At 39.2% G+C, this 144,179-nt stretch overlaps 3 protein-coding genes, 1 long non-coding RNA gene and 5 pseudogenes across 7 annotated transcripts; 6 read left to right on the top strand and 3 right to left on the bottom strand.

The window, feature by feature from the left end:
- Positions 1–5,513: 5,513 nt before the first annotated feature.
- On the top strand, positions 5,514–6,974 carry LOC113449528 (ribonuclease pseudogene; annotated as a pseudogene).
- Positions 6,975–20,877: 13,903 nt separating this feature from the next.
- LOC113449566 (ribonuclease pseudogene) lies at positions 20,878–21,285 on the bottom strand (annotated as a pseudogene).
- A 9,141-nt stretch (positions 21,286–30,426) lies between these two features.
- Positions 30,427–34,398, top strand: LOC113449532 (ribonuclease pseudogene; annotated as a pseudogene). Its single transcript, XR_015739936.1, has 2 exons — positions 30,427–30,569; positions 33,691–34,398. The product of XR_015739936.1 is annotated as a ribonuclease pseudogene (transcript).
- A 2,632-nt stretch (positions 34,399–37,030) lies between these two features.
- LOC113449531 (ribonuclease-like) lies at positions 37,031–42,776 on the top strand. Its single transcript, XM_026720628.2, has 2 exons — positions 37,031–37,294; positions 41,828–42,776. Exons 1-2 carry the CDS (start codon positions 37,087–37,089, stop codon positions 42,277–42,279), a joined length of 660 nt encoding a protein of 219 aa, XP_026576413.1. The 5' UTR covers positions 37,031–37,086; the 3' UTR covers positions 42,280–42,776.
- Positions 42,777–48,758: 5,982 nt separating this feature from the next.
- Positions 48,759–53,335, bottom strand: LOC148124242 (uncharacterized). Its single transcript, XR_015739946.1, has 3 exons — positions 53,261–53,335; positions 51,392–51,529; positions 48,759–49,321 (listed from the first exon to the last, which is right to left on the bottom strand). It is a non-coding gene; the product is annotated as an uncharacterized LOC148124242 (long non-coding RNA).
- A 3,309-nt stretch (positions 53,336–56,644) lies between these two features.
- Positions 56,645–57,088, top strand: LOC113449568 (ribonuclease pseudogene; annotated as a pseudogene).
- Positions 57,089–60,428: 3,340 nt separating this feature from the next.
- METTL17 (methyltransferase like 17) lies at positions 60,429–79,056 on the top strand. Of its 3 annotated transcripts, none has more exons than XM_087916523.1 (14): positions 60,429–60,504; positions 62,860–63,010; positions 64,566–64,721; positions 66,320–66,404; positions 66,760–66,841; positions 67,825–67,898; positions 68,501–68,595; positions 69,835–69,905; positions 72,019–72,126; positions 72,792–72,860; positions 73,464–73,505; positions 74,943–75,035; positions 77,688–77,872; positions 78,025–79,056. In XM_087916523.1, exons 1-14 carry the CDS (start codon positions 60,439–60,441, stop codon positions 78,179–78,181), a joined length of 1,434 nt encoding a protein of 477 aa, XP_087772649.1. In that variant the 5' UTR covers positions 60,429–60,438; the 3' UTR covers positions 78,182–79,056. The 3 variants fall into 3 exon arrangements, with proteins under 3 accessions (XP_087772649.1, XP_026576416.1, XP_087772650.1); XM_026720631.2 differs by having other exon boundaries at positions 62,857–63,010; XM_087916524.1 differs by lacking the exons at positions 67,825–67,898; positions 68,501–68,595; positions 69,835–69,905 and having other exon boundaries at positions 62,857–63,010.
- Positions 79,057–85,731: 6,675 nt separating this feature from the next.
- Positions 85,732–109,496, top strand: SLC39A2 (solute carrier family 39 member 2). Its single transcript, XM_026720633.2, has 4 exons — positions 85,732–86,329; positions 98,487–98,617; positions 99,517–99,573; positions 108,201–109,496. The coding sequence occupies exons 1-4, from the start codon at positions 86,215–86,217 to the stop codon at positions 108,795–108,797; spliced, it is 900 nt and encodes a 299-aa protein (XP_026576418.1). The 5' UTR covers positions 85,732–86,214; the 3' UTR covers positions 108,798–109,496.
- A 20,751-nt stretch (positions 109,497–130,247) lies between these two features.
- Positions 130,248–140,215, bottom strand: LOC113449569 (vomeronasal type-2 receptor 26-like; annotated as a pseudogene).
- Between the last annotated feature and the right edge of the window lie 3,964 nt (positions 140,216–144,179).

The following is a 144,179-nucleotide window of genomic DNA, read 5'->3' as shown; positions in this document are numbered from 1 at the left end:
CTCATGAGACATTTTAACCTTACCATGGCAGAAGCCTCAGCCATCAGACAGCAATGCCCCACCTGCAGTCAGCAAGCCAATTCCATCCCCTTAGGAGTAAATCCCCGCGGGTTGAAAGCCTGTGAAATATGGCAAATGGACGTTACTCAGTTTCCTCCATTTGCCCCCCGGAAGTACCTGCATGTCACAATTGATACTTATTCAGGGTTCATAATGGCAACCCCGCAGAGAGGAGAAGCCTCTAAACATGTCATTAACCACTGCATTCGCACCTTTGCATCGTTGGGACACCCAAACGAAATAAAAACAGACAATGGTCCTGAATACACTAGTGCGGCTATGTCAGAATGTTGCTCTAAGTGGCAGGTCACCCACAAATTTGGGATCCCTTACAACAGCCAGGGACAAGCCCTGGCAGAGAGAGCCAATTTAACTTTAAAGACAGCGCTAGAACGACATCTGACCAAAGGGAAAAAACCCCTTGGCCTCCCGGCGATGCAAAACACCCTTAATCTTTGCCTTTATACGCTTAATTTCCTCAATCTCTCTGGCACCCCTGCTATGACAGCAGCGGAGCGACACTTTTCCTCCCCCCCTCTCCTGACTCTCCCAAACCACAGGTATACTACCGCCAACTGCCAGACCCTGCTTGGAAGGGTCCTGCTGATCTCCTCACCTGGGGTCGCGGCTACGCAGCTATCCAGCTTCCAGATCGTGTCCTGTGGGTTCCTGGATGGCACATCAGTCCATACCACCCCAAGGTAGCAAAACCACCAGCTGCAGACATATCAACATGATCTGCCCTGCTGCTTTGCTGACCCTCCTCCTCCTCCTCTTCCTCCTTGCTGCACACGCCTCCAAAGTTTCCATTCCATCCAGAGTAACATACTTCACGCCAGACACCCCCCTCCTGCTGACCTGCACTGCATCCTGGGACATTTTTCCCCCTTATCTCAGATGGTCAACGCTTCCTCAGCCATGGTCCTACATATCCAGCAACGCCTCTTTCCGGGTCAACACCTTTGAACAACCCCCTCGAGCTACACTCCTCATATCCCATCCTACTGCCACCACCTACTATTGTTCAGGTCGACGCCTCCATGATTCTACGCACAACACCTACAGCTCCTGGACAATCCTCAGACCTCGCTCACCTCGTCATCATCACAGACAATTTGTGAATCAGCCTGACACTCATATTCAGAACCCCCCTTTGCTGCATAGGATTAAAGGTCACAAAAACCCACCAAACCAGATGACTGCATCCCCTGCTTGACCAAAACCACACAAGCAGGCTTCAGTCAACTGACTCTCATTTACCATACCCAGCAACCTCAGAGATGCCGTTCTACAGGGAAAACTTGCCAGAATAACGGGACTATGTATCAGTTATGCAAAATGAACTCAAAAACTATTTGCTATGACCCCAAGATGGCTGTTCGCCTCAATGTTACTTTGTGGGCCGGACTTCCAAAAGCCTCTGGCAGAGCCGATCCTGAAGGGGAGGGAAAACTTTACTACCTAAATCACACCACTGTGCTTAAGGATGGTACTGACCCAATTGTCTTAACTTTTGATGTTTGCATTGCTTGTTCCAAACCAGGGGATATCCTTGTGGGTCAGATGATTGGAAAACCAAATATGCTCATGATCATAAGTATTTGTGTCCCACGCCCATCAATTGGGCTGTAGGAAACCCTAATCATTGGATCCCTTGCGGGGGCTCCATTGAATGCTCGGGTTGGTCTTGTGTCTGTGATTACACTGGGGGAGGGTACTCAGGCTGCAATCATCTGTCACATTTTAAACGAGTATCAGGGTCTACCAAGGACAACAAGGTAGAGATCACTATCTCCAGACAACACCCCGCCATGGATACCTATGGTATAGGGATCGATGGCATAGGAGCAGACCCAAACACCTACATTACTATAAAAACAGAAGTGATATATGAGGGTAAGGAAACATCATTAGGCTGGTCAGTGTATAATAATTTAAGAAAGTTAGATAAAGCCCCTGATACCAGCATAATAGCAAAAAAACTATTCATGGACATGGCAGAAAAAATTGCAAAACAACTTGCAATAACCAATTGCTTTGTCTGCGGGGGAACCACCACAGGAGAACTGTGGCCATGGCAAGCCTTAGAAGCCTCGCCATCACTGTTCAACAACATGTCTTCTATAGGAAACGTAACAGCCAGAACTGCCCCCGACCCCCTTATCTGGACAATTACTACCAATCTAATCGGTAGCAACTGCTTCTCCCGAAACGGGTCCATTCCGGTAGGACATCTCCTTTGTTTAGGTACGTGGGACATCTCCTACCGGAATTGGACAGCACCTGATAATGCTACTAGCACACCCACAAAATTCAACACTACCCTCCTCCCTTATCTCAGGGATACTTCATCCTCCCAGAACTGGACTGCACCCAATGACATGTATTGGATCTGCGGCAACCTAGCCTACCCATCCCTCCCAGCAGATTGGCAAGGGTCATGTGTATTGGGATGGATAAGACCTTCCTTCTTCCTCCTTCCAATCTCAGTGAAGCAGGAACTAGGCATCCCTGTTTATGACATGTTGTCTCGCAAAAAAAGGGAAGCCGTAGGAACGGGGGGTATGTGGAAGGTTTAATCTCACAAATTGCTGTCTTCAAATTGACAAGGTTGGCAAAGTCATAGCGCAGTTAACTACTGAGATGCGACAATTAACCTACAATCCGGATCAAGTATGGCGAGGTATGGACCTCAAAAATATCTTTGGCTCCTGGCTCCCAAAACTGCCAGGATTACAAGCTATAGTAGCGCTCATAGGTATTATTGCTGCTGGGTGTGTCATTCTTCCATGTATATTACCAATCTTTGTTCGCACCATCTCCAATAGTCTGTCACTGCTAGCAGAAAAACGCGCCATTGCACAGGTCAATGCCCTCTGGGAAAAAGAATCTCTGTACAAAGCTATACCCTCAGAGGACCCCGATGAGAACATGCGCACGGGCTTCTGTATGGGCTATAGCAAAGAACCAGAAGAAATCCCTCTGCGTAAAACTAAAACAGAGGAGATGCAGCAGCGAATCCACATCTAACAGCCTGGGCAGATGCCAAAGCCTCACGTAGGCAAAGGAGTTTCGATACCTGCAAGACCTCACGTAGGCTGAAAGCAGGTATCAGGAACAAAAGGATGCTGCCCACCTTGGGCTACTGGCTGGACTGCAGGCGCGGATTGGTTACTTTGTATCCCTTAAGCACTGTGATTGGGCGCTACAATGTATCCACTGAGACCCCCCACTCTTTTAACATGTAAAGTAGACTGAAATCTCTCTTTTGTGACGTTTAACAATGTGTGTTCAATAAAAGAGCTTCCCTGAGCCCGTGTTCGGGGCTGCTCATCCAAGACTGAACCGGCTTGGTCTCTTTCTTGATGCATTGGACTCAATGAGAAGCCCTCCTAATGCGGAGCAAAGCCGCAGTGGCTCCTTCTCTCTGGAAAATCATTCCCCCAGAGAGTAGAATGGCCCCCACTCTAGCACTCTTTCAAAAAGCACTAAAGACTTGGTTTTGCCAGCAGGCCTAGGGAATGCAGAGTGGGATGGAGCCCATCAAATTGCTCGTGTGATATGCTGTTGTCGGAGCAAGGGGTGGGAGTTGTGGGGGTTGAATTTTTATTTTTTTCCAGATTTTGTTCTATTATACTTCATTAATTTATTTGATTCTTTTAGTTAGTTTTTTTTTTAAAAAAAATATGGTTTTACATTGTGTAAGCTGGCTTGAGTCACCCTGGGCAAATAGGCGGCAATATAAATTAAATAAATAAATAATAAATAAATATCACCAGAGCTTCTGAAAGCCTATCCACTATAATGGAGATGCAATTGGGATATTACGGTCGCTCTTGAGACCTGGCTGAAATTTCATCATCACTCCTCCATGAAAAATATAGGTGAGAAATACGACAAATTTTGTATTATTTTGACATATTGACATTTAATTTATTTGCTATGGCGCTGTGGAGTTCTTTGCATTCAGTTGTATTTATACAGCAGGTCAAAAACCTCAAGACCAAGGCCATAATTGCTCAAGTGAAGTCCCACATGACCTGTAACCATTGAATGGACTTTTAGTCAGGTATCTGGAGCCATGGGGTTCGGACCTCCTTCTCTCCCATACACATGCTCTCTTCGTTTCAGAAATCTGTAAATCTGAAAGAAATCACCCACCATATTTGGGCTACCTCATGTTTTCATTGCTAACTGAGACCACAATGCCATATCTGCTAATCATGAGGAAATAGAGACAATGAAAGTAGAACAGGGTTCCATTCCCACGGCATTTAATTAAATGGAGCAAGGCAGGAAGACTTTTGCTCCACTATCTGAAGATTCCTCCAAAGTCAACTTCTTCATTGCTAATTCATCCAAGAATACTTCTCAGAGGCATTCTATTGTAACCAACATGTCAACTAGGGAATTCTGAAAGTTGAAGTCCACATATTTTAATATTGTCAGCTTCAAAAAACAATAATCCAGCCTGGAATACACTAAAGAAATGTTATTTCAAGGCAAACATATTCCACATATTCCCTGCTTTGCCTTCCCGGACAGCATATACACGTGTTTTCTCTTTATAAAATTCCCCATAACCATTGGCATCTTTAAAAGTCTAGTGAAGAGTCCAGTCTAGTGAAGAGAAGGACCAGGGAAGACAGGATAGCAGTGTTCCCATATTCGAGGGGCTGCCACAGAGAAGAAGGGGTCAAGCTATTTCCAAAGCACCTGAAGGCCAGACATGGATGGAAACTGAACAAGGAGAAATTCAACATGAAAATGAGGAGAAATTTTCTGACAATGAGAATAGTCAACCAATGGAACAGCTTTCTCTTTACAAGTTGTGGGAGCTTCATCAATGGCAGTTTTCAAGAAGAGATTAGACTGCCATCTATCAAAAATGCTGTAGGGTCTCCTGCTTGGCCTGGGAGTTGGACTAGATTGCCTACAAGGTCTCTTCCTGATCAATTAAAAACACATCGGAATATAGAAGTGTGATCCGTTGCAAATAAACATATATGTGCAGATAAGCTTTACTTGTTTTTAATGCAAGAATCATGCTGGAAATCTCATCTTCCTTCTCGCCAACTCTTCAGATGTGTGTACAAGATAGCAGTAGGCTCTGTTGTTTGAAGGACATCCACGCTGCCCTTACTCAGAGGCATTATGCTGCTTGAGAAGCTTCAGGTGGTCATGTCTCTTTCAGTAAGGGTTTCACCATTGGGGAATAAGGCAACAGCATTGCTCACATCCAGCTGTGAAATAGGTTCATGCACAAACACGCTCGCTTCCAGAATGTCCTTGCACACGTGAACCTTTTTTTTCTCTTTTGAAATTAACGTCTGTCCATGCTCACTTCCTTTTTTGGAGTACGGGTTTCAATTGTAGTTCTTTCCTGCTCCACCTCTCCCTTGCAAGCGGGCCATTATATAACGGGATCGTAGATGCAGAAGGACAGAGGAAGACGGAAGGTTGAGAACCCTTCTCTTCTTCAAGGTCACATTCAGGTGAGTCTAAGACCAGGGAAGGCTAAGATGAAGGGATGATGTTCCTAGGGAAGATTTTGATTCTCACTGAACTGGATAAGGCTTCTCAATACTAAGTTGAGCTGCATTTTAAGCTATCTTTTCATAGGGCTTGTATTACACTGAAGGGCAGACACCTACCTTCATCATGAGTTAGATCTCAGCTCCCTCCAAGCTCATGAGTGAGATAGACTTATTAAGTTGTTCTTAAGTAATAACATTTCAGGAATATTTTCTTCTTAATTCTGACCCTATCCAAGGATGGCTCAGGGGATAAAAAACATATTTTGGGAGAAAAGTCAGAGGAATGAGGTGACTAGAGACAACAAAGAGGTAGTAAAGGTTGGGAGGAGGTTCCCAAGAAATAGAGCTGATATTTGTCTGTTTTGTGTAGTAGTCCAAACAAGAGACATACCCAGGAGTTCCAGCTCTATTCATATTGTAAGTTTATCTTAAGAATACCTTGCAAGTCTGAAAGTATATTTCCCACTCTTATCACCTTTACAGTCCAAGGAGATTTCTACAACGTTTGCCTTGGCCCCATTTCTTCTGCTGGGTCAGATGCCTCTTATGTGACCATTGGGTAGTTGTTGGCTGTTTCTTCTGTCTCCCAAGGTCACTGCCATACACCTTAAGAATATTACTTTGGTAGAACATCCAATTCAAGGATGTTTGTAGAGCCCTTCTATTGAGCACCAAAGGAAGTCAGCTCAGAAGCTAATGTAATTCCTGTCTCAGTATGAATGTCTGGGAAAATTTCAATGGTTGGCTTCCACTGGAAGGGGTGCAGCCTCCTTAGAATTTCCCTGGAGGAGCTTCTGATGAAAATTCCCTAATTTTGACAACATTGAGAGTCAAATATTTTCCGTAACAGCCAGAGGAAATAGGTCCCATTCAGTGCTCGATATTTGAACCAATGCTTTCAAATGGAGATATTCATGCATCTTCTCCCTTCTTTCTGTGGCAGAGCTGATCATGATGTTCAAAGGAGTTGGCCTTGGACTCTTCATAGTCCTGGCTGCAGTGCTGATGCTGGGCACCTTTGCTGCGGATTACGAGACCTTCCTGAGGCAGCACTACGATAACCCCAAAAGCAACGTGGGAGATAACTACTGTAATAAAATGATGCAAAGGCGCGGAATGACCCGACCCAGATGTAAGAAGGTCAACACCTTCATCCATGACACAAGGAATAAAATCATTGCTGTCTGTGGGGATGGTGGAGAAGCCATCAATAACAGATTTCGGCGTAGCAAGAAACAGTTCCGGGTCACCACCTGCAAGATGAAGGGATCGTCCACCAAACCTCCTTGTGATTACAGGGAAAACAACTCGCCCAGGTATATTGTCATTGCTTGTGAGAACGGATTGCCTGTGCACTATGAGGAAGGCCAGATTTAACAGTGTTTGAAGATGACAAGAATGGAGTCTCCCTCAAGATGGCTTCTCTTCTACGGGAAAGATCTTGGTTTCTGCTGATCCTCTGGCTCATGTCCTGAACTCTTTTTCATGCTCTGTGCTCAATTTCAACCATTGTAACCTACATAGATGTTTCCCAGTGCTTTCCTTTTTTTCCTCTGTAGCCTACAACCAGCACATAACCTAAAGTCTGAATATCCTAAATTTTATGTAAACCAGCAATAATACCTCCTCCATATGCTTTTAAATGAATGATGAAAAATAAACAAAAAGTTGCATTACATCTCTGTTGTTTGTGTAGCTTCATTTCATTTTATTTTTTTTTTACTTTTTTCAAAGAAAGGATGATCAGATTCATTCTGCATTAACCTGACCAAAATTTCTATTCTTGTTAAATTGTTCTGACTTGATTCTTTCTGAACACATAAGGGCCAGAGGTGGTATTTAGCAGGTTCTTACCAGTCCTGGAGAACCAGTAGGAGAAATATTGAGTAGTTCAGAGAATACCACTTCTCACTGTCCCCACCCCATCTATTCTCTGCCTCCCAAGTCCCAGCTGATTGGCTGGTTCTTCTTTTGTTGCCCTGCACAGGAGAATGGAGCTAACAGATAACAAATAACAGATAATCAGAGTTGGAAGGGACCTTGTATGTCATCTAGTTCAACCCACCCACCCAAGTGGGAGACCCTACACCATTTTTGACAAATGGCAGTCCAATCTATTCTTGAAAATCTCAAATGATGGCACTCCCACAACTTCCAAGAGCAAGATGTTCCATTAGTTGATTTGTCTGTTTCTCCTTATTTCCAGGTTAAATCTCTCCTTGTTCAGTTTCTTTCTTTTTTTTGAATAAATTTTATTGAATTTACAATTAAAAACATAACAACATTACATATACAACAGTAGTTTCTATGAACCTATGCCTATGGAGATTATCAGTCATCCAGACCTAAAGAAGCTCCTTGGGTGAAAAATGAAATTTCTTCCAAGAAAAAACACAAGATTCAGTTGCTTCTTGAAATAGCACCTTTGGGACCCCCAAGTATTAGTATTTTTCTTCTAAATGCAAATAACTCTTCAGAAACAATACACAGCCTGATGTACTCATAGATCCTTCAGTTGAAGGGATGCAAAGCCAGCCATCAGAAAAGTGTACTACAATTAACAAGCTTTAGTTGTATTCATACAAGCTCTGGTGAACCAGTGTCAGGCAATCCTAGATATAGTTGTATCTTAGAAGGACATTCAGCTTTCACAAGGACTGATAATCATTGCAAACAAAAGTGGAGGAGATCTAATCATCTGGACCTCTTTCTTTCTTTCTTTCTTTCTTTCTTTCTTTCTTTCTTTCTTTCTTTCTTTCTTTCTTTCTTTCTTTCTTTCTTTCTTTCTTTCTTTCTTTCACCTGTATGGTGTCAGGTGAAGGGTTTCGGATTATGGGAGTTGAAATCTAAACATCTTAAAGTCATCAGGGCTGATAAATATTGGCTTAGACTATCTCAATTAGACCAGCGATGTTTGTCTTTAATCTATTTTTTAACCCAACACAATGAAGAGATTCATTGTCACAATAATAAAATAGTCACAGCCTAAACCATTTCATGTATCATAGGATGCTGCACTGATTGTAGGTGTGAAAAATGATCATAAATCACTTTTTTCAGTGATGTAACTTTGAACAGTCACTAAATGAACTGTTTTTAGTCAAGGACTACCTGTACATAACTGTTCGAAAAGCAAGCAGATAAACTGAGATGCTGGTATATACCAACAGTATATCAAAAACCTTCTTTAGTAGATCTCTGTTTAGTATTTTCCTGAAATAATGAAATAGAGACCAATCTGATTTCAAGGAAAAGAAACTTCCATAATGTTGGTGGTATTACATAAAAAGAGCATTTCTGGAGTTTCACCAATCACCATCACCACTTATCAAACAGAAAATAGGGATAATTAATAGAGTTTTGAGGAACTTGATATAAGTGGGTTGAAATAGAAGATGAGGTTCTGGAGACATCTTTTTAAAAGCCAACCAAAGATATTTGATTTTTGTGTCAGGTTCGCCAGTTCTTACGGCATTCAAAAGGATTCATTTTCCTCTTTACTTAATGAATTTCATTTTATTGTGTTAGGACTGTCAGTCAAGAATAATAGTGTAAGAAATATTTACAAATATTATCTCAGTAACCAGCATCCTTAACTAAAATGAAATAGTTAAAGCAGATTAGTTGTTGTTGTTTGTTTGTTTTTTTAAAAAATAGAAAATTCCAGATGTCTATTTTATTGCAGCTTAAATCAATTCCAGATGTCTATTTTATTGCAGCTTAAGTCAATGGCCTTCTAGGAGTAAATGAATTTTTCTCTTGAATTTGCTGCCCTTTTCACAAACTGTAGTAACAGTGGCTAGAATAAATTGGTGGTTGGGGAACTGATTTGCTTTACTTGATCATTTCTCCTAATTTTCTCTAGAATTTTGGTTCTGCAACCCAACAAGACAGACACAGACTTCAGAGAGTAATTAGGACTGCAAAAAAAAAAAACCCAATTACTACCAACCTGCCTTCCACTGACGACCTGTATACTGCATGAGTCAAAAAGTGGGCTGTGAAAATATTTACAGATCCCTCACATCCGGACACAAACTGTTTCAACTCCTTCCCTCAAAACAATACTATAGAGAACAACTAGACACAAGGACAGTTTTTCCCAAATGCCATCACTCTGCTAAACAAATAATTATCTCAACACTGTCAAATTATTTACTAAGTCTCTATTATTATTACTATTAATCCTCTCATCATTTCTATTATCCATCCCCTCTCACTTGTGACTGTATGACTGTAACCTGGTTGCTTGTCTCCTAATGATTTTATTGACTGTTTCCTAATATGATTCGATTGTTTATTGTATCCTATGACTACCGTGTTTCTCATATAATAAGGCTGGGTCTTTTTTTTTTTTGAACAAATTTTATTGATTTTCCAAAACAATACACAGACAGACAAAACATAAAATATAATGACATAGGATTTTTTTTTCTTAAAAAGCCAATACAACAACTTATTTAAAGACAGAATTATTCCAAGTTATCACATTTCCAAACAAGCACAATTTGATATATATATTTACCTTATCTGTTCATCTTCATATCTTATCCCAAACTTTTCTTTCTTACTTCTTTTCCTTCTATTTATTCAAATTATATCTCTTTAACTTTAGATTGTATACATTTTTTATATCCATCTGTCTTATACATTTTCATTATTCTCTTCCAATAAAAAACAAACAAACAAACAAGACATAAAACATAAAAATATAAACATCTTTTCTGAAAGTTGCTTGATCCCGGGTTAAAACTCATCATACAGACACCTCTTCAAAAATCATGTTCCTTTTATATATCATTCCATATCTTATTACCGTTTTCCATTTTCTATATAGCTTCTTCCTTTTTTTAACTCTCTTAATTTTATTCTACTCATCTCAGTTCAAGTCATAATACTTAACATTCTTTGTCTGTTCTCAACTATCCATTCATTTTTTCTCTTTAAACAAAACCTCTCCTGTACACTAATTAGAGTATGACGCCTTTAACTCTTTCCCCTAACCTAATAATACTTAATATCACACATAACTTGTATTGGGATTCTGTTTAGCACATCCTAAAGTCACATAATATATTATATAAAGAGAGAAAGAAAATTTTTAATCGTACCTATTAATACTTATTTATATATTTATATCTTGAACATTTTATTCTATAAATGCCTATAATAACACAATCTTATGTACCTTACAGAATCCCTTTTTCAATTAAATTTACCCATTGTCTATAAATAAATTTTGTTTCTTCAAATCTTGCTTCCCATCATTGAGACTTCTCACCCCCTCCTTTCTCCCTTGCTTCTTCTTTTCCTTACCCTGTTCACCCCTTTGTCTTTCCACCTCCCTTTCCTTCTTGTGCTTTCCCCCTTCCTGTTTTTTCCTAATCTTATATCCACCCTTCAACTCATTTTTATCTTTTTTGGTTGTTTTTTTAAGTTTTAAAATCCCTTTTTCCTTTTCCTCTTCCTCCTTCTTCTCCACCAATAGGGTCACATGTTCATCAAAAATGGTTCCTTCTTTGTCCCAATTATCCTGCTGCGCAATCAATTCTCCATAGGAATGCACCGCCATTTCTAGAGATTGAAAAAAGAATGTCCAAGGTATCTTTCCAGTCTTGTTCTTCCTTTTTATATTTTAGATATTCAGTTTTAAATTCATCCAAAAGTGGTGCCATTATGAAGAGGAAAATTTTTTCCCAAAACAACCACCCGAGTGTTTTTAAACAAAGAAAAAAAAGTTTCCCAAAAGATACAAAGTCACCAAACAATCCAGATAAACTATTTCATTTAGCACTTTTTCCCTTCTTCCATTTCTTTTTCTGGGGTTGCTATTAAATCACAAAATTCCAATTATAATATGTCTTTTGAAGTCTTATTAATGTTCAAATGGCTCTTTAAAATTCTAGGCAGTCTGCTCCTTATTTTCAATTTCAAATTTTTTTTTCCTCTCCCTTCCCACTCACAGCAGAAGAAAAAATTTTCTTTAAATATTTAGAAATCCATATCCCTTTGGCATTAGCACAGTCTTTAGCATTTAGCATACCTTCAATGCGGGTTTCCGATTTCTCTCAAAGCTGTTCCGTTTGGAAGGAGAGTGAAAAGAAAAAAAGTTTTCCCTTTGATATCCATTCGCTGCTTACTCAGTCTGGGAACAATGTGTCTTTAGTAGGTGTTAAATACCAGGATACTTTCATTGTTCCTTTGTCCCGGTCAGCAAAATCAATTTCATTTCTTCACAAACCCCTCCAGCACATTTCTTTCCCCGGCTGGGCTCTTCTAAATGGCGGCCATAAAAGATCGCCGTTCAGTTGCCGTCGGAGAGGGAGATTTAGCCAGCTAGGGAAGAGAGATGCAATGTCTCTTGTCCCTGCCAGAACCCCCCAGTCTTCACCACCTTCCACAAAGGTGGCTTAGCCCCGAAGCCAAATGGCTCGAGGCACTCAGGCAGTGAACACAGGCAGAAACCGTGCAGAGCCACGGAATCCTGCCTGCACTGAAGAACCACAAGTCGGAAGTCAGGCTCTTTTTTTTTTTTTTTTGAGCCCTGAAAAAATGGCTAGGCCGTCTTTTGGGGGGTGACTTAATTCCGCCCCCCCTGCATCTTCAGGCAGGTGGGCAGCGACGGCTTGGATGTTGACCTCGCCGTTGGTGGGGCACTTCATATCAGGGTCAATGCAGGCAGCACCATATCCGGGTGTGCAACAAAAGTACTTCCTAACAGCAAGCCCCCCCCCATTCCCCCCCCATTTCCCATGTTTTAATATAGGCCTTAATTTGGGGGGAGGGGCTTAATTTCATTTCATGCCTATAAAACATGCTGGAACTTCCTATTGGGGAGGCCGTATTGTTGGAGAAACAGGGTATTATTACATGATGTACCTTATGATTCTTGACTCTTGATGAATGTATCTTTTCTTTTATGTACACTGAGAGCATATGTACCAAGACAAATTCCTTGTGTGTCCAATCACACTTGTCCAATAAAGAATTCTATTCATTGCATTCTTTTAGGGAATCGGCCACATCTGGCTTATGAAAACAATAGTTTGACAATGTACTATAAAAACTATAGCTTGGACCATGTGGATCCTACATAATGATAGCTGGTTTGAACAGAACATGTTCAAGCTATTCTAATTTATATCTGAATTTTAAAAGAGGAATTAGCAAATTCAGAGATGCCACAAAGTACATCTATGCTGGAAGGGATCCCATCTGATATCAGGAAAACAAGCATGCCCATACACATTACACAATCCCTTTATAAACCTATCAAAACTGAAGTCTTAGTCAGGACAATGAACCTTTCCAGAATAAATTAATGTTTCCAATATGAACAAAGAATTTTTAAGAAAATGTATATTTCTGTATAAGGAATTACAGTTCTAGTTTGTAAGTGTTCTTAAAGAAGGGGGATTTCAAGGGGAATTTCATATGAAAGGGAATTTTGTTAAAAGAAAAAGGCATGGAAATAGTTCTACAAGGAAGAAAACCAGAAAAACTTATTCATAACAATTTAATATCAATGTGTACAGTGCAGGAAATATACTATACAATGTTGTGCAATGTATTTTCCTTTGGGTCAACATCTGTAATTTTATTTTCATTCCAATGGCCTTGTATCTAAAGACAGTTTAATCTCACTACATCATTAGAGCTTGTGAAGGAAGAAGGCCTGCCATTATGATCATTATATAATAGTATGCATCTCATTATGTATACAGTATCATTAATAAGATGCTGGTTGAAGAATTCTGGAATTGAAGTCTTAACATGTCTTAATGTTGCCAACTTCAAAAAACTCTGTTCTAGCTTGTGATAGACTACAGAAATGTCATCTATCGTTAAAGTCCTCCATATACTACACTTAGACTTGGAAAAGCTTTATTGTCAGTTTGAACATATAATAATTGGCATGCATTAAAATGAAATTTCATTGCCTACAGTTCTCAAAGGGTTTCTACTTTCAATATAAATTACATAAACATGACTAAATAAATACAAAAGTATGCATATATCCACATATATTATATGATACAGAGAAACAACAGTCTAGTTTGGATGTATGGATGTCTACATGGTGAGAAAAACAAATCTTGTGAGTCTACCAGATGGATGGCATAGGAAACAAACCATTACAGAATCAGGTAGTCCTGCTAGAAAAACTTCGAAACTTCCTCCCAGAAGGGAGCAGCAAAAACAGACCATAAAGTGGGTGTGTGGGGTCTCTAACAATGCTTTGAATTCTATGCACATAGTGCTTAAAAGCAGTATGCTGTATAATGGGAAGCCGGCTTCCTATAATCTTCTCGGCTGCCCTTACCACTCTCTGTAGGGACTTTCTATTGGAGGCACTGCTGCCACTGTTGAGGTAATTCCCCGTTAGGAGAATGAGTGCACACAGGGAGACGTAGTGAGAGTGATGTTGAATAACACATGACCAGCACACAGATACACTGGATAATAAAATGTAGGTTTTACTTCCAGTAAATGGTTAAGCAAAGTCCAACAAACAGTCCAAGTCATTCACAGTTAAAGCAGTCAGTGTTCAGTCCAGGGATAATCCAAATAACAAAGTCCAATATCATAAACAGTTCAGTAACAGACTTACAGCAATCCAAGAGGAACAACGATCAGCAACAGTCAATAGGGAAAAATGCAAACCAACCAACATGGAACATCAGATCATCTAGCAACAACAGAACAGAACAACCCAGGTTTCTGGCTCCATCTTATGGCCAATTGAGGAACCACACCCAATTACAATTACCTCATTCCCTTAAAGAGACAGGATTAAATGTCTATTCTGGTTTATATATTTCCAACCCAACTGTTAGGTGACTATCAATTCCTAACATTCTCCCCTTTGGGTAGGACAATATATAACACCTTACAGTTTAAGTCCATATCTTTCACAGCAAGCCTTATGCTTTATAGAGCCTTGGGCTTTTGTAAAATGATCTGCAATGTTATTTTCTGACATGCATTACTCCAGTTTAATCATTTTACTTTGTACACATTGTCTTACATTTAAATATCTTAGATCCGTGTGTTTTGATCTTGTCTTTACAGCAAGATTGGAAGCCATTGTATTGCTGATTGGTTGTCTTCATAAACAACAATAGAACCTGTTACATCAATTCCCATATCAAGCAATAGTTGCTTATAATAAACTAAATCTGCACATAATAGAGACAAACAGGAGAATTCAGCATCCATTGTTGATAAACTTAGATGTTTCTGTCGAATAGACCTCCATCCAATCAATACCTTTCTTAATAATACTACAGTACCTGATGTAGATTTACATGTATTTACGTCTGTAGCAAAACTTGCATCGCAGTTAGATATGCATATGCAGTTAGATTTAGTTCATCCTTAGGCTCCAAATATAATGCATAATGCATCGTTTGTTTCAGATGTCTTAACATATGTTTAGCAGCTTGCCAGTGCCTTTCAGTTGGCTCAGCATTAAACCTAGCTAATTAATTAGCACTGAATGCTATATCTGGCCTTGATCAATTACTGAGATAAGATAAGCTACCAATCAAGGACTGATCTTTATCAAAAACAGGACTTTGTACATTACTATGGCTAAATTCCTGGCTCATCGGTGTTTTAGCCGATTTATAAAGTTCCATTTTAAAATTCTTTAGTAATTGGTTAATTTTACCTGCCTGTGAGATTTTGTATCCTCCCTCAGTTTTATCTATTTTTAAACCAAGATTTTGTTTAATTTCTCCTAACTGTTTTATTTTAAATTTCTTTTCTAAAAGTGAAATAATCTCAGTAGCTTCTTGCTCAGTTTTGGTGATTAATACTATCTCATCAGTGAACAATAGCAACAATGAAATTACACCATCACTTTCCCTTTTGAACAAACATGGATCAGCCATGCCAGCTACAAACCTACCTTATTTAATTCCTTAACTATACACTGGTTCCACTCATATCCTGATTGCTTCAAGCCATAAAGACTCTTTTTCAATCTCCAGCATCAGTTATATTATCATTTTTGATACCTAAAGGTTTCTTTAAATATATAACGTGTTGCAACGGTGCATGCAGATATGCTCTCTCTACATCTAAATGATTTATAATGTATTTCTCTTTAGCTACCCACACTAATGCTGCTTGTAATGTAGTAGCCTTCAGACTAGATGCATACACCTCATCGTAGTCGTTTGCTGTCTGATTGAACCCTTGTGCTACTAACCTGGCTTTATGGGTAACAGTCCCATCCACACCTGTCTTAAGTTTATTAATCCACTTACACTCTATAGTATGTTTACCTGGTGGTAACCTGCCATTTTCGTATACCTCCAACCTTTGTAAGGATTTCAGTTCCTTATACATTGCTTCCTGCCAAGCAGCCTGATCCTTAGCAGGATACAGTTTCAGTTCATTATATTACCAGGAACTGTATTCACTTGGCATACAACACTAGCCTGATATCTATCAGGTGGTCGTGTTATTCAGGTTGAACGTCTTGGTAATACAGGGCTTACTGGTGGACTCTCCTGTTCCACCTGCTCCTCTTCTTCTACTTCCTCTTGTGCCTGTTCTTCTTCCTCATCCTGTTCCTGTTCTTCCTCTTTAATGGCTATTGATGGTTTAACTATTTCATCATTAGCGACTACTTGAGTGTCAATAATAACATCATTGTTGGATTCCTGTTCCAGTTTATGCCACCCAACGTGCTCAAGAAATTTACCACTAGTGCTGCAGTAAATATTAGCTGTGCCTTGATCCCAAAATCTAAATGATCTATGGTTGGCCTCGTAACCTATGAAAAATAACTTGTGAGGGAATATGCACCCATGCTGGAACTCTAAATGTGTAGATAGCTTAAATTTGGCGTTCTGCCATGCCAACGGGTGAATGGCAATTCTCCAGTTGTTGTGTTCACTACATTGTTCACTACATGGTTACTATACATTATGGCCTCACCCCACTGTGTTTCAGGCAAACCTGAATCAGATAACATAGTGTGAGCCATAGCTTCTAACATTTGTCCTCTTTGTTCTACAAACAAGTTATGTTGTGGTCTGTAAGGTGCAGAACGTTTATGCTTGACACCAGCCAATTTTAACATAGTTTGGAATCTATTGTTAATAAATTCAGTCCCATTATCAGTAACTAAAGTAATTACTTTATCCTCATTTTTCTCTCAGCAAACCTTAGCCAATTAAAGAAATGTTGGAATGTTTCTGTTTTGTTTTTCATGAGATAGCAGAAACTGTATCATGACTGATGGTCCATTATACTCAAAACAAAGCAGACACCTCCCAAACTGGGTTTCTTAGGACCAATTATATCAGCAAACACAACCTCTAAAAGTTCTTTGGTCTTAAACCCATTCAGTCTGTTAGCTGGAGTAACCTTGCTTTTCACCTGGTTACAGGCATTGCAGTTTAAGTACTTGCTACAGGGTTTTAATTTTACTCCCTCTGACAATTCAACAGTTTGTTTGAGCATTTTGAAATTAATGTGCCCCAGACATCTATGCAGTAAATGTATACATTCATCATGTGGCTTAACATTGTTATAAACTGAGTTAGCCATCTGCAACAGGTCATCATGTATCACATATAAATCATTCTTTAAAGTAGCAGTAACACTTTTACCCTCTTTCTCAATTATACAATTATCTCCCCTAAAGGTTACTACATAACCAATATAACTAAAGCCCTTACTGATAACAAATTAAATTTCAGTTTAGGTACATACAATATAGTTAAATGCTCATTTACACATAAACAATATGCAGTACCTTCACCAAATGCTTTCATCTTCCATCCATTCACCAATGATACATGTTGCTTACTTGTGGACATCTTTACAAACCTCTCTCTATTTCTAGTAATGCACTGCAATGCTCTACTATCAACTACCCACAAATCATGGTTTACAGTTGAATTGGTAGACATAGCTAAATTAACATTCTTAATCATTCTGGTGATTACTAGTATTCTGTCGTTTTCCCTTCTTACAGAATCTAGCTATATGTCCCCTACCCCCACAAGAATAACATTTCCTAAAAGTATAGGCAGTTGAACACAAATCTTTTTCTTGTGGTTGTTTCTTCCTCAGTTGGTCCCTATCCAGCCGTCTTCTTGCCTCTTCCAACAATCTTCCGGTTATGTCAGTCCATGTCAGTTTATCTCCAGGCAGGACTTCCAGTGAAGATACGTAATCATCATAACTTTCATCCAAAGTGGAAAGAATGATGTAAACCTGATGCAGCTCTGAAAATATCAGTTCCTTTTCATGTAGCTCTTGAAAAGTTATTTTCATGAAGTTCAAATGAGCTAACGTATCTCCACCTTTCAGAAGACGTGCTCTAAACAGCTTACGTGTAAGATGTATGTGTGCATCTACGCTCTCACGATCATAAATCATCTTCAAATTCTCCCAACACCTAGCAGCAGACTCTTCTCCATGAGTATGGACTAGCTGCTGGTCACTCAGTGTTAGTCCAATTATACAAAGAGATTGTTCGTTGTTCCATTTAAAGTCAGCTAACTTCTTGGCATCATCCTCATTATCTGGATCCCAAGCATTTACATCCAGTGGATCTTGAACTATATTCCATAACCATTCTCTACGCAGAAGTAGACTGTACTTCATAGACCAGGAAACATAGTTTGTTCCATCCAACTGGGTTATCAGTGATAGACTTGTTGATGGGTCTTGTGCCATCTTTACCAGGATCGTAACCCACAATTAAACAGTAAACAGCTGTCTGTATATGATACTGTGTATTCACACTAACTCTCAGTTATCTGAGCCTGGTATGGCCTTGGCCCATAACCAGTGTTGAGGTAATTCCCCATTAGGAGAATGAGTGCACACAGGGAGACGTAGTGAGAGTGATGTTGAATAACACACGACCAGCACACAGATACACTGAATAGTAAAATGTAGGTTTTACTTCCGGTAAACGGTTAAGCAAAGTCCAACAAACAGTCCAAATCATTCACAGTTAAAGCAGTCAGTGTTCAGTCCAGGGATAATCCAAATAACAAAGTCCAATATCATAAACAGTTCAGTAACAGACTTACAGCAATCCAAGAGGAACAACGATCAGCAACAGTCAATAGGGAAAAATGCAAACCAATCAACATGGAACATCAGAACATCTAGCAACAACAGAACAGAACAACCCAGGTTTCTGGCTCCATCTTATGGCCAACTGAGAAACCACACTCAATTACAATTACATCATTCCCTTAAAGAGACAGGATTAAAAGTCTATTCTGGTTCATATATTTCCAATCCAACTATTAGGTGACTATCAATTCCTAACAGCCACCAAAACCAAACAGTGATGCAGTGTGTTAAAATGCTCTCAACTGTGCCTCTGTAAGAAGTGGCCAGGACAGAAAGGGAAAGATTTGCTCTCCTCATCTGACACAGGAAATGCAGACACTGGTTTGCATGCTTCACTAAGGATGTGTGGAAAGACCACTTCAGAGTGTTACAGTGGTGGGCTGCTGAATGGTCACACGGGTGTCAGAGCTCATTCAAAGCAAGTCTCTAGCTGCTTCTTAGAAAAAGTAAATTGGTTTATTAGAAAGTGCCATGTTGGCATGTGGCTGGGTGCAGCCAATGCTAAATCATATAATACATTTCCCCCTTGACCCTGGCCTTGCCCCCACCCCCTGGATGTGACTTCTCCAATAGGACACATCCATCTCCAAGAGTCATGCATCATGCTCTCCAATAACCTTTTTATGCTCCGACAACTTTGGGCTGCCAAGGTGATTATCTAGGTTTTTCAAGAATGCCTTGTTTTCCCCCACTCCCTTTTTCTGGCAGCTAAAAAGACCAAAGGAATATCTTTAGTTGATTTTTAGTTGACAATGGGTTTGGGTGAACCCACAGTTGTGATCACTGGTTGGACCCGCCCAATCACCTCTGCACTATACTTTCTATATTTAACTTGTTTAACTATATTTGGCTTGTTCCCCTCACCTATCCTGTGCCACCCCTGCTGTACTCACCAGAGCCATCTGAGTTGATTAGATGCATATTCAAAGCTCTAATTCAGTCCAAAGGGGCTGAACACAAAGGCACTCACAACCAATGAACTGGTTGGTAACGTAAGTGCAGCCCACCTCTGGATTGTTGGTTGTCTGCACCCCCAGATACCTGATACTGTTGACCACCAGTATAGCTGCATCCTTGATACTGAGTGGTGTATGACCATGACAGTTCTGCACATGCCCCTCTCACATGGTACTTACACTGTTTTTCTTTTTGTAAAATTCCACTTGAGAATTTGCATCTTTAAAAACACGTATGAATCTAGAGATGTGATTCGTTCCACACAAATATAGAAGTGCAGATTAGCTATATTTCTTTTTAATGTAAGAACCATGCTGGAAATTGCATCTTTATCCTTGTCAACTCTTCAGATGTGTACAAGTGAGCACATTTACAGAAGGAGCCTTTATTCAGAGGCACTCTACTCTTTGAGTATACTTTGGGTATACTCTCTTTCAGAATGTTTCTCCATTATGAGAGCTCTCCCCCCACCTCTTTTTTTTAAAATAGTCTGGCCATTTTATTGTTGTAACCAATGAGCCCCTTCATTGGGTTAAAACAATGAAATAAAAATAGACATTTTGAGTAACCTTCTAAGATAGCCACTAGATCTAGGATTGCTTGACACTAGCTCATCAGGGCTTATGTGAATACAGCTAAAGCATTTTACCTGTACTACACATTTTCCTTCTGATGGTTGGTTTTGCATCCCTTCCAAATAAAGAATCTAGAGCTACATCAGGCTGCTGTGTTGTTTCAGAAGAGCCATTTGTGTTTTAAAGAAAAAGAATAAAATTTGGTGGCTATCACAAACAAGACCCTGACATGTGTTCAGAAAGAATGAATCAAGAACTATTTAATAAGAGCAGAAAATTTTGCCAGCTTAATACAGGATGAATCTGATCATCCCCCCCTTGGGAAAAGCAAAATTAATTAAAATGAAATGAAGCTACACAAAAAACAGAGATACAATGCAAATTTTTATTCATTCTTTTAAAAGCATTTGATATAGGAACTATTGTTGGCTTGTACAAAATTTAGCATATTCAGAATGTTGGTTTCTTCCTGATTGAAAGGTAAAGAGACAAAGTAAAAGCAGAGCAAATATCTAGATAGATTACAATGGTAGCAATGGTGTACAGGTCATGAAATGTCTTCAGGAAATGAGCCACGAGATAAGATTTTTCCCATGGAAGAGCAGCCATCTTGAGGGAGACACTATCTGATGCACTCAGATCAATTTGAAATACCGGTAGTTTTTGCCTTCCTCATAGTGCACAGGCAACCCATTCTTACAAACGATGACAATATATCTGGATGAAGCATCTTCCCTGTAATAACAAGGGGGTTTGTCCAAAAATCCTGTTGTTTTACAGGTGGTAACCTGGAACTGGGCCTTGCTACGCCGCAATCTGCCTCTGAAAGGTACTCCTTGGTTTCCGCATACGTCAATGATTTTTTTCTTCGTATCATGGATGAAAGTGTTCATCATCTTGCATTTGGGACCACTCAACCCACGCTTTTGCATGATTTCATTGCAGTAACTATCTCCATCTTTGCTTTTGGGGCTATCATAGTGCTCCCTCAGGAATCTTTTATAATCCACAGTGTAGATGTCCAAAATCAAGGTCACAGCCATGATTATGAAGAGTCCAATGGCAAATCCCTTGAGCAGAAAGATCAGCTCTGCCACACAAGAAAGAAATAAGATGCGTAAATATCTCAATTTGACAACAACCATTAAAATACCTAGCCCTGAAATGCACCTTTCTATTTTTTGCCAATATGGAAAGTATTTGATATCTAGAAGACACCTCAAATGGACAAGTAGTCCTTGGCATTTGAAATATATTTCAAACGCAGTCAGAGGTGGCATTCAGCAGGTTCTGACCAGTTCTGGAGAACTGGTAACGGAAATTTTGAGTAGTTCAGAGAACCGGCAAATCCCACCTCTGACTGGAGATTTCACAGTATCCTTCCCATGCCACACCCACCAAGCCACGGCCAAAACTGGTAGTAAAAAAATTTAAATCCCACCACTGAATCCCATCAGAGTGGGGTATAGTTCAGAGATATATGTTTAGGAAAATAGACATTTAAATCCCTGCAAGTACTCCGGGGGAATGTCAAGCAGGGAGGGCATTTGCTTCAAAATCTTATGCAAGGAATTTGTAAGAAAGGCTACTTCTAAGGCTACTTCTAAGGAAACAAGCCACTGACATGTAAATGTCTATGGAGATTTTCAGTCACCCAGGTCATAGTCCCAAACCAGAGGTGGTATTCAGCAGGTTCTGACCAGTTCCGGAAAACCAGTAGCGGAAATTTTGAGTAGTTCAGAGAACTGGCAAATCCCACCTCTGACTGGAGATTTTATAGTGTCCTTCCCCTGCCACGCCTACCAAGCCACTGCCACAGAACCAGTAGTAAAAAAAATTAAATACCACCACTGTCCCAAAGGGGTCTCAAGAGGCCACTGGATTTTCTGATTTTTATTTGAATACATTTTGCTTCTCATCCAAGAAACTTCTTCAACTGTTTCTTTGAAAATGTTTCACTTCTCATCCAAAGCACTGGTCAGCCATGACCCAGATGACTGAGAATCTCCATACACATTTATCTATCTATGCAACAGAGCTGAAGAAGCTTCTTGGATGAGAAGTGAAATGATTTCAAAAAGAAAGCAGAAAGTTCAGTTGCCTCTTGAAAAAGCATCTTTGGGACAATAAGCCTCTGAACGTTTTCCAGGCTGTCATATTCAGAACTGACTTCCCTTGCTGTTGAATGGAAGGGCTCTTCGAACATTCCTGAATTAGCAGAAGCCTCTACTACAGGGGAGTCAAACTCAATTTTATTGAGGTCTGCCCTAGGGTTGTGTTTCACCTTGGGGAACCATGGCCAGCTTGACATCATTCATGTCAGAGGCACCTGTGGGGGTCTGAGTGCTCTGCCAGTTAAAATGTTTTCGGCTACGGTGACCTCCTACAACCCTCTGACAATGAAACCATTTTCACTGGCAGAGACACGATGGGCCAGTCCTTTGCTGCTTCCAGGGTGGCCCTGCAGGTCAGATCTAAGCACTCCATGTGCTGGATCTGGCCCCAGGGCCTTGAGTTTGACACCCCTGCTCTACAATGCAGTATTGAAATGGTGTGGGCAATGACTTTGGGAGATAGAAGAAACAGCCACAAACTAGGCAACAATCTGGTATGGCAGCTGTCAACAAAAGGAATGGGGGCAAGATAAACTTCTTAGAACAGTGGTTGCCAACCAATGGGTGGGGGACAACTGGTGGTCCGTGACAAAATTTTGGTGGTCTGAAGAGAAATGTCACCCCCAAAACACTCCCCAAAGCAATTAATCCAGGCTGCATGGGAACACAAGGCTGCGCCACCCACATGGCCTGTGGGAACAAAGGCTTGCGTCACTTGCATTGCAAACAACATAAGGTAGTGAGGAGAGGGGGGGAAAGGGCAGAGAGTGGGAACTTGCCCCATTCACCTCACACACCTTGCCTGGCTACCGGGCTGCTTCTTTCCATGTCTTCTGCTTTTGGCTGCACGCAAGGAAAGCAGCAAAAGTTTTCCTTTCTCTCCCCCAAACTCTGCCAGAAATGGTCTTTGGGACCCTGCAAGGCATCCTGCTTCAAGAGGCTGTGCCAGCACAAGTCTCACAAAAACTCATTTTTGGCAGAGTTTGGGGGAGAGAAAGAAAGACTTCTGCTGCTTCTGCTGCTTTCCTTGCATGAAACCAAAAGAGTCTCTCTCTCTCTCTCTCTCTCTCTCTCTCAGAACAGAGCTGGAGACAGTATCCTGTGATCCCAAATAAAGGATGATCAATTGATAGGAAAATGGGGCAGGGAATTTTCCTGCAGACTTTTCTTGCAATTTTTCCAGGGTCTCTGGTCTGCAGGATTTGAAATTATGAGTTTGGTGATCCCTGGGATCTAAAAGATTGGTGACCCCTGTCTTAGAAAATTTCTTGGATTGTAAAGGTGACAGAGGGGAGATGTTCTTTCAGACTTGCAAGCAGCGGTGGTATTCAGCAAGTTCTGACCAGTACTGGTGAACTGGTAGCAGAAATTTTGAGTACCAGCAAATACCAGCTCTGATTGGAGATTTTACAGTATCCTTCCCCTGTCATGCCCATCAAGCCACACCCACAGAACTGGAAGTAAAAAAAATGAATCCCACCACTGCTTGCAAGTACATTTAAAGTAAACTTACAATAAAGTTAGAGCTAGTATTCCTGGATTGCTTCTTGTCTGGCCTACCAGGCAAGGCTGACAAAAATTATTTCTATTTCTTGGGAACCTTCACTCAATCTTTACTCCCTCTTTATTGTTTCTAGTCACCCCATTCGTCTGATTTCTGTCCCCAAAATAGCCTTATATTCTCTGAGGCTATCTTTGGATAGAGTTAGAATTAAGGGGGAAATACTCCTTTAATATTAGGTATTAAGTCTATTTCACTCATGAGCTTGGCGGGAGTGAAGTCGAGACCATGAGAAAGGTGGTATCATTCCTTTACTGTAGTACAAGCTCTATAAAGGAAGTACCTTAGTAACCCAAGATTTTTTTAAAGTTTCTACATATTCAGCAGCCTAACCCAGTTCTGTGATGAACCAAATGTCTTCCATAAGAAAATAATATCTTCATTTTAGCCTTCCCTGGCCTTTTACTCGCCTGAATGAGATCTTGTGGAAGAGATGGGTTCTCAACCTTCTGTCTTCCTCTGTCCTTCTGCCCCAAGAAGCCCATTATATAGATCATTATATAAAATTATATGAAAAGCTGCAAGATGCAACTAGGGAGAAGGGAGCAGGAAAGAACTGCAAGTGGCCCCCGTCCTCCCTCCGAAAAAGAGGAAGTGAGCATGGACAGAGCTTAATTTCAAAAGAGAAAAAAAGTTCACATATGCAATGACATTCTGGAAGAGGGCATGTTTCTGCATGAACATATTTCACAGCTGGATTTGAGCAATGATGTTCCCTTATCACTGCCAAAACCACAATTGAAAGAGATATCAATGCCTGAGAAGAGACAGAATGCCTCTGAGTAAGGACAATGTGGAAGTCCTTCAGGAAACAAGAACTAGTGCTCATTTATATACATCTGAAGAGCTCTTTAGCCAAGAGCAAGATGTGATTTTTAGCATGGTTCTTGAAAACATGGTTCTTTGTTTAAAAAAAAACAAGTACAGCTAATCTGCACAGGTATAGTGTAGAATCACACTTCTAAGTTCATTTCTGTTTGTGAGGGGAAAAGGCCTGTTGACTTTGATGGAGATGCAATTGTGACAATGTGGTAACTCTTGAGGCCTGGCTGAGATTTCATAATCACTCCTCCATGGAAAAGATTCTTGGGGAGGAAGACTCCTTTGATATTATAATGATATACTCACATTTTTTTATTTATATTTTTTGCTTTGCCATTACATACTAGAATTCTTTGCATTCCCTTGCATCTATGGAATGAGCCTCAAAAAAACCCAAGGCAGTGTCCCTACTGTGCAAATTAAGACTTGCATAACATACAAGAGATTGGACAATCATTTTGTCTAAAATGGTATAGAGGCTCCTGCTTGAGCAAGGGGTTGGACTAGAAGACCCCCAAGATCCCTTCAAAACTCAGATGATAGACTTTTAATCATATGTTTGAAGCCATGAACATGACTTTTTTGACAACCATATAGATGCCCCTGTTTGTTTCAGAAATCTGTAAAATTGAAAGAAACCACCCACTCTATCTGGGGCTACCTCACCTTTCATTAAATGAAGCCAACAATGCCACATCTGCTGATCATGATGAAATAGATACAGTGAAAACAGAACTGGATCTCCAGCCCCCCAGCCCATTTCAGTGAATGGTGAAAAGCAAGAAGATTTTTGAATTTTGCTGCAACACCTGAAGATTTCTCCAAGGTCACCTTCTTCATCACTAATTTATCCAAGAATGCTTCTCAGAGACATCATATATCATTACCAACTGGCTGTGGAATTCTGGGAGTTGAAGTCCACATATTTTAATGTTGCCAACTTCAAAAAACACTGTTCTAGCCTGTGAAAGACTGTAGAAATATCATTCAATGGCAAAGGTCCTCCATAGGTTTTGTGCTTGGCCTTACCAGAGTGTAGTTGTTTTCAACTTGTTTGTTTTACACTTCAGAGTGGGGGGTCAACAATCTTAAAATGACTAGAAAGCAGGAGATTGCAAGTTCAAGTCCTGCCTTAGTCTTGAAAGCTGGCTGGGTGATCTTGGGTGGGTCATTCTCTCTCAGCCCAAACTACCTCACAGGGTTTCTATGTCGAAAAATAGAAGGAAGAAGGTGTGTTGGATATGTTCGCCTCCTTGAGTTATTTGTAATACAAATAAATATATTGAAATCCATTCCTTTTGTAAATGTGGTTGAGGCAGGCAATAGGTTAAAAAGGGTGAGATATGCCCTCCATTTTGATAGTGTTGAGCCACCATCTTATATAAGCCCCTTACTATAGTATTCCCTATGTGTAAAGAAAACCCACTACTTTATGCACCCTAATGTTATGAGAAAAAGTCACAGAACTGGACATTAGCTCCCTTGCTGGATTTTTTTTTCTACTATCTTGCTAAAAAGAACTCTGGTGAGAATCATACTTGTGTGAGGGGTGGGGAATCATTTCAGCTTGTGGGGAAAAGTCACTGCCAAAGCTTTGGCATTTTTGCTGGAAGGTTTCTACATGAATGTAAGAATTTTTGAGAGTTGGAATTGGAATTAGAATTAGGATTAGTTAGATATAAAAAGCAGTTTTATGATAGTAATAGGAAAAGTGGATTAATATGTGTGTGTGTGTGTGTGTGTGGTGTGTGTGTGTGTTTGTGTGTGTGTGTGTGAGTGTGAGTGTGAATGTGAGTGTGTGTGAAATACCACTTATGTATCATCACGAAATCTCCAGAACTGTAAAGCCTACACATTTGAAATTTGGTATGTTTCTCTTGGCTTCTAGGTGCTTGTTAAGAAAGGATTTTTCGAAATGACCTTCAGATCATTAGTATTTCTTAACACAGTGATTAACACACTCTGATGCTAAGGAGTTCTACTTCCCCTCCCCACCTGAAAAGAACTCTGTTCCAATTGCCATTTGCCTCACATTCCTTTACCTCACATTCTATTACCTAGTAGCTCCACAGCCATTTGCACCACTCAGGTGACCCAAGGACATAGACAAACCTCCAAGTTGCCTCAATGACTCTCTAAAAGGATGCAAACTACACTTCCAAGCAGGAAACTTACTTTGGCATCAAAGTTTGTTGTAATTTTATTACCCACCATCCAGTCAGAGCTGAAGAAGCTCCTTGGATGAGAAACAAAACATCTTCAAAGAAAAACCAGAAAGTCCAATTGTCTCCTGAAAGAAAACCACCTTTGGGACGACAGTTGGAGGATTGTATTGAATAGATAGATGACAGACAGACAGACAGACAGACAGACAGACAGATAGATAGATGATGGATAGATGGAAAAGAATGGAAAGGGGAAAGGAAAGGAAAGGAAAGGAAAGGAAAGGAAAGGAAAGGAAAGGAAAGGAAGGGAAGGGAAGGGAAGGGAAGGGAAGGGAAGGGAAGGGAAAGGAGGAAGGGAAAGGAAGAGAAAGGAAGAAGGGAAGAGAAAGGAGGAAAGAAGGAAAGGGAAAGAAGGGAAAGGAGGAAAGAAGGAAAGGAAAGGAAAGGAAAGGAAAGGAAAGGAAAGGAAAGGAAAGGAAAGGAAAGGAAAGGAAAGGAAAGGAAAGGGGAAAAAAGGAAAGGAAACCCTTATGTGTTTCAATCACTGACCACCATTGAGCCAACAGATTGTGAACCAAATTTCTACTGCATAGCCTGATCACATAGTTTGGTGGCAAAGCATGGGTATCCAGCTAGTGTATTATATTTGGGGGAGGGGTGTCCTCTTTTGTTTCATTTGATTTGTGTCATCTTTAAATTGTTTTAGTCTGGTCTATCTTTGTGAATTTAGATGTTATCAATTTGCATGGAATATTTTTGCACACCATCCAGAATCCATTGAAATCAATATCTTATCACAAACACAGACCAGAATTTGGAGTTCATTGCAAATGAATGACTATTACTTGCTTAAATGAATGAATATTTAAGAGCATGCATAATAGCCCAGCTATTAAATCTTATTAGAAATTGATATAAATAGCAAGATAGAGCATCTGTAAAAACAAATATGAAGAGGAAATTAACCTGAGAAACTGTCTATAATAGCCCCTGCTTACTTGCTTCATTTAATCATCTTCAATTTTAACACCACCAAAAAAGCATCTATATAACTACTCTGTATATTTATGACCTATGCAGCATCTCTACAGTCATGTGGTTGACATTCTGGCACTTCAAAATGGTGGGCATTTATGATCATTGTAGTATCCTGTGGTTCTGTGATCACCACTTGTGTGTTTCCACAATTAAATAAAGTCAGTGGAGAAGCTGGCAATAAAATCACAAATTATTACACATAATGACCACAGGTGATTCACTTAGTGACCTCAAGAGAAGTGTCATGGTAAGTCCATCAATGTCATGTGATATTTCATTCAGTGACCACAGCACTTAGAGGCAAAAGCATGGATTCTACTTATGATAGCTAAGCAAGGATTACCTGTAAGCAAAAAATAGATAAGGTAGATAATAAGTAAATATGACACTTTTAATGTATGCCACCTTATAATCAATGAGGTATTGAAGAGTTGGTGCATCAGATTCACACTCATGAGCGCCTTACTATTGCATCACTATCCAGACTTTTCTGTCTTTCTTTTTGACAATTATTAAGTCTGGGATGTTATGTAGCAGGTACTTGTCTGTTTGAATTCTAAAGTCCCAGAGTATTTTAGCTTCTTCATTTTCTATTTGTTTATTTTGCAGTCCTTATAGTTCTTGCTTGCAGAAACTGGTATTTTATTTATTTATTGATTTGATTTGATTTGTCAATCACTTACAAGATACAGGTATAAGAATAAACATAGTTTTGAATACATGAGATGGAAAATAAAAAGAAACAATAGGACAGGGATGGTAGGCACGATTGGTGCACTTATGCACCCCCCCTACAGGCCTCTTAGGAAGTGGGTGCGGTCAATAGTAGACAATCTAAGGTTAAAGTTTTTGGGGTTTGGGGAAGAAACCACAGAGTCAGGTAGAGTATTCCAGACATTGACCACTCTGTTGCTGAAGTCGTATTTTCTGCAATCAAGTTTGATGCAGTTAACCTTGAGTTTATATCAACCTTGTATCTATTGTTTTCTCTTGTATTGTTATGGTTGAAGCTGAAGTATTCATTTGCAGGTAGGACATTGCAATGTATGATTTTATATACTATATTTAGATCGGACCAAAGGTGGAGTAGTTCTAGATTTTCTAGGTCTAGAATTTCAAGTCTGGTGGCACAAGGTATTCTGCAATGAGTAGAGGAGTGAAGAACTCTTCTTGTGAAATATTTCTGGACTTTCTCAGTTGTGTTAATATCAGATACATTATTTGGGTTCCAGACTGATGAGCTGTATTCAAGTATAGGTCAAGCAAATGTTTTGTATGCTCTAGTTAGCAGTGTGATATTACCAGAGAAGTTACCTAGGATTGTATTAACAACTCTTAATGCCTTTTTGCCTATATAGTTACAGTGGGCTCTAGCACTTAGATCATTAGAGATGAGAACTCCAAGATCCTTGACAGAGGATTCTCAACAAGGTCTTGACTATTTAGCTTGTATTTTATTTTCTGATATTTTTTTTGCCAATATGTAAGACAGAGCATTTATTTGTTGAGATTTGAAGTTGCCATTTGATTGACCATTCTGATACGTAGTCAAGGTCTTTTTGGAGGGTAGTAGTATTGTCTGTGGTGTTGAATATCTCCCAGTGCACCATTGTTGCTACTTTTCATGCCAATGTTTGTGGTCAGTGTATATGATCTTCTTGTAGCAGATTTCTTTCATTAATTAAGAGACTAAAAGTGTTGGAAGGGACCTTAGAGGTCTTCTAGTCCAAACAACTGCTCAAGAAGGTGATCCTATACCATTCCACCAAAGTGCCTGTCCAAACTCTTCTTAAAACCCTCCAGTGATAGAGCAATCACAACTGAAAACAAGCCATTCCACTGGTTAATTGTTCTCATTATTAGATAATTTCTCCTTAATTTTAGGTTGTTTCTCTTCTTATTAGTTTCCATCCATTGTCTATGGAGATTATCAATCATACAGGTCATGGCTGTTCCAAAGGAGCTTTTTCAAAAACAGCTGGACTTTCTTGAAGACATTTCACTTCTCATCCAATGGATTCCATCCATTATTTCTTGTCTTGCTTTCTGGTGCTTTGGAAAATAGGTTGACCCATCTAATACTTCTAAAATTGGGATATAACCTGTCTTAAGTAACAAATTGCTAGTGTTTTTCCCCCACTGACTAAATCACGTCCAGATTTTTTTTCATTGTTAGGAAAATAAAAGAGTAATTTTACCTCATTCTGTCCTTTTGTTCTACGTTAACATTTCTAGATGCATGGGCAGAGCATGCTTACTACCTAATTTATTATCACAGAGTTAAAATCTCAATAAATCAAGGAAGATAAAGGAAAAATAAAAGCCAGCTGTTCTTGTTAAATAGCAATGTTTTTAGAACCCACTTATTCTGCATTTCTGCACTGCTTGTTGTTTATTACACTTTCCCTTTTATAGTCCTGCCTCCCCCCACCTCCCCCAGAGGCAAAATTATGAAATATTTTGGCACTTTAGGATTTAGGGAAAGTTATTCCCTTTCTCTCTGTTTGCCTCCAACAACAAATTCTACAGAGGAGAAAAGACAACTCTCAGAGAAAACTTGTGCCTGCTTTTTTCTGCAAAGCAACTGAGAAAAATCAAAAGGGAGACATACACTCCCGGACTTTCAGGTGAGATACTAAAATGGTTAGAGATTTTCCCTGGGACATGATGAATGGAAGAGGAAGTAAAATGAAGAATCACAGGGGCAGAAAATCTTTTTGAAAGCATCTAGGGTGGACTTCTAGTCAACCTTGATAATCAATCCTTAAACCAAAACTGGAGGGGGCATTTGGATTATTGCATTCAATCCATTCCACAGGATCTACAATAAGATCTTTCTATCTTCCACTTCACTTTTTCTATAGGAGCTGCTCCTTCCATATTTTGACGTCTAAACTCACTTTCCAGATTTGGCTCAAATCTATTCCTTATAATTTCAATCTACTGTTTGGAATTATTGATCTCTTGGATCTAGGAAATCCATGAATTTCTCTTCTCTTTTCTCTGGAACCCTGAAAGCATGTTCAAACTCAGCCTTTCCATTCTTTTGACTTCCTGTTCATTTGATTCTTCTTCAAAGATTCTCCTGAAAGCTGGGAATTTTTAAGTTAAGCAAACAGTGGCTGATGGGAGTCACCTTAGGAGTAAATAGGTAAAGATTTTATTTGTTTCATTCCAAAGGGTGCTTGATATCTACTTTTATTTATTCATCTTCTTTTTTTTTCTTTTGCTAGTTTGACTACTGTTTTATTGTTCTTGCTTTTTGATACAATCTTGAAGATTGATAAAGAATGTTGGAAGGGAAATCCATCTGGTTCAGTTCCAATCTGGGAGAAAGGCACTGGAAATAAAATGGAGGCTGAAGACTGATTGGAAAGAATGATTCCCTTTATTGATGAAGCAAAACATGTGATTCAGGGACAGCTGACAAAATGGAGTTAAGAGTGGGTGGGTTCTTATATCTTCTTTGGGCTTTGTATTTGAGCTTCCTGTTCCTGTATAAAAACATGTCCTTTAATATTCTATTGGCTGTTGTCTGATTCCTATGAGGTCATGGCTGGCTCTACAGGCAAATTGGGAAATGCAAATCCTAGGTGCTTCTTTGAGCTAATCCTCTCAATCCTTTTGGCTTTCTAATTGCTTATTTAGAGTTTCCTGATTGACCCCATCTTTCTGAATGGATTACTGAATCTGCATTTGTAAAAGCTGGCCTCCTCAGTTTCTGCTTGGAGGCACGGCTGCTGGTTTCTGCCTCCCTTAAGATTTTTTTCCCATTTTTCCTTTAGGAGAAATATTCTAGCCTGCCTTTTTTAATATTTCCCAAAATATTTCATTCTTCTGGGGTAGGAGGACTTCCCACAAGAATATTTTATAAAAGGAATATTGTAAGACAAGCTATTTTGTGCAGTTTAACCTTAAAGGGTTCACAGAAAGGGAAGAAATATTAATCAAATATCCTTATTCATGTCCTTTTTTCAGTCTTTGGCCTTCTTTATCTGCCCACACTTCCAAATCACAGGTTTACTTTGATATAACAATGTCAGCAGTATAAATAGTTAAGGGGTTTATTGTCTTTGTTATTTTTGATACTAAATTGACAGTTTCATCCCTGTCCGTTAGAGAGAGAACTTAACTAAACTGACTTTTAATTTCCTTCAAAGAAACTCTTCTATTACAACAATCCAATCATGGGTTTTTTTAATGTCCATCTAGCATACATCACAGCAGCATAACCAATATTTGGAGAACATGATAGTGGTTTGCACTTTGCCACTTAGGGATAGCCAACCTTCAAAATTTATCTAAAACACCTTTCCTCAATCTAGGTCTCTTCAGAACTTCTGGAAATCCAAAACCATATAGATTTGTGCTGATGGACAGTTTGAGATGCAAATGTCAGTCTGATATAACTTCTAAGAACTGTATTATTTTCTCTTATAGGGATATTTGATATTATATCTCAGGTGCCAGTCTACTTGGCATTAGTCTAAAAGTCCATTTCTCCTATGTCACTTTCCTTGACTAAGGAAGTAAGGAGGGTCCTTCTGAGAAATTTGCCTTGCTCCCATTCCTTCTCCAAGTTCAGCTGCCTCTTATCTAACCATTGCCTAATCTGTGGCTCTTTCTTCTCTCTCCCAAAGCCATTCCCACATACCAATACAATATTACATTGCCAATTCAAGGATGCGTGAAGAGCCCTTCCATTCATCAGCAAGAGAAGTCAGCTCTTAAACTAATGTAGCTTTTATCTGAATATGAGAATCTGGAAAACTTTCAGTAGCTTGTTTCCACAGCCTTCCTTAGAAATTCCCTGGGCAGATTCTGAAGCAAGTTTCCTCCCTAAGCCTAACATCCCTTAGGACCTCTTGCAAAGATTTAAATGCATATGTCTCTAAATATTATGTCATGCCCCGTCAGACTCTGAATCTGATGAGGAAGACAAACAGCTGACAGGGATTGGGAGTGTGGCTCTGTTGGCTATGGAGGAGGCTGGGGAAGGGCAAAGTCTGGCTGGGCAGAGCAGGGGGCAGATAGAACAAGGGAGAGGGAGTTCAGAGGAAGACCCACCAGGCCCACCCCTTCTTCATTCTATGGCACACAGGGAGGAATGGAGGAATGGAGAAGAGAACAACATGGGTTGTGTGGCTTATGGAGAAGGAAAGGGCCCTGATTCCCTTCATTAGCTACACCTGGGAATGAAAGTTTAAAAGAACTGAATGTTGACTGCAGCAGCTGCTAGGAGCAAACATGACTTTATCCTGTGTTGTCCTTGCTTATCTGTGTTCCTGGCATCTTCCCAACCGTGTGAGTTTTGTCATGCCTTCGTGTCTGGAATTCTTGCTCCTGCCCGGCCAAACTAATTATCTCAGTTTGGCTTGATTGGATTTATAGTCACAGTTTGTGTTGACCATGTTTTGGACTTAATTCTCTGCAGTCAAAGGCTGTTCCTGGGAGAGTTTTTCTCCAGCCAGAAGGTAACCTGGACATTGGGGCCAAAGTTGGAGCTAATAATGGGATTCTTATTGATTATCTGACTGTATTGTCTTTGTGCCATGACCCGGGTCATCACACATTAGCTTTAAACTATACCCCAATGTGTTTGAAATATATTTCAAGTGTCAACTACTACTTGTCAGTCTGAGGTGCCTTCTTGATATTTTCCATACTGGCAAAAATAGAAAGGTCCAATTTTAATGACTACTATCAGATTGAGATATTCATGCATCTTCTCCCTTCTTTCTGTGGCAGAGCTGATCATGCTGTTCAAGGGATTTGGCCTTGGGTTCTTCGTAGTCCTGGCTGTGGTCTTGATCCTGGGCATCTTTGCTACCAATTATCCAACCTTCCTCAGGCAGCACTACAATAACCCCAAAAGCAATGTGCGCAAAAGCTACTGTAATGCCATGATGCAAAGCCGAGAGATGACTAACCCCAACTGCAAGCCATTGAACTCTTTCATCCATGATACAAAGAACAGAATCACTGCTGTGTGTGGAAGCGAAGGGACACCTTTTGGAAACAGATTGCAGCGTAGCCTGCGGCCGTTCCGGGTCACCACCTGCAAAATGAGAGGATCTTCTATTCTCCCTCCATGTGAATACAGGGAAAACACTTCGCCCAGATATATTGTCATTGCTTGTGAGAATGGGTTGCCTGTGCACTATGAGGAAGGCCAGATTTAACAGTGTTTGAATATGGTCTGAGTGGATCAGGTAGAGTCATCCTCAGGGTCTTTTTCTTCCGACCCCGTGGCTCATTTCCTGCAGGCTTTTTTTGGTGATTGGTGCACCATTACAACCCATTGAAACCTACCTAAACATTTGCCCTGCTTTCATTTTGCCTCTTTACCCTCTAGCCAAGCACAAATAGCCTGAATAGCCTAAATGTTACACAAGCCGGCAATAATTCTTCTACCGCATGATTTTAAATAAATGAATAAAAAAGAGTTGCATTGTATCTCTGTTGTTTGTATAGCCTCATTTCTTTTTAAATATTTTTGCTTTTGTCAAAGAGAAGATGATCATTAGCTTTTGTCAAAGAAATGATCATTGACTCTGCATTAACAAGAGCAAAATTTCTGCTCTTATTAAATCATTCTTGATTTATTCTCTCTGAACACATCAGGGTCCTGTTTGTGATGGCCACCAAATGCTATTATTTTTCTTTAAAACATGGAACCACACAGCAGCCTGATGTTGCTCTTGATTCTTTACTTGGAAGGGATGCAAAACCAACCATCAGAAGGAGAAAGTGTAGTATGATTAACATGCTTTAGCTGTATACAAGTCCTGGTGAACCAGTGTCAGGCAATCTTAGACCTAGTGGCTATCTTAGAAAGACACTCAGATATCACAATGGCTGACATCACTTCAAACAGAATTGGGGAAGATTTACCTATTGTAACTCCATTTTTCCTTATATTATTCAAGGTGCAAAGAACCAAGGGCAATACAAGCAGCTACTTAGAACAGAGGTCTCCAACCTTGGCTACTTTAAAACTTGTGGACTTCAATTCCCAGAATTCAGAAGCAAAGCTGGCTGAGGAATTCTGGAAGTTGAAGTCCACACGTCTTAAAGTGGCCAAGGTTGGAGACCCCTGACTTAGAATAGTTTCTTTATTATTGTTCACCTACACAAATCTGCATCAGAATTACACACACACACACTGAAAAAGGTTGGAGAGTGTCCTCATTTTGCTTCATACCAAGGACTCCAGACTGAACTGCCTCTTTGCTCTTTGGGAAGTTACTTTAAGGAGTTACTTCAGAGTAGTTTATTGTTGTTCAAGCTTAGAATCTTGCCAAGAAAAAGGATAAGCTACATAAGTATTAGATATACCCTTAAAAGAGTTATGGAGTGTTCTGCTTTGTACCACCTCCCACCACATATCACCTCTGTGATGTAGTTGTAGGTGAAGGGGGTAGAAGTAAAGAAACAGGGTTTTGAACTATTTTCTCGTTTGCTTCTGTTCCAGCTTGGCTTTTTAGAGACTATCTCCAAACATGGGCAGTATTTGCACAGGAGCTCACCTGTTCCCTAAACCACACCAAATTAAATTAACCCTGTTGCTTTAGCACCAAACCATGGATTAGCCATTCCATCTGGACTAATATAATGTGCTGACTATATATTAGCAAACTACAGAGAATACTAAGTAGTCTGTAGCACATAACATCATAATAAAATTATAACATCATCTCTTGCTATCCAGTACAGTAGAAATGCTGTTTATATATAGTGCCACAGAGCAAACAAAGAGTCCAGTCACTGTGTGCTTTACTGCTCAATTATTTTAATTGTAACATGAAACAGGAAACTCTATTTAGAACAAAAACGCATAAAGTATATACCACAGATCCAAATTTGAAACACTACCATCTACTGGCTGAATACTACCATGTTTCTTTTCTTTGAAAAAAAAGCCTTATCACATTTTTGAGTGCATGCAATCAAATTAAACCCCACCCACAAAATTAGCCCTAATTCAGACTTTGCCCACCCTGGGGTTCACAGTGTAGGGTGAGGCACACAGGTAAAAAATAACCTAGGGTGGGGTAGGGGGCATGGAGCTGCCCTACTTACCAGGCCTCATACACTTTGACACCTTCCTCAGCTTTTTCTGTGGCCACTGCTTCGGTGGCCGCTGCTTCAATGGCCGCTGCTTTGGTGGCTGCTTCTTTGGTGGCTGCTTCCGCAGTTGCTTGCCACCTCTTGCACGTATTGCCCCAACTTCCATTTTGTCTTCCAAAGCCTTCCAAGAAAGCCCTCTGCAGCAGCTAACAGAACTCTGCAAATGCCTTCCAGAAAACCCCCTGCAGCTGATAACAGGTCTGCAAATCCCTTCTGAAAAGACCTCTGTAGCCAATTACAGAGCTCCTGATCGATCCATAGATCCATAGCTCTATTATCGGCTGCAGAGGGCTTTCCAGAAGGCATCTGAAGGCGAAACAGAGGCCAGGGCGATGTGCGTGAGTGGCGCACTCATAAGACCCAGACTTCTTTTTGAAGAAACACCATTCTATAGTTGGTGCATAAAAATACATTCCAACAATGAATTCCAACAAAGCCCTTGACTTGGAACCATTTGTTTGGTGACCATTCAAAGTTACAATGGTTCTGAAAAAGTGACTTATGTTTGTTTTCACATTTACAACCATTGCAGCATCCCCATGATCATGTGATCAAAATTGGAGCGTTTGGCAGCTGGTTCATATTTGTGATGGCTGCCATGTCCTGAGGTCAAGTGATCATCTTTGTCCTCTATGCAAATTTACTATTATTTTCAAGATGGAGCTTTCATTTTTCTCAATGTTAGCTGCACACAAGTCCCATCCCCAGCAGTCCTCCTAAAATTGGCACATAACAACTGTTATGTAACAAGTTTTCCTGTTTTATTTTTTCCTCACCCACTAAATCACTTCCAGATGTTTTTTCTTTCCATTGTTGAAAGAGAAAACGTTAAATTAGCATGTTTTCTTTAACTTGAACTTTGTCAGTTGCTGAACAGACCATGATTATTGCCTAATTTATTATTACAGAGTTAACATTCCAACACATCAAGGGAACTTACAGAAATAATGTAATTATTTCCCAGATGTTCTTGATAACAAGCAATAACTTTTTTAGAAACAACTTTCTTCTTCGATGGTCTTGCCTTCCCACAAGAGGCCCAATTGCAAAATATTTTGGCATTTTAGGATTTTTGGGAAACTTGTTTTCTTCCTTTCTCTTTGTCTCCACCCACCTCTACAAAGGAGAAAAAACAGCTCACAGAGAAAGCCGTGCTTGCTTTTTCCCTGCAAAGCAACTGAGAAAAATCAAAAGGGGGAGCGACCCAGCCTCAGAGTTTTGGGTAAGTTCCTAAAATGTCTAAAAGTTTTTCTCTGAGACATGGTGGATAAAACGGGAAGATAAATCAAAAATCAGAAGGGACAGAAACATTTTGAAGGCATCTAGGCCGACCTCCTGGTCAACCTTGATGAACAATCAGAAAAGTTGGAAGGAACATTTTGTTTGTTGCTTCCAGTGCATTCCATGGGATCCTCAACTGCATCTTTCTAGCTTCCACTTCAGTTTCTGTAGAGCAGAAGTTGCTTCTTCCCCATTTTGACATCTAAATGCATTTCCCAGGTTTGGTTCAAATCTATTAATTTCTGCCCACAGTCTGGAATAATTGGGCTAGGAGATCTGAAAATTTCTTTCTACCCTTTGTTTGCTCTGCAACCATGGGGTTGCATTCAAATTCTGCCTTTCCATTCTTTTTTTCTTCCTGTTCATTTGATTCTTCTTCAAATACCCTCCTGGAAGCTTGTGGTTTTTAAGTGCAGGGAGAAAATACATCTGGTTCAGTTCCAAGCAGGGAATAAAAAGGAGGCTGCTTAAGAAAGGAAGTTTGTACAAGTACTCCTTGCCATTTGAAATATATTTCAAATGCAGTCAGAGGTGGCATTCAGCAGGTTCTGACCAGTTCTGGAGAACTGGTAACGGAAATTTTGAGTAGTTCGGAGAACCGGCAAATACCACCTCTGACTGGAGATTTCACAGTATCCTTCCCCTGCCACACCCACCAAGCCACAGAACTGGTAGTAATTTTTTTAAAATCCCACCACTGAATCCCACCAGAGTGGGGTATAGTTCAGAGATATATGTTTAGGGAAATAGACATTTAAATCCCTGCAAGTACTCCGGGGGAATGTTAAGCAGGGAGGGCATTTGCTTCAAAATCTTATGCAGGGAATTTCTAAGAAAGGCTACTTCTAAGGAAACAAGCCACTGATATGTAGTTTTTTAGTCATCCAAGAAAGGAAGTTTACTGAAGAATAGAAGCACAGCATGTAGTGAACAATGCCTAATGTGAGCTACTTTTTTAGGTCAATAAATAGAATTTTATTTCTTCTTTTTCAAAGGGTATTTGATATCTACTTTTATTGATTTTTTCCTTTATTGCTTTGATTAATGTTTTTAATTGCTCCTGCTGTTAGACATATTATTGAAGATTGATGAATACTTTATAAAGAAATGTTCTGTAAGACTAGGGATTTTGTGCAGCTTAATCTTAAAGGGTACAGAAATGAGTGATTAATAGAATAAACTTACTAGTATCATTTTTCTTTTTCTTTCAATCTTTAGCCAACTTTCTCTTCCCTCACTTCCAGCTCAGAGTTACTTGGATACAAAATTGTCAGCAGTGCACCAGCAAATACTTCACTTATCTCAACAAGATCAAAGCCAGTAAAAATAAAAACGTTGCTAACGTAGTACTGCAATAGTAAAGTAGTAAGGAAAATATCAATGCCGCTCCAACTATGGTGCAGGAGGCTGACTAGGCCACGCCCACCTTGGCCATGCCCACCTAGCAACCAGGCAGAGAACCCGTTGCTAAAATTTTTGAAACCCAGCCCTGTTTTTGCCCCATTTTATGAACTTTCTTGTCACTGTTGTTAAGTGAATCGCTGCAGTTATTAAGTTAGTGACACAGTTGTTAAATGAATCTAGCCTCCCCATTGACTTTGCTTGTCAGAAGATTGCAAAAGGGGATCATATGACCCCTGAACTCTGTAATCTTCACAAATTTGAGTCAGTTGCCAAGCATCTGTTGTGGTTAGCTGGAAGCAGGTGTGGATGGTGGAGAAGACCGAGGACAGATGAGGGGCCAGGACCATCAGGGAGTGGACTGCTGCCTTCAGAGACTGTGGGGGCTGGCAGCAGTGATGAGGAGGTTCCCGAGGAGCCTATGCCAAGTGCGCATGTGCACAGGATTGCTCGTAGGAGAGAGTAGATACAACAGCCTGGGTGACTCGGGAGTAAGGCTGCAAGATAATGGCCCCTCCCTCAAGAGGATAAAAGCCAGGTTTGAAGAAGCATTCTTTGCAGAAGGCAAAGACGCTCTGAAGCTCAGCCTTGTTGACATCATAGTTAGTATTTGCAAATTCTTGTAAATTAGTTCTTATCTATGGGTTTTTGGCAGCCTTGAAGAACAGCTTGGCAAAGCTCTTTCTTGTCAGAGCTAATTACAGCATCTGAATTTTAATCACTTGACTGAAGCGATGCTGCAATGGACATAAGTGTGAAAAATGGTCATAAGACACTTTTTTTGGTGCTGTTGCAACTTTGAATTGTCACTAAATGGGCTGTTGTAAATCAAGGACTACCTCTAATCAGTTGTAATTTTTGGCATTGCTTTGTTTTTGCCACTGTCCGTTCTAGGAAAAAATATACTCCAGTGAATTGATTTTTCATTTCCTTCCTAGAAGCTATTCTGTTGTAACAATCTTTTATTGAATGTCTATCTAAGACGAAGAATATCGGAACAGCTCAGCCAATGCTTGAGGAACATGGCAGTGGTTTGCATCCAGCCACTTAGCCACCATTGCACCATCTAAGCCTCTTCATAAATTCTGGAAATCCAAAACTATCTGGGTTTATGCTGATGGATAGCTTAAGGTACAAACCTCACCCCAATATCTATAGAGATTCTCAGTCATCCAGCATTTCATCAGAGGTGCTATTCAGCAGGTTCTGACCAGTTTCAGAGAACTGGTAGCGGAAATTTTGAGTAGTTGGGAGAACCAGCAAAACCATCTCTGATTGGCCCCACCCCCATCTATTCTCTGTCTCCCAAGTCCCAGCTGATCAGCTGGATCTTCTCTGGTTGCCCTGCACAGGAGAACGGAGCTGGAAAGCAGGTTAGTGGGGTGGGGAGGGGATTTTACAGTATTCTTCCCCTGGAGTGGAGAGGGAATGGAGATTTTTGCAGTACTTTCCCCTGCTATGCCCACCTAACCATGCCTACCAAGCCATGCCCACAGAACCAGTAGTAAAAAAAAATTGAATCTCAACATTGCAGCTCATGGTTTCCCAAAGGTGCTTTTTCATGAGGCAACTGGACTTTCTGATGTGAAATTAATCTCTGTTATTCTTTCATTGAGAAGTTGGAGCTGTGCTTTCTTGCAGGATGTTTTCTGCTCTGTGTCCCTTCACTGTTGAGCCCAGACACAACCTGTTGGGGATGAGTCTGTGCAGTCTGCATCTCAAAAGATGTTAGCTGTACACAAGTCCCGTCCCCAGCAGTCCTCCTAAAATTGGCACATAACAACTGTTAAGTAACAAGTTTTCGTGTTTTATTTTTTCCTTACCCACTAAATCACTTCATGAGTCTGTGCTGTCTGCATCTGAAGTGCAAAATGGTTCCTGTAGTCTGTAATTTTTCTGAAAATCTGTTCATGCCCCTGCACCATTTGAAGGGTGTGCATCCCAAAGTACATACTGTAGCTATTATGGTCTGCCAGCAAGCTCAGGCGATGAGGAGGTTGGGGAGAACTTGGGCCAATTCTGGAGCATGGGGAAGGGTCTGATGGATGCTCAGCATCGGACACTAAGATAGAGCCAGAGCCGTCTGGCATTTCTCAGCTGCCAGAGAGGCAGCTGCCTTTGGAGTCAGAGATGAGTGAGGAGGAAGAACAGCTGGGGCCTATTCCAACTCAGCAAAACAAACATGGATGCTGGGCCCCTCCCTGGCTGGGGAATAAATAGAAGGGGAGTGGTGGTCGTAGGAGACAACAGTTCACATTTCTAGAGATTTTAGAATAGCATAGCATAGCACTGGGTAGCATAGCGTAGCGTAGCGTAGAATAGAATAACAGAGTTGGAAGGGACCTTGGAGGTCTTCTAGTCCAACCCTCTGCCTAGGCAGGAATACCCACACTACTTCAGACAAATAATTGTCCAATATCTTTTTAAAAACTTCCAGTGTTGGACCATTCACAAGTTCTGGAGGCAAGTTGTTCCACTGATGAATTGTTCTAACTGTCAGGAAATTTCTCCTTAGTTCTTAGGTTGCTTCTCTCCTTGATTAGTTTCCATCTAGGTTGCTTCTTGTCCTGCCCTCAGGTGCTTTGGAGAAGAGCTTGACTCCCTCTTCTTTGTGGCAGCCCCTGAGATATTGGAACACTGCTATCATGTCTCCTCTGGTCCTTCTTTTAATTAAACCAGACATACCCACTTCCTGCAAATTTTGCTCATTGTGTTTCAGGCAACAAAGACTGCCTTGCCACAACTTAATTTGCAGCCTTTTGGCTGGGAGCTCCCTGGCCTTGCAATTATCATAATAAACTGATAAGGTCTATTGCTGCAGTTAACTCCTTGTTGGACTCTTGCCTGGACTCTCAGTTGGTGAATGCAATTAATTCACAAGAGGTAAATAAAGAGGGGGATTTCTTTGTGAGGAGTCTGTTTTTTGCTTCTGCGAATGCTGGGTCAGAACAAAGCTAACTGTCTATGGAGATTCTCAGTCATCCAGGTCATAGTTGTCCCAAAGGTGCTTTTATAAGAGGCAACTAGACCACCCCAATATCAATTCTGTGATCTGTCTTCTTTTCTCTTTTAGGTGTAGTTGACACCATGCCTCGGATGTTGGCCTATTCGGTGTTGGTGCTCTTTGTGGCATTGCTGCTGGGATCCTTGCCAACTCTTTCCCAGAGAGAAACCCGTCATGGCAAATTCCACCGGCAGCATGTTGCTGCCAATAGCGGATTGGATGCCCGGCTCTATTGCAACCTGATGATGCAACAAAGAGGAATGACGAACGTCAAGTGCAAACCTTCCAACACCTTCATTCATGGGGAAGCCACAGCAGTGGATGCCATCTGCAACAATGGGGGGATTTACTCAAGTGATAATTACTACAACAGCATTAGTGCCTTTGAGCTCACCGTTTGCCGTTTGACAGGGGGAGGAACTACGCCTCCAAACTGTAACTACCGAGGCAGGTTTAGCACCCAGCGGGTCCAGGTTGCCTGTGTAAATGGCCTGCCAGTGCATTTCAAACAAGCTCTTTAGAAATACCATTGGCCATGGTGGCTAGTTAGGGATTATATATCTTCTGCTGCTTTAGAAGCCAAGAGGATTCCAAGTCCTATTTTTAGTGCAATGGTATATTTCAGTTACAATTTGCTCTTTTTTCTCTCATTTCTTTCTACCTGCCTTCTCTTCTCCTTTCAGTCTTCCTCTCCAACTGTTTTAGATAAGCTGGGGATGGGAACTGGGGACATGGCTGACAGGAACTCTGGGGGGTGTAGTCCCAATGCAATTGTGGGGGATCTGAGCTATAGAAAGCCTGCATTTGAACCTGGTGACCAAAAGATGGCTGCAAAGTGATATAGAAAATCTTCTGGGGAATATTAGGTGTTGTAGTTTACATGTCTTAAAATGGCCAGGTCTGAAAACTAGTCAGGTCTGAATGTTTACTATGATCTAATACAGTGGTTGCCAACCAGTGGGCCCGGGACCACTGGTGGTCTATGAGAAAATTTTGATGGTCCACAGAGAAATGTCACCCCCAAAACACCCCCCCAAGCTGCATAGGAACACAAGGCTGCGCCACCCACATGGCCTGTGGGAACACAAGGCTTGCATCACTTGAATTGCAAACAACATGAGATAGTGAGGGAGGAGGGAAAGGGCAGATGGAGGGAACTTGCCCTTCTCGCTCCACACACCTGGCCACTGGGCTGCTTCTTTCTTCTTCTGCTTTTGACTGCATGCAAGGAAAGCAACAAAAATATCACTTTCTCTCCCCCAAACTCTGCTGGGAAATGTTTTGCATAGCCATCTTTCATTTTAAAATAAAGCTTTCCTTCCTAGAGAAATATCTTTTGAAGCATAATGCTGGTCTGTGATGGTAATAAAAATTGATTGGTTGAATTGAAGTATAATTTTAGGTATCTGGAAAAACAGGTGCTCTGAACTTCTGTTATAAATATATAATGTAAAAAGCATAAATTAAATTAGAATTAAATTTATTTTATTTTAATTCAATTAAAATATATTAGGTAAATAAAATTAATTGTATTAATTTTAAATTTTCAAATTAAATTAAAATTTAAGGCAGTTTTCTTTAAAAAAAAATTTTCTTAAAGAAATAGATATTTTTAAAAAAGAGAGAAAGAATTGAATTTCTGAGCCATTTCTTCCTCAGATTGATTCCTGATTAACCTAAAGTTTCTATAAGATTATCAGTCTGGATGTTTTCACCTCTATCGCCAAATGTTTAATGGAAAATCAAGAATGAAACTATATGTTATTATTTCTGGGAGTGATGGAAAGCGGAAAATATCAATTTATAGCTTATGCCTGAATGTCTTTCCTCCAGCAGCTTCATGCAATAAAGTCTTTGTTTACAAACAGAATGGCATTCTATTATGACTATTACTATTACTGTTGTTATTTAAAAGTAAATATCTTTTTTTATCTGCTTTTTCATTCAAAGTTTTAGAAGTCCCTGTTGTTTTGGGCAATAAATATACAACCATTAATAACATTGTTAGTTTAATGAGTTTTTATATTCTCTTTGGATGACTTAGGATAATTTATTTACTACAATTCCCATAGTGATACCCTTTCCTTTAGGGAAAAACACCTTAGATTCAGACTTCAGAAATGAGCTGAAAATTTGCAAAGATTTGCAAAGATAGGGAAACCATGAGATTATTTAAAAATAGGGCTAGAGATTTGGCTTGCAAAAATATAACCCATCACTAGAGGGCACCACTATTTTTGAAATCCTGTAAAACAGCATGGAAACTAGATACAGGTAGTCCTCGACTTACAACACTTCATTTAATGACTATTAAAGTTACAATGGCACTGAAAAAAGTGAGTTATGAGCCCTTTTCACACAAGCAAAGTCAATGGGAAAACCAGATTCACTTAACAACAGTGTTACTAATTTAACAACTGCAGCAATTCGCTTAACAAGTGTGGTGAGAAAAGTCATAACATTGGACAAACTCACTTAAATGTTTCACTTAGCAACATAAAAGTTGGGCTTAAGTGTGGTCATAATTTGAGGACTACCTGTATTCACTTAGCATCTACGCAAGTTAACCTTGAGACTCCCTGGAGAGAGGAATGGTGCCTTCTTCTGGCCTGACCATTAGTGATATCTCTACCAACCACTTGGTTTTAACCTGCCTTGCTCTGTCTGGTCAAAATGAAACAGAATTAAGTGTGATACTGGAAGAAGTGCCTCTATCCTGTATCAGTGGGGATGGAAAGTTTTCCCCTTGTTGCAGGGGTGGGCTTCAATTTTTTTTTAAGCAAGGGGCTCTCTGCCCTAATGACTGGGTGGGTGGGCGTGGCTGGGTGGCCATATGGGTGGGTGGGCGTGGCCAACTCAATTTTCCTTCTTTGCCCTAATTACCTAAAAAAAGATATATACCAAAAAGTTGTTTATTATTTTGTGCATTTAATACTTAAATAAAAGACTGGGCGAAACCAGGCTTAATAGCAGTGACTGTGAGAGGGATCTTGGAGTCTTAGTGGAGTTTCTGGTGAGTTACATCATTCTTATTATTTGGGAATTAATCCCCTCCAAGGCTAGTGGCTATGTTATCTGATTTTCTCAGTGGCTCTGCCTCTGAGTGGATTGTTTATCTAGCTTGCAACACTTTTACAAGGTGTGAAATGCTCTTGGCTGAATGCCCAGAGGTTCAATTAAGCCTATTAAGAGCTTTCCCTTGCTGCTTGTCTTTCTGAGCTTATTTGGGGGCTCTCCGAGCCCTGCAGAGTCTTAGCTAGGGGCTCTCCTGAGCCCCCCCGAGCCCCCAGCAGCCCACCCCTGCCTTGTTGCAACTGTGCTGGTGACATGCAAATTGTTAAACATAGTGTGCAAGATTGCCTACCATGTGCATTCTCTGATTCTCTAGAACAGGGCTGTCAAACTCGCAGCCCCTGGACTGGATGTGTCACACTCCGGCCACACCCATGCCCGGTTTAGCGAATGGGGAAAAAGTCACGCTATGTCACATATTGACACAAGTTTGACAGCCCTGCTCTAGAAGATATGCACAAAGCCGCTGCCAGAGGCGATTGCCTGGATTACTAAATTGGGCATCCAGTTATGAGGCTACTGCTATATTCCTGTAGAAGTTTTGTATATAATTATGAGGATTGTGCATATATATGGTTACTTCTCTTTTGTCATGTTCTCATCGTATGCTAAATAAGAGGGCATATCTGCATTACCATCTTCTATTTCACTTTCCTGCCATCTGGTGGAGCTCGGGAACATTGCAGTCCAGTTAGGTAGCCTTAACACAAGGCTGCAGTATGGAAAATTAGCTTAGTTTAGTTTACTTTATTGTCATTGCACCTCGTACAATGAAATTAAATACCATTAAATTAAATACAATTAAAATCCCCACTGTCATAGTGGGGATAACACAGACTAAAGAAAACAGAGTTGCTTATCTTAAACCAAGACGAGATTAATATTAGTGACTATTTTTGAATAAGTCACATGCAAAACAATTTGTTTTTCACGATGGACTGAGCATACATAATGTGTTTGTGTATGTGCACAGACACACATATTTTTGTATAAAAGAAAAAGCTACCATAATTGTCCTGCCACAGCATAAGAATCCACTGGAAGGAAGGGTCACAGAAAGACATGATGCCAATGAAGCTTCAAAACCTATTTAACATTGCTCACAAAAACCAGAGTTTTGATCAGGTAAGTACAAATTTTAATACTTTAGGTGCCATCTTATTATAGTTGACCATCCCTTCCCACCCCAGAGATGTCCTGCATGAATATCTTACATTTAGAAAAGTTATCTACTATAAGTAAGGTCAAATATAGTTATAGAGGTCATCATTTTCCCCACTGGCCAGACTCACTCTTTTCTACACATCCTCTCCATAACCAATTTCCCTTTTTATCTTCTGAGAGGAGACTTCGAAGTATCCAAATCAGAATGTCTAGAGATACACTGATAGCTTTGTTCCATATAGAGATAGTCCTTGACTTATGACCACAATTGAGCCCAGAATTTATGTTGGTAAGTGAAAAATTTGTTAAGTGGCTTTTGCCCTATTTTATGATATTTCTTGCCACAGTTGTTAAGTGAATCACTGCAGCTGATAAGGTTAGTAACCTGGTAGTTAAGTGAATCTGGCTTCCCCCGTTGTCTTTGCTAGTCAGAAGGTCACAAAAAGAGATCACATGATCTCTGGGACACTGCAACCATCATAAATATGAACACCAGTTGTCATGCATTTGTATGTAAATCATGAGACTGTGGGGATGCTGCAAAGGTTGCATTGTAACTTTGAACGGTGACTAAATGAACTGTTGAAAGTCAAGGACTACCTGTAGTATGAACCTTGTGAACTCTCAAGTCTCTTCTTTCTGCTATGTATACAAAATGGACAGTGAGATAGATAGATAGATAGATAGATAGATAGATAGATAGATAGATAGATAGATAGATAGATAGATAGAGACAGACAGAAAGACAGAGAGATAGACAGAGACAGACAGAGAGAGACAGACAGAGACAGAGAGATAGACAGAAAGAGCGAGACAGAGAGTCAGAAAGATAGAGAGAGACAGAGACAGAAAGAGAGACAGAGAGACAGAAACAGAGAGTGACAGATAGAGACATAGACTGAGAGAGACAGAGACAGACAGAAAGACAGAGATAGAGAGAGACAGAGACAGAGAGAAATACAGAGACAGAGAGAGATAGAAAGAGACAGACAGAGACACAGAGAGAAAGAGAGACAGAGAACTTTTTGTATATATGCCTTTGATATATGCCTTTTGAGAGTGGGCACCAGAATTTCATTTTTAATGTGTGCCAGTGTGTTTACAGAAAAAATGATGACAATAAAGGTTATGAAAATTCTACCTCTGTGGGTTAGGTAAATGGAAGAAGTTGAATAAAATGTTTCAAACTCCTGTCCAGTTGAGCTGAACTACCATGTGCCAAGCGTGACTCGTGGCTTGGAAAAAAGTTTGCAATCTCTCATTGCCTAATAAAACCCAGAATGGCATGTGGGAGAAAATATGTTCACAACTGAAAGGAGTCCCAGATTTTGCAATCGCTCATCAGCTAACCAAACCCCAAAGGCATCTGGGAGAAAATATTTTCACAAATCAAAGGAGTCCCAGTGATGTCTCTACATCGGAAGAACATTGCTCACCTTTCTTTGGCCAAGACCTTTTTTCAAGAAATAAGAAAGGTACTTGACCTATGAAAGTCGGTTTTCCTCAGACATAATCTTTGGGATCAGAGTAAGCAGATAAGGAAATAAACACTAGACTCAAAGGCGGCATCAAGAGCTGGATGAACATTAGAGGTGAAAACCAAAGCTATCCTGCCTTCACTGGATTGTTCCTGTTTGTTGCTGTTCTACCTATAACCAAATATTGACTAGTCCAATGGAAACTGACCGAAAGAATAATATGTGCCTTTCTTAAGATAAAGGCTGGGATCATCAGCACTTGAGGTTATTCACTCCAGAATGTCAAGAATGTACTGAATAAATCCCATCAAGTAGGCTGAGAGTTGTATATAATGAAGATCTTCCTTAAGACTCCCTTAAACAGGTTTATCTATCCTGTTCTCGGGAGTTGTGTGAAAAGAGCCATATCCAGTCAAGTGCCTTCAAAGCAACTAAGGGGCCCCCACCGTTATTTTAGGAATGTCATCTTTTCCTTTGCAGTCCCTTTGGCCACACTGGGGGAAGGGGCAGTGAAAGAGGGGCACAGAAGGATGAAGAGTGGCTCCCAATTTTTCTGAAGCAGTTCCAACCTTGATAGAATCATGATGATGATTAAAACTGCAGGAAGTGACCCAAAGGTTCTTTTTCAAGAGACAACTGGAGTTTCTTTGAAGACATGTTGCTTTTCATCCATAGACATGCAGGAAGTGACAACCTTCAAATGATAGCCACCTCTCTGTTGTGCCAGGACACATGTGGTTATCAATTATGTCTTCTCAAATGTTGTTAACCTAGCCTTGCAAAGGCCATAAGACATCTTCAATGTGTGGTGAGAAGGTTTAATTTGGAGAAATTGAAGAAGTCCAAGTTTTGGGCTATGGCTATCTGACGTTGATGTGTTCCTATATTCAGTCTCTAACAAGCCTCCATTCTGCCAGTATTCCCCACCTGGTCATTTTCATCTTCCATAAAAGGAAAGGAAATGCTACCACTTCTCCCTCCATCTTTCCCCCACCTTGCTCAAGAGCAGGGATTTCTAAAATTCTTTACCTTCATGCCTCCCATTAGAGCAAGGGTCTTCAAGCTTAGCAAGTTTAAGTCTTGTGGACTGCAACTCCCAGAATTCCTGAGCTAACATGACTGGAGGACGAATTCTGGGAGTTGATGTCCACAAGTCTTAAACCTGTCAAGTTTGAAGACCTCTACATCAGTGTAATCATACCTCTCCTAAAATTCCAGATATTACAATGAACTCAAACGGACAATGAAGCAATACAATAAAACATTGAGAAAGAAGGTTTATTGTAACAATGCATAGTTGAACGTTCTTCACACCTCCTCTAGACTCTGTCTGCACCTCCCTAAGGGAGGTACTGTCATACTTTGGAAAACTTTAGAGAGATGTTTAACCTGACCTCTTGCAGAAGACTTTGAAATTAGGCCAAGTGGTGCTTGCCAGGTGATTCCACATCTGATCCTTTTGTACAACTTGACACAAATACTCTGAAATGGTTTATACTTCAGGAATTCTTTCTGTGCCTTTTTTTTGCAGGAAGACCCCATTCAGTCCCTCCCTACCCTATTTTTGAGATGGCAAGCTACCCAACCAAGGAAACAAACTCACATTTTTTTCCAATCAATATGGTCGCCTTTAGCTGAAGGATGTCCAATTCACATGGGCTATGAATACACAACCAAATGCTGAAATCACCCAGGAGCTTTACAGGTGCTGTAGTTACTCTTCGATGGGTTGCAAAGTTATCCCAACAAAGAAGTGGTTTTTATGTAGAAATGTGGTGGTTTTTCACAACCTCCCTTTCAGTTGCTCTTCCATGTGGTTAGAGAATTGAGAAGTTTTAGGGAAATCATCCTGTTTAAAAAAAAGCCACACACATTGGTTCGTTTAATAAAACAGAACAAAGGAAAAAACAATGCAACACTGTAAGAGAAAAGAAAGAAGATTAATAGAATAGAGTAGAGTAGAATAGAGTAATTTAGCATAGCATAAAATAGAATAAAATAGAATAGAATAACTGAGTTAGAAGGGACCTTGAAGGTCTTCTAGGCCAGGGGTCTCCAACCTTGGCAACTTTAAGACTTGTGGGCTTCAACTCCCAGAATTCCTCGTCCAGTCATGTTAGCTCAGGAATTCTGGGAGTTGAAGTTCACAAGTCTTAAACATGCCAAGTTTGAAGACCCTTGAACTAGACATACTCAGTTCCTGCAACCGTTCTTCGTGTTTTAGCCTTCAGTCTCCTTATTATCTCTGTTGCTCTTCTCTGCACTCTTTTTAGAATCTCAACATCTTTTTTATGTTAGTGGTGGAAAGAATACAACATCAAAGCATGTATGCATGGAAGTCTTTTCATACATGCTTGGATGTCTACAATGGAACCACAACCTTGACAAACAAAGCTCCTTCCCTTTAAAAGAGAAGAGATGGTCTTCGATCAACTGGTCACGGTTACCATCTTGACTATTTTTGACTCTCCCTTGAGAACATCATGGCATATGTGAATGTGAAGGTATAATTTTAATAAAAGGTGACTATACATCGTCATAACCATCCATAACCTACACAATAATTTGCATGTGTAAGCAAGCTTTCTCATAAGTCACAAGGAACTTCAGAGCTTCAAGCCACTAAGTAATTCGGCAGTGGTGGGATTCAATTTTTTTTACTACTGGTTCTATGGGTATGGCTTGGTGGGCATGCCATGGCTTGGTAGGCGTGGCAGGAGAAGGATACTGCAAAATCTCCATTTCCACCCTACTCCTGGGGGAAAGTTACTGCAAAATCCCCATTCCTTTCCCACCCCACTAACCTGCTTTTCAATTCCATTCTAGAACTGAATAGATGGGAGTGGGGCCTGTCAGAGGTGGTATTTGCCAGTTTTCCGAACTATTTAAAATTTGTGCTACCAGTTCCCCAGAATTAGTCAGAACCTGCTGAATACCACCTCTGTAATTAGGGCTATATTTGTTATTTTCCCAGTCTTGAACAACTAATTTCATAGCAATAGGAAAGATTAAGAGAATCCATTTCCATTGTCCAGGTATCAATATTCATGTACTGTAATAAATATGTGGATCAAAAGAATATGGTCATCTGAAAATATTTCACATTGCCCTAAAGTAGTCAAATGTATACATGTAATTAATCTTCCCATGAAATGTTATTTCAGATTACAAACTATTTATGTTAAAGAGGTATTAGCTTCATTGCATTTCTAAAAATAATTATTTTCAGTGCAATGCTGTCACTCCAGTGGTCACAACTGTCTCAGTAGGCATGACTGATTGCAAATTTTATTATCTCATTTTTGTAACTTTGCCCACTACTACTATAGTTGTATTGGGAGCTTCTGGGTTGAAAGGATTGAATGGTGACATCACAGTTGTCTACGGAAACATCCAGGTGTGGATTTTCATGTCCCCATTAAGTTGCCCACCAAAGTGGTACATATTAATGTCTTCAGGGTTGCCCACTTTCAAATTCTGGATTGGCAGAAGCTGGAGCATGTGACAGGAGCTCACCCTATTCCATAGCAGCAACAGGTTCTTGAATGAAAGCCTGCCAATTGTCAGTCCAACGTCCTAACCTCATTTTCCCACTTGAATTTATATAGCTCTCTCTTTTTCCATCTTTAAAATTAATTAATCCCATGCTTGCATTATTATTCCTATTAGGCACACATTTTTCTTTGTGACATTTCCCAACATGCACATTTTTCTTTGTATTTCCTTCTAATGTGCACCAGGTTTGTAAAGACTTTTGCTAAGCATTGCTAAAGTAGTAAGCAGTTTATTACTTCCACCAATATTTGTTCATGGATCTTTCCCTACTAAACTTGGGAGAACTTTTTTTGAAGCATCGATTTTGAAGGATACAATGAGTTTGGTATTTTTGAACAATGGCTTGGACATGAACATTACATACCTTATTATTCAAATGCAAAGCAAATAAACATCTTTTTAATTCTCAACCTCTTCATCTTGATATGTAGCCCTGGTCATGAACAGCCGGGATTGACTTAATTCCTTAAAAAAGGAGTCATTGCTCACATTTCTTCATCAGCTGAAAGGTCAAAGAAACTAAGAATCACATGCCTGGAAAACAAAATTGAGACTCAAGAGAAGGGTGACGTGTTTACTGATTAAGAAAGAAACCCTTGAATAATTTGTTCTTCTTAATCCCAATCCTCCTCCTCCTTTAGCCACATGGTATCCACTGGTTCTGTCCAGCTCTAAGTGATCACTGAAATCTCACCCCAACCCTTGGCCAAGTGATGTATAAAGAGGCCCAGAAAGCAGCAGAAAATGTAGGCATCGTTTGGCTTGACTCCCAATTGTGCCAATTCTTTGGAGGTGAGTTCCGGGCAGGGGGTGGGGGGTGGAGTGGGGGGTGCTTGCAGCCTGAGAACTCAAGATCAGGAAAAAGTGAGCTAGTGTTCTTCAGATGTTTTATGTTTCTAAGCCTTGGATGTCTTCCACAGCAGGGAAGAGGGGTAGGCGGAGAATACCTGTCTTTTAAAAGAATGTAGAGAGGACTAAATTGTCACTCCCTGGGTTCAAAAGAAAAGTCTTTGTTTCACATATTTAAAACCCAGTTTCATTCAGCCTGGCTAATGAAACGAAACCTGGAACACAATTATGGTTTCAAAATTTCTTTGCTTGGAGGAAGGGAGAGACTATTTATAATGAATGGGGCATTGTTACAGGATTTTATTTATTTAGATTTAGGTGTTGCCCTACTCCTAAACAATCCTGGGCAGCTCATGTATTCAGAGTAAGAGCAAGATTAAAAACACAGTCCAATGTACATAAAGAAGAGAATGGCTGCAAAGTCTTAAGAGTTTCAGCTCTTTCTGTGTGGCTATTGCTCGTTCTTACCAGGGCCTTTGTAATTGGAGATAGCAACTGTATCCATGCCACCCTTTTTGGGGTGGGGGAGGGGAAATCTTTTCTGCCTGGTCCACCAAGCAGCCAGGGCCCTGTTGTGGTTAAGCTGTTGGACCAGGAATGGGGAAACTCCCGTTCTAGCCTCCCTCAGCCCAGGGGCTTGATAGCTTAATTTGAGCAAATATCTCTCTCAGTCCAACCCATCATACCCAGGGATGTTGTTGAGGGGAGACAATGGATGGCGGGAAGTCTAGGCATTGCAATTAATCAAATAAAGGGGGATATTTGTAATGGTTGAAATGAGGGATCCTTGATGCTCTCTGAGTTTGGCTGTTTTCTCACAGACGTTTCATTACCCAAACTAGTAATATCATCAGTGCATTGATGATGTTTCTTGGTTTGGTAATGAAACTGGCAACCCAGCTCAGAGAGTACTGGGGGCTCCTCATTTAATCAAATAGCTTGACAAACTTTCCTATTTTCCCCAATCTGTTTCATGACAGATAATCACTTGTTCACTGTTGCTGTCCAGCATAAATCATCACAAGGCATCTGTGCCCTTGCACAGACGCATTTGTTCATCAAATAATTTTACATAGCATAAAAAATATTAATAATAGCAATAGCTCTTTGACTTACACTGCTTCCCAGTGTTTGACAGCCCTCTCTAAGCGGTTTACAGAGTCAGCCTATTGCCACCAACAATCTGGTTCCTCATTTTACCCACCTCGGAAGGATGAAAGGCTGAGTCAACCTTGAGCTGGTCAGGATCAAACTTCTGGCAGTGGGCAGAGTTAGCAATAGCGCTTAGACTTACATACCGCTTCACAGTGCTTCACTGCCCTCTCTAAGTGGTTTACAGAGTCAGCCTATTGCCCCCAACAATCTGGGTCCTCATTGTACTGACCTCAGAAGGATGGAAAGCTGAGTCAACCTTGAGCCGTTCAGGATCAAACTCCTGGAGTGAGCAGTGAGTTAGCTCTGCAGTACTGCCTTATAACCACTACACAAGATAAAGAATAAAGAATAAAGAGAGAATAAGGACAGAAATTTGAAAAAAATAGAAAGAAAAAGAAAGGGGGGGGGAACAAGATACAAAAATTGACTTATGACTTCTATTTAAAGAACTCTTACATTTGATTTTTAGTCTAAGACTATAACAAAATGTTCATGGGGAAAATGCAAAGACACAGTTGTTGTGTGGTGAAAAATAGATAAGGACACCTAGGCAAAATGTCACAGAAACAGATGGCTTCCTCAAATTATTCTCCTCGAATCATGCACCCTGCAATCAAAGATTGTACTTTCCATGCTAAAGATTTTTTTTAATTATTTTGCACTTTTGGTAAATGACTTCCCTTTGGCTTTATTGCAACAGTGTTAATTTGAAAGCAGGACTTTTGCAATTGATTTTGCAAGGTTTGAAGCCCAACCAAGCATGCACATTACTAGATAGCGTGTGTTTGTAAGCTGCCTTGGATGCGTCTAACAGAAAAGTAGACATGTCTCTTGTATGTAAGTAGGCAATTTTCTGTGTTCACTGTAGTTATTCACTGTGTCGAATAAATTGGTACAGGTAATCCTTGACTTACAACAGTTTACTTTATGACTGTTCAAAGTTATAACCGCAATGAAAAAAGTGATGTATGACCATTTTTCACCATTATGACCGTTGCAACATCCCCGTGGTCACATGATTTACATTCAGATTTCTTGACCATTGACACATATTTGTGATGGTTGCAGTGTCCTGGGATCATGTGATCCCCCTTTGTGACCATCTGACAAGTAAAGTCCATGGGAAAACCTGACTTACTTACAACCGTGTTACTAATTGGACAGCTGCAGCGATTCACTTAACAAATGTGTCAGGAAAAGTCTTAAAATGGGGCAAAACTCATTTAACAAATTTCTCACTTAGTGACATAAATATTGGACTCAATTGTGGTCGTACATTGAGGACTACCTTCACTGTTAAAATAGCCTTCCTGGTTTTGAAGTGCCTAAGAAATACCCTTCCAGAAATACATTAAAATAGGTGAAGCTACCCTTTTCACCCTATTTTGCTCTTTTTCTACCTTTGCACATCCAGTGGCCCCAAAGGTAGACACTTTAAACTCAAATTCAATTTATCTTTTTGTCGAATTTAGATATTGTCCATTTCACTCACAGAGTGACTCAGGGTGGTGTACAATGAAAACCTAAAAACCACATTCAAATATACTACTTCAGAAAAAAGACTAATATAGCAATAGCAATGGCACTTAGACTTATACACCACTTCACAGTGTTTTACAGCCCTCTCTAAGCAGTTTACAGAGTCAGCCTATTTCTCCTAACAATCTGGGTCCTCATTTCATTCACCTTTGAAGGATGGAAGGCTAAGTCAACTTTGAGCCTGGTGAGATTCAAACTGCCAAATTTCAGGCAGCCGGCAGTACTGCATTCTAACCATTGTGCCACTACGGCTCTTAAACAAGAATTACATTAAAAGGGCATTTGTGTTCAAAGATAAAAGGCAGGGCGAAGACCATCAATCTGTTCAGTGAAACTCACGCAACTTGTCAGCCAGGTGTCCATTTATTAATAACCTTAAGTTCCTATTGACCACTCAAACATGTGGATATAGGTAGTCTTCAACTTACAACAGTTCATTTCGCAAACATTCAAAGTTACAACAGCATTGAAACAACTGACATATGACTGCTTTTCACTTATGATAATTGTAGCAACCTCCTGGTCATGTGATGAAAATTTAGACACTTGGAAACTGTCTCCTATCGTTGCAAAGTCATGTGATCACCTTTTGCAACCTTCCGACAAGCAAAGTCAATAGAAGGAAGCCAGTGTCACTTAATCACCATGTTACGAACTTAATAACTGCAATGATTCACTTATTAAGTGTGGCAAGAAAGGTCGTAAAATGTGGCAAAATTCACTTGATAAATGTCTTGCTTAGCAACAGAAATTTTGGGCTCAATTGTAGTTATAACTTGAGGACTACCAATACCAAAGTTCTTCACTATAATGTTTTTTTATTTACTTTTTTCTACTTATCACTATTGTTACCAGCTGTAGTATTTCCTAATGGTCTTCACTCTGTATTAATTGGGTCTGACATTTCTTAGTCTTTTAATAATAGTCAAAGTGAGTTAAATGCTGCCACCTGATGGATATTTATATAATGGAAAAAGAAAAAAGACATTTTGCTTCTCATCCAAACCGTTTTATCAGTTGTGAGAACTGATGAAGCTTCTGGGATGAGACGTGGAACATCTTCTTTGTCTTCCTCAAAAAAATAGTCCAGTTGCCTTTGGGGGGGAGGAGGAAGACACTTTGGAAACAACTATGACTTGGATGACCAATAATCTCCATAGACGTACAATGAAAGAAATTTTTAAAAGTCTTCTGCTATCATATTCTAAAATAAAGGTCACCCACTGCAGACTTTCTATCACCTTATTTTGTTGCATATATAAATCCCTCAAGTTTCTTCCTTCCAGATGTTATAATGTCTTAGAATTATGGAGGAACTGGGGATGCTCATTCTAAAGGAGATAAATCTCATTGTCTCTTTTGACTTCACAGTTCAATGATTCTATGAGCTGACCTTCAAAATAGAAGGCACCAACTTTGGGAAAGATCATAAAACCTGTCCCAAAATTAGCAGAAATTTACCCAGTTTCACAGTGCCAGACTAATTCATGCTTATTATCTCAGAATACTATAAATCTTAAAGTAGCACAGGTATCCTTTAATCTTTGATCTGCACAAATGTTCTATCAAATGGAACATGATGAGCTTGATAAAATCATCATTGCTATAGTGGGATATGACCAGCCAAGTTGAAGGTCTCAAGGACAGTTGTTTGAATTGTTTTTATTTTAAGGTAAAGGTAAAGGTTCCCCTCGCACATACGTGCTAGTTGTTTCTGGCTGTAAGGGGTAGTGCTCATCTTCGTTACAAAGCCAAAGAGCCAGCACTGTCCGAAGATGTCTCCATGGTCATGTGGCTGGCATGACTAAACGTCCACACAGAACGCTGTTACCTTCCCACCAAAGGTGGTCTCTATTTTTCTACTTGCAATTTTAACATGCTTTCAAATTGCTAGGTTGGCAGAAGCTGGGACAAGTAACAGGAGCTCACTTCGTTACGCGGCGCTAGGGATTCAAACCGCCGAACTGCCGACCTTTCTGATCGATCAGCATCTTAGCCACTAAGTCACAAATTAAGCAGCTCTGTCCTGATCCTCCTCTTTTTCTTCTCTGGTCAGGTCCATCTGAAATCAGCTATGCTTCTAGTCTTGAAGAAATGGGGCTACCTGATGTTCTTCCTGCTGATGGCATCTTGTATGATTGTAAGCGAAACCTCTGAGAATCCTCGGCACAAGAAGTTTCTAAGGGAGCACCAAGACTTCCCCCAAACCAAAGTTGTGGGTCAGGATTATTGCATGGTTATGATGCTACAAAGGGGCATGACCAGGCCCTGCAAAATGACCAACAGTTTTGTCCATGCTCCTCATAACCAGCTGAAGGATGTTTGCAGCTGGGCTGGGACCCATTATCGTAGAGCTTTACGGCTCAGCAAAGCAGCCTTCTCAGCCACTACCTGCAACCTGCAGGGAATATCACAAGGCCAGTGTCGTTATTCATCTCAGACAGGACAACGACAAATCCTTATCAACTGTGATTCTTCTGGTTGGCCTGTCCATTTTGAAGAGAGCAACTTCATGTAGAGTTGACCCACTTGAAACTATGACAACATATTTTGGGCAGTTGGGTTATTTTGTAGAGTCGATGTAATACAATCCATAATCCTTACTTCACTTTTGTGCCTATATCGTATTAGGATGCAACATTTCATACTCTCATGATATAATGAATCCGGCAGGCTAGGTTATCCAATGGATTTCTGCAAAGTTCCACTTCAGAATTGATCTCAAATTTGACATCGGGATGGAATTGACAATTTGGGTTGAACCGTCATATTCAAATGTACACCTCTGAATTAACATTTTAAAAAAAGTTGTGGCAAATTGGTCCAAAGGATCTCCATTGGTCCAACTGATTTGATGTATAATATGGAACTTTCCACAAGGGCTCGCCCATTGGGATCAGTCATTTTATCAATGACCAGTTTAGGAGAAGCCTGTCATATAGGACCCACTACATTATGCAGCCCACCAACTATAGTTGGTATTAGAGACACTGCAATTCATAATAGTAGTTTAGTTTGGAAAAATGGAATGTATACATGGTAGGATGTGCACCATACATGAAATTACCTCTCCCAGGAAGAGTCCATCTCTATCCTGAGGAGTTTAAGGCCATTTTAATTAACTCCCCAATATTTAAATGTATCCTTTGTAAAATAATATCTAACTATGAGAATTATGACCTCTGCCTGTAAGAAAAACCTCAAAAAACTATTCTACTGCTTATCATGATGAGTAAAGAAGAGGTAGGGATCTGAGAATTAAATAAAGCTTGTTTGGGATGGAATTGAACTCTTCCTACTCAAAAAAACCTACAAGTTTCCCATTTGGGAATCTTCTCCAATTCCAAGTTTCACTAGATTTGTTGAGAATTTATCAATATGAAAAAATTAGCATTGCACTGCAGACTCCACCTCTTTAATAAATACAAGTCACATCACAATACACAATACTTTTGCAACCTTCTGACAAGCAAAGTTAATGGGAAAACCAGATTCACTTAACAATCACATACTAATTTAACAACTTCAGTGATTCACTTAATAACTGTGGCAAGACAGGTCATAAAATGGGACAAAATTCACTTCACAAATGTCTCACTTAGCAACAAAAATGTTGGGCTCAATTGTGATCATAAGCCGAGGACTACCTGTAATATAAGAAGCATAACTGGAGGAAAAACGAAGTTCTCTTATTTTTCTAGCTGTACACACATACCCGGAATTCCTAACTGCTCAAGTCATGGATTGTTTTTATGATTTGAGAGGTCATGATTTTGTCCAATTCCAGAAGGCTCAGTCTTGGCAAATAAATCACTCACTCAAGCAGCTGATTGCCAAGTTAATTGCACAGGCAGATTCCACAGCAACAGATTACATCAACCTCCTCCAATGCTTATGGTATGCAATCACTTTGGAAAACTAGGTGGTGCAGCTCATTTTCAGAAGTAGAATGGGTCAAATCTGCTTTGCACCTTGAAATCCTCTCCCTTTGCCACCCACACCTCCTCCTTCCATAAACATAACTCACATGTACACAGGCTTAACGTTGTTACTACATTAGCCATTTTTCTGGTTTTGCACAATGCGTTGATCTAATCTATTTGCTCAGGTTCCCACAATCCACAAAACCATTGTGGGAAGCCCCCACCCACAGAAGAATGAAATATTTTGGGGGGTATTAAAAAGATAGGTTAAAATATTTCCCCTGAAGGAAAATTTTTTAAAAAAAATCTTAAGGGAGACAGAAAACCACCCCCAGTTTCCCTGCCCCAAGCAGAAACTGAGGAAGCCAGCTTTTAGAAATGCAGATTTGGTAATCCATTCAGAAGTACTGGGTCAAGACAGAAACTCAGATAAGCAACAAACAAAAGGTTGACTAGATTAGCTCAGACACCCTAGGGTTTACATTTCCCCTTTTATCTAGAAAACCAGCCATGACCCCACATGGTCCCATAGGAATCCAGAAGATATAAAAACCCACCCACTCTAAAATCCATTTTGTCAGCTGCCCATGAATCATACCTGGTTGGTGGTTCTGCTTCATCAATAAAGGGACCCTTCCTTTCCAATCAGCCTCCAGCTTCCATTTTATTTCCAGTGCCTTTCTCCTGGCTTGGAACTGAACCAGAGGGATTTTTCTTCCAACACCACCAAAGGTGAACTCCTAGGAAGCATAAGCCAGGATAGCATGTTGTGTGAAGGTAGTGGCTAGGTTTTTAATGGAGAGGCCTAATTGTGTTCATGGGAACAAATTTTTAAGAAGAGATCAAGCAGATAATCTTTTATCAGGGCTGCAATTATCCAGGGCACAGTTAAGAAGTACACAAATCTCCAGTTCTTTGCTGTCATCTAATGATCATGTCTATAATGGACAGAATTTAACATGTTTTCTTGGAAGAAATACAGGAAACAGCATACTGTCATCTTATTCCACAATTTTGTTTTGCTTTCTGAGCATACACTAGATATGGGCTTTTCCTAGTGGTCTCCCATCCATGTATTAAACAGGTTCTATCTTTCTTAATTTTTTTTCTCCAGCTAGATACTATGACAAAAGGTCCATAAACCAAGAAAAAAATCCTGTCCAAAGTGATGGAAATATTTAATTATTCAGAGTACATAGTTCATATAGTATATAGGAGTGCATAGTTTCGGTATATAATTTTTGAATCATAAACTAGTTGTAATTAACTAAACGTCAGGTGACTCAAAGATAGTTTGGGAGATTCATATTATATGGGGTGGTTTCACACAACACCTAAGATCAAAGGGCTAGTTTGTGAATCACTCTCTGGAGAATTCAGCACTGCAATATTATTATGTTGAATTATTTCAGAAAGAATCCTTCTTCCCCCCAGAAGCAAAGAAAATGAGGGGAGAGGCGGAGAGAAATTGATATTCCTCCCTCCCCCTTCGTCCACATCTGCTGAAGGAAACAGAGGAAAAATACTTTCCGAGTTTTCCCCAGATCAGCTTGAAATACATTGCGCGCGCTTGATATGCAAATAAAGGGGCAGGATATATGGTCTGAACGCATCGGGTCAACCAATAGAATGAACAAATCTGAAAGCTTTATGCAAATAAACCCCCTTGCCGTAGCTTTAAAAAAAAAAAAAAACCCGCCCGCCCGCGGAGCCTTAGGGAAGGATGCTGAAAACGCAAAGGTGGTTCGACAACCAATCAGCCGTTCGGGAAGCATTTGAGGCCGCCCCCTCCCTCAAACGGCAGGGCAACGTGAGCGAAAGAGATGCGCAGACGTCTTTTCTGCGTCTTTGTTTGATCCCTTCCTAAGATGGCGGCCGCGATGGGTTTCCAGAGGGGCGGTTCTAATATTGCGCCTGCGCGCTGGGCAGCAAGTTCTTGCAGAAGATGGCGGCAATGAAACATTTGCGGGCAGCGTACGCGCACGCTGGTTTTACTCCTTTAATAGTCAGAGTGAGACTTTTTAAAAAATCATTTCTCTCTCTCTCTCTCTCTCTCTCTGTTTGGTCCTTATACGTTATGATGAATTGGTCGGGTGAAGAAGGAGCGGGCGGGCTCCAGTGCGTTTTGATCTGGATTCAAGCGAATAGTAGTATATCATTCGAATGAATTCAAAAGCGGGAACTCTTAATCCCAATTAATTAGGGCTGTGCAAATAATAACCATTAAAAGGGAACAAGCGGTATCCTCCACGTGGCTATTTCTACCGCATAAAACTATGTAGTGAGATCAGTCGAGACTATGGCTGATGGGTATTTTAGTCCATCCATCAATGAAGGCGCTGGTTTGGAAGTGGTGGCTGGGAGGTGGGGAGACCCCAATTTGAAAGCGAATCGGCCATGGAAATATGGTTCACGTCTGTTCTTTTTTAGAGAAAAGTTGGGATATTAATGAATTATATTAAGTAATTATTCATGTAATTATGAGAATTACCAGAAACTGGGAGACAGGGAGTTCTAGTCCCTCCTTAGGATGAAAGCCAGCTGGGTGACTTTGGGCCAGTCTCTCCCTCTCATAGCCCAACTCGACTCACAGGGTTGTTATTGGGAAAATAGGAGGCGGAAGGTGTGTTGGGTATATTTGCCATCTTAAGTTATTTGTAGAAATAAAGGCAGGATATAATTAAGTGAAGAGATAAATGGCTGAATGATATTAAGGATGGTTATAAAGGGCTCAGGATTTTTTTAAAAATGTAAGAGCTGCTAAATGCAGGTATTCCTCAACTTATGACCACAATTGAGCCTGAAATGTATGTGGTTAAGTGAGATATTTGTGTGTTTTGCCTCATTTTACGATTTTTCCTGCCACAGTTTTTAAGTGAATCAATGTGGCTGTTAAATTAGTGACAAGGTTGTTAAGTGAATCGGGTTTCCTCCCTGACTTTGCTAATTAGAAGGTCACAAAGGGGGATCATGACCCTGGGACACTGCAACCGTCATAAATGTGAGTCAGTTGTCAATTATCTGAATGTAAATCATATGATGGTCATAAGTGATAAACGGTCATAAATAACTTTTTTCAGTGATGTAACTTCGAACAGTCACTAAATGAACTGTTGCAAGTTGAGGACTATCTGTATGTTAATATTATATTTCTACAAGCGATCTTATGTATTAATGTTACTTTTCTTTTGGAGTTAATCAAGTGCCATGCACCTGAGAAAGATGGACAGTTAAGAAATATGAAATATAAATAAATTGGTAGTGCTTTTTTCAATCATAACCTAACATTAACTTTGATTTTTCAGTTGTTGATGAACTCTTTAAGATGGTCAACGTGATATATAGTTCTCTATTTTTACATAGATTTTGACTGGTATTTGCTGCCCAGGGTTATGAATTTGACATAGGAAGTTATGTAACTTGGAATAAAAAATTAAAATCATTGATATTTCCAAGGCTTCCAATACTTCAGGTCCAAATTAAGACTATAGTAAATGTTTTGAATAAATATTTTGCCATTCAGTGCTTTCAGGGAGGAATTATTCTTTTCCCAACTTCAGAAGTCTTAATAGTTAATAGGTGGATTAACTATTTTCAGCCCCAATTTTTCACCCTGTCCCCATACTTTTGCCTGTTAAATAAGAATTATTCCAGAAAAGCAATTTCTTAGCAGAACAAGTGTCAATTTTAGTTTCTGTTCCAGAAACAACAATGTGGCTTTAATTCAGGGAATACAGTTATACTCTAATCATAATTAGAACCACATACAGTATTTGCTGTGATTTGAAAGGTATTTCAAATAATAACTGTTAATTGTTTCTATTGCAACAGAAGTTAATATGTGTGCCCAGTGACACATTGGAAAGTCAGAAAATTAAAGTCTGCATATTCTTGTGACAGCTGCACTTTAGAAAGAATCTTGTACAGGTAGTTCTCAACTTAATCACCTTACATTTAGTGACAATTTGAAGTTACAACTGCCTTGGAAAAAATGATCTATGACTGTTTTTACAGTTATCATCCTTGCAGCATCCCCATGGTCATATAATCAAAACTTAGGCGCTTGACAACCTGCTGATATTTTATGATAATTGCAGTGTCCCAGGATCATGTGATAACTTTTGCAATGTTCTAATAAGCAAAGTCAATGGGGAAGCCAGATTCACTGTGTTACTAAATAACAGCTAAACAACTGTGGCAAGAAAGGTCATAAAACGGGGCAAAACTCACTTAACTATCTTGCTTAGCAACATAAATTTTGGGTTCCTGTAGTCCTTCAGGATTTTTGTCATTTTGGGATTTGCCTATCTATGATTAAATCTTAACTCTGTCCTAAGCTTTTCTTTCTTGTCTTCTTGCTCAGAAGTTGGCGACCATTGTTCCCAATGTTTCTCAAGTAGATAATTCTTCAAATTTCCTGAACAACATTCCTCACCGAAAACACCCAGGCATCCTCCATCTCAAATGTGTGAAGCTTCCGCCTGAGTTAGTGCAAGCAGTTTCCTTTTGGGTAGCCCGTGAGTAAAACTCATTAAAGATTGGATTGTCTGGGTATATCAGCTAGTGTCTTAGTTGAAGGTATGCTACAGGTAGTCTCAGATTTACAACCAGCTGTTTAGCATCTGTTCAGAGTTATGATGGACCCCCCCCCCCAAAAAAAAAGTACATACCAGTCAGATTTAAAGTTCCAAACATGACCTCTGAAGTTATCAATCAATCAATCAATCAGAATAGAGCTGGGAGTGACCTTGGAGGCCTTCTAGTCCAACCCCCTGTTCAAACAAGAGGCTCTATACCATTTCAGACAAATGGCTGTCCAGTCTCTTCTTAAAAACCTCCAGTGATGAAGCACCTACAACTTCTGACAGCAAGTTGTTCCATTGGTTAATTGTTCTCACTGTTAGGAAGTTTCTCCTTAATTCCAGGTTACTTCTCTCCTTGATTAGTTTCCGTCCATTGTTTGTTGTCTTGCGTTGTGGTGCTTTGGAAAATAGCTCCTCTTTGTGGCAACTTCTCAAATATGGAATACTGTTATCATGTCCCCCCAAATTCTTCTTTGTTTTAGACTAGACAAACCCAAATCCTGCAACCATTCTTTATATGTGATTACGTTTTGAGTGTTTGGCAACCAGCCCACATTTATGGCTGTTTGCAACATGCTACAATCACATGATCAAAATTTACAATATTCTTTAGACTTTACTTCTGTAAAGTCTATTGCAGACACAATCCATTAACCATGGTGATTTCCTTAAGTGCTGCCACACACACACAAAAAAAGTCACGAAATCATATTGGTCACATGATGACCCACTTAAAAACCTGTACAACTGACAACCATAATTCCAGGGTCAATTAAGTCCTACCTGTACAGTTTTTGAAATTGAAATGACAGGGTGAATTCAGTGGTCCTAGTTGTTTTCAGTTTAGAGAGTATTTTTTCTCTATTTTTCACTTAAATCTTGTTCCATTGCCTCTCATGCAATACATCTGTAACAATGTACCAGATATATTCAATTGTGTTTAATAAAAATAAATAAAATGCATTTGCAAAACATATCCATAAAAATATAGATAGTCCTTGATGTATGACCACAATTGAGCACCACACTTCTCTTGTTAAGTGAAACATTAAGTGTGCCATTTTACAAACTTTCTTGCCACAGTTATTAAATGAATTGGCTGCCCTGTTGACTTTGCTTGTTAGAAGATTGGAAAAGATGATCACATGATTCTTGGACACTGCAGCCATCATAAGTATGAACCAGTTGCCAAACATTTGAATTTTGATCGCGTGATCCTAGGGATGCTACAAATGTCATAACTGTAAAAAACCATCATGTCAGATTTTTCAATGCGATTGTAACTTTGAATTGTCACTAAATGCACTGTTGTGAATCGAGGACTACCTATATTATTATATTGAGCACAATCCCATGGATGTATCTCTATAATTTCCTTAGCAACAACATTGAATATTGTTTATCATTGTCTTCTGGGACACTTTTTAGATTCAATAGCTGTTGCAGAGCCCAGTGTTGGTTTCTGCATGAGTCTTGTTCTTTCTCCCAGAATCTCCCATATGTGATATGGAGAAGAAGTCCGAATCTTTTAGCAACTACCTCTGGAGCCGCAAACGTCCAATAGATTTGAAAGATCTGCGTAAAAAAGCACAGCTCCTGGAACAGAAGCTGAGGAAGGATGCAGAAGTCCTGGTCCAGCAGAAAGGTGAAAGTGGGGTATGGATGATAGAGAGAAAATAGGATCAACACACTTCTTAATTTTTATTGAAGTACAATATCAGAAATATACAGGATAGTTAAAGAGTTGGAAAGAAAGAAAACTTGAAGAATAGCAATAACACTTAGACTTATATATCACTTCACAGTGTTTTACAGCCCTCTCTAAGCAGTTTACAGAGTCAGCATATTCCCCCAACAATCTGGGTCCTCATTTTACTGACCTCAGAAGGATGAAAGGCTGAGTCAACCTTGAGCTGGTCAGGATTGAACTGCTGGCAGTGAATAGTGAGTTAGCCTATAATACTGCATTCTAACCAATGCGCCACCATGAAATAGTTAGATATGAAATCATGGAGAAAGAAATATGACTAAATAATATGTCATAACAGTAAAGAGTTATAGTTCTATGAATAACTGTCTAGTCCAAATAGCATTTATGTACACACTTTTAATATATTTATATGACTTTATTCTGAATTCTATATAAATGAGTCTCATATTTCATTATCTTGCCTATACAAAGGTTATGTCTCTAAATCAGTTCAAAGGTGACAAGTCCAATCAGGACTTCAATCCATTGAGTGAATTGATTCATTAATTCATCTTTCTAATGGTGCAATATTAGCTTTTTGGCCATAGTAACTGTTTATATTGTCCGACGGTTAAATTCCATGCACCAGATATATACAGGTAGTCCCGAACTTCGGACCACAACTGAGCCCAGAATTTCCGTTGCTACACAAGACAGTTGTTAAGGGAGTTTTGCCCCACTTTATTACCTTGTTTGCACAGTTCTTAAGTGAATCATTTGATCATAAAGCAAATCTGGCTTCTCACATTGATTTTGCTTGTCGGAAACCATCTGGGAAGGTTATAAATGATGATTACGTGACCAAGGGACAGTGCAACTCATAAATATATACCACTTGCCAAGTGTCCGAATGTTGATCGCATGTCTGTGGGGATGCTGCAATGTTTGTAAGGTTGAAAAACAGTCACAAGTCATTTTTTTCAGTGCTGTTGTAACTTCAAACAGTCACTTAAGTGGCTGCAATTCATAGACTACCTGCAATTCCAAGGAATATTATTCCTTGAAAATTTTAGATTTTGTTGCACAATTTATGTAATCAAATATTTTTCCCTCAGTATAGGACTTTATAAAAACATGTTTTAAAGAAGCATTATCCTCGTTGCATCTCTAACAATGCTATTTGTGACAGTCCTTTTCTACAAAGATGGAGTCCTGTGAATACTAAATATTAGAATGTTAGTTTTTCCTCCCTTTGAGAAAGTAAATGGAGATATTTGTCCATTTTCCCTCTGTCAAGACAACTTATATTGGGGAATTGTTGAGTCCCCTACAGAAAAGCTGGGCTGTGTATAGAGGGGCCGGAATTCCAAAACCCCCATCTTTCTGAATGGTCTTGGATTGATCACTGTGTCTTAACTGATCCCACCTGTCAGGGCTGATTGTGTAGGTAGACTGTAAGAGGCTGAGTAATGATGTATCCTTGGGAAAGGATGAGATAAAAATGTAATAATTGCAACAATAGTCCTAGTATACTTTCCCATACATCTTTTTAGGTGGATCTCTAGATGAAAGTGATATGCTGAAGCAAAAGGTTTTGACTGCTGTTCGTCAAACAACCTTCCACTGGGAAGAATTGAAGTGAGTGTTTACAACTCAGGATTCTGATTACTGGAGGAAGACATAGTTGACCCTTCTTGTTTTACTCTCTTTGAATCATTAAAAAAAATACAAACCTCTTCTATGTACGATGAAACAAAAGTGGAAAGGGGCTTCTAAAGCACTCTCCCAAGGCCTGAGAGAAAAGCCCAATGTTATCAGAATGAGAGCTACCTCACTGTATGCTCTGAAAAAGGTCTGCTTTTTGCCTCCACTTTATGGTGGCGATTCTCATGACTTTAGATGACTTCCATTTGGCTGGGGAGTTGGAGTATGTGTGTTTGGGGTGTGTGTTCTTTTTTTGTACTGACCACAATTGCAATTTTTCTTTCTCAAGATATACTAAAGAGCTCAGCTTTCTGTACATGGTCAGCCGGATGGATGCAAACTATGCAGCAGTGAGTCGAGCATTCCATGAAGTAAGTTACAGTTATAACTTCAGTGGGTAAGATGACGTAGAGAAGACAATCCTGCAGGGCTTCATGGAGTGGGCATGGACATAACACCAGGCTTAGAATCCTGTCACTCTTCTGGATTTGAATATTTACTCATTCTTAACATCTCAGCTTTGTAACAGCAACAGTAACAGAACTGGAAGGTGACTTAGGGGTCATTCAACTCCCTTCACACACAGGAGACCTATACTACTTCTGACAAATGACTGTCCAGTCCTTAAAAGCTTCCAGTGATGGGGCACCCACAACTTCCAAAGGCAATTCACAGATTTACAGATTAACATAGTCGAAAGGGATCTTGTAGGCCATCTAGTCCAACCCCCTGCCCCAGCAGGAGACCCTACACCATTTCTGACAGTCCGCTTTTGTTTCACTGTTTGATTGTTCTCATTGTTAGGAATTTTCTCTTTAGTTCTAGGTTGCATTTCTCCTTTATCTTCTTTCTTTGAAAAAGAGAGGTAGATACTTTTAGGGCGCAACCATTGATTATCTGCATTGTTCCAATATTAACCATTTTATAGGATAAGCCAAAATTACTATTGAAATACTATTCATGTACCAGAACCAAATTTAGCTGATGAGTAACTTCTCATACTCAGCTGTCTAAATGTTATAGGAAAGGAGTCAGGTGTAAGGTTCAGAAATCCCAAAATATTCCCATACCCCATTGGTTTTTTGGCCACGAATATCAGGTAGTCTGTCTTCTTGTGGGTGCTCATTTCTAACAATTGAAATTGGGATGATGTGGACAGGACCTGTACTGCAGCAGCTTCTTTTGAAATTCAGTGAAAATAAGCTTATAAGTAGCACCTCTGCCAAATTTAAAGCATAGGTCTTTTTTAAAAAATAAATAAGTTGTGATTTACCTTATTAAGCCTGGCAAATATTACACTGTCCTTCCAAATTGAGAAAGTGGCCCTTTTTCTCTGCAACTTTGTTCCCTTCAGATCCAGAAGCGAGTGCCAGATTTCCAGCCCAAAACTTTGCTGGATTTTGGCTCAGGAACCGGTGCTGTCAGCTGGTGAGTATCCCCTTGGAAAGGAGAAACTGCCTTTCTCTGCAGCAGCAACAATGAGACTTATGTCCCTAGTAGAGGGAGAGAGTATCTAAAACAAGGGAAAGAGAGGGGAAGGCAATCTTTTGTTGGCTGTGGCTTCTGCATAACATTTTTGAAGGGTATGAATGCTATCAAGCCAGCTGTTTCACATGTGAACTGGGCAAGTTTGGGTTAGGGCTCCTAGTTTTCTTAAATGGAGACATTCTGGAAGTGGAGCTTCCCATCTATTTTGAAGAGGATCATGTTTCTAAAATGGGGGGAAATCTGCAGCCAGGTCTCCGCAGTCAGTATAAGAGGGGGAACACAAGGCTACAGAAAAAGAGGTTCAAGAAATATGCTTGTGACAGAATTGGCTTTCCATTGGGGGAAGCCAACAGACCTGGTGGGAGACGAGGAGGTAATGTGTCTTCTTATGTAAAAAACTATCTATCCATCCAATCTATCCATCCTTCTTTTCTACCTACCTACCTATCATTTGTCTGAGTCTATCTGCCCATCTTTCCTGTCTGTCTATCCATCTCCCCATCCATCCATCTAATCTATTTTGCTTTTTTTCTACGCCTTAGGGCAGCCCATAGTATCTGGGGCGAAAGCTTGAAAGAATACATGAATATTGATTGTTCTGTTCACATGCTGTCCCTGGCAGAGAAACTGATGAGAGGTGAGATGGGGAGGAAAATGCGTAGGGTATTTTATTTTCCCAGGCTGATGTTATCTTTCTCAAGCAAAAAGGTTTTCCTTTTTAATTTTTAGACCAGCAGGTAACTTCCTTTGAATTACAGATAACAGATAATCAGAGTTGGAAGAGACCTTATAGGTCATCTAGTCCAATCCCCCACCCAAGCGGGAGACCCTACACCACTTCTGACAAATGGCAGTCCAATCTCTTCTTGAAGGTCTCAAGAATTAGGCCCCAAAGGTGATTGCTCTGTTCTCCTCCTGACAATCATATGCCTAAATTTAGCATTATTTTTAGGAAGACACATCCGATTGCAGTTGTGTTTATGGAGCCAATGTTTTATCTTTGTACCTGATGAAAATTCATGAAGAAATGTTACAATACAAAATCTTCATATAGTACTTTCCAGAATTGCTGGGTATCAGGTGGCATATAAGTTTACTAAATAATAATATGCATCCATGGGTTAGCACAACTGGATCATGATTTTTCCTTGGATGTTTCCTGCAGGATTGTTTCTGGGTTTTATTTCGTTCCTAGTTGGGTCCTGTCTGCAATGTCAATTTCCACCAGGAACATAGTTTCTAATGAAACTGGAAACATTTTAGTTCATTGCAAACTTAAGGAAGACAGAAGACCTGAGTCCAAAGCATTAAACTAGAAAATTCACATATTGGAGTATGTCTTGTGTCTCTACAGTGCTTCGGTAGTTCATATATCAGCAAAAGCTGTGCATATAGGATATATAGTCAACTATCTTACACATTTTACTGTATTACATATGGCATACATATTGAAGCTTGGGTTCCTGTTCAGTGTCATTCTTCTTCCAGCTAGACTTGTGTAGGATAAATCTAAGCACAAGGTGGATAATCAGCACAATCTGTCTAATCATTGGAAATCTGGTGAGAGCCATCATGATATGTTATGGCCTCTTCCAAGGTTGTAATGAGCTTCTACATTTGATCATTCAGAACTTTTTTTCTTTGTTTGTTTGATGCCAAGTATATTATTGTGATGTATGTTCAGTAGAAAGTATTTCGCTTAAGTAGAATTGGTAATGCTAACATTCTTGATTGAGATATAATGCTGGTTTGTCCCACGCCCCACCTTTACTTGTGGTTTCCCTGTGTAACCTTCAGGATCACCTGTTGGATTTCCACCTCTCTCCCCCTCACAGGCTCCCTTCTCTGTGGATTTACCTGTCTGTTTTCTTCCTAGGCATCTCTGAATCCCAAGAGCTCTGCTTTCCTGGTGTCTACTTCAGGCAGGCTTTCCCCGTTGGGCCACAGGTATGCACAACTCACAGCTGCATTCCAAAGAGCTTGAATCCCAGAAGACTTGATGAATATACCATGCCAACTCTTGAGGTCCCTGTTGATCTCTGGGTTGGGGATATTCAGTGCAATATTTTCCCTAGAGAAACTTTCTAGCACTCTCACAAGAATTTACTTCGCTGACTTATTTACAATCTCCACCTGATTCCATTGTGGCTTAAAAGTTAAAACTGATCTACTTTGGGTGCATTAATTTATAAGCTGGAAGCTTTTATGATAGTATTAGAAAATGTTAGAAACTATCCACTTGGCTTGGACATAAGAAAAAAGGACTCATACGCAGTGTATAAAAGAGAGATATGTTTCCCAATATACGTAGATAACTCATATAAATATTTTTGTCAGCCTTCAAGATCTTCTACCTTTGTTTTGCATCTTTCGGCTGCCATAAGTAGCGGGTGGAGGAGTGGGGAAAAGTATGGGAAGCGAGCTGGAGGTGATACAAACTAGTATTGTATAAACTGAGATGGGGGGAAGTACATTCTTGCTTAGGTTTCTATTTCTTGCTTAGCTTTTTCTTCTCTGCGCAGCTGCAAACCTTTATCAAAGTATGCCAAGGTCAACGGACAGAAACTTCATCACCACCTGAAGATGTCCACATGATGATATTCACAACTTTTAATTGGAAGAACCATTTGAACTATTGGGGGTGGGAACATTTCCATCACTTTGTATATGTGATTTATGTGCCTATTTCCTCAGATTCAGAATCCTCTTGTTCCTACCACTTCATTTCCAGTAAAAGATATCTTTAAAAGAGTCTAAGTATTTCTTTCTTGGATTTTGAATGGAGCACCAGCTGACAATTTTAAATAAATATATCTATAGTTGTATATTTTATGTTTCTGTGTACATACACATAGTTGCACAGTTGGAAGAGACTGGACTGCCATCTGTCTGAAGTGGTGTAGCTCTCCTGATTTGGGCGGAGGATTGGACTAGATCAATGGTCACCTACCAGTGGGCTGGGGACCACTAGTTTGTGAGAAAATTTTGGTGGTCCGTAGAGAAATGTCACCCCCAAAGCACCTCCCAAGGCAATTAATCCAGGCTGCGTGGGAACACAAGGCTTGCATCACTTGCATTACAAACAACACAAGGTAGTGGGGGGAGGGTGGAAAGAGCGGAGCAGGGGAGCTTGTCTCACTCGCCCCATGCGCCTGGCCTAAGCACTGGGCTGCTTCTTTCTGCTTCTGCTTTTGGCTGCATGCAAGGAAAGCTGCAAGTCTTTCTTTCTCTCCCCCAAACTCTGCCAGAAACGAGTCTTCGGGACCCTGAAAGGCCTCTTGCTCCAAGAGGCTGCGCAGGTGTGACAAAGACTCATTTCTGGTGGAGTTTGGGGGAGAGAAAGAAAAACTTCTGCTGCTTTCCTTGCATGCAGCCAAAAGCAGAAGAAAGAAGTGGAAAAAAGCAGCCCAGTGGCCAGGCAATCCCAAATAAAGAATGATCGATCGGTAGGAAAACGGGGTGGAGAATTTTCCTGCAGACTATTTTGGGGATTTTGGTCCGAGGGATTTAAAATTATGAATTTGGTGGTCCCTGAGGTCCAAAAGGTTGGCGACCCCTGGACTAGATGATCTACAAGGTCCCTTCCAACTCTGTTATTCTGAAGAGCTGTTTAAGGCATGAAGAATATAGGAAAGGGAATTGGCAATTATTTTAGTGTTGTACTTTTCCTCATCGTTAGAATATTTTTCCAATAACCAACCACCTACAGCAATGTTTTTCAAACTTGGCAACTTTTAGACACGTGACTTCAACTCCCAAGAATTCACCAGACAGCATGTAGAGTGATTGAATAAAATGAGAAGCTCTTACTAGAAAGACTCCTTTAATAAAAATGTGTTTGTCCTACCTTTAATTTGCTAAGGATGCTGGATGTAGCACCTCTCCCTATACCTTAACTGGATCCTCACGTTAGGCCTGTGAGGTATATGGATGAAGAGAGCATGCCGTATTTGAGCGCAGACTTTAACATTTGATCCTCAAACCAGGGACTCTGATTTCTACCAATAGAATTTGTAATTGGAGAATGGTTTAATTTCCATTTTTATCTTTTCCTCCACAGATGACGTTTGATCTCTCAGTATCCGCTTTCTCTCTCAACGACCTGCCAACTTATGCTCAGAGAATAGCAAAAGTGAAAAACCTATGGAAGAAAACTAACAACTTTCTGGTAAGGAAGATGCCCTGAATTGCTTGAATGGATTCAGTCAGTTGACTACTCTCTGCTCTGCCTAGAAACTTGGCCGGGTTCTCACATGGAACACGCTTGATGACTGTTGTGGGTTGAGAGATAGCAGCCTGTGGATCATGGTTTGCCCTTATAGCCTCTTGGATTCTGCTGAGTATTGCTGGCTACAAGAAAGTCGTCTCCTCATTCTTTACATGGTGGTTGTGCTCCATGCTATTCTTGATGTTGCTGCCTGAAAGCTTAACCCTCTTAACTCCAGCCCCTTAACCCTCTTAACCGCCCTCCTTTGAACCTTTTATCCATGTTATTGGAGTCTCCCTTCTTGTTAGAACAGATTTTCATGTGATAACAAGGATTTAATTTATCCTATGTGTGGCCTGGATAAATATTGGAACAAGAAATCAACACCCCTTCCACCCCTCACTCTGTTCTGTCTTTCTCAAAGAGGCAGTAAACAATGATAGTCTGTTTCTGACTGCATGAAGAAGGTGTCTTTTCAGTACTCTGAGAAAGAGACCAGTATGGAAAGAAAGGTCAGGGTTTACCCCACCAAAAAGGAAGTTTTAAGAGCTGAAGTGACAACCTGAGTTGCATTTGGTCTGCAGACCCTCCTTTATTTGTCTACCCTGTTTTATATCCTTTTCTAGGTTCTGGTTGAAAATGGAACTAAAGAAGGCCATCAAATGCTCATGGAGGCCCGGGATGTTATTTTGAAGGTGAGTCACATTTCTCCAGTTAATGGCCTGCTTAAAAGGTGGAGGGGAGGGAGGCTGCAAAATGATGGTAAGGGAACATTAATGCATCAGATATATCTCATTAGATGGTTCTTAAGTTAGGGATAATTTTATGTGGTTTGTTTGAAAGCAAGGATGCAGTTAATAAGTATCTGTTTGGGTTTTGGTTCTCTCCCACATGCATTGCAGTGTCATTTAATTGTTCCAGTTCTTCTTTATGTGTTTACACATGTTCTCAAAATCTGATTTAATTAAGCAGTGAATGGATTCTTCTGTCCTACCCTAATTGCAGGGAGAGTTGTCTCTATTCTGAAGTGTGCATAAGGTATGAGCTTTCAGGATTCGCCCCCTCCAACTTTGAGGGGAAATGTTTTTGTATTTACTGTAGCCTTAATTTAATTTAAATGTTAATTTCCCAAATAATTTGTTTTGTTTCTGTCTCTGTTTATCTTCCAGGCTTTGAATAAGTTGTAGCAGTCACTCAAAAATTGTATATCAAAGCCTATGAGCCTCTATGTTAAGGTTATAGAAAAGTTTGGAGGTCACCATTTTTATTGATTGAAGCTTTTTTCATTTTGTTCTCAGGAAGCAGATAAAGTAAAAGAAGAAGCTTATGTGTTTGCTCCAGTAAGTACTGAATTCTATCCAGAATTACATTTATTAAAGCTACATTAGAATGTAAAAAATGTCTCATCTGCTGTGTTGGATTTCAAGCAAATCTTGTTTTGCTCTTGGGTAAATATTTCTGGAGTGCTGTTTTGTTTTTTAAGTCAGAATTCTTTTCTGCCTTTGACCATACCTTTGATTGTGAGTCCAGAAAACATGCAAATTTTGTCTTTTGATCAGAACTTAAGCCGTATTTTTTGTCATTGGCACTCTGAAGATGAAGAAATGTTGATGGGGGAACAAAATGGAGGGTGGGAGAACACATAGCGTTGCTACACTTGATTGGTGAACGGGAGCAGAAATGGTATAAAAACATATCGTGCGTGATGAAGCACAACAGAGAATTTGTGTGTTCATCAAGACTCAGGACTACTGAAACATACAGTAGTGGCCAAAATTGTGGAAACCTTTTGGGAAAAGTGTATTTTTATGCCATCGCTACTAAATGGGGATCTTGGTCTCATCACTCCAAATAACACTGTCCCATTGTTCCTCTATCCAGCTAAGATGGGTTTTAGCCCATTTTAGTCTTTTCAACCTTTGTTTCAGAGGTAAAAGTGGCTTTTTTCATGGAATTTTAGGCCAAATTCCTGCAGTCTGCACCAAACAGTTCTTGCATTCAACTTCGCATTGCATTGTGCCATTCCATCTTGTATACACCCAGATGATTTTCTTCTGTCACAAAGGCGCAGTCTCATAATTCTATCATCACTTGCTATTGTGCACTTTTTCTTGCCTTTATCTGTGTGGTTTTGTAGTGACTGAGTCTCCTTATACCTCTTCAAAAACTTATAAATGCCACCTTTGGTTAAATTTCCATCAATTTTTCTTCTAATTTCTTTATAACTGTAGTCTTGTTCACTTAATAATACTATTTTACATTGCTTTCTGAGCCACCATTCAACTCTTTGTACCATTACTTTAATTTTATTATGTTTTACAAGCTCATTAAGTGAAGGAACACAAAAAACCCACCAACTTGATAGTGATCACATAACACACTGGCAAATGTCCTCTCAGCTTCAAGACATGACATCAATAACTGAATCCTAGTGTGATCTGATTGGCTCATTGCCAAAACAAGATGACACCTGATTGCTCTCTAAACACTCATGCATACTGGCTACAATCAGATGAAGGAAAATTACCTGATGTCAACCTAAGAAAGTTGCGCTTCCTTTGTCTGGTTATTTGGCTATAACATTTCACAGAATATAGATAATTGAACAAACTTCATAGCATGGCATTCTTTATTAAATTATCTTTCCATTTATATTTAATTAAAAAAAAAATGATGTTATTAGCCATCAAACCTCAAAAATACACGTTTCCCAAAAGGTTTCCACAATTTTGGCCACTACTGTAATATCAATTGACTTCTCTCCTTTACTTGTTTAGTGTCCACACCATTTGCCCTGTCCTCGCATGTTACGGGATAAGCCTTTGCCATGCAACTTCCTCCAGCAGTATGAACCCCTGCCTTTGTCTTGGGTAAGTCTGCCTGCCTGCTTATCTTCCCTTGAGAAGAGATGGGGTGATAAAGCTATGTCTTTAAAGCATTTTGCTCCCCTGGATATTACAGCAGAGGACTGGGTGAACTAACAAGGTCTGAGCAGACCAAATCAAGCCTGCTTCTTCTATTTCTTTGCATTGTGCTTCTAGCATCCTTACATAACTATGGGAACCATCTACAGATAGTCCTCAACTTATGACCAGTTGCTCAGCAACTGTCCGAAGTTACAGTGGACTTTCCCAAAGCTACTTAAAAAAGACCCGGAGTTCTGTCCTCCCACTCCTGCGGGCCCATGACTATATTTTGTGTTCTTGGCAACAAGTCCATATTTACAATCTTGACCGCTATTTATGATTTTTCTCCCCCTGTAAATCAGTGTTTACTTCCAATTTTTAGCAGAATTAGGCAAAAGTTCACTTAATGACTATGGCGGTCACAACACACAAAAGTGAAAAAATTGGGTGTGGTCACGTAACTATATCAGCACATGTTAAGACCATAATTTTTGGCTGAGTTATGGACGAACCTATACATAAATATTTGGAGCATTTCAGAACACAGCAGTCTCAATAAATACTTGATATTTATGCAGGACGTATTGATACAGAATGGATTGGGAGAAAAGCAAATTACCAGAGCAGATAGTAGCATGTGTTCAATTTTTGGCACTATTTGACATAGCTACATGACCCTTGCACCTCCCAGTTCATCTCCAAATTATAGTTTACTTACAAAGAGGTAAGAATATGAGATATGTGGGAAATAGTAGCTGTATTTTTATGTAATTTAAATCATACAGTTTTGTCCCTTGTCCTTCTCACTTTGCTTTACAAATCCTCCTACCAGAATACAATTTTAAGATTGTGTGAAGCCTGGAAAAAGGTAACATTTTCCTGTTTGAACCGGCAGGCTGAATTTTCAGAAGATGCATAACTAGGAAGTTGTAAAGTTTATGGTTCAGAGTATTGTGAAAAACCCAGGCCAGGTCTTACCACATTGGATAAACCATATTAAGCCATAATATGCTCTGTTTGTTTTGGATTGTATGCTGTCTGAATAAAACTTTGTCTTGGGATTAAGGTTGGGGTTAGAGTTTAGTGGGTCACAAGAGCACAACCTTTGAGTAAGCAAGTGGTATTCTATGTTGCAAGAAAAGCAACCCAAACATAGACAAATTGAATAAAGGACAACGCCAACAGAAACTCAAAATACATAAAGCATAAAGTTAAATGGTTGATTATTGCCAACATATATAAAGACTTGAAAACAATGACCCTGCTCTCGAATACAGGTAGTCCTCAGTGAACTACTATAATTGGGACTGGGAACTCTTTTGACACAATGGTACAGTTTTTTTTTTTAAATCATGTGATCGCAACTTGAGAGTAGTAGTTCTGGTTGTGGTTGTTATGCAGATCACAGGCAATCTTTAAGCATGGTGTGACTTGACTGCAAATTTTACTTGCCAGTTTCCTCATTGACTTGCCATCAGTAAAGGTCCCAAATGGCAGTCATGTGACCATGAGGCATTGCAACCACATTGAAATTGTGGGCCATTTGCTAAGCATCTGAATCACAATCATATGTCCATAGGTATGCTGCAATCGCCATGTTAATGAACAGCCCTGTCTCCTAGTTTCATTGCTGTCATAACTTCAAACTATTGCTGAATGAGTGGTCACTAAATGAGGACTACCTGTACCTTATTCTTTCTGCTGGATTGGATGATGAAAGCCCCTAGGAATAGTCCATGTACCAAATCAGAAAATTGCATTTAATACTTAAAACTTATATATCGCTCCTTATGCTGTACAGCCCCTCCCTAAACAGTTTACAGAGTCAGCTTACTGTCTCCAACAATCTGGGTCCTCATTTTACCGACCTCAGAAGGATGGAAGGCTGAGTCCACCTTGAGCCGATCAGGATCGAACTTCTGGCAATTAGCAGAATTACCCTGCAGTACTACATTCTAACCACTCTGCCACCATAGCTCAGCACACACACACAAAATCACATAGCAGTCTACTTCTGAGAATATTTCTGAGTTCTGGAGACAAACTGCACCATTTTGCACCCTTGTTTGTTTATTTGTTTATTTTGGGGGCCATCCATCTTAGTCAATGACTCTGTAAATGAAGAAAGACCAAGAGGATCTTAATCAGCTTTCTCTAACCTAGATGGATTGTGTTACAAAGCCCTTATAATGAAAGTCATCCTGTCTGGGAAACTGGACAGAGATATTCTCTGTAAATCATACAATATACTGGGATACAACATAAACCTCGGGATGAAAGAAATAGGAAATTGCTACATGATTCTTAATGATACACCCCAAGGCCAGTTGCCCTGGTCAGATCTTTTTGTTGGCTTATAGATGGAAATTAAAGTTTCTGGGGAGGCTTTACAATCCCTACCCTACCCCCATATCCTCCCACCCCCCCCCCAGATTTTACACTTTACACAATTTCAGTTAGAATCTATATGTTGCTGTTTCCTGGACTTATTGGAAGAAAATGTGGTATCCTCAATTAGTGTCTCAGGTTAATGTTTCTGCTAGCTTTTCTTCCCTGGATTGTGATAAGGGGCGCTAACTTTTTAAGTTCATTCTGTCCTAATGTGTGTGTGTCTAGAATCCTCCACACAAAACCGAGAGATTTTCTTTCTTGATCCTGAGCCGGGGATCGAGGGAGTCGATGGAGCCCTGGCCTCGCATCACCCAGCCTGTCCTTTGCCGCAAACGCCACATCCATGTGCACCTCTGTTGTGCTGATGGCACCCTTCAACATGCTGTTGTGACATCAAAGAAACATAGCAGGTATTCAATTCCCCCCTCGAGGCATAAGAAGCTCTAGATCCAGGCTCCACAGTCCTGAAACCAAGATTAAGAAGGTAGTCCTAGATCCAGGGCTATATTCGAGTGCCCATGAATGTAGCCCTGGGATCATCACCTATCTTTGCTTCTTCCAGGGATCTCTATCGATGTGTCTGGAACAGTAATTGTGGAGACCGGCTTCCAATTTTGACTCCAAATATAGAATCCATTTTGGAGGACAAGTCAACTCTTGAAGACCAGAAAAACGATTCTCAAAAAGTGAATACTGCTCCTTGCCAGGATCAGAATTGATGAGGTCCCTTCTGGCATACTTTGATGCTTCCTTTTGGTATGTTCAGAGTGGATGTCTATCTCAGATTGATAGTTTCCAGAACTGGAATTCTTTATGCTGTTTGGAGCTATAGACCCAGGTTTGTTTCTGCTTGGCGGTGTGTGTATAATTAACAGAATCAAACTATGGTACACCTCAGTTCATGATCTATGGATACTGATTTTCTTGGAACAACTTTGGCCAGAATCAGATGTGATGGATTTAATTCAGCAGTTTTTCTCTTGGATATTAACAGAAAGTCAAGTCAGATATCCAGAAATTTAATTGGATGTGGTTAAATTGGTGGACAGTTTGAACATTCTCACAATACACAGAAACAAGTCCTTTGGTTGACTTTTTCAGTCTTGCGCGCTACAAAGAATTCGGATTACAGATTCCATCTCTAGTCCTTGGCTGTGAGAGCCTGACAAAGAACACGAGGGTGCCAGAGTCTACACTGCATATATCTCTGGATTATTCCATTTGGATTGGAAATGGACTATTTAAATCTTCTTATCCTTTAAAACACCATCTATAAGATTAACTGAAGATGATAAAAATTGGTTTATTAACATTTTCACATACAGTAGTAGGAGTGTGTTACACAAGAAATGAATAACGGAAGTAGTAGAAGCTAAAGTTATATGGGTCAGCATAATATTTTTCTATTCTGAGTGACACGGTGCCCTGAAACTCATAAATATGTCTCCTACCTAATTTGGCATTACATGTAAATGTTGATGAGCAGTTTCAAAAGCTTAGATTGGTTGTGGTTGTTCCTTCCTTGTTCTGCCTTCCTATGTGTTTGGCTAAAGAAGAGAACAAATGTTTTCCAACTTATTTTATTTTTTTTAAAGAGAAGGCTAGGTAGCATGTGTTCAAATAAAGTGGCTCAGAGAGCCTGAGTGAAGAGGAAGTGGGAGACAGTTTTGGCTACATGATGAAGCAAAAGGGTGTGCGTTTATGACCACTTCAATCCCAGCTCTCAAAAAGATACCAAGTAAATTGAAATTGGAAAGTGAATAATGCAGGAGGGATCCTGGGATTAGTAGGCTTGGGATTGGGTTGCTTAAGGAGGAAGATTTGAGCGCTTAATAGTTTTAATTGTTTTTTAAGCTCCCCTGCATGCAGGCATGCTCCCAGAGGCCTGTGGGGTCCTTGCTTCCTAGCACTGATTATATTACCTAGTTGGGTAATGAAACATTGCAAAAAAACAAACAAGCCCAAAGAGCACCAAGGACCCCTCATGTCAATCTTGTGCTACAAATATTCTCCTTTACTGTGGTAATACCCAGAGGCCTATTTGTCTATGGAGATTCTCAGTCATCCAGGTCATGGTTGTCCCAGAGATGCTTTTTCAAGAGGCAACTGGACTTTCTGGTTTTTCTATGAAGAAGTTTTGCTTCTCATCCAAGAAGCTTCTTCAGCTCAGAAGCTAAACATCTTAAAAGAAAAACCAGAAAGTCCAGTTGCCTCTTGAAAAACACAAAAACATCTTTGGGACATTCCTATCCATTGTTCCTGAAGTCCAAATCTGGCTGCCCCATTTCTACCACTTCGATTTGCATGGCAATAAGGAGAAATTGGAAGTCCAGTTTCTTAATCAGAAGAGGGTACAGGTTCTGTTCAGTGATAAAGGCAATTACATAGTATAGCTTTGTAGCTGTGATAGCAGTGTTTTTTTTAAAAAGCCTACTGAAATTAGAGTTAATTATATAGTCTTTCTTGGTGAGAATGAATCATCTAGGTCAGGAGTGTCAAACTTACGTCATTATGTGGCGTATCAGGACTTTTCCCCCCTTGAGGCATCCAACCTACAGGCCGCGAGTTTGACAGTCCTGATCTAGGTCAGTATTTTAGAAACCTGGCAATTTTTAAAATGTGTGGATTTCAATTCTCAAAATTGCTGGCTTCAGGATCCCTTGCTGGTTGGGGAATTCTGGGAGTTGAAGTGCACACATCTCAGAAGTTGCCAGGTTTGAAAAACATCAGCATTTGAGGTTTAACTGGATTACATTGGTAATCTATCATATCCAGTGATTTGGTTTTAATCTAGGCAACTCAAGCTAGCTATTGGATGTGTATAAAAAAAAGATGTTGAGACTCTAGAAAGAGTGCAGAGAAGTGCTACCAGGATAATTGGGACTGCGGGCTAAAACATGATGAATGGTTGCAGGAACTGGACATGGCTAGTCTAGTGAAGGGAAGGACCAGGGGAGACATCCAATATTTGAGGTTTTGCCACAGAGAGGAGGGGGTTCAAGCTATTTTCTCAAGCGCCTGAAGGGCCAGATAAGGAATAATAACTGATCAAGAATAGATTTAACCTGGAAATGACAAATTTTCTGACAGTGAGAACAATCAACCAATGGAAAAGAAGAGAAGCTAGGTTAAGATTAAAAATGGATTTAGATTAACTTTAAAATTAACTGAGATGAGTTAAATGAAGCTAATATTAGTCTCTTTTTTGTATCCTTTTGGTCACAAATTACTAATAGTAAAATATCAGTTGAAGGGCTTTTGGGGGGATTATATAGTATAATTGGAATCCCCCCCCCCATTCAATCCTGAGATTTTTATCAGTTAGAATAGTGCATAACAGCCATCAAAGAGAAAAGAAAGAGCATCCAGTGGGCACATGTCTAGCAGTATCTTCACCCCAATTGATTAACCATTAAAATTCTGCTAATACGTTGCTGAGTTTGATAAATACAAAAACTTATCAGCTTTTATGCTGCGGTGTATACATTAGCCTGAAACTTGGCCACTGGACTAGAGCTGTGTGGTTGTTGATCGGACAAAAGGTAAAGTACACACCATTTAACTGCTTTGTCAAGTATGTTTTTTAAAATGGGTGTGATAAAGTTAGAACAAATATCTCTGAAGGAGATAGTGAAAAAAAAAAAACCTGACTTTTCAAGTCTCTTTCAGAGGACAGTTACATTAAAGGACAATGTTGTAGCCCTGAAGGCAAGGAATAAAAGACCTGCATACGCTTTGGGAAGCAGCTTTGACTTAGGTTTAAAAGTTATGATTTGATATGAGAGCAACCTGATTCAGGATTAGACTTTTTTAAAAGCCCAAATTTATATGGGGAGAAATTTAAAGCAACCATTTGCTACTGATGCTTTTTTCTGGGAGAAAGGGGAAGAACTCAGCTAATTTTTCTATTAGCTCCCCATAAAGGTGAAATTTTTATTTTTCCCCTACATACAACACCTCAAAATAGCCAATCCATCCATGCCTTTTTTCAGGAGAAAGAGCAGAAAAGAGGAAAGGACAGCATAGCAGGCCCCCATTCCGTGAACCTACATGGAATTTGGTTGAGCCAAAACAAAATTACTGAAACAAAGCAAGGCAAAGCCACTTTTCTAGACTATCATACTACTGGCTTGGCATGAATGATAAATGCTAGAGTATTTCTCAACCTCAGCAACTTGAAGGTGTGTGAAGGACTTCAGCTCCCAGAATTCTCCAGCCAGCCTGCTGGGTTTCTGGGAGTTGACATCTACGTATCAATTGACGTTGAAAACACTGCTAAACTATGCCTTGTACATGGGTGATTTTGCTTTCCATCTGGGAAAATGTCCATCCTCCTCACCCCCAACAATTGATAGGATTCTCTTCTGTCTTCATTAGCAAACATGGGATAATGTTCAAAATGGAGGGAGCCACCACGGACAAGGCCTTTCTAGGCAAGGATGAGAATAGCTCCCCAGCTGCAGAGCCTTTGTTCACCAGCACTGATCTTCCCCAACTACAGATAGTCCTCCTTTAGCATCCATAATGGGGATCAAATATTTTGGTCATTAAGCAAAGCAGATGCTAAGTGAAACCACGGCTGCCTATGATCTTACTTTGCTTTAAAGACCTGTGAAGGTCGTAAATACAAGGCTTGGTCAAAAAGTTGTTTTTTATCACCATTGTAACTGCAAATAGCCACTGTACGAAACAGTTGCTAAATGAGGACTACTTGTAAGTATGGCCTTACAGATTTGGGCTTCTTCATCTCATGCCAACATGAGAGTCTAGGATTTGTAGTTCAGATCCTTTAAAGCAGAGGTGTCCAACCTTTCACCTTCCCTAGGCCACATTAGAAGATGAAAATTTGGTTTGGGCCGCACATAAAATAAAATAACAGTAATGATACCTGATCATCCCAAAAAACCATAGAAAACATAGTTAACACATTAAATTTATTTGGAAATGGTTAGTGAGATGTTTTTATTATTTATTATTAATTATTTATTAAAAAATTTTTAGTTTTTATCATGGTTTTTTTATCACAGTTTTTTTATCACAGTTTATTTTTCCGGCCAAATTTTGCGGTGGGCGGGGAGAAAGCTCACCCGCCTCACGCCTACCTCTCCTCCTGCAAATGGCCCGGCTGGATGAGGCAGGACTGGAAGGCAGCAGCGGCGGGGGCAGAAGCCTTCCCCCGCCACCGCTACTGCTTCTGCCCCTGCTGCCGCTGCCCCCGCCACCGCTGCCACTTCTGCCACCGCCGCTTCTGCCCTCACCGCCCGCCACCCCCGCCGCCGCTTCTGCCGCGCCACTGCCGCCGCTTCTGCCCCTGCCTGCGGGGGCAGTGGCAGCGGGGGCAGAAGCGGCGGGGGTGGCGGTGAGGGCAGAAGCGGCGGTGGCAGAAGCAGCAGCGTTGTGAGGGCAGAAGCAGCGGCAGAAGCAGCAGCGGTGGCGGCGGCAGAAGCGGCGGTGGCGGCAGCGGGGGAAGAAGCGGCGGGGGCAGCAGGGACAGAAGCAGCGGCGGCAAAAGCAGGAGGTGGTGCTCTGACAGCGCCCACCTTTTCTCTTGCTGCTTGGCCTGGCGCTCACCTCACCCCGCCTCACGCCTGCCTCTCCTCCTCCTCCTCCTCGCTGACTCTGGCATGAAGGTTGGGGTGGGCACTGGGCTGCATTACGAGGCGACCTGGGCCGCATGTGGCCCGTGGGCTGCGGGTTGGACAAGCCTGCTTTAAAGTATCAATCCAAGGAAGTTCGGTGCAAGTAACCCTTGAGCTTTAGATTGATGTTGTAATTTTATAGAAGGCAACCTCCAATATTTTTTTAGGAAAAAGGCAGTTGGTTCCAGTTAGGACCCAAATGATTAATTTGTTTCTTAACAGTATATCTGGCCAAAGTTAGTGTTTTAGACTTGCCATGATCAAGTTTTAAACAGCTGTTACAATTTTTTTTTTTAAAGAAACCCTGTCACTCAAATAGAGTTGTCCCAAGCTCAGGACAAAATGGTACTTCATTTCAACAAAGGGAATAATAGAAATTCAAGACATTTTTTCCCCACTCAGAAATACAAAAGTAGCTAAAATAGTGATCTCTGCTATTTTGTTTATTTATTTTGTTTAATAAAATGTCCTTTGCGAAAAATGGGAAAGTGTGTTTTAAATCTTTCTGCCTATTTGCTATCGATATTTTTATTGGGGAAAAATTATTCTTTTAGGGTTTTTTTCAGTAGGTTATGTTGAAAGTAGCACTCCATTGGACCACTAGCCTCACAACTCTACTGATTTTTTTTTTAAAGTTAAACTAAACAAATTATCTGGATCATACACTGCTGTTTTTTTGTAGATTAATAGTGAAGGTGTTTCATTGCAATAATAATTCCGTGAACAGGTTTGAAAAACTGTGTCTCTTTTTTTATGCAAACAATTCAAAGTTTTGCTTTTTTTAACTGCTCTGTCCAATAACAATGTTCCAAAAGGGCACAGTTTCTACCTGAAGAACTGAGAAGCAAAGTAGGAGTAATCTCTAATAGTTAACTCTAAAATGGTTGTTATTAGAGTAATTACTAATAGTGATTTGATGTTTATCCTGACCATGGGTGCCCAGTAGGGTTATGCTATCAAATGAGGGCATTCAGGTTGTTGCTTTCATTAACCGCTTTGGTATAAGTCCTGATGCTGCTGGATTTTTATGCTGATGGAGCAGTTTGGTTTTACCTTGAATTAAAAGGGAGGGGTCAGGCTAGAAGCTGTAATCTTGAAATAGTTCTGCATTAACATAATAATTGAGCCTTGTTTGCGGTTCATAGAACCAAAAGGTTGGTTGTAAAAAAATGACTACCCAGCTCAATAAACCATTCTTGAGCCCTGAATCACCAGCTGCTCACCTGCATGATCAGATTCCGTAAGGAAAAAAAATTGATTGATTTAGCATTGAACCTCTAATGCATTTTCGGGTGAACCTGGTTTGCTTGCAGAATTCGCAGCTGATATCACCACGTGATTATTTAGATTCTTAATTTTTTTAACCTCTCTTTTTGGATAATTAAAGGTGGCTACTGCTTGTATACATTTACACTGGAGGGTGGATTCTTGATCTGGGCTGGGACTTCCAATTTATTTATTTATTTATTTCAACTAGCTATTGGTGCCTCAATGGATCTTCACTGGCAGAATGCAATTATTCAACTTCAGCAGGTGTGCTGCTAATTAAGTTGCTGGATGCATACTGCACCAATCCTGCTTAGGGAATCTTTCCAGAGGAGAGGTCCAACCTGCTCATTCACATACCTATGTATTTAGAAGAGGGGTACACGGGCCTGCCAGGAACTGTTGCATTCCAAGACCCATCATCCTGAAACCACATGTCCAGTGATCAAAGACGAAGAGTGTTGTTATTCCTTACCTCTTTTGTAGGAGTTGGCTGTGAATTACTTTATTGAGTAGGTAGCAGACTTGAAGAAATCTTTCAAAGCTTCATTTGGCAATACAATTGCTAACTTGAAAAAAATAATAATCTGTTTTGCAAAGGTGGTAGTATAACCTTCAGGGCTATATGCATTTTTTTTACCCCATATATAGAACAGTCCATACATGGAGCAGTTATCATAACTAATTATTCCCATTCTCACTGTGGCTTTTGCTACCTTCTGCAAAAATATTAAGGCGGGTCCCAGCCACCCAAATTTTATCCTTCCTGTCATGGTTTTAGCCTTATGTTGAATAATTCCACAAAGAATTCTAGTTAGCAATATAAGTACATGCACTGGATACATGCCAAGCTAAGCCACTGGGTTGCTCTGTGCTACTTTGCTGAATGCTTTGTAGTGTTCACATTTTTTACATTTTGAAAACTATACTTATATAGCATACTTAAACAAGCATAGCTTAGCATCCTGAATCTGTTACGTTATCAGAGCTGTTGGGACCTGTACTTGATATTGATTTTGTGATTTCTGCCCAATTTTTCCAGGAATGCAGACTGCCTTAAATTTATGATCTTTTGTTAGAACTACTATAAAATTGGGCACATTGCATAGTAAATAACATGATTCATGCATTTATGGATTCTGATCTAGTTGGAGATCAACAAACTCCAATTTTAATTACTTATTTTATAAGCTACTCTGGCCCAGTGACCTTAAGTTTCTGATGAAAGTTTCCCTGGCAGGCTGTTTCCTATAAGTGAAGCGTGGTGTTTTAAAGTTTAATAGAGCAATTGGAATGGGCTGGGACTACCCAAATTGGTGGGAGGTTCCCTTGTGGAGTATCAGGGTGATTATTCACAGACATCCAGAGAAGTGTTAAGAACTGAAGGAAGATGGAATAGAAGCAAGCAGAGGGGGGAAGAACCTGGTGAGAAGGAGACCGAAAAAAGGAGAAAAGCTGGAATAGAAGCAGCAAGGCTTCAAGAAAACTAGGATAGTGGGAGAGCAGGTAGAAATTAGGAGAATGGGAATCATTATGAAGTGGAGCTAAAAAGAGACTGAAGGTAAAGAAGAAACCAATATACTTTGGAGCTTTCAAATTTGCCGTGAATGGAGGTGGCCTTCATGATTGCATAGAACTGGATGTCTTTCCTTGTTCTTTGGTCTACTAAACGAAGAAAGTCTGGAGAGTGAGAAGGACCCATTGGATTTCTTCACTCAAGACTAATTAATTGGTCCGAGAAGCTTTAGGAGCAGATTGGCCCGAGAAGAACCAAAAGCAATAGAAGGTGTTGCCTTGGCTTATTCTTCAACAGTTGCCTTTTGCCCTCTTCCTAAGCAGTTGCAAAAATGGATCAGTTGTTGGCTGTGAAAATTGGCTGCCTGGCAGGGGTGCTGCTCATCACTCTTCTTTGTGGCCTCATCCCAGCCCAGGTCAAGTGGTTCCATATCAACATGGCCAGAGGTGAGACATTTGTGGGTGTCATGATTTCCACTTAGGTCTGAACTAGCACAATAGAAAATGATGTCATCCTAAAGAAATTGGGATTCATTCCTTGCCTCATTTTTGTTATGAATCCATTCATTTAGACCAGGAGTGCCAAACTCACGGCCTGTGCGCAAAAAAAGTCCCGATACGTCACGTGACACCACCATGACAATGCGAGTTTAACCCCCCTGATTTAGACAGACCCTAATTTGTGATAGGGGTGAATTCTTGATGATTCAGTAACCTTATTTTGCCTCTTGGGTTTTTAATGACAACATTGGCATGTATGGCACTTTATAAATCATAGGATTATAGATTATTACTTTCAGGCAGAGGAGCACAATCTGAAGTTCAATGACTTAATAAGCTTTCCCAAAGCCTTTAATTTAGCTTCCATTACCTTTATGTGAAGATAAGCTATTGAATACTTCAAATGAGTCACATTAAGTATAATTAATTTTAATAGGTTAGGGCAGCCCAGAATTCCCCAGCCATGACATATTGACTGGGAAATTCTGGGACTTGGAAGTCCACAAGTCATTATGTTACAAGCGCTATATTGAAGACATATAGAGTAGATACAAATCCAGATTGTATTCAAAAATGTCTTTAGGAGTCTACGCACAAGAAGAGTTTTATAGAAAAGAATCAGCAGTTAACCTATTCATAATTGTAAGAACAAGAGGATGGAGAATATAAAATGAAATCAAAAGGTCAATTGACTGTTTGTTTATGTTTGTATGGCCATCACTTAATGATGACGGGGTGGATTACAAAAATAAAAACTCAATATGCAAACAATAAAAAACAGTAATCACCCACTTGTCCTGGTAACAACAATCAAACAAACAAGCCATTTGATGGGCTCCATCCCTTTCTGGGTTTTCCAGACTCATTGGCAAAACCAAGTCTTCTGAGCCTTGCAAAACAGTGTCAAAGTGCCAAATTACCACAGGGATGGTCTTCCAAATGGGGAGAATGGTGCGGTGGCCTAGAGTGGAGCTCTTGCCTCACACAACCAGGAAGAAGCTGTGAGTTCGATCCTAGGTAGAGGCAGATATCTGGGCACACTGAGAATATATCTGCTGAATATAACTGCATTGGCGAGAGGAAGGGCATCCGGCCATTAAAACATACTGCTAGCTGCATTCAGTTTCCTAGACTCTACTCCACAAGGGATTATGAGATCATTAAATGAAGATGATAAGGAAAAGGCCCTTTGGTGTTCTCCTTAGGAGTGGAGATTTGCAACATCCCTGTTCTCCCACCCCCACCCCCCACCGCATTCAGTTTTCAACATATTTCATATCTACAGTTAAAGAGAAAGTTTTGAAACATAATGATATTTGGAAGGCAAACAGCATAAGACAGAATTTGAAACTACAAATTTTATACATGTACAAATGATGAACATGTAATTTCTAAAACGTGTAAACTTTTTTTGAAACATGAAATGGGAGAACAAGTGAAAGACTTATCTTAAGAATGGGCTAAGAACTTTGGACATAATATGATGAGAGAGCAATGGTAAAATATGTGGCCAAAAGGCTGAAATTAACATTTTATAATTCAAAAGAGAACTTTTATAAAATGGTATGCCATTGCTGTATGACTCCAGAAAAATTATCTGGAATGTACAAAAGTACTTCAAGTCTATGTTGAAAATTTGGAATAAATGAAGGGTCATTGCGTCCTATCTGGTGGACTTGCAAAAAAAAACAACCCAGAGAACTTTGAGTTTAAATGCATACAGATGATACAAAGAAGTTTAAATGTTGATATTCAATTAAAACTGCATCTTGTTGAGACTAATGCATAGACCCAAAAGAGTTCTGTAAGATTATTTTTATATATGGTAACTGCTGTGAGGTTATTATATAGACAAAAATGGAAAAAGACTGAAATACCCCCAAAGGAAAAATGGCTAGTGGAAGTGACGGAATTAGCAAAGATGGCAAAATTGACTTGCTTGATTAGAGAAAGGACAATGATCACATTTATTAGTCACTGGAAATCCCAAAGGGACTTTTTGTTGAAAGAGAGAGAGAGAAAAAAATGTGATTTAATGACTAGAAAGAAGAGCAGATTATGAAAAGTAGGGAATTATAAGAGTGGGGAGGGAGGGAGGAGAGAGAGAGAGAGAGAATGTAAATATAACTGCTGTTAAGGAAATCAGAAGTTGCTTCTTTATTTTTCCTCTCCCTTCCCCTGTTCCTCCCTCTCTCTTTCTCCTTCCAGCTCTCCTCCCTCTCTCCTCTTTATTAAATGTGGGTACTATCCATAATAAATACGAGATTCTTTTTTTTCACTTCTATGTCTTTCTTTGCATTTTTTCCTTACTACCTTTCTTGCCTTAATTTTACATTTCAAAATGTGTATGGTTTATGCCTTTAACAATATTTAATAATTATATATAAAATTGTCATTCATTTTAATCCTGTTGAAATGTACATTAAACCCCTTTTCATTTTTTTTCCTCTTGGCCCTTCCCATTTCTTTGTCTTATTCCTACCTACTCTTTGGAATGAGTAATGTAGCTTCACTACTACATTGTTTTTTTTTTTAAAAAAAACCCAGCAGCCAAGTATCTCTCTAGGTCAGAAAGAAATTCTTCATCAGCTAAAGTTTGGCACAGAAACTAACAGCGAAACAAGAGGATGGAAGTGGAAGAAGGCATAGATAGATGAATATGTATGAGTTAAAGTAACTAGAAGTTTCAGGTTTGCACAATCCCAAGCGTAAAAACTTGGATGCAGAACAATAGGATGATGTAAATGCAGTCAGAATCAACACTCAAACATTATACATGGTGTAACCTTATTTAACCTTATGGAAGTCCAGATGTATTGATCCAAATGCAGGACAGGTAGTCCTCATCTTATGACAAAATGGAGCCTAACGTTTCTGTTGCTAAACAAATTGAGTTTTGCTCCTGTTATGACCTTTCTTGCCTCAATTGTTAAATGAATCACCACAGTTGATAAGATACTAGCACAGTTGTTAAGTGAATCTGGCTTCCTCACTGACTTTGTTTGTCAGAAGGTTGCAAAAGGGGACCATGTAACCCCAGGAACCGCAGATATCATAAATAATGCCCAGTGTCCTGGTTTTGGTCATGTGACCATGGGGGATGCTGTGACAGTTGTAAGTTGAAAAATGGCCATATGTCACATTTTTCAGTGCAGTCGTAACTTTGAATGGTTGCTAAACGAATAGCTGCAAGTAAGGGACTACCTATATAGTGTGAACAGGTTATTGATTAGATTTTAAATAAATAGCTTTGAGCATTTCTTCTTCATTGGGTGTTGAAGTTGGGGTGATAAGCTTAATTACATGCTAACCATTTTATAGCCAGCAATTTTGCAAGCCAGGCAGCCAGGAATCTTTTGTTTCTCTTTTCAGAATTTAAAAAAAAGTAGTAAAATCTCATTAAGCTAGAATGAGGAAACATTCTGCTTTTCTTACCTTTGTCCTCCTGATAAAAATCTGATTCTACATAGATATATGTGACCTGAAATGAAGGAATTTTTATGGGATGTTCACAGCAAAACTTTTAGTTCTCTAGAAGAACAAATAGTGGAGAAAATAATTCATCTTCCATATTTAAAATTAGGGAGAAAGGTCCTCAGTCTTGAACGGGCTTGCAAAAATTAGTGCAAAAAAATAAAATAAAATAAAAACGGTTGAGCCTTGTCCGCTCATATCATGTAAAATGACGAGATGTTATTGTATTAATTCCTTGTTGAAATCTTCCTACGGTTTCATTCAAGGTTGGTGGAACAGGGTAGGCACAATATCTCAAGACTCCCTACAATTATCACTTAGTGTAGGCTGTGTTGCTTATCTTGTCACTAGGCAGTCTCACCTTGTAAGGTAAGTTTGAAGAATTGGATGCCATCCATAAACACCTGTTCGCGACTAGACAATCATTGGAGAATAGTCTCAGATACATTGAAAGAAGCAAATTATACAGAAGTACCTGCTCAGAGGAAATTTTGTTTTTTAATAATAAGTTTTTATTTTTTAGATTCAAAAGTATAAACATTTCATTTTTTCTTAAGCAGTGTGCCGTCTGAGCACCAACATCTCTGTGCCACATCCTTCACCATTTATAACACCATTCACATTAATATTTCTCTAAGCTTAAAGTTAAGATACATCAAACAGCTAAACATACAGCTCTTCTGGTGGTAATATCTTATTAGCATTACATCTCATTGTTCATATATATGTGTGTGTGTATATGTATGTATGTATATGTATGTATGTGTGTGTGTATATATATATATATATATATATATATATATATATATATATATATATATATACATACACACACACACACACACATATATACACATCATATTTGTATCACTATTTTACTTTTTTTTATTCTTTTTTATTTTTCCTCATTTCCAAATTCCTATTTAATTCTATAACCATTGATAAAATATTTTCTATATCATATAATACTCAGCTTGCTCTTTCTCCTCAATTGCTAGTGTTAATCCGTTTATTTCCACACATTCTTTAGGCAGTTAGAAAGTATGATGGATTTTTAAATGTTTATGACCCATTCTTGAAGTTACTACTGCCACCAATCCCGGTCATGTATTTGTGTTTCAGGTATTTAGGAACCAGCTTGCATTTACAACCAGTTGCAGTGTGCCATAGTCATGTGACTCTGATTTGTGATTTTTTGGGGGGGGGGGCAATTTCTGGTGTTTTTGCTGTTTCCAGCAAAAAAACCCATACCCATTTGGAAGAATAGATTTGCTTAATGACCATGTGGTTCACTTAATAACCACATGATTTGCTGTATAGAATAGAATTCTTTATTGGCCAAATGTGATTGGAGGAATTTGTCTTGGTGCAAATGCTCTCAGTGTACGTAAAATAAAAGATACATTTGTCAAGAGTCAAGAATCATCAGGTACAACACTTGAAAATAGTCATAGGGTACAAATAAGCAATCAAATCATACTAGGAAACAGTCAATATAAACCATAAGGATACAAGCAACAAGGTTATAGTCACAGTCACAAGTGGGAAGGAATGGATGATAAGCAGTGATGAGAAAATTAATAGTAATAGTAGTGCAGACTGTAAATAGTTTGACAGTATTGAGGGAATTATTTAGTAGAGTAGTGGTGTTCGGGAAAAGGTAACTTATGTTACACCATTGTAAAAGTTATAAAATCAAGTCTGGTCACGTAATACCGTGACTTACAGCCACAAAAACTTAACAATCACAGTTCCAGGCTCCATTCTAGTTGCAAGTCAAGAACTTCCTGTACATTTTTTTTTCTAGGAAAGGACTGCATATTTAATTTTCCTCTACTGAGCATCTAAGCACTGAGCAAAGTTTCTTAACAGGTTTTTTTTTTAAAAAAATACAGGTAATGGAATGATTGAGAAAGACCTAATTTATTCAGAACAGAAAAGATGGAACAGATTAGATATAATATCCTTATGCTGCCAAATTTCAGCATGATCCTGAGAGAACTGGAGAAACCAATTTGGTGCTTAGGAGTTGCCCAACCATAATATAACAATTCAGGTTTAGATTTGGTAATAAATCTCATTTCTCTTTTTCCCACTTAGAGAATTTATGGGTGGAGAATAAGTGCCTGGGGACTGAACTAAATACATAAATTGGCTTTTTAAACCTAGGTTCAATTGAAGCATGTAGTGCTTCAATTTTGCTACAAAATAGAACTTTTAATTTCGCAATATATTGAATACAGACAAAAATGCAGAATAACAGGCAGTTTAGCAACTGCTTCATTTAGTGACCATTCACGGTTATGATGTTGATGAAAAAGTAACTTTATGACAAATCCTTAACTTTTATGCTAAATGTGTAAACCAAAGGAAGCCATTTGTAAGTTTAGTCACATCCACTTAAACTTTACAGCAGAGTTCCCATTTTTTGTTATACCAAATCTGTATACTGACCAACTCCTGGCAACACTGCATGGCTCAAAAGAAAACGTGAGAATTATACATGTTGTCTTTGACTTATGACCACAATTGAGACCAGAATTTCTATTGTTAAGTGAGACATCTGTTAAGTGACTTTTGCTCCATTTTTACGGCCTTTCTTGCCACAGTTGTTAAGTGAGTCACTGCAGTTAATAAGTTAGTAACTCGGTTGTTAAGTGAATCTGGCTTCCACATTGATTTTGTTCGCAAAAGGGATCACAAGATCTTGGTACACAGCAAGAATCATATAAGTATGAACCAGTTGCAAAACATCTGAATTTTGATTACATGGTCATGGGGATGCTGCAAAGGTTGTAACTGTAACGGCCGTAAATCACTTTTCAGTGCTATTATAACTAAACGGTCACTAAATGAACTATTGTAAAATGAGGACTACCTGTAAAACTAAAAATGCATTTGTTTGTTTAGCAAAATTTATATAGCTACCTACTCGTGACTTTAGGTAGCTTACCGAAAATAAAAACACAATGTAGAAGAAATAAAAATAATTTAAAAATAAAAAATAATAACCCCATCCCACCCTCTCTTTGGCAACAACACACAATCAACACACAATCAAATCATCTGTTTAATGGGCTCCATCCCACTCTGGATTACCCAGGTCTGCTGGTAAAACCACGTTTTCAGGCAGAATCTTCTGAAAGTGTCAGTCTAATTTCTGGAAGGATGATGTTCCAGAGGGAGGGATCCAATAATAGCAATAGCACTTAGACTTATATGCTGCTTCACAGTGCTTTTACAGCCCCTCTCTAAGAGGTTTACAGAATCAGCCTATTGCCCCCAACAGTCTAGGTCCTCATTTTACCCACCTCGGAAGGATGGAAGGCTGAGTCAACCTTGAGCCTGGTGAGACTTGAGCTGCGAACTGCTGACAGCTGGCAGTCAGCAGAAGTAGCCTGCAATACTACATTCTAACCACTGTGCCACCATGGCTGTTAATTTTATAATAAAAGAAGCAAAGATGGATGCAACCAAAAAAGCTCGGGGCTACAGCCTTCCTAGTTTAGGTAAGAAATTAGATCTTCAAGATCCTTTGAAATACTAGCGGGGTGGGGCAGGTTGGATCTCCAAGGGAACCTCATTTCAAAGGGATGAAGGAGATGTGGCAAAGGAGATGTGCTTCCAAGGTCCTGAGATTTGGCGTTGGACTTTGAGCACACCAATCCTGCAGATGGAAGCAGCTGGGCAGATACTATTGTGATTCCTCAGGAATTCTACAGTGCTATGTTCTCATAGAGTCTAATATCTGATCATAAATTACCATCTTACACATTTGATCAGGAAAAAAAATCGCACTTCAAGGGAAATGTACCTTGCTGTTTAATCTCATTGTGATTAGGTATAATTTTGTGCTTAATACTGCATATTTATAGACTTTTGATTGTAGTGGGAATGAATGTCTGGGAGTGAGAATGAGGTTCATTTTGAGCAATGCCTTTTCAGCTTAATCCTGGGCATGTTCTTCTTCAATCAATAGTCTATATTCAAGGCTTCCTTTCCTTTCCCTTCCCTTCCCTTCCCTTCCCTTCCCTTCCCATCCCATCCCATCCCACTCCCGAAAACTAATTATTTTACAGTGTTTAATATATTGCAGGCCTAATATAAAAATGTGCTTTCAGGAAATTCTATAAGATGGATGGATTAGTAAGGCCCAGGCAACTCATAATTGAAGACCCCCCCACACACACACACACTACACACACACACACACACACACACACACTAAAACAAAAATCTATGCAGTGGCTTCCACAGTATCTTACTACTTTGTCAGAATGATGACAGTGGTGTCACATGATAAGCTACACTTCTTTGTGATATTCACGTGACGTGTCATGTAGAAAACCACAATATAGCTTCTACCAGCCTGCTCTTTCCCACTACCAACAGATGCTGGTCTTACTATGTGTATTATGTCTCATATGCCTATTTTATATAATAAAGGCTATATACCAAACTTTGAAACTAGCAACTTACAGCTTTAAATCTTTGTCTTTGTTCTTTTTTTTTAAAAAAATCAACTTCTCCCTAAGGGCTATTTGCCAACATCTATGAAACCAGAGTAGTATTAAAAGATTTTTCTGGTCTTTCTTTCGTGATAGCACTTAAACCTATATACCGCTTCACAATGCTTTACTGGCCTCTCTAAGTGATTTAGAGAATCTGCATATAGCCCTCAACAATCTGGGTCCTCATTTTACCAACTTCGGAAGAATGGACAGCTGAGTCAACCTTGAGCCAATCAGGATCAAACTACTGGCAGTTAGCCTGCAGTACTTCATTCTAAGCACTGTACCACTGTGGCTCTTATTCAATTGTCTAGAAGCCATTAATAGAAAGCAAGCACTTATGTAACAAGTTTTCATTTGCTTCTCTAAATGCCAATAATGGAGTTTATCTAGTTATTTATTTCCTATTTCAATAAAATAAACCTTTTGCACAATCCTTTGAATTTTCATGTAGGACTACCCCAAATGTAAATATTTTCCACTTCTGATAACATCCTCCCTGATACAGATACTCCTTGACTTAGGATCATTCATTTAGCAACTGTTCAGGATTGCAAAAGCACTGAAAAAAATGTGAGTATTTGCAATTTTGCACATCTCAAGGTCATGTAATCGCCATTTGCAACCTTCCCTGCTGGCTTCCAACAAGCAAAGTCAGTGGAAGAAGCCAGATTCGCTTAACAAGGTTGTGATTCATTTAATCACCCTGGCCAAAAAAAAGCTGGTAAAATTGGGCATGGTGATATCATGACTCACTTAACAACCCCTTTGCTTACCAATGGATTGTAGTCCTGATTGTGATTGTAAGTCAAAGATTACTTAAGCCCATGATGGTGAACCTATGGTAGGCATGCTGGAAGTGGCACACAGAGCCACTTCTGCCGGCACGCAAGAGGTTGCCTGGAAAAGCCCCACAGCATGTGCGTGTGCCGTGCACCCAACAGCTGATTGTTGGGTATCTGGTGTGCATGCATGCATAGGAAAATGGGGATATGCGGGAGCCGCCTGCGCAGAGATGCTCAGGGCACATGGGGGTTGCGCTCGTATGTGTAGAGATGCATGAGGCGCAGGGGAATTGTGCAGGCATGTGTAGAGATGCATGGTGTGCACAGGGGGTTGTGTGCACATGCACAGGGGTTGGTGGGGCTGTGCGCATTGCCTTCTGGGTGCTGGCATGCGAGTGCAATTTTTGGCAGGGGAGATGAAAAAGGTTAGCCACCACTGACCTAGGCATTGGATTGAGTACAAAGTTTTGGATCATCGCACTGTCCATGGTGCTAGAAATTAGGACTGGAGATGGCGGAGGCGAGGGAATGATTGATGCTTGCAAATGGACGATCACTGGAACAAATGTTATATATGCTGACGGCAGCAAGACTATGCATAGAAATGGAAGGTCACCTCAACCCCCCACAATGGATAAATGGCTGCAAAAACTGGTGGAGTTAGCAGAGATGGCTAAATTGATTGCTCTGATTAAAGAAAAAAGCACAAACACCTTTACTTTGACTTGGAAACCACTTCTAGACTTTGTGCTTGAAGTGGAAAAAGATGAAACTGATCTCGGGTTTTACCAATTGGATAGATTTGTTGTTAGAGAAATGGCTTGTTTCTATTAAGAAAAAATAAAAAGTTGAGCGTAGACCTTAATGCCTTATTCAACTGCACCAAAGGAGTTGGAAGTCAATGCTTTCCCCCCCTTTTTCCTACTATTCACTTCCCCGTTTCCTTCCCTAATTTCCCTAATATTTGCTTTTGTATTCTATTTATTTGTTTATTTGATTTGATTTGTCAATCGCTTACAAGATAATAGTTATAAATATATACATAGTTATGAATACATGAAATGGGTACATATAAGAAAAATAAAAGAAACAATAGGACAGGGACGGTAGGCACATTGATGCGCTTATGCACGCCCCTACATACTTCTTAGGAAAGAGGTGAGGTCAACAGTAGACAGTCTAAGGTTAAAGTTTTGGGGGTTTGGGGAAGAAACCACAGAGTCTGGTAGAGTATTCCAGACATAGACCACTCTGTTGCTGAAGTTGTATTTCCTGCAATCAATTTTGGTGTGGTTAACCTTGAGTTTGTATCTATTGTGTGCTCTTGTGTTGTTATGGTTGAAGCTGAAGTATTCATTGACAGGTAAGAAATTGCAATGTATGATTTTATATACCATACTTTGATCAGACCAAAGACAGCGTAATTCAAGGTTTTCTAGGTCTAGAATTTCAAGTCTGGTGGCATGAGGTATTCTACAACGAGTAGAGGAGTGGAGAACTCTTCTTGTAAAATATTTCTAGACTTTCTCAACTGTGCTAATATCAGATACGTAATGTGGGTTCTGGACTGATGAGCTGTATTCGAATATTGGACTAGCAAATGTTTTGTATGCTCTAGTTAGTGGTGTGGTATTACCAGAGAAAAAGCTACATAAAATTAGCCTAACAACTCTTAATGCCTTTTTGGCTATGTAGTTACAGTGGGCTCTAGCACTTAGATCATTAGAGGTGAGTATACCAAGGTCCTTTACAGAGCTTGGATCATCAATAAGGTCTTGACTATTCAGCTTGTATTTTATTTTCTGATTTTTCTTTGCCAATATGTAAGACAGATCATTTATTTGTTGAGATTCGAAGTTGCCATTTGTTTGACCATTCTGATACATAGTCAAGATCTTTTTGAAGGGTAGCAGTATTGTCTGTGGTATTGAACAGCTTTACATCATCAGCGAAGAGAACGCAGTTGCTCTTAATATGATCACAGAGGTCATTTATGTAGAGTATGAAGAGAGTTGGTCCTAGAACACTGCCTTGGGGGACACCACTATTGACAAATACAGAATTTGATAGGACACTCTCAATTTTGACCATTTGTTGTCTGTTTGACAGGAATGCTTCTATCCAGTTATGCAGGTGTCCAGAGATACCATAAGATTTTAGTTTGAGGAGTAGTTTGTCGTGTACCACTGAATCAAAGGCTTTACAGAAGTCTAGGTATATTACGTCTATTGTTTTGCCCTGATCGAGTTGTGTAGTTCATATGTTTTTGCAGTGTAAGAGTTGCAGATTACAGGATAGATTTTTTTCTGAAACCAAATTGTTTATTAGAGAGTAGGTTGTTTGTCTCTAAGTGGAGGATAATGGATTGGTTAATAATTGATTCCATGATTTTACAGGTGACGCAGCATAAAGAGATTGGTCTGTAATTTTCAACTAGGCTGGAGTCTCCCTTTTTGAAGATGGGGATGACTGTGGCTTGTGACCATAGGTTAGGCAAGGAGCTGGTCCTGAAAGATTTTTCAAAGATTATGCTTAGAGGTTCTGCTATGGCAATGGATAGCTTTTTTAAGAAGTAGACACATATTCTGTTCGATCCAATAGATAGAGATGGTTTTAGATTGCGCAGTGCTTTTTCAACATTGTCTTCTGTAAAATCGATATGTATTAGATCATTGTAATTTTTTGTGGTTGGAAATACTGGGAATGATCCATTGTTGTTTACAAATACTGAGCCGAAGAATGTGTTAAAGATGTTGGCTTTAATGGTGTCATCATTGCAGTCTTTACCATTAGGTCCTATCTGGGGTGGGATGGACTTTGAGTCTTTTAGTTTGTTGTTTACAAAATTGTAAAAAGCACAGGTGGAATTGGTGCATAGAAGGTTTTCCTCTTGTTTAATGTGATAATTGGTGCATTCAGTCTTTATCTGGTGGCATAAATTTTTGTATTGGCTTTTGAAGTTGGCAACGTGACCAGATTTGTTTTTCCACCAGAGTGATCTCTTTTTGGATTGAAGTTTCCTTATTGTTATGGGTAATCTGATTTTTTGTTTTGTTTTGTTTTGGGAGTTGTTATTGGTACATATAGTTTAATGACTCTTTTGACTCTAAGTAAAAATATGTTGTAATGGTCTTCAACAGTATTGCATCCAGTGAATAGAGATTGCCAATCAAGGGATGAGAGATCGTTGTCTATAAGATCATAGTTTGTATTTTATGCAATTCTGTTTGTATTTTATATAATAGACTAATAAAACTATATATAGAGGCCAAAACAAAGACTTTCCTGGGCAGATGATCCTTAAAAATCATTTTCTCTTTCATTTATTTTCAGGGAAACATCGGCGCATCCTCAGTTTTATCAGCTGCTTCGCTGCAGGGGTCTTCCTGGGTGCCTGTATTATGCACATGGTGGCTGATGCCCTGGGAGACATCGAAACAGAAATAAGAAAACGACAGCACATGGTGAGTGCTGTTTTGAGAGTCTAGACTTCCATTTTTGCCATCCTGGGAACAGGATTGTGCTTTCAAATGCCGAAGTTCCACAATTCATCATTTTCTATTAGAAATAAATAAAGTACAGGAAACTTAGGACAGGAAAAAATTCTGAACATTCTGCTAGCTTCTAATTTACCAGTTACTGGTGTTATTGCTACTTCATTGATCCCGTCTGCGAGTCAATGCTATAATCTCCTTGGCTATTGTTTACTCTCATAATAAGAAACTTATGATGTAGATTGATCTGAAAATGGCCCAAAGAATTGAGTCTGGATTTTCCTGTTCACTGGCCTGTCCTAATTTATAGGTTCCATATAGTTAAAAAAAAACAATAACAAATTAAACCTTCATACACAAGATCTCTTGAAACCTTATTATCTGTTGAGATTTGGAACATATTATTTTAATGGTAGTGAACTAAATATAGATGATGCTAGAAAAATTGGTCAAATCCTCCTTTGACCAAATCAACCTCCTAACTAATTGTTGATAATTACTGCAAGCAATTTGGGACCAGAGTTAGCAATAATCTTACCTGGTAAGACAAGTAACTTAAGACCGTCTTTGTTAAGATAGTAAGAAAATTTGATTTTCTTCTATCTTCATGTGTATGCATATCTTCTCACCTGCATCTGACAAAGTGTATCTATCTAAAAGGAAGATGCCTTTTGTAGCTGATTCTTAAAAGTCAGTACGAACAGTGATGTTGCAAAAAGATAAATTGTTTGGAAACAATTTAACTTAACTGCCAAATTCAGAACATGGAGATGCATCACCTTCAAATTGATACTTTCATTTCATTTCTGCAGTAGATTTTACTGAATACAGGTCTTGTGCCCAAAACTCTGGTGTCATGTTTTTTCTAGGAGAGTGCCAGACATAAAGAAAATAGCACCTACGTGGACATTGATAATGATTCAGAGGTAAGAGTCCCATTGTTTGAGAACTTTGCTTTCCCTTCATCTTGGCACTTACTAACCAGAAGAGTTTACCTGTAATCTTCCAGATGTTGGGTTCCAACTTCTATTGACCCTTCCAGGGATGATTGAAATTGGAGTTTGAAATCACGTTTGACTCAAAGAAGTCCTAACATCATAGTCCTCAAACTTTCATCATGAGGAGGAATCTGTGAACTTCTAGTATTCTTGAATTCCACAGAGTCCTCATCATGATCAAGATTTGAAGACCATGATGTTAGTAGAAGGAGGCAATGCCTTCTTTGAGTTATACATGATTCCTGGTGACTTCAGGGGTATAGCTGTATATCTTTCTTGCAAAAATACAGAGTGACCTTTGCTTTTTTTTGGATTAATAATGGGTTATTGGTGGTTATAGTGGGTGTTTCATTTGATTTTTTTTACCTCCCAGTTCAGTCTTGAATTCCTAGAATTCCTTTTTTTTCAACAACTAACCAGGCTTGTTCCTCTTTAGCTGTTGGAGATCTGCTAAGATCTGCTAAGTGCTGCTACATAGTTGGATAGAGCAATGTCTCTCAATCTTGTCCTTTTAAGATACATGGACTTCAACTCCTAAAATTCCCCAACCAGCAAAGCTTTTTAAAGTTGCCAAGGCTGAGAAACACCAGGCTAGAGAGAAATAAATTCCTTGACTGTTACCTTTGCAAATCATATTTTATATCATTCTACTTAAAGTATAACCACCAACTCCAATAGTTGGCCCGAATGTTCCAATTCATAACAGAATGGGTGTGGATCACTGAAGATTAAATTTTGTATTGGTTTCCCATTTTGCAATATTTTCAATTACTTAATCTCACAAGCTCAAGCTTCCACTTGGTTTTAGAGCTTCCAAAGATAGCAATACCTACCTTTGATTTTTTTTATTAGATTAGACAACTTTAAATAATTTGTTATAACTTGTCTTAAAGCTCTTCTAATCATGGCTTTTATCTCACTGCTCTAGCTGGTATGATAACTTAGCATGTAAGTAGAAACAGAAGTACTTTTGATTTGCTGTCCTGTTTGAGTTTTAATCTTTTTTAAAATTTGTTTGTTGTCATTTTTCTGGAACACTTTTTAAAAACCAAGCTTTAAAACAAAGACAAGTAAATTGACATACATAAATTTTGAACAATCGCACTTAGGGCGATGTAGTACTTTGGATTTAAATTTGAAAAGCTGTTTCCAAGTATGCTGGCATATATATGTTTCATTCACCAGATCCTCATTAAATTAATGATACTTTATCAGCATCATGCAGTAATTATGAAAAAAACATGGCTGCTTTCAAAACACACTAAAAGATACATTCCAAAATACAGTACATGCCCAACAGTCATATCTGAAGCATTACAAAGCCTTTAAAGCAGAAATTGGTTTTAAAACAACAATCTTGGCTACAGGGATGATTTGGCAAAAGAAACTCCTCCCTCAAATCTAATTTACTTCCTAGAACATTTGCAGATGCAAAGAACCAGGATAACCCAGATAGTTAATAGCAATAACAATCAAATTTAGACTTATATAGCAATAGCACTTAGACTTATATACCAATTTACAATGCTTTACAGGCCTCTTTAAGCAGTTTACAGAGTCAGCATATTGCCCCCAACAATCAGGGTCCTCATTTTACTGACCTTGGAAGGATGGAAGGCTAAGTCAATCTTGGTGAGATTTGAACTGCCAAATTGCAGGCAATTGGCAGTCAGCAGAAGTAGCCTGCAGTACTGCACTCTAACAACTGCACCACCGCAGCTCATACCATTCCATAGTGTGCTTTATAGCATCCTCTAATTGGTTTCCAATGTTACCCTATTGCCCCCAACAATCTGGGTCCTCGTTTTACTGACCGCAGAAAGATAAAACTGTGAGTCAACCTTGAGCCAGTCAGGATTGAATTCCACTGCACAGTTGATTAGAAGGTCAAGTCTATTGCTGCTCACCTATTGAGAGGAATCTTTCCAAACTGATGCATTTGTGACAGAAACTACTAGATAAGTACTGCAAGCTTTAGGGAGGATTTGCTTTCCATCACCTCCTTTCCCTTAACAATCCCAAGCTAGTTAGTCTTTTTACTCCTCCCAAATTTGCTTCATCTCCAGATTCCACTACGTCATTGGACTTCAATCTCCAGAATTCACCACTTAGTAAGAACTTTGTCAGTGTGCGATGGGTTGGGCTAGAGTAGTAAAAACTGTAAGTTAATGTGTTCACATGGTATTTAAGTGATTAGGAACCAACAAATGTGTTATCTTCCACAAACTGTGGGATTTTTGACTCAATGATACCCTATCCATAGATCATGAGAAGGTAACTGTGGTCTTTCAGGTGTTGCTGAACTACAATTCCCAGCATTCCTCAACATTAGCTATACTTCCTGCTTGCTTGCTTGCTTGTATTCGTGTCAGAAGCTCCTAAGGCACTTCCGGGTTGAAATAATCAACTGGTGACATCATAGTTCCCCAGGGTATGCCTGATTCAGGGCTGACCAGCTCAAGATTGACTCAGCCTTCCATCCTTCCGAGTTCGGTAAAATGAAGACCCAGATTGTTGGGGGCAATGGGTTGACTCTGTAAACCACTTAGAGGGGGCTGTAAAGCACTGTAACAGATCATCAGAGTTGGAAGGGACTTGGTAGGTCATTTAGTCCAATCCCCCCAAGTCTCCCAAGCGGGAGACCCTACACCATTTCTGACAAATGGCAGTCCAATCTCTTCTTGAAGGTCTCAAGTGAAGTGGTATATAAATCTTAAGTGTTATTGCTACTTGCAGTCACTCTCTTCGGAACTGCTAGGTGGGCAGGAACTGGAGTGAATAACGGAGTAGCACTTGGGTCTTGAATGGGGAGAGGGAGGAGCTTGCTAATTATCAACCAAACATTCTAGTCACATGAGCCACGGAACTCTTTCCTCTTTTCTTGTTTATTCTGACAGATAACAGGAGGGAAAGAGGCAAACTCAGGGAAGAGAACCCATTTCAATGACCAGGAATCAGCCAAATTTTTTTGAGAAATGAGGCTACCATGGGAGGAAGATTGGGACAAAAAGAGGGAGGGGCACATAAACATGAGCAGGAACTGAACTTCCCTTATTTCCAGTGTTTTGTTTTTCCCCTGAAAGCAGAATGAGGTCCTTTCCTTTATAAAGACCATTATTCTGTGGCTAAACTAAGTAAAAAAGACTTTCTTTTATCACAACTGGCTTGTCCCTTCTCAGGCTTTTCTTCAGAACTTGGTTTCTGTCATCAAGACAAAAGGTTACACCTTTGAGAGGCAAGTATACTGATTCATGTCAGTCCAAGACCAGTGAGATCAGATTTGAGATCTAGGAAACTGGGAGACTTCTCAACCTCACCTAACCCATAGGACTATTGAGATAACAAATGAGTGTTAGAAAAACTGCAGGTTATGTTTTTTCATTCTTGTTCCACAGGGAATAAAAAAGCAAGATTAAAATTTGCTTCAAACACATACAAATACACACATCCTTTAAACCAGTTGTCGGCAACCCATGGCTCCAGAGCCGCATGCAGCTCTTTGGGCCCTTTGCTGTGGCTCCCTGTCCCATCACTGGCTGGGCCTACCCCTTGCCCTCCCCTCCCAGTCACTCCTCACCTGGCTGAGAAGGTAAAGGCAATGGCTGGGGATGGAGAAGCAGCTAGGACTGATTCTCCGGCGCCTCACTTTTGCTGGAGCTTTTTTCAGCCCTTGTTGGTGCTGGGTGTGCCTCAGTCACTTGGGAAGACATGCAACCTGCTCTCCACCCTGAGACACTGGCCCGACCCAGCTGTGACCGACGCTGGCCTCACTAATATGAGGGCTAGTGGGATGAGAATGGGCTCTGGGAGGAGGGGATGACAGAAAGGGGGACAGGCCCTCAGCGCTCAGCTGAGGATTTAAGAAGCTCAGGGAAGCGGGAAAAGGGGTCTGGCCCTCCGAACCTCACATGTCCACCTGTGGGGTCAGGCTCAGAAAAAGCCAGAGCTCCCTCATCAGAGGCGGTCATCTCCCACTCTGTGTGTGTGTGTGTGTGTGTCTATGTCTGTGTGTGTGTTTATGTGTGTTGTGTATTTCTCTGTGTGTGTGTGTGTCTGTTCTCTCTCTCAGAAAGCCGAGGCTGGACCAAGCTGGCGAGCTCTCCTTAAGGCTCTTCGCTATTCCTTTTCTTTCTTTTTGGCAACTTTTTGGAAATCCAGGCTGGCTGAGGAACAAGCACAAGCCACAGTGGAGGCTTTCCTTTGGGTGACTCTCCTCCTACTCTTTCCCCTCCTTTGGCGACCCCCTGGATGGCTGTGGCAATGCACGAGTGGGGAGACCCTCCTCAAGTGAACGGCCACCTGCTCTGCACATGCCTTTGGCTGAGCAGATTTAATGCAGATTTCTCACCACCTAGCAGCAGTCTTCAATGAGGCATCTTTCCCCCATATAACGACCATGCTCAGAGCAATAGTTAGCATTACTGGAGCAGGAATGCAAAAAAGGGCAGGGATTTTTCAAATGAGGTTGCACAAAACCTGAGGTGATGGGATTCCACAAGAGACTAAGCCCGAAAGAGAGAGAGAGATACAGAGATACACACACACACACACACACACACACACACACACACACACACACACACAGAGAGAGAAAGAGACAGAGACAAACAGACAGACAGACAGAGATACAGAGAGTGGGAGGGGGAGAGGGGAAGATAAAGAGGGAGAACGGGAGAGAGATACAAAGAGAGAGTGGGAAAGAGGGAAGATATGGAGAGGGGGAGAGTGATACAGAGAGAGAGAGAGAGACAGAGAGGGGAGAGGGGAGGAAGATAGGGTGAGGTGGAGAGACGGGAGTGAGGGAGAGAGTGGAAGATAGGGTGAGGGGGAAAGAGACTGGGAGAGAAATACAGAGAGGGGGAGAGAGAGGAGGAGGAGAGAGAGATACAGAGGGGGAGAGAGGAAGAGGGAGAGAGGGTGATACAGGGAGGGGGAGAGAGAGAAAGAGATACAGAGAGAGATGGGGGGGTTGTGTTCCCCGGATGAGGTCCACAGAAGTTGAGTTGGAATTAAAAGTATGAAAGTTAATAGCTGAAACAACTGCTAAATATAAGATTTTCTTAGTTTGGGAGGGGGACCCTGAAAAAAATGTAACAACAAACATTTGCCTGTTTTTTTAACCACCGGTTCTCTGCCCTAATGACCAGCTGGATAGGCATGGCTAGGAGGTCATGTGACTGGGTGGGAGTGAGTGATGTTGAGTTGGCCACACCCAGCCAGGTTTTGTGGCTCCCTGGGTGATTTTTTTTTTCTGTGGGAAATGGGTGCACATGGCTCTTCCAAGATTGCATTCTTGGAAATGTTGATGTACCTTTTTTAAAGTGCCTTTGTGTACTATGTGAGAGATCTTTCCTTTGTTCCCAGTAGAAATGTTGATAACAGAAGAGAGTAGGAAATTATTCTCTGTAAAGGAAGTTTCTTTTGAGTAATCCTTCACTGCCACCTGCTGGCCCAACCCTAGTATTGCCACACACTAATTCTACAGAATAAGTAAAAGCTCTTTAAAATATATTTATTTGTCAAACAAAAATTACAAATTCGAACAAGCATAATAAAAAAAAATGTGACAGGGGTTCTAGGCACATTAGTGCACTTACACACTACGGACCTTAGGAATCTCTTAAATATGGGATGAGGTCCACAGAAGTTGAGTTGGAATTAAAAGTGTGAAAGTTAATAGCTGAAACAACTGCTAAATATAAGATTTTCTTAGTTTGGGAGGGGGGCCCTGAAAAAAATGTAACAATAAACATTTGCCTGTTAATTTTGAAGGATTTGAAAACTTTTGTGCACCTTAACAACTGTTTAGTCATGCAGACTGATGAGTGACCTTTGAAAAGTCGCATAGGTAAAATGGGGGTAATTATCCAGATTTTCCAGTGTAGGGATAAAACTATAGTTGATCATGAATAAATAAGTCTTCCTAGTCTTGGATCCTTGGAGCAAATGGAACATCGTTATGGGCAGTGGTGGGATTAAAAAAAAATTTCCAGTTCTATGGCTGTGGCTTGGTGGGTGTGGCGTGGCTTGGTGGGCATGGCAGAGGAAGGATACTGCAAAATCCCATTCCCTCCCCACCCCACTAACCTGCTTTCCAGCTCCAGTCTCCTGTGCAGGGCAACAAAAGAAGACAGATCAGCTGGGACTCGGGAGGCAGAGAATAGATGGGATTGGGACCAGTCAGAGGTAGGATTTGCTGGTTCTCTGAACTACTCAACATTTCTGCTACTGGTTCTCCAGAACTGCTCAGAACCTGCTGAATACCACCTCTGGTTATGGGGCCAGCAAAATCCAGATTCAAGACTCCATTCAACAATGGACATTTGTGGGTCTCTCTGGATGGATCCGACCAGCCTAAAGTCCAAATTACAGTAGCTTGGTGGTAGTAATGACTAACATTTTGTCCATTTGGTTGTCCAGGCCAAAGTGCCAGTGTGCATCACTGTTGGTCAGAGATAGTCATGGATGCCTCTATTCAGTGTTGAGGGGAGCTGCTGTTTCTTTCACAACTGAGTGTCATATGTAATACAGGTCCCCATTCAGCAGCTTGTGTTCAAAAGCAGCTTGCATTCAGTCAGCTTGCCTTTGACTTGGAACAGAGGACTTCCAATATCCAACCAAATTGTTTCAACCTCCAGCTAGATTTCTTTCTTCTTTCCAACACCCCAATTTTTTGTTAGAGTTTTGAAGAACTCATGTTTTTAAGAGAAGGATGAGGGGGGACATGATAACCTCCTACTACTTGAGGGACTGTTACAAAGAAGAGGAGACCGACTCCTAACACTGAAAACAATTAACCTGTAAAATGTCTATGAAAATTCTCAGTCATCCAGGTCAAGGTTGTCCCAAAGGTGCTTTTTCAAGAGGCAACTGGACTTTTCTGGTTTTTCTTTGAAGACGTTTTGCTTCTCATCCAAGAAGCATCTTCAGCTCTGACTGGATGGCGAGGAATAGAAGGATTTATACTCCTTGCAGAAAGCTGGTCATTTGCATCCTTTTAGAAGGTCATTGAAGCACTTGGAGCAGTGGTAGGATTCAAATTTTGTTAGTACCGGCTCTGTGGGCGTGGCTTGGTGGACGTGGCAGGGGAAAGATACTGTAAAATCTCCAGTCAGAGGTGGTATTTGCCAGTTCTCTGAACTACACAAAATTTCCGCTAATGGTTCTCCAGAACTGGTCAGAACCTGCTGAATACCACCTCTGATTCCCACCCCACTCCACGGGAAGATTACTGCAAAATCCCCATTCCCTCCTCACCCCACTAACCTGCTTTCCAGCTCCGTTCTCCTGTGCAGGGCAACCAAAGAAGATCCAGCCGATCATCCGGGACTTGGGAGGCAGAGAATAGATGGGGACAGGGACAGTCTGAGGTGGTATTTGCTGGTTCTCCTAACTATTCAAATTTCCACTACCGGTGTTCCAGACTGGTCAGAACCTGCTGGATACCACCTCTGACTTGGAGAGTTACTTGTGTCATCAGAGTCACCTGAATGGTGCAATGGATGTGAAGCTTTTTTGGAACTGTTGAAAGGACTGTATTGTAAACTGGACATAGATGATGTCCTATCCCTCCCCCTCTGTTGAGAGATACAATATCACCTGTATTCATTGAACAGCCCTCTCATCATTATTGATCTCCAATCTACAACACAGAAAAGAAAGTCCAGTTGCCTCTTGAAAAAGCACCTTTGGGATGACCAGTGACATGGCTTGCCTTCAGAGGTTGCTGATGCTCCATCAGTGGAGGTTTTTAAGAAGAGATTGGACAGCCACATGTCTTCTGATTGAGCAGGAGGCTGGACCTGAACACCTCCAAAGGTTTTTTCCAAATTATTTGTTAGGTTCTATTATGTTACTCTCTAGGGTACCAGAGAGAGAACAATGGGAGGTGGGAAGAGAGCTACAACCTAGAAGTAAGGAGACATTTTCTGAAAGCGAGAGCAATTAATCAATAACAATAGCACTTAGACTTATATACCACTTTCTAGTGCTTTCCAGCCCTCTCAAAGTGGTTTACAGAGTCAATCTATTGCCCCCAACAATCTGGTACCTCATTTTACCCACCTCGGAAGGATGGAAGGCTGAGTCAACCTTGAGCCTGGTGGGATTTGATCTGTCAAATTGCAGTAGGAGTAGCTTGCAGTACTGCACTCTAACCACTGTGCTACCGAGGCTCCTTAGCTTGTTTCCTGCAACTGTGGGTGCTCCATCACTGAAGGCTTACAAAAATAGACTTGGATATTATAAGACCTCCAGCCTTGAGCAAACTGATGGATTAGAAGACCTCTAAGATCCCTTCCAACTCTATGATTATTTTAGATAGTTTAGACCCAGGTTCAACCCTAGCCAGGCAAACTCCTTGAATGGATCTTTCTTCCTCAGTTTCATGAACTCCACAGACCGTTGTAAGAAAAGTAAGAATGTGCTAATGGGAGAAAGAGGAGATTCAACCTGAATTAATACATTGTACAATGATGAGTGCCTTAATTCATAATGATTATGTTTCAAATTTATTCTCTCTCTTTCTCTCCTCACTCCCCTTTCTTCCTTGACAGCGGTACCCATATGGAGAGCTCGTAATTTCATTGGGTTTCTTCCTGGTGTTTTTTATCGAAAGCGTTGTACTCCACTGTTGCCCCCAAGCTGTTCATTCGCATAACAACCAGGAAAATCATGAGGAACACAAGGAGCCCCCACCTTCTCACAGTTCCTTCCGGGCATTTATACTATTCCTGTCACTGTCCTTTCATTCGGTCTTTGAAGGACTTGCCATTGGTGTGCAAAAGGAGACTACAGACACCATCCAACTTTGCCTGGCTGTGCTCATCCACAAAGCCATCATGAGCTTCAGCTTGTCTTTGAAGCTAGTGCAGAGTAGCACCAAGCTCCAATGGAGGATACTTTACCTGGTGGTCTTTGTTCTGATGTCTCCAATTGGTATCAGCATAGGCATCGGTGTGTCTCTTTCCAATGGGGATGGAAGCGGTTTGGCTCAAGCTGTCCTTGAAGGGGTGTCAGCAGGAACTTTCCTCTACATCACATTCCTGGAAATTCTTCCTTACGAGTTGGCTTCGCATGAAAGCCCTTTCACCAAGTTCCTTTTCATCAGCCTAGGCTTCTCTATCATGGCTGTCATTGCCATTTGGGCATGAAACATTGTTCATGCCAGGTAACCTGGGAAATCTGCCTCCCATCAGCCATGTTTGATACATGGACCCATTCCTGTTTGTCTTCTCTGGAATTTTGTGTCTATCCATGTTGCATATGCTATTATACTTGCCTTGAGTGCCCCGACAAAAATGTAGCAAGAGGAGAAACCTATAACAAGACTTCAAGGAAGTTCAAGAGTAAACTAAGTGATCCAGATAAAAATAGTTGACAGATGAAGACATCAAATAGACTCATTTTCACTTCTGGAGGTACTGGAAGGCTATAATTCAGTTTTCTCAATCTCTTGTCCTCCATAAAATGGAAGACTGTAGATTAAAACAAAAGTTAACAACAAAAACATAATGGGAGAAATAGAGTGTTCTGCAGTGAAGGTCAACAATGAAAACATTGTGTTGTGTTGTCTCAACACAAGCCCACCTTTATCTACATGTGCTGGATGGAAGCACAAAAGGGGCATAGCTACAACTATCATAATTCTGCGAAACATTGATTCCTGAGAACGTCTCTGCAAACAAGTCAACAACTACCATTTCTTACTGCTAAGTCCATGACTTGGCTCAAAAAAATCTTTAAGGGTTGGGGATGGAATGTAAGTAATAAGTTGAATGGCCCCTTCCTTTTTTAGGAAGTCAAATAAAGAGAACTCAGGCCATTATATCTGGACTGAGGAAAGGAGAGGTAAAATGTTAATTCAATATACTTTGAAAAATAACACAAAAACATATTCTGGTATCAAAACAATTAAACATAAGGACATAGTCATGTGGATGTCCCTCTTCCAAACAAAACATCTTACTATATATCTTACACACCCATCTAGGATACTATCCGACTAGGAAAAGAACTGATGCAACTGACAATTTCAAACACTAATGTATAAATTCTATTATGTGGGCTGGCATTGTTATAATTATAAAGAATATTCAGCCTTCCCAAACTTTGGAAGAAATAATGTTTCTTCTGTCCAATAAACCTTAGTTTGCCATATGGACCCCCATCCTTCCATTCCCTCTTTTATTTTAGCTGGCCATGTACTGTCAACCAGCACCAAGTAAGCACCCTGTCACTCATCATATCTACATCTACAACAGTATGGTTTTAATGAGTGACAATGGTTTGATATAAGGTCACTCTTAGTAAAGCAAACAGTTATAATCTGATAGCAGCAGTCTTTCACAGTTCAGGATAGAATACTATCAATTTGTCAAACTCTGAATCTAATCCTTCACGATTTATTTATTAAACAATTTTATATAGCCATCCAATGCACATACCATGACTTTGGATGGTGTGCAACTGCCTATCCCATGGCAGTAACAAAAGATTCAACTAAGCCCCTTGATTAGCCTCAAAATGGGGTACCAGGCCCACTGACAAAATCATGTCTTCAAGTATTAGCAGAAAAGCAACAAGATGGAGGTGAATCTTACCTCTGGGGTAATGATATTCAAAAGCAAGGGAGTTTGTAACCATTTGGGCCATTGTATTTTAAGCCAACTGAAGCTTCCAGATGCTCTTCAAGAATAGCCCCATGTAGAATGCATTGTAATAGTCCAGACCAGAGCTGACCAAGACATGGGTAACTGACAAGGGCTGATGCACAACACACAATTGTGCAAAGGCTCTCCTGGTCATGACTGCCACTTGCTTTTTGAGCAAAAGCTGCACGTCCAGGAGAACCTCCAGATTACACACTTGGTCTGTTTAGGGCAGTGCAATGCCAACCATGATTAAAGATAGTAATTCTGCAAGAATCAAGGAGCCCAGACCCAAAGTCACTCTGGCTTGTCAGTTTTCAGTTTTAATTTATTGCTCCCCATCTAGACCTCAAAAGTCTCAGGCATTGAGAAAGAGTAGTTGTAGCATCACTTAACTCACTTGAGACTAGACTATTTAAATATGGCTTGGTTGATGCAGAACAGAGCAGAATTGGGACTGGGACAGAGGTGACAGATGTTTTGTCCCATGGTAGCAAATGATCTCATCCAGCAGTTTCATGTCACCATCATAGCATTTGTATGTCAAACCTGTCTCAATCCATCTTTTAAAAATATGCACGTCTTCTACATTGCTAACGGTAGCAGCAGTCAGCAGCAGTCAGGAGCTGTGAGCAATAGACCAGGAACTTTGGGAACTTTGTAATTTAAATGGGAATACTAAATTATTCACATATGTCTTACAATCTCAGTTTTATACCTATTTTAAGTGCTCTTTACTTTTAGATGCCCAGTTTTTATTATTATGAAATAACTAAAATTCTATGAATTCTAAATGATGTAAAAGTAAAGGGAAATTTCTTAAAAATATAACGATAACAAAACAAGGAATGAAAGGAAATGAATCAGAAGAGAGGAATAATATTTAAAAAGTTCCAGATAGAAAGGAAATCTGGGCTGACACAAAAAAATGGTTAGGTAATTGACACTGAAATGATGGTTAGATTAGATCAGCGATGGTAATCTACTTCCCAAATGCTAAATTTCTGGAATCTTTTCTGGGGGGAGGAGGAGGAAGAGGAACAAGTTATCTCATAGGACTCTAACCTTGCTTTGGCCATGTTCAGATTTTGCAAAAACATAATTTCTCTAGATCTTCAGGGACTAGGGAACTTGAGGGAAAGTTATTATTTTGCCCTATAATTAAGAAAACCACTATGTTGCATTTCTTAGTCTTTGGAGGTATCAAAGCTAGAGAAAGATTACTGGGCAGAAAATAGCTACACTTTGTAAAGGCATTTCATATTTCCTATTTAGCACAAGCTAAAAACAGTAACAAGTCAGGAGCATTCTATGGAAATTTTAATAATTCCTCCTTTTTCTTTTAACCGTCTTCAAGCTTTTGCACAGAGATTTCCTCTTAGGTCTGATTAATAGATGTTGCTTGAAGTGATTACAGCTATTTTTATGTTGCTCATGTATTTGCTGAGATGGGGCAATAAGTCGAAAGTGTTGCCAGTTCAAAACTTTTTGCTTTTCTTCTTCCTTCCTGAGAATGTCAGTGATAGTTTCAAATCCATGTGCCACCAGCCTGCTAAAGATCCAGAGGAACTGTGTGGCAACCAAGATGATATGCTTCTTGGGGCATTTATTTCAATCATATTTAGAAATTTAAGTTTAGTAAATTTCATAAAACAGCCAAAGCAGGATTGTAAGTACCTCTTTCTTCTTTGTTCTAACACATCATATGATTCAAGAAAGCAGATAGAATCCAGGAAAAGAAGCAGATAATTCTGGTTCAGAGGTTGTAGCATTGAGTGGTTTTATCCGTTCAAAAACTTTTAGAGAGGTGGTGCTTAGAATACTCACACAAGTGGCATTTGCTTATAATTGGCTAGCAGTCTGAAAATGAATTTTTAGGGGGGGAAATGTCAGAAGATTGAATGTCTCAAACACACTCAAAGGCTACAACTCCACCCACCCCATGAATGACAGTATAGAGCTCAGTTAAAACAGGAACATTGATCTACCTGTCTTTTTCAACATAGCAAATGCTGGGGACTTTCATAACATTTATCTGGGGGTGGGAAGCAGAATTCAGACATTTAAATAAGGGAAAGTAAAATTGTTTCCAATAACCCATTAGAAGCAGAATGTTAAATCAAGAAATTCCTTTATGAGAATGTCCAGTTTAAATCTTTCTAATCAATTTGTTCATCTGCTGATGCCAATGAATGGAAAGGATTTGAAAATGCACTGTGAAAATTGAGTTCTATGTTGAGAATTAACATACATTGGTTTAGGCTTGTAGTTCTACTTGAATATTCATGTCAGTACTTTTTTGTGAGCCAAAAGTTTATTTTACATATTTGATTGAGTAATTTACTGCAGTTTTTTTAAATATACATACTCTCAGTGTTGATTGCAGAAGGTTATATGTTAATAGATAGTATCCACCATCTATCTATCATCTATTTAAAACTTTAAGCATCATACGATCTAGAAGAGGATTTCCAAAAAGCCCCTCCAACATCTTTGCCTGGATATCTTGCTAAATGTCTCATCCCAAATTATTTGAAGAGTTGTTTACCTTATTATGAAGCTGATATTAACTACATGATTAACATGATTAACAGCAAATTGATTGTTTTGCTATATGTGTTCTAACAAAGAGTAAAACAGATTTATCTTGTTTTTTCATTAACAAACTTGCTTTTCATATGTATCCATAGGATAGAATCCAAAGGATAGAAGTTAGCAAGTGACAGAGTGGATTACATTCTTGTGATGAGAAAGAAACAAGATAAAATGGCTGTCCATTCAGGTGGAAGAATTCTTGTTCATTTACAAGGGGTTGATATGCACTGTTCTGCTCTGTTGTTAAAATAGCATCAGATTTGATATTGTGAGAATCATGTGAAAAGGACAGAGTTTCTTTAAGTAAAAATATAAAATTAAATACTAGCATAAATTGCTGAAATTACATACATTTATAATTGGTTTTGTGATGACCCAGGGTCAGGCATGAAAGCAACACAACCAGAGATCAGGTCTAACTCCCCTTTATTGCTCCAACTTTGGCTTCAAACATCCCCACATTCATTAAAAGTCAAAGCTCTCACACACATCTTCAGAAGCCTCTGGCTGAGAAGGCAGCTGATGTCGCAACGAAGTAGTGCAGATGAGCGGAGCTCTACGATGTCCCACTGATTTCTTCAAGCCAGAAGGCTCTACAGGGCTGAAAGTCACCATGTAGGGGTGATGAAGGTAGAGGGGGTGCTTCATTGGTTGTGGGGAGAGCGCAGTCTCCCTGTTTGACCCCAAGAAAGCCTCTTGAACTGGCAGAAGAGAAGACAGCCATTGTGGCTGAACTGAAGCCGTGACAGCTGAAATGGAAGAGAAGAAAGAAAAGATTCTAACAGTGTGCTTGATCTGGGTAAGAAATGATTTTCTAACTTTGACCATGGAATTTCCCCTAAAACATCCCCTTTGGAAAGTGGGACTCAACTGAGGTGAATAGCAACAACTAAGACCCGGAACCACTGTCCAGATCTGGAAAGGAAGGGGAAAAAATTGTAGACAGAAGAAACCTTAAAAATACAGGATAGATTAGACTGGCTTGTTTTTAGCAATTTAAATTGTTTTAAAATATTGGATTATATTTTTATTGTCACTTGGATTTGAAGGTTTGAAGTTTTGAAAAATTATTGAAAATATTGAAATAATTAAAAAAAATGGAGACATTTTATTCACAGCAACAGTGGAGAAAAAGAGTAAGAAACCTACTGGCTGGGGAAGTTATAGAGCTGGAAAAAGTGAAAGAAAAGGTGAAAGTTGTTTGGATTAGGACTAGGACAGATAACTATAACAAGGAATCATACGGAGATAAATGAATTGATACATGACATAGTTGTGAGACCAGAAAACTATGAGCAAATGACATTGAATAATGAACATGAAATCAAGAAGTAGAGAAGAAAATAGAACAGAGGAAAGGACAGGGGAGGAAATGATACAAATAATACAAAAAGATAAAAAGGAAGAGACAGCAAAAGTGTATGAAATAAAAAAGGCAAACTACACTTTAAGAGATCAAAAAACAGAAGAGGATGGACAGAAAGACACCCCTGAAGTGAGGAAAGGATCAGTGAAAGGTATATTGAAGACTCAACAGAGTGAAGAATCTGTAGAGATAGAGGAAATACTTAGATCAAACATGAACAATATAAAAAGATACAAGAACCCAAGGGAAAAGTATGGGAGATATGCCAAGAAGTCAACAAGAGTTGGGATATGAAAACAGACAAAAGATGAGGGATAGGTGCAGCAATAGGAGTTGTTCTATTAAGAATTAGTATAGAGGTAGAAACTAGAAATGGGGAAAATAGTGCTTTTTTAACTTGGGAATTACTCTATTAATGGTTAAAAAATAGAAGCAGAAGTTAGAGGTATAGAATTAAGGAGGATATGTAGATAAAGATGAAGTAAATGTAATTAAACAATGAATATTGAATAATTAGGATAAGGAAACATGATTAGTAGACTTGGAAGATAATGGTTATAAATGTGATGTTTATATGATGTTTATAATGTTTGATATTATTAACTGACTATAGATAAAGCTGAAATGAGTGTTTAATTAAATAACAAAAAATGTTTAATAAAGATAATTGAGGACTATGGTGAACAGATTTTGAAAATAATACTTATAATTATTGTGTGTATAAGACTTATTATTTGTACTTAAAAGAGATTGTACCCAGACAGTACACTGTTATTGTGAATATGGAACTTTTATATATAACAAAGAAAAATGCATAATCAAAATTAACAACAACAGCAACAACAGCAACAATAACAACAACAACAACAACAACAACAATAATAATAATAATAATAATAATAATAATAATAATAATAAGCCTCTGGCTGCGAATAGTCCAATAAGCCAGGTTAACTAAGCAGCAATCAGGACCCGCAGTCCAATAAGCCAGGTTTAGCCAAACAGTAACCAGAGCAAGAAGTCCAGTGAAGCAAGCCTCACAAAACAGCCATCTCCAGGCTTTGGCAAATGCACACAAGTCTCCATAGATTCAATGCTTGTTCCTGACAAATGCCCCTCCCACGAGCACCTCCTTACATCTCAGTCCCCAGGTGTGCTTTGTGAAATTACACTAATCACTAATTAATTAATTACACTAATCATTAGTCACACTGTTCAATTAAATTCACTAAATCACTGATTTTACTAATCAATTAAATTACATGAATCTTGATCTTTTAAACTAGTCAGTAATCACACTATTTGCACTAAACACTCTAATCACACTAATCAATTAAAACAATAAATCAATTAAACCATTAATAAAATATTTTATAGAAATTGATTATCTAATCATTGATATAGGTGATGAGGTAGAAAAGTTGTAAGTTTTGAGGTAATGAATTAATGGGTGTTTGATTAAAGTAATGAGGTAGTATTGAGAGTCTTCAAGAAAAGGGTTGTTTGTTTTACTAGCAGCTGTGATAGACTGGGTGAGAGGAATTTATTGCTCTGATTGCTGCTGCTATTACTCTGTAAACAAAAGGCTGTAACAGGATGTTCAAAGCACGCTGGGTTTTTGAAAGAGAGCAAAACTCGCTGAATTAAAACACTTTAACTACAATCAATATGTCTCTGAATAAGATTGCTTTGCAATAGTTTCCTAAAGTTCTTCAAGTTGAATAGTACTAAAAATACAGTCCAAAAATTTGGGTTAACTAATCCAATCTGTCCTTTACTTTTAAAGTTACTTCTAGTTGCAATATCTTTTCTTTTAACTAAATCTGACAGTCACTTCAGATTGTTAATCACAGTTATTTTCCTCCTTTGGGTCCCACTTTCCAAGGAAAATTCCACTGCAGAAATTGGAGTGATTCTTACCAAGACTAAGCACGCTGTTACAAGATCTTTCCTTTCTTTTTCACTTCTGTCTCAGCTGCCTTACTGGTTTTGATTTAGCTATGCTGGCAATTCTCTTTTTAGTTCAGACGGAGGGGTTTTCTTTGGGTCAGTCAAGGAGACTGTCCTCTCCTCTCGACAACCGAAGCATTCCTCTGCCATCCAGGGTAACTTTTGGCTCCTAAGAGCCTCAGGGCTTTCTCCTCCCTCCTTGTTTCTCCCTGCCAGCTGTCCGATGTGGCTCCAGGGAAACTGTGTGGGGGATATTAATGGGAACGCGTTGTCTGGCATGGAAGATACTTCTATCAGCTGTGTGAGGGATTTAAATGAAGGTATGTTGTTTGCACTCCACAGGCTCTAAGTGATCCAGTTCAAGAGCTCCACCAGTGTGGTTAATAGGGCTCGATGGAAAGAGTTTCATTTCTCTGGGGAAGGAGAGGAGGGCTCCGGATCAATTAGCAGGAGCTCTGCTAGCATTATTAGGGCTCCACGGCTTCAGAAGCCAGTGTTTTGGGGCTTGATTTTTGGGATCAGGTTTACTCACGGTTACTGGTGCAAGCAGCAGCTTTAAAAGTGATTTCTGGTGCAGGTGGTGGCTTTATAGGGAGATAGTACTCCAGGAGCGAGAGCTTCACCTTCCTAGTTGGGCGCCGCCACTGCCGACCTTTCTGATCGACAAGCTCAGCGTCTTATCCACTGAGCCAGTGACTCAGTGGCTCAGAGGCATTCATAATGTCACAGTGCAAATAAATTCTCCAAATTGGAAGGAGAAAATTTATAAATTAAGGGAAATTATAGACCTGTTAAGATTATGTTCTACTGGTTTCAGAAAAATGAAAAAAAAAAAAAAGTAAAGAAACAGCTTCTTGCTGTCAGAATTATCTCAATATTAGCAATATTCACAATCCCAACAGAGTTTCTATAGTGAAACTTATCACAATTGTAACTCTCTATTCCGGTATGATTCAGACATTTTGTCAACCCAAATCTCTTTAAAAAAAAAAAATTCCCAGTCTAATGAAGAGCAGAAGTTTGTGGTTCATGATCTGTTCTATGTGAATATTATGGGTTCCACTCTGACTGATTTCTGAGCCCAGATAGGCCTTACCAAGTGGTGATATTGCTAGGAAAATTTTCACTTTTAGAGGGGGAAATGGGTCAAATCATTCAAACTGGATATCACCTCTATCAATTTCTGCCAAAACCCATGATCCTTTTCATAACTACCAGTACAGATCAGCAACAGTATTCAGCAGGTTCTGACCAGTTCTGGAGAACCGGTAGAGGGAAAGTTTGAGTAATTTGGAGAACCGACAAATACCACCTCTGATTGGCCATGCCCCCATCTATTCCCTGTCTCCTGAGTCCCAGCTGATTGGTCGGGTCTTCTTTTGTTGCCCTGGAAAGGAGAACGGAGTTGGAAAGCAGGTTAGTGGGGTGGGGAGGGAATGAAAATTTTATCGTATCCTTCCTCTGCCACACCCACCAAGCCATGGCATTCCCACTACCACACCATGCCCACCAAGCCACATCCACAGAATCAGTAGTAAAAAAAATTAATCCCACCACTGGTACAGATATTGAAGCATAATATTTTACATTGGTGAGCTTCAATGTTTGTAAACACAATTGAATTTTCGATATTTCTGCAAAAATATGACCCAAAGCATGGACTGTTCTCTATGCAAGCCTTAAACTAGAAGAGAACCCAAATAAAGAAATGAATGAAAAACAATACCGTTGTTGTTTTAAGAATTATTGAGAAAGGCTATCCAAAGGTAGTATTTGTGCATGTGGGAAAAGTGTGTAGGCCTCTAGGATTTATTTGAAATTTTTTTAGAATCCGGTGTTTCAGTTAATGGGATGATAATCATTTGTGAATGTGGAAAGTCCAGCCTAGTATTTTCACAACAGGAATACAGGAAAATAAGTCATTGTTAGCACAAAGGAGATACGTAAAAACTCCTTAATTGCTGATGTTCACCAAACTGGGAAAGTTTACAAAACTATTTCTAAATATATTGAATTTCACCTGTCCACTGTCAGGTAAATCTTGTGCAAGTTGAGGTAATTCAACTCTACTGTCGCCCTTCCCAAACAGTCAACAAAATACCAAGTGAAAGGCATATAGTACTCTGAGAAGAAAAATGAAGAATTGGGTGAATGGCAAGATTTAAGGAGAGAGCTGCTAGTTTCTAGGAAAAGCATTGATATCAAATTATTGATTGCAAAGTACCACATGGATAAGTCAGAAGTCTAGTGAAAGAATTATCTGTGAATGGAAAGTTGCAGAAAATTTTCTGGGATCAAAATAAAACCTTTTATCTTTAGGGAAAAGCATGACATTGATAAAAAGCAAACAATGGGATCCTTGCCTAAGAACCGTAGACCATCTGTGAAATTGGTAGAACAAGTTCTGAATTGTACCTACAAATTCTACTAGTAAATGTTAGAGCATTTGTCCATGAAATTTGTCCATTTTCAAGAGAAAATGGTTCATGCAGCAAGACAATGACTAAAAACACACAAGTTGTTCTACAAAAGAATGGTTAAAGCAGAAGAACATTAATGTTTTGGAATGGACAAGCAAACTTCTAACTTTAATCTCACAGAAATATTGCAGAAGGACATAACTGGGCAGTTCGTGTGAGGAAGTCCATCACCATGCCACTCTTAATGCTGTTCTTAAAACATGCATGAAATTTTTCAGAAAATAAATCATATTTTAGGTCATACTCAAGGACAAATATCAATGATTTCATAGGGTTGATGAATTTATACACTGTACATGTGAAAGTTGTCATATAAATATACAATATGTATAAATTGTCTCACTGTAAGATCAGGGAATATAACCATAAATGCAAGTTGTTTAGTAGAAAGAGATCCAATAAGATTGTGAATATCAATTTTAGTGTTGTCCATTCAAATCTAAGACAGATTTGATGGAACTGTTTGCAAAGAAACTGATAAAATTAATGTGCCATTTATGGAACAAAAACTCATTGATAAACATTGCAGAAAAGAACTCATTCTGAATTGGTTTAAATTGGGACACAGAACAACCAAAAGCATGGATAATTGAATTGCAGACTAGTAATTGCTAATAGCTCATTCCTTTCTGAAGAGGAATTTGCCCAGAGTCTTTATACTACTGATTCATGTACCTTCCACTTCAGGCTCCATAAATGTTTCTGGGAAGAGTAAAGACATACCTGCCATGGCTGAAAATGAAAATCAGAATTTGCTCCCTTCTGATTGCTCAATGAAGCTGGTTTATCTCTTTTTGAACGCATTTTTTACAGAGCATGTGCTGCAAAATAAACCACATTGTAGATATTGTAGCTCTCTCCAGACATGGTCATTTCAAACAAAGAACCAGGGACTCTGCTCAGATCTTCCTGTCCAGTGCAGCATTTTGCTCCTTTGGGGTATGCACAAAATGAGCAATCAAATATAGTCCACCAGAACCTATTCATGAGAAAAGAGGAATTTGAAAACTGCTTTATCTTCTCAAGAAACTCATGAAAACCTGGCACTGTTTTTGTGTGCAGTGCAAAGTATAAGGACCCATTGAAAGTTTGGACTGGGAATGTCCCTGGTTTAAATATCATAACAGTGAAATCCCACTGTGAGGTCATGATCCACACTCTGTGATATATTTTCTTTCTCTTCAATCTTTCTGAAACATGTAGAATGTATTGTAAAGCTTCCATAGATTGAATTGTCCCAGAGGCAAGGAACACACTGATTTTCTTCACTAACATAGTTTCTAGTATGTTGGATAGATGTGACAAAAGAGTTCCCTCAGCTAAATCTCCCCCTTTAAAAACTGGGACGAACTGTTTCCAACCAATGCAAATATCATTCTGGAAGAGCTTTGGCTGAATATTTTGAAAAAAAAGGTTCCCCACTCTCATCCTCTGATGCTATGAGGCCAATCCAGTTCCATCCAAAATGTTTCAGTAAATGAATAATGCCCTCATATTGTACATTTTCATTGGGAACCATGCTGAAGAAAGAAGGGAACTGTTCTTTATCACTCAGAACTGGGTCAAAGTGGCCATAACCAAGCTGTTTGGAAGAAAGATGTATAGAAAATTAAATTGAAAATCTTTCTGTGATTCCGAAGAACTTAGAGTTTTTCCCTTCTCCCTAAAATATTGCTTGCTACTGTGACATTATGATTGAATTAAAAACATAAAGGTTCTCAATGAAGATTTTCATGTAAGAACTCAGAGAACTCAGAATGAGGAAATGTTGTTCATTGTTTCCCATCACTGGATAGCCTGACTAAAACGGATAGAAGCTAAGGATTAACCCACTCCCACCTCCCCCATCAAAAAAAGCCCAGAGATGTTCTTTGACCATTTTTACTAAAGAAGCTGCTCCATGAAAAATATTCATACCTGTGGAAACTTACAGCTGTTCAAAATGTGAGCAATGTGGAGAGAGTTGGGAGGGTGGAGGCCTCCAATGATAAGCAAGAAGTTCCCCTTCCTCCTTCTGGCACATTTGAAGTTGATTGGACTCCCTTCATCCAGAAACAAATGGTCTAAAACAGGCTTGTCCAACCTGTGGCCCAAGGGCCGCATGCGGCCCAGGTCACCTTGTAATGCGGCCCAGTGCCCACCCCAACCTTCGTGCCAGAGCCAGCGAGAAGGAGGAGGAGAAGCAGGCGTGAGGCAGGGCGAGGTGAGCACCAGGCCAAGGAGCAACAGAAAAAGCAGGCGCCATCAGAGTGCCACCTCCTGCTGTTGCCACCACCGCCATCGCCGCCGGTTCTGCCCCCGCCGGTTCTGCCCCCACTGCCACTTCTGCCCCTGCCGTCGCTGCCGCTTCTGCCCCCGTCGCCTCCGCTTCTGCCCCCGCCACCACTGCTGCTTCTGCCCCCGCCGCCACTGCCCCCACTGCTGCTTCTGCCCCCGCTGCTGCTGCTGCTTCTGCCTTCCAGTCCTGCCTCATCCAGCCAGGCCATTTGCAGGAGGAGAGATAGGTGCGAGGCAGGCGTTACTGTTATTTTATTTTATATGCGGCCCAAACCAAATTTTCATCTTCTAATGTGGCCCAGGGAAGGTGAAAGGTTGGACACCCCTGGTCTAAAACATGCTTACTGGCCAACCTGACATTGAAACTGCTTTCATGAATCCTCAGGACTAATCCTCAATGTTTTTGTTGATCTCAGGAATAGCAAAAGACATAGAAAACTGGTGCTAGAAGTTTTGGGGTATTATGCTAAAATAAAAGTCCATATGTTCATATGATTATATAATCAAAAGAACATATCATCGTATCAGAAATTCTTGCAGAGGAGATTAATTTTAGATTTCAGTGAAAGAGATTTTCTGCTTTTTAAATTATTCTCAAATCCACTGGTATTTAAGCAAAAGAATAGGAGACATGCTTTTCAGTCATTTGTAAGATAATATAGATTATTTCAGTCCATATCAGCACACATTGAATCATGCACATTTCTCATTATGAGACTTAGTTAGAACTCTTCAAGCTATAAAACTCTATGTGCCACATTCTTGACACTTATAGCTCTAAGTCAGAACTCTCCAAACTTGGCAATGTTAAGACTTGTGGACTTCAACTCCCAGAATTCTCTGGCTAGCTGGCTAGAGTTCTGGGAGTTGAAGTCCACAAGTCTTAAATTTGCCAGGTTTGGGGATCCCTGCTCTAAGAGTTGCTTTTTCATCCTAGAACATAAGTTTGGGTGAATTTGTAAATTAATTTCTCTTAATTATTTGATTAGTATTAATCTTACAACATAAAAACTATTCAAATCTTTTAGGAAGAGACTTTCAGCAAGGCTAAGACCTTCAGGCAAATAGTATGAAGAGGATGGTTGGAAATCCTTTTCCAAACAGATACAAAGATTTGTAAAGTCATCTATTAAGAGACCGTGCATTTGCTCTGAAAGTCTAGGAACACCAACATATAAAATCATCAGTCAACTTTGAATGGATCTACATTATTCTTGGGCCATAAATTATACCACCAGATATTAATTTTTATGTTATTTTCACATTTTGCAGCTTCCTTTTCTGCATTGTTATGGAAAAATCTTCCCCAGAATATTGTGTGAAATCAATTAATTTCTCTAGTTCTTTCTACAACTGCTACAAAAGTTAATTTGTAACTACATACTTCAATTATAATTTGCTTATTATAATTTATAATAATATTTTTTTTGAGAATGATATGAGATCTTGGAATTGTGTTCTTTTAAAATTTTGCTCCTAATAGGTGACTAGAAACAGTTGTGATTGCCTAACTCCAGTTCATGAATTCTGATTCTAACTAGATTAATGTTATAAATGTGCCCAGTATTTACTATATTGAAAAAGAAAGAAAAGAAAGAAATTTTCACATTTTCATTAATGTATATTTTCATTCTTGAGGTGAAGAGGGGAATAGCATTAGAAAGTTGTTTCAAATTCAATTTTTTCAGAGTTTATGTTAAAATGTGTTTTCTTTATTTCTTGATCTCTAAGATGATCAATTATAGTATACACAAAATCCCACTTTATGCTTCCCAAGGGCCACCTTTCAGTTGAAAAGATGCTCAAAATGCTTAAGACCAGTAGATATAACAATTAAGAGAGCAGTGCCACATTTGATGCAAAATTATCTACCTCTAAAAGAGTATCTACCTAAAAAATTGCAGATGTGTAGTACTCATTGTCACTCATTCCTGGATTTGTCACTACCAGAGACAAGTAGCACAATGGTTTTCTTCACTGTTACCATATCTTACATTATTTGTATATAAGTATGATTACTAAAGGTCATAAGCATTGGTCACAAGCATTGGAAAAATCATTCTGAAACAACTTTGTTTGGAGATCTATGTACTCTCATCCTTTGATACTCAAAGGGCAATTGCCATCTAAATGCTCCAGTAAATGAACAATTTCATCATATTATAAGTTCTCATTCAGAACCACGCTGAAGAAGAAAGGGAATTGCCCTTTTATCATTCAGGATTGGGTCAAAGGAGCCATAACTATTTTTATGGGGGGGAAATTCATCGAAAATTAAATTGAGATTTTTTTTTCTTTTTGTCCTAAGGAATTTAGAGCTGTTTCATTCCTATTGCTGGGTGTTGCTGTGACATTACGATTAGATTAGATTACAAAAACCATTGGTGGGCCAACAAGATTTAAATGGAAGGTCATAATCTTTACAATTGAACTGGGACATATTGTGTTATTATGTTTCCTTCTTTTCTCAACACTGGACATGCTGGTTAAAGTGATGGCATTGATGATTAGCAAACCGTAGAGTTTCTTGGATCCTTTTTACAACCTGGAGTCAGGCTTTAAAGGTCCTGCTGATTGGTTCTGTGATGGGAAGCCCTGTTAGGATAATGTGCAGGGTAACCCTTGTATAAAAAGGATATGCACACAGAAAATGGTTTATGAGAACAATTATGAAGAAATATACAGCCATACAGAGTTGAACAAGTTATATTGATGTTCACTTGTTCATTTTCGTTGAAATATAAAGGCAAAGAAATTTGTCTTAAAACAAATACCTAGAAGAGTGAGAGAGATGAGAAGAGAATATCGATTTCTGACCAAAATGTTATTGAAAAAGGAGGTGAATTACAGATGGCTGATCCCAGAAGGATTGATGTTTACATGGCAAGAACAGAGACATAGAATTGATTCAATTGAGAAAGCAGAACTTTTCTACGCAGAATTTTTTGGAGGGAGAGAAGAAGAGGCAGAAAAAGAGATTTCATTAATTGAATTTCAAGAGGAACAAATAGAGATTGGAAAAGAAGAAGGTGCAGTAGGTGGACAGGTGGATATTAAAGATCAGCGTGAATTAAGATCCACGAGAGTGGCTAAATCTAAATATAAAATATAACCATGGAAGAGAAAAAACTGATTACAATAAATATAAATGGACTGAATTCAGCTGCTAAGAGAAGGAAGATTTTTCATAAATTAGGGAAATTAAAGTTTGATATAATCTGCTTACAAGAAGTACACATTAAAAAGCAACATGAACAACTGTTATTACAACCAAAATTAGGGAAACTGTTTACTTCTTTGACTCAATGTAAGAAAAGAGGGGTGGTTCTATATATCAAAGAGGCTACCCCAGCAAAATTGATTTACGCTGATGAAGATGGGAGAATATTAATGGTGGAAATAATGGACAACAATAGAAAGATACTTTTGACTGCAATTTATGCCCTGAATGATAAACAGGAAGAATTTTATAAAAAATTACATATCAAAATGGCTGGACTGGACTATGCTAATATAATTATGATGGGAGATTTTAATGGAATCGTGGACAATAAACAGCAAAGTATAATAGAAAAACTCTTCCTAAATCTTTTTTTAAAATGATAGATGAATTAACTTTAAAAGACATATGGAGAGAAAGAAATGCTAAACTTAAGCAATATACTTTCTATTCAAATAGACATTTGTCATGGTCCAGGCTTGATATGATTTGGATCTCAACAGATTTAATATCTAGCGTTCAAGAAGTAAATATTGAAACAAGTACTTGGGCTGATCATAACCCATTGATAATTAAATGGAAGGGACAAAAAAAAAGATTGAGATGGACGTTAAATAATACTATTTTAAAGGAGAAAGAATTTACACAATGGATGGAGAAAGAACTGGCCTTTTTTTTTTTTAAAGAAAATAGAAAAGAAGAACTCTGTTATATTTATGACTCTCTCTAATTGACCTTTTAGAAAACTCAATACATGTTGTTTGTTTATTTTCTTCCTCTACCTCCCTTATTGAATCTTTTGCAGTTATAGATGGTTCATCTTTTACTGATTCATCAATATTCCTATCATTTTTATGGTCAGAGAACAATGGAGTTTTTACAATAATACTATGTTTTTTATTATTATATTTTTGTTTAAACTTTCGCCAGCCAACGTGCTCCAGAAATTTAGCACTTGAACTCCAATATATATTAGTAGTACCTGGCTCCCAAAATTTAAATAATCTATGATTAGCTCCATAACATACAAAATACAATTTCTTAGCTCTATATTGTCCCTTTTGCCTTACTTATGTGGGAATATGAACCCATGCTGGCGTTCCAAATGTATGCAAATAACTAAGATCTGGTTTTCTTCTATGCCAACGAGTAAATGGTAATTCACCAGTTGTTAAAGTTATTACATTATTCAAAACATGGTTAGTACACATTATTGCCTCATCCCACAGTTGCTCTGACATACCAGAATCAGACATCATATTCCTAGCATAACTTGTAATGTCTGTCTTCTACATTCAATATATGAGTTATGTTGTAGTCTATAAGGATCAGAATGCTCATGTTCAATTCCAGCTTTTCATAACATGGTTTCAAATTTGTTATTAGTAAATTCAGTATCATTATTCATAATTAATCTAATAATTTTCTGTTTCTGTTTTCTTTCAGTAAATTTTAGCCAGTTTACAAAATACTGGTATGTTTCTTGCTTTTTTTTCATTAGGTAACAGAAACCATATCTGGAAAAGTGATCCATAATACTCAATATATAACAGGCTCCACCTATACTAGGTTTTCTAGGTCCAATGATATCAGCAAACACAACCTCTAATGGTTTACTGGCTTTCAGTTCATTTACCATATTTTCAAAAATTACCTTGTTTTCCTTTTTATTACACACATTGTAATCTATATACTTTATACAAGGTTTTAAATCTATACCAGTAGACAACTTAACAGTTTCCTTGATCATTTTGAAATGTATATGTCCCATACATCTATGGTGTAGATGAATACATTCATCACGAGGCTTCTTATTCTCATAAACTGACTTAACATTGTTTGATGGATCATCATTTATAATAAACAAACCATTTTCAAATCTTGCAGTAATACTTTTACCTTGTTTGTCTATTAAACATGTATCTCCCTTAAATGTTACTACAAATCCTGCTTTTTCCATTTTTCTTACAGATAGCAAATTAAACTTCATTCCAAGTACATATAACATTGGTAAACTTTCATTTATACATGAAAAATATGCAGTACCTTCTCCATATGCTTTCATTTTCCATACATTAGCTAATGATATATGCTGTTCACTCTTTCTCATGTTAATAAATCTCTCTTTACTTTTAGTTATACACTGTGATGCTCCACTATCAACTACCCATATATCATGGTTTACATTTGTAGTATTTGATATTGCTAAACTAACATTCTTATGAGCTCTCTGTATATTATTCTGTTTCTTACCCTTCTTACATTATCTAGCTATATGTCCTTTAGCCCCACAAGAAAAACATTTCCTAACAATATAGGCAGTTGAAGACAGAATACAGGTTGTCTTTCTCTCAGTTGAATTCTATCTTGCCTTCTTCTTGATTCTTCTAACAGTCTTCCAGTTATGCCAGTCAATGTAAGTTCATCTCTGTTTAAAACTTCCAATGAAGATACATAATCATCATAAGTTTCATCCAAAGAAGAAAGAATAATGTAAACCTGTTGCAACTCAGAAAAAAACAGTTCTTTTTTTTGTAGCTCCTGAAAAGTCCTTTTCATAAACTCCAAATGAGCTAACATATTGCCACCTTTTATAAGACAAGCTTGGAACAGTTTAGGTGTAAGGTGTATGTGTGCACCTACACTATATCGAACATAAATCTTCTTTAGAATGTCCCAACATCTAGCAGCAGATTCTTGATCATGAATATGGACTAGTTGTGGATCACTCAGGGTCAGTCCAATTATACTAAGAATCTTTTCATTATCTTGGTTAAATTCAGCTATTTTCTTTTTATCTTCATCAATCAATGGATCCAAAGTTGTTAAACATCCAGTGGATTATTCAGTACAGTCCATAATCCTTCTTTACGCAGAAATAGGCTGCACTTCATAGACCAGGAAACATAGTTTGTTCCATCCAACTGGGTTATCAGGAATAAACTGGTTGACTGTTCTTGTGCCATTGTAACATTGTAAATATGAAACTGTATATTCACACTGATTCTCAATATCTCACTGGGCCCATAACCAATGTTAGGATAATGTGCAGAATAACCCTTGTATGAAAAGGATATGCACACAGAAAATGGTTTATGAGAACAGTTATGAAGAAATATACAGCCATACAGAGTTGAACAAGTTGTATTAATGTTGACTTGAAGAAATAGCACAGTCCAATAAACAGTCCACGTCATACACATTTTTAACAGTCCAGAAATATCCATTTATAAAGTCTTCTTACATCTAGTTATAAAATCTTCTTACCAATTCCATGTCTTTTACAGCAGACAAATATCAAACCATAATACAACAAATAACCTTTGATATCAACAGAATATCAAAATAAACAGGGTGAGTCAGTATTGGTTCTTAGTCAGTCAGCATCATTATCAAAAGAGCTTATCAGTGAAAAAGAGAAAGAGAATTAAACCATGATTTATAGCTCCCTCTTATGACAAGTTGTAGCATAATGGAACCGACATTCCATTACAGGCACAACCACCTGACAGGAACTGGTGTGTGTGTGGGGGGGTTGCCACTCCTCTACAGAGTGGCTCAGCACAGCTCAATGAAACAAAACAGCTGATGAAGAACGGCTATTGGGTTTCTTTTTTATTATTTTTAAGCCAGTCAGAGCTTTGTCTTGGTTTTACTGTGTGTTTGCACAATAGATGAATATGAGGGGGGAGTAATTGGATATGTGGGATGGAATGTGGTGGGCGTGATTAGTGTCAGCAGGTTAGCTGCGTTTAGCATTGCAGGTTGGAAGCAAGTGGGATTAATTGGGAGGAAGGATGTTAGTTAATAGAAAGGGGTGGGAATGGGTAATAAAAAGTGCTGAGAGGCAGATGTTCTCAGCGCTGGCTTAATTCGGATTCACCAATTGTTGCTGGGTTGGAAGAAACGGATTATAATATATACATTCTTTCTCAACAAACTGTGAGTAAAGTAGTTTATTGTTGAAGATTCTACAAGTTCCAACGAAACTAACACTGATCCTTAAGCAATCAGTTCTGAGTAGTTTTCATCCCATACTTACTTTTTCCTTTAAAGTATGGATCCATGAATTGAAAAAACAAAATCTGGTTTAGAAATGACCATAATTTTCTTGTAAGGATTTTTTTTTTTGTAGATTAAGAAATTATCAATCCCCGCTCCAGTTTTCAAATCTGTGAAAAATACTCATAACCAGGGGTTGGGACTCTACCAGTTCTGTCTGGCTCAGCTGTCCAGGCAGCAAGCTGATGATGATTTACAGGCACACACGCAGCATGCAGGAAAGCACATCATAAATCACTGAACCTCATAAATCACCAAACCAGTAGTTAACCCTGTCGGATCCCACCCCTGCTCATAACTGAGAAATGAGAATGTAGGCCATCTGGATGGAGATTGGTGATTCAAGCCTAAAATTCATGAGACATGTGGGTGTTGGTGTTAAATTTGCTTTACTTACAAATGCTTTTCATACAAAATGTTCTTCAATCTTTGGTTAGTTATTTGTGATGGAATGTGCACTTGGAGAAGGACTGGGGCAGGAGTTCAGCAGCAGCACAGTTTGCTAGGGAGAATTCAATACATTACAGAAGGAAGCCCAATTAAGAGACCATACATTCCAAAGCAGGATGGAAAAGGAAGGAACAAGGTTCAGGGTAGTCACACCCTATAATCTATCCATTAGTTTATAAAGTTATAGTTTTAGTCTGGCAAGATTCTGTCTATTAGGTGTAAGCATTTAAATAATTGCACTAAATTGGATTTCACTGTGTTATCTTTGGGCTTGAGCTTGATATTACCAGATTCTGATGATCCAATAGAATTGAGCAAATTAGAGAACAATGTCAAATTGAACAAGTCTTGGGAACTTGGGTGTTAACCTCTGGAAAGAGTGCTTTGGTGATCACAAGAACTTTATCTGTGTCTCTACTTGACTCACTCCTCCCATCAGGAAAGGGCTTTGCTGGGGATTGCTCCTTAATTACTGGAAAAAGTGAGAACAAGGATCATCAGTTGATACTAGCTTTAAAAAATGTTTCAGCATAGTCTATAGAGCCTTTGCAGAAAGTCTTCCTCCAGAACTTTGAGAAAAATATCAAAGATATTGAAAAGGCTACCACTGATTACATCATACTTGAACTTATTTTGATTATCAGGGCAACTACCATAATCAATTGAATGAGACAGTAAATGACCAGGAACGACACAATTCAGATATGTTTCTGGAGGTTGGTGTGCTTGGAGAAAGCATTGAGCTAAGTTTCTAGCTTAAAACTGAACTTTGATTCACTTGCATGGGAGCATCTGTCTATGTGTCCCATGTTTTGTTTTATCATGTTCCATGCTAAAATTATAGACTAGCAAAAGGCATGTCAAATGTTGAGATGAACCCCCATCTAGAACTTTGGGACAGTATGAGAAATTGGTGGGATAGTGAGTACCTAGACATAAACCTTCATGGAGAAATGTGTTAGTATTTGTGCAGTTTCTATTATAATCCAGTCATGAAGACCCCTGAGCAATTTCCACAATTAATAAAGCAATCAGGTTAGCAAGGTAATGAAGCATAAAAAGCATGGCCAAAATAACACTTATTCTATCAGTTTCCAAAATAGCAATAGGACATAGAATTATATATAGCTTCACAGTGCTTTATGGCCCTCTCTAAGCAGTTTTGCAGTGTCAGCATATTGCCCCCAACAATCTGGGTCCTCAATTTTCCAGCTTCAGAAGGGTGAAAAGCTGAATCAACCTTGAGCCCGGTGAGATTTCAACTGCAAAATTGCAGCCAGCTGGCAGTCAGCAGAAGTAGCCTGCAGTACTGCATTCTAACCACTATCCCACTGTGGCTCTGATATAATGATATAATAGCAGTTCTGATTCAGAATTTAAAGGCCAGACATCACATTACATGCATTTCACAGACAAAGCTCAGAAGAATAGAAATGCATAGTTGTGGCTGAATATCTTGAATAGTAGTCAGATTGACCCCATGATGGACACTCTGGGTCATCAGGATAATGCTGAAAAATAAAGATAGATTCAAATTGGATTTGACCATTAAATTATCTTCTGGCCAAATATTGTTTTGTGTTAAGATGTGGGTTCAAGATTATGATGTAGCACTTGGGGAGAAATATGCAACCCAAAAGACCTGCAGTGGAAGCTAAGATAGAGAAGATCTCCACAACCACCATATATTTCCCTTTTGTGCTGAGATAGGCTGGGATGAAGGACACCCAAATGCTGCAAAACACAAGCATGCTGAAAGTGATTAGCTTGGCTTCATTGAAAGTATCTGGCAATTTCCTTGCAAAGAAAGCCACAATGAAACTAACAGTGGCCAGCAATCCCAAGTAGCTCAGGACAATATAGAACATGTTATCTAAACCTTCATTACACTGTACAATAATTTCATCAAATTGTGAATGCATGTCCAATTCTGGGAAGGGAGGAGATATGACCAACCACACCACACAGATAACAATTTGAATGAAGGAGCCAAGGATAATGGCTGATCTCTCCAGACCTTTTCCTAGCCACTTCCTCATTGTGTTCCCTGGCTTGGTGGCCAGAAATGCTAGAACAACCATGATTGTTTTGGCCAAGATACAAGAAACTGAGATGGAGAAAATGGTACTAAAGATTGTTTGCCTGAGAAGGCAAGTCACTTTCCCAGGCCAACCAATGAACAAAAACAAGCAGAGAAAGCAAAGGAGAAGAGAAGAAAGAAGGACACACGTGATGTCTCTATTATTGGCTTTGACAAGGGGGGGTGTTCCAGTGAAGAAAGAAAGTCAATGCCACCAAAATAAGGGTTGTAGAAAAGAAAATAATTAAGGAGGTCAGAATGATTCCTAAGGGTTCATTAAATGATAAGTAGCTGAACATTTTGGGAAGGCACCGGTCTCTTGCTGCATTTGAATATTGATCTTCTGGGCATCTCTCACATTGATCTGCATCTGAAACACAAAAAGAATGTCTTGTCATTTCCAAACATAAGGAAAATTAACAGAGGGAACATAAAGAAATCATATTTGGTGAGTCCATTCACATAATCCTTTCCACTTACAGGTACTCCTCAATTTGCAATCACACACAAAAATCACCATACAAAAATCATCATAACAACAGGATCCCCAATTATAACTTCAAAAAAGGCAACTATGACCTTAAAGACAATGATCTCTCATCCCTTGACTGGCAATTTCTATTCACTGGATGCAATACTGTTGAAGACCATTACAACATATTTTTACTTGAAGTCAAAAGAGTCATCAAACTATATGTACCAATAACAACTCCCAAAACCAGGAAAAACAGAATACCCATAACAATAAGGAAGCTTCATATCCAAAAAGAAATCACTTTGGTGGAAAAACAAATTTGGTTACCTTGCCAACTTCAAAAGTTGATACAAAAATTTATGCCACCAGATAAAGACTGAATGCACCAATTATCACATTAAATAAGAGGAAAGCCTTCTATGCAGCAATTACACCTGCACTTGCTACAATTTTGTAAACAACAAACTAAAAGACTAAAGGACCATCCCACCCCTGAAAGGACCTAATGGTAAAGACTTCAATGACGACACCATTAAAGCCAACATCTTTAACACATTCTTTGGCTCAGTATTTGTAAACAGCAATGGATCATGCCCATTATTTCCTAGTTGAACCACAGACAACTACAATGATCTAATACACATCAATTTTACAGAAGACAATGTTGAAAAACACTACGTAATCTAAAATCATCTCTATGGATGGAATATGTGCCTACTTCTTAAAAAAGCTATCCACTGCTATAGCTGAACCTCTAAGCATAATCTTTGAAAAATCTTTCAGGACCAGCCCCTTGCCAAACCTATGGTCAAAAGCCACGGTCATCCCCATCTTCAAAAAGGGAGGCCCCAGCCTAGTTGAAAATTACAGACCGATCTCTTTATGCTGCGTCACCTGTCAAATCATGGAATCAATTGTTAACCAATCCATTATCTTTCACTTGGAGACAAACAACCTACTCTCTAATAAACAATTTGGTTTCAGAAAATAACTATCCTGTAATCTGCAACTCTTACACTGCAAAACATATGGACTACACAACTCAATCAGGGCAAAGCAATAGACGCAATTTACATAGACTTCTGTAAAGCTTTTGATTCAGTGGTACATGACAAACTACTCCTAAAACTAAAATCTTATGGTATCTCTCAACACCTACATAATTGGGCAGAAGTATTCCTGTCAAACAGACAACAAATGGTCAAAATTGGGAGCGTCCTATCAAATTCTGTACCTGTCAACAGTGGTGTCCTCCAAGGCAGTGATCTAGGACCAACTCTCTTCATACTCTACATAAATGACCTCTATGATCATATTAAGAGCAATTGTGTTCTCTTTGCTGATGATGTAAAGCCATTCAACACGACAGACAGTATTGCTACCCTTCAAAAAGACCTCGACTATGTATCAGAATGGTCAAACAAATGGCAACTTCATATCTACTAATAAATGCTCTGTCTTACATATTGGCAAAAAAAATCAGAACATAAAATACAAGCTGAATAGCCAAGACCTTATTGATGATCCAAGCTCTGTCAAGGACCTTGGAGTACTCATCTCTAATGATCTAAATGCTAGAGCCCAGTGTAACTACATAGCCAAAAAGGCATTAAGAGTTGTTAACCCAATCCTACGTAGCTTTTTCTCTGGTAATATCACACTACTAACTAGACTAGAGCATACAAAACATTTGCTAGACCAATACTTGAATACAGCTCATCAGTCCGGAACCCACATTATGTATTTGATATTAGCACAGTTGAGAAAGTCCAGAAATATTTCACAAGAAGAGTTCTCCACTCCTCTACTTGTTGAAGAATACTTTATGCCACCAGACTTGAAATTCTAGACCTAGTCAACCTAGAACTATGTTGCCTTCAGTCTGATCAAAGTATAGTACATAAAATTATATATTGTAATGTCCTACCAGCTTCAACCATAACAATACAAGAGCACACAATAGATACAAACTCAAGGTAAAACGCACCAAACTTGATTGCAGGAAATACGACTTCAGCAACAGAGTGTCAACGTCTGGAATACTCTACTTGACTCTGTGCTTTCTTCCCCAAACCCCAAAAACTTTAACCTTAGACTGTCTACTATTCGCCTCACCCCTTAATAAGAGGTCTGTGGGAGGTGTGCATAACTGCACCAATGTGTCTACCATTCCTGTCCTATTGTTTCTTTTTTTCTTATTCGTATCCATTTCATGTATTCATTACTATGTTTATACTTATACCTGTTATCTTATAATTGCTTGACAAAATAAAATAAAATAAATAAATAAAACAATTCGGACCAGTATTTCCATTGCTAAACAAAGTGATTTTTAAATCAATCATGCCCGATCCATTTTTACTAAGGTTGTTATGAAAATCAATGCACAAGGTTGTTAAACAAATCTGGTTACCCCCTTTGGTTTTGCTTATCAAAAGCCAGCAAGGAAGGTCTCAAACAGTGATTACACAACCCAAGAAATCTGCAATAACTGTAAAGACACGTAGTTGCCATGTGCCCATATTTTGATCAGATGAACTTGGGTATACTGGAACCACCTTAAATGTGAGACCCAGTCCAAAATGGACCCAAGTCCATTTTTTCAGTAGTTTTTTTTTTTTACTTTGAATGATTGCTAAACGAATTGTTGTTAAATCAAAGGTTATTTGTATAAAATAAAGCTTTCTTAACTCTAAACATTTTTTTTTTGTCTTATCCAATGTACACATTTTACTTTCCATGCTACTTGAAGGCCATTTTGTACTTTCTTTTCTCTGAAATCCACTGCATCTCTCAGCATAGTGAAGGATAATATAAAAATGCATGCAAGTATTTAAATTATCTCCTTTTAAAAGTAAAAAAAGCTACTTTACCATTCTTAGCCCTATTCCAGAGTAGCTGAGAATAAATCTATTCTTCTACATACAATAACATATTTGGAAAAAATGGAAAATGTTTAAGTTTGAAAGCTTTGAATTTCCACCTATATCATTTATTTTTAACTTGCCGGTTTGGACTGAAATTCTTCCTTCAGGACATTTTCTGCAATTGTAGCAACAGACATGTTTCTCCTCAACAACCCTGCTGTAGCCCCAGGGGCAGTTCTCCACACATCTGGCATGGGGAGGGTCCTAGAAATAAGGGTCAGGAAGATTTATGAGTAGAATTCACCAAACATTTCTTCAAACATCTCACTTTGGGAGGGGGAGTTAGAAAGGGGACTGGTTGTAAATTCAAGGGAGTGCAAAACCTTTTGAGGGTGAAATGTCACAAGAATCTCTTGGTTGTGGAGAGTGTTCCATATTCCCAGCATAGTCAAAATGTATTCACCTTGAAATGACTATTTAAAAAACTGATTAATATATGGACAAATTGGTATTTCAATGTTTCCCTATTCAGTGATAATGAATTTTTATACCAACTGCAGATAGAGACCTCATAATATTTAGATTTGAATTTAAAAACCTCAAATGCCTAAATATTTAAATGAGGATCATACAAAGCATGTATTTAAGGTAGAGTTATTGCTTATTCATCATAGAAAAATAAGATTCAAAATAAAAGGGAAAATTGCAAGATGGACAGAAACATTTATGCAACTCAGTAGAGGAAAAAATATTTTTCAATGTCCCACCTGTTGAAACTTGTGATTCCATACAATGGCACTTTTATTGAGGGTGAACTTTTTCCCATCAGGAGCTTTGGAGTCAATCCTTCCAACACGGACTCTCTGGAAGGATTGATTCTGAAAGACGACCAAACTGAAGATGTAGTATCCTGGATCAAAATCACCCTTCTCATCAAAAAAGATTTCATCTCTTGCACTGTTATTAAAATGGGTGTTTCTTAAAAAGTAGTGAAGCTGGGTTGAAAGGAGAGATAAAGCAAGATCAAACCAGCCCTATCTCAATCTTCTTCCAAATTTGGCAACATTTACAATTCCAATAGAGTTTCTGTAGTGAGGCTTATCAGAGTTGTAACTGAAATCCATTCTGCCTAGATTCAGATATCACTTTAACCCATATACTGCAGCCCTTTTGACATTTTTTATACTTACCTGGAATATTTTAATAGACAAATTAACATTCTTTGTATCAGAAAGAAGTCTCAAACCATTACTTCCTTTTCCAACTATTGCATAAATAAACAATAGGAAGAAAGAGGGCATCCCACATAAATATAGGAAGGTATCTCTATAGGTATTCCTCTATGGGTAAGAAAAGGAAGCACAGGGATATAGCTCTCTTCTTCCTGAATCACGGCCTTGCTGAATTTCTTTCAACCTCAGTCCATAAGTTTCTTCAATAAATATTACTTAAATATTTGGATATATCAAAAACGTAATTTAGCCTTTCTAACCCTTCTTATCCCATATGTTTGGACTGATATAATTGTATTCAGAGTGAGGAGTCCTTGAAACTCTCTGAGCTTGCTTGTTTTCTTGCAAAGCTAACTAAAGCCCTTCAAAATATCCTAAGTAAACAAAAAGACTCAGCAACCCTAGAAGAAGAAATAGAAGTAATCTACAACATACAATGTAAGAACTTTAACAACCACTATTTAAGACATACAGGCAGAAGACTGGCAGAATGCATCCATGAACACCAACTGGCAGTCAGAAGACATGATGAAAATTATTTAATTTCACAACATATAGACAGATTTAACCATAGTTTCAACTGGGAAAATGTGAAAATCCTAGATCAGGTCAAATCCCAAAATGCCAAGGAATTTCTAGAAGCCTGGCATTCTGACAAATCAGCCATCAATGACACATAAACATTAACCACATCTATAGACTAAGCAAAGGGATGGTCAACCAGCCCCAAAGAGGAAAAGATTGCACTACCTCTCTACCAGTAATCAGCACTAAGGTACATTAACTCCAAGGTCATTTTGTATTATTTTTAAGCGATTATTATTATTACTATTTTTATTTTTATTATTATTTTTACTATTTTTACTATTATTTTGTAAGCAATTGACAAATCAAATAAATAAAAAAAAAAATTTCATGCCAACAATCAAGAGAGCAATACCCCAATCAAAGAAAACTGCCAAAAGGCCATCAGTAAACAGCCCAACCAAAGAATCTCTAAGACCAACCCCACCCACACAGACAGGCAAGATACCAGAATATAAACTGATAGCAAACAACCCTCTTTTCTAGTACTCATGGCATTACCTAGTTAGGCTAATGGAACATTTGCAAGAAAACAAGCAAACTCAAAGAACATCAAGGACCCTTGTTTCAACCCTGAGCTACAAGTATTCTACTTTATTAATATCCTGAGTGTTATAATAAAATGAGATTCCCCCAACTGGGAGGGGAATTCTTGTAATGAAAGCCCAATCCAGTTAAGATTATCTCCTGGTGATTTCAGAACCACATAGGTTTCTTTTCAACAGGGAAGAAATGGCTTCTTACTTCCTTATCTCAGGATTTATTTTTTACATTTCTGGTCTTATGAAGAGAATGTGGTCTTGGTTTGTGTTCTGTCTTTGATTTATATTCTAGGTTGAAACCTGATTGATTTATGAACCAAGATAAAACTGATCAGGTGCTTATTTAGCTAAGAATAGGTAATTTAAAAGTGGGGAATTTTCACTCTTAGAAAATGAATTTAAAATTAAATTGCATATCACCTTCATTAATCAATCACTGCAGATTCCTATGATAACTACTAAAACACATGCTGAAGCAGAATATTGTACCGTGGTTCTTCAAAATTTGTAAATGCATCTGAATTTTCAATATTTTTGCAAAAATGTGATATAAAACATGAACTGTTCTCTATACAAGTTCCAAATTTCAATAAAGCGAACCAAATGAAACAAAAATGTTAAATTGTTATACATGTTCTTTAATTTAGTGGGAAAAAAATGATCCAGACTTAATATTTGTACATGTAAAAACAACACATGAACCTCTAGATCAGGAGTGTCAAATTCATGTCATCACATGATGTATTGGGACTTTTTTCCCCTTCGCTAAATCCAGGGATGGGCATGGGTTGTTCATGAGGCATCCGGCCCATGGGCTGGGAATTTGACAGCCCTGCTCTAGATTATCTGTTCATTTGATAGGAAAGTGCTTTTATTAATGGGATGAGAATCAGTTGTGAGTATGAGTAGATCCTGCTTAATGGAAAGAACTGAATTCTGGATATTCACTACAACCAGATATAAGGAAGTGTCTCATTGCTGAAACAATGTGGTGAAATTGACTGCTGAAGGAGAGGACTCCCAATTTGGGGAGGAAATGACTCAGGCCCTTAGGCCCATATCTTCCATTTTCCAAGGGAAAGCAGACAATCTAGCAAGATTCTTGTAATATGGGTGATCAAAAATAAATATCGACTTTGGTTAGTTTGCGAGTGGTTCTGATGGCTCATGCCTAACAAATAAAGGACATTTCTAAAGCACAGTATTCAGTGAGAAAAATGTTCCAAGAAAACGCAACTCTAGGAGCTGGTTTGAATTGGAAGACAACTCTGACTCTGTGAAACGACTGAGTTCCATTAGTAACAGAATTGCAGACAAGTAATTCTTAACAGTTAATTAGTTTTTTCAGAGAGACTTGGTTTTTCCTTATCTAGTTTTAGGACTCCTGTGAATCATATTCGAGATCACATTTTTGTAGACATATTGAAAATTTGTAAGGATTCACAAACATTTAAGAAAAAAAATGTAAGGATTCACAAACATTTAAGAATTTAAACTAAAATATCTTTTACACATAAGAATAATTTCTAAATAATAATTTTATTATGACTAAAATATATTCATAGATATGTTTGTGTAAATAATCCCAAAGTGAGAATAGCTGGGTAGCAGATGAATATGAATTGTTTATTAGAAAGAGATTGGGAGAGCTCCCATATTGAAAATTGACATAATATATTTAGATTTCAGCAAAGCATTCAACAAAGTAGACCACAACCTACTTCTTAGTAAGCTAGAAAAAGGTGGAATAGATAGCACCACCACTAGATGGACTTGCAATTGGCTGGCAAACCATACTCAACGAGTAGTCCTTAATGTGTCTAAGTCTACATGGAGGGAAATAAGCAGTGGGGTGCCACAAGGTTCTGTCTTAGGACTCTTCAATATCTTCATTAATGACTTAGATGAGGGAATAGAAGGGGAACTTATCAAATGTGCAGATGATACTAAGCTGGCAGGAATAACTAACACCTAAGAAGATAGGCTCAAGATCCAGTTGGATCTCGACAGACTAGAACACTGGGCTGTATCTAACAAAACGAAATTCAATGTAGAGAAAAGTAAAGTCCTACACTTAGACAAGAAAAACCAAAAGTACACATATAGACTGGGTGAAACCAGGCTCAATAGCAGTAGCTGTGAGAGGGATCTTGGAGTCTTAGTGAACAACCAGCTAAATATGAGCCAGAAGTGTGCAGCAGCCACCAAAAAAGCTAATGCAATCCTAAATTGTATTAACAGAGGGATACAATCAAGATCAAGTGAGGTACTAATACTGCTGTATAAAGCCTTAATAAGACCACACCTAAAGTACTGCATCTAGTTTTGTTCACCACATCATAAAAAGGATGTTGAGACCCTAGAAAAAGTACAGAGAAGAGCAACCAGGATGGTTAGGGGACTGGAAGCTAAAACATATGATGAATGATTGCAGGGCATGGCTAGTCTAGTAAAGAGAAGGACCAGGGGAGACATGATAGAGGTCTTTCAATATTTGAGGGGTTGCCACAGGGAGGAAGGGGTCAAGCTATTTTATAAAGTGCCTGTAGGCCAGACAAGGAATAATGGATGGAAACTGAACAAGGAGAGATTTAACCTGGAAATAAGGAGAAACTTTCTGACAGTGAGAACAATCAACCAGTGGAACAGCTTGCCCTGGGAAATTGTGGGAGTGCGATCACTTGAGACTTTCAAGAAGAGATTGGACTGCCATTTGTCAGAAATGGTGCAGGGTCTCCCGCTTGGGTGGAGTGTTGGATTAGATGACCTACAAGGTCTCTTCCAACTCTGATTATCTGGTTTGAATTGGGGGACAACTCTTCAACATGACTGAGAGCATGATGAACTGAATTGCCAAGACATAATAACTAACGGTTTCATTTATTACCGCAGATGAACAAATCTAAAAATTTTATATTCCTCATTCCTTTCCTATTCACTTCCTTATATAAATATATCTGAGAAGAGTGATGACATACTTCCCATGGCTGAAAATTTGAAATTTTTGCTAATTTATTCCTATTCCTCAGGGAATTTGTTTTTTCTCTGCTTGAATGCATAGTTTGCAGAGCATGTGCTACAGAACTAACTCCATTGTAGATATTGTAGTTCTCTCCAGATATAGTCATTTCAAACAGAGAGTCAGGGGCTCTCGCTAGTTCTTCCTTCCCAGTGCAGTGTTTTGCTTTTTTGGGATATGGAGGGAATGAACAGGAAAATACAGACTCCCAGAACCAATCAATGTAAAATGAGGAGTGTAAATAAGAGTTTATATTCCCAAGAAATTCCTGGAAATGTGGCACCGTGTTTGTGTGGAGTGAGAAGTACAAAGGACCATTGAAAGTTTGGGTTGGAAAACTCCTGATTGCAATTGTCATAACAGTGAAGTCCCACTGAGAGGTCACAATTCACACTCTGTGATATACTGAGTTTTTATTGGACTTTTCAGATAAATACAGAGCACATTGTAAAGCCTCCATAGATTGGACAGTCCCAGAGGCAAGGAACACACTGATTTTCTTCATTAAGATAGTGTCTTTTATATAAGATATATGTGCAGAAAGGACGTGCATATTTAAGGCTCGATCTCTCAAAAGTCGGATTGACTTCATCCAAGCAATGCAAATATCATTCTGGAAGAGCTTTGGCTTGATATTTTGAAGAAAGTCTTCCCCACTCTCATCATCTGATGCTATGAGGCCAATCCAGTTCCATCCAAAATGTTTCAGCAAATGAAACATGAGTCAAATGATCCATAACTGATCTGTTTGAGAAAAAGATGCATAGAAAATTAAATGAAGAATCCTTTCGTCATCCCAAAGAATATAGACATAAGGGTTGAATTAGAAAATCCCTTCAAGATTTTCATTAAAATGGCATTAAAATGGCACATTGAAATATTGAACTTTAAAACAAACATGTATATTTATACTAGGATTACATAAATTTGATTAACGTAAAACATATTATTATTATTATTGCTATTTGTATCAAAATGAATTATACCCAAAGGCCACACTATTTATGTATTGATATTGATGAATATTTAAAACTAAAAATCCAATACAACTTTAAAAAAATTCCAGAGATCTTCTTTGAATACTTTTGCTAAAGAAACTGATCTGTGAAAAATGGCCATACCTATGGAAAGTTATAGTTATTCAATTTAATTACAGAACCTTCAAAGTTACCATGAAAATTGACACGGAAGAAGGAAATCGTAAGTTTCACAATAGTGGATTTGGAAAGCTAAAAATTGGGAAACATGGAAGACCTCATTGCCCATCTTTTCTCATCACTGGACACCTTAATTGATCTTGAGCATCGGTCTTTGCTAAAGAAGCTGTGAAGAATGCTCATATCTGTGGAACCTTATAGGTATTCAAAATGTGGGCCATCTGGATAGAGTTTGGGATGGGAAGGTCACCAATGATGGGCAAAAAGTCTGTTTTGCTCCTTTGGACACAATTGAAGTTGATAGCACTCCCTCTATTCTGAAAAAGAAGATCTAAGACATGCTTACTGGCCTCCCCGACATTGAAACTGTTCTCCTAGATATCCAGGACTAGTGTGGTGTTAAGGAACTGCTTGATGTTCTTGTTATCTCATAAATGGTAAAATACATAGAAAGAGCATGCTGGAAGATTTAGGGAATCAGGCTGAAAAAAAAGTGCACAAGGACACATAATTATAACAAGAACTGCATCTAGTTGTAAACCATATAGGCAATTTCAGCAATTTGCCTAGAGAAGAATAATTTTAGATTTCAGTAAAAGTTCTTTTTTATCTTAATATTTTTGGAAGTCCTTCCTGAGAGACACAATGATGCTCCACTTGTTCTAAAGTCACCTCCTGACAGAGATTATATTTGTCTTATTAACCAATATAAATTAACTGATACAAACTCAAGGTAAAGCACTCCAAACTTGATTGCAGAAAATACAACTTCAGCAACAGGTCAAGGCCTGGAATGCCCTACCTGGCTCTGTTGTTACAAGCCCTCACAGCTTCAACCTCAAACTATCTATTGTGGACCTCACCCCATTTTATGTTCATATTTATACTTATTATCTTGTTCAAGTTTGACAAACAAATACATAAAGACTAGGAACACCAACCTATTAACTTAATCAGTCAACCATGGCTGGATATACTGTATGTTAATCTTGGGAAGTACTGTAAGTTATGTGATCATCATGTATGTAAGATAAACTTTTAGTTCACATTTTGCTGACATTTTCAAGTTCCTTGCTTCAATCACTGTTGCAGAAAGGTTTTCTTTAGACTACTGTTTGAATGTTACCACCTATCTTGTTTCTTCAACAACTGCTGCAAAGAGTTATATGCAACCACACACTTCAATCAACAGGTGTTAAAATTTAAAATGAAAATAAATCTTCACACAGTTCTTTCAAATCTACTAATATTGATCTTTTTTTTCATCCACAAGCATCAGGAAATAAACAATTTGGTGAGGAAGCTAAAAACTGCCCTTTTCCACCTTAAGGGAACCTTCTGGAATTGTAGTCCCTTTGAAATTCTTCTCTTATAGCATTTCTAGAGACATTTATACTTTTATAGTATAGACATTTATACTTTCATTCATGCTTTGAAAGCCTTCTATATTAGCTATAGTGGTAACTTGCTACTTAACTGCTTGAAACTCATCAGATTTGTACTCACTGCATTTTGATGGAAAACTTTTGTTCCGGTACTCATTGTTTGTTTGGTACTTATGCACAAGCTAGAAGTTCTGGGTATTGAGCTGCCTTGTGACTCACTACATTATCCCTTATGGGAAAAAATCAGTACTCATTGTTTTTAGTACTCATTGCACCTCCTGGAATGAATTAATGATGAGCACCTAGGTACCACTGAATATGGAAAAAGGTTAGTAGCTTAATTACCCCATTTTGCATGAATTCTATGGAACTTCCATTCTTTAAGTAAAGAGAAGAACAGTCTTGGAGTTGTCCCCCCACCCCCCAAAAAATCAGTTTTCTGGAGGTTTATGTTAAAATGCCTTTTCAGATTTCAAAAAGGAAGAAGGCACTTAACAGATAATCAGAGTTGGAAGGGACCTTGTAGGTCATCTAGTCCAACCCCCTGCCCAAGCAGGAGACCCTACACCATTTCAGACAAATGGCAGTCCAATCTCTTCTTGAAAGTCTCAACTGATGGTGCTCCCACAACTTCCAAGGGCAAGCTGTTCCACTGGTTGATTGTTCTCACTGTCAGAAAGTTTCTCCTTATTTCCAGGTTAAATCTCTCCTTGTTCAGTTTCCATCCATTATTCTTTGTCTGGCCTACAGGCGCTTTAGAAAATAGCTTGACCCCTTCCTCCTTGTGGCAACCCCTCAAATATTGGAAGACCTCTATCATGTCTCCCCTGGTCCTTCTTTTTACTAGACTAGCCATGCCCTGCAACCATTCATCATATGTTTTAGCTTCCAGTCCCCTAACCATCCTGGTTGCTCTTCTCTGTACTTTTTCTAGAGTCTCAACATCCGTTTTATGATGTGGTGAACAAAACTGGATGCAGTACTTTAGGTGTGGTCTTATTAAGGCTTTATACAGCGGTATTAGTACCTCACTTGATCTTGATTGTATCCCTCTGTTAATGCAATTTAGGATTGCATTAGTTTTTTTGGTGGCTGCTGCACACTGCTGGGTCATATTTAGCATATTTGTCCACTAAGACTCCAAGATCCCTCTCACAGTTACTTTCCAGATGTAGAAACTTCTGGCTGTTTTTTGAAAGTCTGTATCCGTTCATGAATATTTATAAAGAAAAAAAGTCCCCCAAGTATCATTTCAGATTTGGATTTGTGAAATTTTCCAGGAATGTTGGAGGGCTGGATACAGATGGATTTCAAACTCTCATGGACACTCTCAGGAAGGAAGAAGAAGAGCAGAATAATTTTAAAAGAGAGGAATATTGGACCAACATCCCATCTTTTCAAGTACATGCTCAACAAAATACAGTCATCTCCTTTGCAAGGAACTATTGTCTTGACTAGACTAAATTGAAAAGCTATAAGATTTTTTTTTACAGCAAAAATAAAAAGTTGGATGGTAAAATTTCCCAATAAGAACTCTTTATCTGACTCTGCTAACCACTGAGATCTCAGTGCCACAAGGCAAAGGCGCCACCTTGGCACTCTTTCAAAGCATGCCACATCAGACCTTTTCTTTTCACCCATCAGTTCTCATGCAGTTTTGATATACTGCCAAACAAACAGAACTGGAACACACACAGTCTGATAATTAGAAGGTGAGTAATAACCTTCTCCAAGTTCTCTATTCCCTAGTAAAAGGTAAATGAGTCCCTGCGGATTTTAGTCTGCTGTGTTGTCTGTGGGGCAGGAGTGGGCAAACTATGGCCTGCAGGCCACATCTGGCCCATTGGTCTGTCCAATCTGGCCCGCCCCTGAAAAAAAATCGCTGGGCGTGGCGTATTGCCCTGCGCCGCATGGCCCCCAAAGCTGCAAAACAGTGCGGAGCGCTCTTGGGGTAGGAAAGAAAAGCAGAACTTTGCAAAAGCCTTGGCTGGGAGTTCGAAATCACCTTCGAGTGCAACCTCTCCAAAGGTGAGTCCCCACTGATCCCCCCCTTTTTTTCCAGGGCTTCCAGGCTTAAACTTTGCAAAGGCAAAGTTTGCAGGCGGGAGTGTCTTCCCACTGAGGAGCGGGAAGGGTTCCGCCT

Source organism: Pseudonaja textilis, chromosome Z (assembly GCF_049901715.1).
Source record: "Pseudonaja textilis isolate UNSWEBS1 chromosome Z, rPseTex1.2, whole genome shotgun sequence".
Taxonomy (NCBI): Eukaryota; Metazoa; Chordata; class Lepidosauria; order Squamata; family Elapidae; genus Pseudonaja; species Pseudonaja textilis.
The sequence above is the reverse complement of the archived record's forward strand: the minus strand, read 5'-3'. Positions and strand labels throughout refer to the sequence as shown.

Bases quoted from the DNA above. Each gene is read 5' to 3' on its own strand.
- LOC113449531 (XM_026720628.2), top strand. From the start codon at position 37,087: ATGGTCTTGCCTTCCCACAAGAGGCCCAATTGCAAAATATTTTGGCAT. The intron at 37,295-41,827 runs GTAAGTTCCTAA...TTTCTCTTTTAG, and splicing joins ACCCAGCCTCAGAGTTTTGG to GTGTAGTTGACACCATGCCT.
- METTL17 (XM_026720631.2), top strand. From the start codon at position 60,439: ATGGCGGCAATGAAACATTTGCGGGCAGCGTACGCGCACGCTGGTTTT. The intron at 63,011-64,565 runs GTGAGTAAAACT...TCTTTCTCCCAG, and splicing joins AGTTTCCTTTTGGGTAGCCC to AATCTCCCATATGTGATATG. The intron at 66,405-66,759 runs GTGAGTGTTTAC...TTCTTTCTCAAG, and splicing joins TTCCACTGGGAAGAATTGAA to ATATACTAAAGAGCTCAGCT.
- SLC39A2 (XM_026720633.2), top strand. From the start codon at position 86,215: ATGGATCAGTTGTTGGCTGTGAAAATTGGCTGCCTGGCAGGGGTGCTG. The intron at 86,330-98,486 runs GTGAGACATTTG...ATTTATTTTCAG, and splicing joins CCATATCAACATGGCCAGAG to GGAAACATCGGCGCATCCTC. The intron at 99,574-108,200 runs GTAAGAGTCCCA...CTTCCTTGACAG, and splicing joins ACATTGATAATGATTCAGAG to CGGTACCCATATGGAGAGCT.